At 41.3% G+C, this 144,179-nt stretch overlaps 1 protein-coding gene across 1 annotated transcript; it reads right to left on the bottom strand.

Annotated features, from left to right (window-relative positions):
- Positions 1 to 37,958: 37,958 nt before the first annotated feature.
- KIT (KIT proto-oncogene, receptor tyrosine kinase) lies at positions 37,959 to 92,953 on the bottom strand. Its single transcript, XM_014263242.2, has 21 exons — positions 92,834 to 92,953; positions 74,473 to 74,712; positions 70,618 to 70,896; positions 68,004 to 68,140; positions 65,187 to 65,346; positions 62,174 to 62,363; positions 61,388 to 61,503; positions 56,079 to 56,193; positions 54,700 to 54,893; positions 53,502 to 53,608; positions 53,283 to 53,409; positions 52,920 to 53,024; positions 52,722 to 52,832; positions 50,932 to 51,082; positions 49,063 to 49,151; positions 48,581 to 48,708; positions 45,894 to 46,016; positions 42,201 to 42,312; positions 42,008 to 42,107; positions 41,261 to 41,366; positions 37,959 to 40,159 (listed from the first exon to the last, which is right to left on the bottom strand). The coding sequence occupies exons 1-21, from the start codon at positions 92,913 to 92,915 to the stop codon at positions 40,034 to 40,036; spliced, it is 2,898 nt and encodes a 965-aa protein (XP_014118717.2). The 5' UTR covers positions 92,916 to 92,953; the 3' UTR covers positions 37,959 to 40,033.
- Positions 92,954 to 144,179: the final 51,226 nt, after the last annotated feature.

Genomic DNA, 144,179 nt, shown 5'->3' with positions numbered 1-144,179 from the left:
CTTTCTGAGACTTCTTCATTGAGACTCCTGTTTGAGCTGCCCAGATGTGCCCTGGATAATAGGTGACTCAACCAGGGATAAAAAAACTCAACGAAGTAAAACATCTGTGGTTCATTTTGCAAAACATCATAACAAATAGAATAAAGTGTGAAAGTTCATGGAGCTTTATTTGAACAGCCTGACTCGGAGCAAACCTGCTGCGTTTCTTTTCCCTCAACTCTCAGCACAGAATGGGGTTTGTCCCGGCCGTTTGGCCTTCAGCTGGATCTGCAGCTGGCTCAGCCCTCAAATGCAGGGTTGCTGGAGAGTTTTTATTCAAAAAAAAAGCCCAAGAGGAGAAAAACCCCAGTGAGTAACAGCTGCTTTTAAACTAGCTATTCCAGACTGTGGGAGAGGCTCCCTTTCCCGTTAGGCCGCAGGCTCCTTCCCCACATGGAGTACGCTGTGTGCTGTGGCAGCAGCGTGGAGATGGCCAGCCCACCACCACACACACCAGCTTGGGTTCTTGGTCAGACAGGTAACCTCCATCCAGCTGGCTCTCCTGCCTGCTGTGTGGGAGGCAGTGACTGCAATGCCTCAAGGACCTTCCACAACTCTTTTGTAAACAGCCTGGCTGTACCACCCAGCCAGAGAGGGTCATTATTTTGCTATAAAGATTTGATACATGTATGAGAACCTCAGGTTTCACTGAATGCTATTTGGATGGAGTCAGAGGATGACCAATGTGAGGACTTATGCACCTGTGCAGGTGGGATATGATGTGCCATCTGCCTCTGGGGGCTGCTGGCATTCTCCCTCTCACCCACAGCATCCCTTGGCACAGCCCAGACAAACAAGGATCTCTCATGAAGCACGCTCACCTCCATGCTCTTCCAGCATGACCATTTCTTCTCCTGAAAGTGCTCCTGCCTTAGCAGTTTCTGGGAGAGGTCCAGTACTCACATGAAGTCAACAAGAGGTGGAGAATTCACCTGAGAATTGCCCTTGATCTAGCACTGAGATCAGACATGTATGGCTTTGGCTTCCAGCTGCCAGTTCTTGCTCTGTCTCTGGACCTTAATTTTTTTCCTTGTCAAGGTAAATTCAGCGTAATCAAACCACCTTTAATTTTTCTATTCTCTCTCTTTTACTGCTTCCCTCTTCTGCACTTTTCTCATGAACTGCAATGTTTCTCATAAAATGTGAACACAGAGCTGTACCTTACCCTTGTGTCTGCCTTGCACAGGAGGAAGTGGCCTCTGCTGCCTCTCCCTCACGTATGCCTCCAGACCCCGCACTAAACCTCGGGGGTTGCTACAGCTCGGGATTATTTTTCATGCACAATAATTACTATGGTATTTCAGGATACTGAACCATCCGAACTCAAGGCAGTAAAGCAAGGCCTTTCCTTCATCTTGTCTGATAGGTTGTGTTCAGCCCAGTGGGAAAAGGCACTGGTTTCGATCTCTGAGTCTGTACACTCAAATGTACATATCCACATGTGTGAAGGAGACTCATAAGAGACTCAGGAGAAGCCATAAGAGCCTCATACCATCGCAAACACTTATCTCCTTCCTCGCCTCCAGTGCCTTCTGCCCTCTCAGAAGCACCTTCTTTACAGAGATTCCTCCTGGACCTTTATTTCACATTTCTTTACTCTGATACACAGAATCAAAATTTTTAATTTTTTAATTAAGTCATCACTAATAGATATTGCAGAATCATCAGGCAATAGTAATAAAACCAAGATAAACTCCACTGGTGTATGGTTATCATAGAGATTTCAAACCTTACAGTCTGAAGAAATGTTTCTCTCTCAACCAGATGTCTAAGGAGAGCAATGAAACAACTTTGATTTGTAAATCACAATGTATGAAAACAAATTCAGGTGCCACTCATGCATGTAATTCATGTTACTAGCAAATATTTGCATTATGAGCTTTAATAAGCTTCTAAAAAATAAGCCATTTATGCAAGGTTGTATAATTCTCCTCATAACTTGGATGCATAAAGAAAACAGCAGATAAGCCCCTAAAAATTAGAAAATAAAGAATTTATATGATGTTCTAATTGACAGGAAGCCAGTGACAGCTTTCAGAGTGAAGTGATAAAGGAAGAACAGAAGACAAGGATAGTGACCTTCCCCAGCAACAGTGGCTTGGATGGATTGATAAAGGTGTAGTTCCCTACTAGGAGACCAACAGAAATACAGAAAGGTAAGTGCAAAGTAACAAAAATCTAAGGAATCTTTTAGTAGCTTAATATAGCATGCTAAAATAAGGACAGACTTTGTGCCAAGTGAAATCAAATCCTTATAAATTAAATTACCTTCCTGCTAATGCTTTTTCTGAGTACTGATGTTTTATAACATATTATAGAAAATTCTGACTTCAGTGGATCTTCTTCTACAGCTCTAAGTAAAAACCTTACTAAGAAAAAGCACTTTTTTTTTTTAATTAACATGTTTATTTTGCATTGTTCGTTGTTTAAAAATTTTGTATCAAAGTTAGGTTATTAAGTTCCCTAAACCTAAACTGCTTTCAGATCTCCTGGTGACTGCTTGCTCACTGTCCTTCTGTAAAATTGGCCATACCTGATATTAAATTACTGGTTCTTAGATTGTTTCAATGTGCCAGTACTATAATGAACCATGCTATAAGAACCACATGGTCATAAAATCATAGAATCACAGAATGGTTTGGATTACAAGGGACCTTAAAAATCATCTGGTTCCAGCCCCCTTGCTGTGAGAAGGGACATTTTGCACCAGATCAGGCTGTCCTGCCCTTGAACACTTCCACAGATGGGGCATCCACCTTCTCTGGGCAACCTGTGCCAGTGAATCAGCACCCTCACAGTGAATTTCTTTCTAATATCTAATATCTAATCTAAGATATCTGATATCTAATCTAAGCTTGCCCTCTTTCCATTTGAAGCCATTACCTCTTGTCTTGTTCCTACATGTTCTTGTCCAATGTCCCTCTCCATTTTTCTTGTAGGCTTCCTTTAAGTGCTGGAAGGCTGTTACAGGGTCTTTTTGGAGTCTTCTCCTCTCCAGGTTGAATAACCCCAATTCTTTCAACCTGCCCTAATAGAGAGATGCTCCAGTTCTCTGTTCATTTTTGTGGCCTCCTCTGGGATTGCTCCAGCAGGTTCATATCCTTATGTTAGGAGCCCAAATAGTTAAACCCTATTTTCTCACATATTTTAGGCAATCCAAGTTTATATTGCTTATGTAACAATGCAATGTATACTTCTATACAAGGCATCCAAAAACCTTAAATAAAGTATTTTAAAGGTTGTTACGAAGCACAAAAAATATACAATCAAAATAGATTGGCATAATTGAATTCCTTAATCTAGAAGATCTGCAGTTGCCATGTTGCTCCTCTTTATTAAAGACAGACTGGAAGCATTCTCACCACCATTGCTTTCCTTTGCTGCTTTTATTTATTTCCCAAAGTAAAAGGAAATCTATCCAGTAAGGCAAGCTTTCTTCGGGGTTGCAGAGCCATCTAGTGTCTGAAGAACAAGGTTCTCACATACAGAATTTCTTTCAATTTACTCTTAATTCCTTGAACGTGTTGTCATTCCATGACTTAAAGATTTTATCACTGTTTCTCAGGCCTCTTTTTGTTCTCTGCATTACCTTCTTTTCTTTTCCTTTTATTTTCAGTCTTCAGAAATTCAACATGAAAGGACTACACTATACCTGTACAGAAATTATGGCACATCCAGCTTTCTGTATTTGTTTCTTCCCTGGGATAGAAAAGATGAAGGAACACAAACCGAGGGAATATAGGGATGGATCTCACCAAAGATTCTTTTATTGAATCCTCTGCAATACATAAGGTCAATTATGCCCCAGCTATCCCTAGTAGATGTTCATCTGCCCCATCCCTAAAAACATCCAGAAAAAGAGGACTAGAGGATCTAATGGGAAATATTATCTTCAATTCCAGCTGGCCTATGGACACTGGTGGCTCTCTGAATCAGGAGGAGTAGTATATGTAAATTGTGTATACACATGTACATTTTCTACTAGAAGTTTCAGGTCACTGAATACAAGACAACAGCTGTTTTAGAGGTGGAATGAAACTGTGTAATTTGCCAGATTAGCTGAGGAACAGGTCAGCTAAATGTAGGTGCAATTTTACTTTGTGACCAAAGTACTTCTCTAAGTCAACAGAAAGTGTTTATGTAGATGTCTGTTCTGAGTCCATTTATCAGCAATTTAAAAAAAAAGAAAAAACACTTTGGAGCCAGAAAGTTTCTTTATTTTGAAGTTAGATTTGACTGCATAGGACTTGGATACTGATTCTGTATTTCATTTGTATTTGTGGTGGTATATGTTATCCAATATGACCCATAAAAGATAGGCTGTTCTATCCCACACCAGACAGGACCTCAAAGGAATGCCCTTTATATTCAGCTCCAGTTAGAGCAGATTTTAGTAATCTGCTTTGGAAGTGATGAAGAAATAAATGACAGACAAGCTGCTATCCAAGAACAGAGGCAAATGTAAATGACAACTTTAAAGGGACTGATGATAAGTGGGTTATTGCTCCCTAAACATGTGAATATCCATGTTAGACAAAGAGAGGCATTTAACACCTATGCTTTTGTTTGGGATCTGAAAATAGCCATGGAGTTTCAAAATCACTCAACAGAAGATGGGCAACCTTTGATTTCCATTGAGATGGTTTATTTTTAGGCTGATTTGCTCAGAAAGGTAGTGTGTGTCTGTCTCCCACTAGGAACTTTTGAACTTGCTAGGCAGGCTGGATGGAAAACTAGCAGTTTCAAGGATATGAAATTTCTGTATGTTCCATGAAAATCAGTCATTGGGAGATGGAAAGAGACCCAAATGAGTATCTCTGTAGAGAGACAAGTCATGTAATGAAGTCAGCTGTTCTTGGTACAGTTTGGTATACCAGGAAGTAGATACTGAACAGACTGTAAATAAATATATGCACACACACTGCAGACCAGGCATAGCAGAACACTGCCTGCTGTCTTTTGGGGCTCTATTGTGTCCAGTTCCTAGGACAAAATGGGGTGTCCTAGGGGAAAAGTGAAAATATGGAACAGATGGTGACACTGGAAAGGGGAGCTCTAACTCATAGTATGAGCTACACTTATTATTGCTGGTGAGTGGAAGATGCTAGATCCTCTGCAGAATATAAAACATCTGTTTCTTTCCCTATTATACAAAAAAGACTTAATTTGTTTAAATAAAACATTTGTCTAGCTTTTGTTTGTGTTAGCTATCCAGCAATCAACAATTATATTAACTGGAGATAACTTTAAGAAGGAAAAAACCTCACTCATTTGCCTCACAACCAATGTGGGTTTTTTTCATTCTTACTCTTTCCTTAGTGTTGTGACATACATGAGGGGAAATACAATTTACCAATGTAAAACCTCCATTTCTGCACATTGTATGTGGCATACACACATGTAAATGCCTTGGGCCTTCTTTGGTTCTCTGTATTTATAACGTGACCATGTAATGCTATATGTGATCACCTGAGCATTCCCAGCTTTCAAAGAAGAATACAGTAGGTCCTTCTCCATCTTCCAAGACACACCTGTCGGGCAAGCCAGGGGCTGGGAGACCTCTTCAGCCAGCAGCAGTCAGCTCTTGGCTCACTGGTATCCTCCCATGCTGATGAAGGTGGGAGCTTTTGTGGTATCCAAAGTGGAAAAGGTATTTGAATCACCATATGGAATGTCTGCAGTAATCTGACAGAGCAGATTATGGGCACTGAATGCTCTGCCCAGCAGGCTGGTGAAGGAACTGGTGGCACAGCAAATGCTTTTGTGGACACATTGTCGGTCAGTTCTAAATCCTTGTCTACCTCCCATCTTAACAAAGCTCAGTCTGGAGTTCTTGATGGCGTTGTCAGTGGCCTTCCCACACTGCTGGAATGTGCAATCAATAATTAAAGACCAAACTTTGACAAGACTTTCTAGTGATTACCCTGTGGTATTGTGCTTCCCCCGTCCCAGTAGCCTGTGTCTCATTCCCCTTTAGCTTTGGCAGGTCACAGCTCTGATATAGCTCGTCTCTTAATTGATGCTTCTTGTATGAAACCATGGTGGATGCTTTACTGAAACCATAACAGAGCAAAGAATATCATCTGTCTTGTCAAAGGAAGATACTGGATTACTGTGGCACTGTCTGCCTTTCAATGAACCCACACTGCCTTTTCCCTGTTCATAGTTCACCTTCATGTCTTGAATTACAGCTTCCTCCTATCCAGTGGCAGATCTTAGGAGGGTAAAATGCCTGTACTCAGACAGGCCAGCACCAGTCATCAACCCTCTTGTAAAAAATAGGGTTTTTTACCTGGGATATTCTTCAGTAATTACTAGCACTTTTGGTCATAAAAAGGAGCTGATTCATCACCAAAAATCTACACCACTATCATAGCCTGACATGAGGAAAGGGTTTGTCTATAAAATAGAGACAGGTAGCACTGAGGAGTCTTACTGCCATTGCTGGCTTGACTAACCCATCAATTCATGTGCAGCAAAGAGGTGTGTGTAACATTTTTCTTTTCAGCAACAGTGGTTAGATGAAGAGATTTGTTGGAACATAAAATAAAAGCCTCTCCGAGTTCCTCAGAGAGAGAAAGGAACCAAAATATATTAAACCATATAGACATGAAGTAAGAGTGCAAGTTTTAGTTTTAAGTAAGTAGAAATATACCTTAAGTGTCTTAAGAGACTGTGTTAGCTAGTAAAAAGCCCTAAAGCTTTGTTTAAAGTTCAGTAGTGTTACTCTTTACAGAAATAATTTAGCCCAGCCCTAGACATAATGAAAATATAGCTTGCATTTCTATATAGAACAGATAAAGCTATTCATGTAAACAGATTTATTCAGGCATTAATGGTGAAGATACTTGTCAAAACATAAGCAGTAGCTGAGATTATAGTGGTAATATAACCATCATTCACTCTGTCTGGGGTCAAGTTCTTACCTCTGTGAAAGGTCAGGCTTTGTTTGATCTGTCTGCTGTTACTACCAGGCACTAAGAGCTCACCACAGTGGGTGCCAGAGCTTCTTGGGAATCACATTTGGTTTGCAAGCAAAAACTGTTTAGTCCATTTGATGTCCTTAGAGAGCCACCAGCAGCAGTGAGTGATCTCTCTTCATGTCTTCTCACTGAGGCACATTTTCATTCCAGAGTCATTCATCTCTGCAAAGAGACCTGAGCTGGTATAACCAGGATGGCAATTTGCTCCTCTGGATGTGTTCCCAAGGTATGGACTGCTCTTTTCTGTGCACCTGAAGATTGGGTCACAGCCACACGCTGCAAGGAAGTCTGATTAGGCCATGTGAGATGTTCAAATGCTGTTTGGCTGATGCAAAAGTCCCATGAAAAAGAAACAATGACTGGACTATAGTCTTGTGCCCTTATTCTCTGTGGGGTTCAGGGTTGATAGCAAGAGAGGGGACATGGTGGCATATCACTGCTCATTTTCAGTAAAAAGCCCAGCACATGGGAAACACCATCTTTTGTCTTTCAAGCAAAGTCAACAGCCCCACACAGTTGGAGCTCCCTTCTATCAAGACACTGAACTGATTGTTTCTGAATAAGCATGGGTAACAAGAGCCCTGAGTCTCTCTGAACTAATAAAGAATTATTGCAAGTGTGTTTCACTGCCATTTTTCTGGAGCTTTTCAGCTGCCACTCTGCAGCAAGGTGATAAACACAAGCCCTAGGAGACTCTCACAACCTTCTTCCATGCTGTAGCATATTTTGTAGATCTAAAATAGACTGTTGATACTGGCAGTGAGGCACTCTGCCTCCACTCTGCTTACCACTGCCTCTTAGTGACAAGCAAGCTTGAGCTGTTTGGTGAATTTTGCAGTGTCCTTCAGCATTTTTTAAGCAAACAAACAACGCTCAAGCATTTAAATGAACTTCAGTAAATACAGCAGACTAGGGGCTCAGATTTTAAAATGCTTGGATCAGCAATCAGGTGGTTGTTGTATACAACAGCATAATAAGAGAGAGATGACTCTTATCCTGACTTTAGGTGCCTCCAGCTGGGCAGCTAAGCGCCCTTTATCAGAGTTAATGAAATGTGGAAAGCAATTATTCTTGCCTAAAGTAGTTGTCTAGATTTGCCCAGGTGGATCACTGGATCTCAGCTGACAAAACCTCTGGCAGGATGGGCACCTCAACATCAAATGCAGGTGCAGGCAGCTTCTACTGTGGTGCATGGCCAATGCTGGGCAAGACTAACGTGGTCCAGATATCTAATGCTTCCTCAAGATGACCAGGTATAACTGCTACAAGAGTAATTAAGAAGATGCTATTAGAAAATACCAAAACAGTGCCAAAGCAAAAGATTTTCAGAAAGAGATTATTTCTCCACTGCTTACTGACAGAATTAAGAAACTTAGTTCCTTACTAATTGAAGCTCACCCTTCCTTGCACCTTCCTTTCACAGGGCTTTCAGATGTAAGCAGGAATCCTTGCTGCCCTTTCTCAAGAGTCCCCTTCTTTTTCTTTCTGTTGCTGTTGATTGTAGGACCTGTACAAGACTTGAAGTAGAGATACTCCGTGGTCACAGGCTAGTAACAAAGCTTCGTTTTTGCATTTTTTCTCAGATATAGGGAATTTCTGCCCTGCTTTAAAACAAAAAAACATACAAAAAAAATCATACATCATATACCTAAACCAATATTCAGTTCTGGATGAATCATATTTAAAAAAAGCAAAACAAGTGGAATCAGACAGACATTAGCGTATTCAGGCTGTTGTTCTAGAGAATTGCAAGAGATTTAATTAAGGAAAATCACCCCATATTGTGAGCAACACTGTGTGCCTGTAGCATAGACAAACCTAAGCAATTCTTTGATGAATACTGCATCATAGGTTACTAATGTCAGATGTATAAATAATGCTATCCCATGCTCCTGAAACCTTGTTTCTCAGCAAGGAGCCTCCCTAAGGGAAATGCTAAAGAGAGCAGTTCAAAGATTTACATAGGTCAGGATGTAAATCTTGAGGGACGTAACAGATTTCCCCAAGCAAAGAAACAGGAAAAGGAAAAACAGCAGCTTTCCTTCTTCTGAAAGGGGAAAACAGATAAAGGGCCCTGGTGGCTCCTGCCAAGTCCTTGCTTCTGCTGTGCTGCAGATAGCTCTGCCTTCTATGGGCCACAGAGCAGTGACCACTCATTATTAGAAGAGAATCAACTTATCTTCCAATTTATTTTTTCCTCTCAAAATTATAGAAACTGGCTTGTGGGAGAAGCTAACACTCTGGGTTGCTGTATTGTGCTAATAATGATCCACCAGCAGTGTTAAAAAACAGCAGCAGGAATACAATTTTCTTGTCTGAGCCTTCTCTCTCACACCCCCGATAATTATCAGTGTCTGTAGTTGGATAATTAATGTTCTAGAGACAGAGTGCATGGCCTGGCTGGGAGCCATGGGTCATGGTACCCTGCTGTCCCCAGAAGCCCCCGAGGCCAGTGGTCAAGAAGTGGTGTGGCACTGACAGATAAATGTCAGAACACGTGCCTTTCCTCAGAAACCGTTTCGTCTTGATGTCTGGGCACTTTCCCATGCAAGACACTTCAGTGGAAAGTTGATTCATATCTGCTTATAGTTGGATTCAATCCTTTAAGGGTCAGCATATGTTAAAAGCCAAAAATGCTTAATTTGGAGGAGAGGGTTTCTATTGTAACATCTAAATATTGGCCCTTTGATGGTCTACTTCTTCTGATATTTTCTGCTAGTGAAATGAGCAGCTGTGGGTGAAGAAACGAGGCCTCATCCCTCCCCAGAGCACAAATGTGTTTTGTCTTCTCAGGCTGCCAAAAAACCTTTTTACCAGTTTTAAATTCTCTGTGGTATGGGGCTTTGAATGGAGTGATCTCATTTAAGGTCCCTTCCAAACCAATACTTTCTCTGATTTCTCTGATTTCTGTGACACTGCAGAGCAATCCAGCTAATAACCAGGAAACGTGCAAGCCCTCAGCTCCTCAAAACACAATGATTAGAGATTACTAGGTGCTTTTCAGTGTTGGGAGGTCACGAAGACTGCCCCAAGAGTGCAGTGATGCCCTTGCACACTTCACAAGCTACAGCCAGGGGGATTTTGCAGAACCACCTTCCATTCAAGCTCTTGCCACAGAGAGGCAGCCTCCACCAGTAAGACAGAAAGAGAAAAAAAAACACCCTAAAAACCACAAAGCGGTGAATGTGAGGAGCTTTGCAGGAAGCATCAGTAGATGGAGAATAGGGCCCGTATAGGCGGGATGTGGAGCTGTGTCTGACCCTGAGACACCCCTGAGCTTTGTACTGCGGTGGAGACAGCACCGAGTGAGCTGTTTTACATACAGTAACAAGGTCAGGTGCTCCTGACCTGTGAAGGCAAAAAGTTTTACCAGGTGTGAAACGACAGCTTTGTCTTTGCAGCTGCTGGTTCTCAGGACAGTGAAACCCTAGCCTGATGGTTTCTGTGCCCTCTCTGAATGGCTTGGGGGATTCCTGAGCCCACCTTCTGCAGCCAAGGGACCTTGCTGGTGGAGACCACTGTGTCCTAGTACATTGGACTGTCAAATCAGAGCAGGAACAATTTACAGCAAAGAGGGATTTACTGAAACCATGAAAACCATACATAAATTTTGTCCATTATATTAAAAGACCAAAATGAGGGCTTCCTGGGCTTTTTCCCTAACTGAGTATATGGACCTTTGTTTCTCTTTGTGTTTTGGTTTTGTTTTGGTTTTTTTTTCTGGGAACTCTGTGATATCAACATTTCTGAAGACAAAGTCCTTAGCTTTCCACCTGCATGTCAAGGATGTTTTTCTGTTAAATTCCTAATTGTATCAATGAGGTTTACTCATTGTTTCAAAGCTACTAGTAACAATTAGCGTGCTGATGACCACTGATTAAGAAAAGTAGCGGGAAAAAAGGCTAAGGTAAATAAATCAACTTAAAAATTATCCCTTTCTGCAAACAACAGCTGCACAGGAAAAGGAAGACTGTTAGCCATCTTTCACTGATGCACTAGGCTGATCCAGTAGATGCATTTCAAGTGCTCTGTGGCTGCAAGTTAATATATCCTACACTCCACAGGAAACAACCATGCAGGAAAACAAAAAAAAAAAAAGGCAGAACAATTGTGTGAACCAAGTGCCCCATCTTATTCTGAAAACATCTGTGCCTCTGAACATTTCGTTCATTCATTTGGTTTATTTGGTGCAAAAGTTGGGAGAGCATTAGCAGCCTGTCCTGGATAATAATAGAAAAAGCAAATGTTGGTGTAGAGGCCCTTTGCCTTTTATTTGGTAGGAAATAGACTTGGAAAACAGAAACCACTCAGTGGCTGGGGCTATATGGTGTATGGTGAGATTTGGTATGGGGGAGGATGGCTGGGTGTGTAATGCTAGGACAATGGAATGGATAAGGAATGCTGGGAGTTTTGCAAATACTGGTTTATGGAGAGCCTCAGTCCAGTAAAAAGTACAGGAATGTTGGAGAAAAAGACTGCAGGGGTGAAATAAATTAATAAAATGCAGACTCTCAAAGTTTGGGATGTCTGTGGTACAAAGCTTCCAAAAAGTCAGGATTTTACCAGTCTACATACCATAGTTTCCAAATTCTGATATGCTCAGCACAGGACTCTGCTCTGGTGCTGAGGAGTATTCTGTAAGGAGTTAATGGTGAAAGAGCAACAATCATTTTACGTAGATAACACAACAAAGCCTGGAAATGCAAATGCATTCAGAAAAAGTCTTTGAACAGGTTTTTTTTTTCCTCTGAAAGTTGTTATGCTATGGAGATTTCAGAAAAGTCCTCACTGTTTATTGTCGAGTGTTTATTACAGAAGACATCAGGAATGGCTGACAAGTTTATATAAAAAATTCCGGATCTTAACATTTTCCCAGTTGTTACTTTTCCTTTCCTACTGCTTCATCTTTGAAGAAGAAAGGGATTAAAGAGATGTATTTTGTTGCACTTTTTCCTGCAGTGAATTAACCCTTGGTCAACAATGACAACGAAGACAGTTCAGGTCTATGGAAATTAACTTGACAGCCCATAAACATGAGAGGCTGTTGTTCACTGGATTTCATTTTAATAAGCATTAACAAGGTTTTTGGGTTAAGTAAGCAAATGGAACTAGCCCTGAAACTATCATTTCATTTCATAGCCCTTTTCACAGGGATTAGCTATCAGTCTGAAAGGCCTGTGACGCTTCATCTATCTTTTTAATTCAAATTGTACTGAATCCATCACAATTCCCTGTTGCTCCTAAAATGCTACAAACAAGTAAACAATATTCATTGCAGATGCTTAAATTTCTTGGTATGTGTCAGATTTTTAATGAGAAATCTGATGTTGGAATGGTGCAGACTTGCTCTGCTCTGCCAAGGGTAGATGCTGCCTTTTCACAGATCTTAAGTTATAGAGAGTCTATTCTGTGATGGTAATTTTACTTTAGAAACTGTCAAAGGTACATACACAAGTTTAAGGAACAGCTAAGTTTGTTTCCCCTTCTCTCAAATTTTAAGCACGGCTTGTGTCTGGCTGAACTTGAATTGCTTACAAGCTCTCTGGGTCGGGGCACCAAGCTTGAGTCACTCTGCAAGTTAATCAAAACCAAAGTGACACCCCACTGCCCCCCTTGGTGCTATCATTCAGCTCATCCTCCTTCTCAACTCTCTTACCATCGCAGAGGTAACACAACAACTAACAGCTGGGTGTGAACACAAGCACACTGTGTGAACTTCATTTGAGGGTCAAAAAGTGCAAAATAACCATGCTGACAAAGAATCAAGGTGAGTGGTTTTAATGATGACTTCTGACTGAGACCAGTGTATGGGAAATTAAAATAATGGGATTTATATGTGCTCAGACTGAACAAGTCCTCCAGTCTAAAGAAAACGTAGAGCTTCCTAACAGGACAATCAGGACTTCCCTGTAGGAGTTCCCACTGGGCCCAGAGCTGGTGGTGAAGGGACCATGCAGAATGGATGGCTCCAGTTCTGCACAGAGGCATCAAACCTTGAACACTTTGGTGACCCTGAGCAGCTAAATGGAGTTGTACCACAGGGAATCTGGCATACCAGAGAGCAGCCCCTCCTTCAAATCAGCCCTGTGAAGCTGAGGACCACACTGTAAGTGGCCTAGTGAGTGCATCCTCCTGTGACCATGAAACAAATGAGCCTGGATGGTCCTGGGCAGGGGTCAGCTGGTGCTAGCACCTGGTGTAGGATTGTACCAGAGCTTGCTCATGGCCTGCAGCATGAATACTGCTAAATCAGGCTAGCAAGTGGTGGTCAGAGGCTGCTGATACTGCAGCATGTGACAGGAGGGCAAGTTGTGTAGCACTGCCATGTACATTGATACATGCTTCTCCAAGTATTGAGTGGACAGAATTGTGTGATTGATAGAAAACTTCTTTTTCTATTTTCCAGGGATTCACAATTCAATCAACCATGCTTACACTCTTTTCATCTACCTTAATGCAGCTGTTTTCATAGATATTTGTGAGCAGTCTTTTATTTATGAGTAGGTATTGTTACCAGAGAAGTGAATGTATTGACACCTGAACAAATGGGTTCTCAGAAACACAAGCATGCTCCCCCTGGAAGTGACTGCCCTGCAACCCTATGCATACACATCCACTTCATGATAATGTGTCTAGAGAAACAAAATGTAAAGCATACAGGATTGCCAGTAAATGACATTTATGTGTCCTGGTCAGGAAGGAAACCAACTATTTTTGAAACAGGGTTTTATAAAAATAGAAAAATGCAAGGCATGTTCTGAAGAGGAAAAGCAGGAATCAGAAATGCTCTGTAGCTTTACTGTAGTACACAGCTTCTTCACCACCTCTACTACAGGCCCAGTCCCAAGTAGAACAGAGCCTTTCTATCTCCTATTAATGTGCCTTCTCTTTCAGCTAATAGCATCAACGCATCTAAAAAAAAAATCTGTGGAAATATGCAAGACAGGGCTTAGGACTTCCGTGTGGCTTTGATTCAGATTTCTTACTCACAATCAGAAGGGTTGAGAACAGATTTTTCTATGTTTCTACCTCATGGTGTCTTTTATAGATCTCCACCCTGTCTTGTGGCATTTATGAACCTGAAAGTGGTTCTTAAGATGATGGGCCAAGACAGCAATTCTTCCTTTTTTCTCTTTCCTTTCTTTCAGGAACTCAAAAAAGACCCAGAGGGGTTAAATTGTCCTACCAAAATCCCTATGCAGGCATGTGTCCCTGATGGCTCATTCAGCATCCTCAAGTCTTCAGCAAAAAATCCCCTGGAAGACCCTGCCCTGCAGCCCCTGGTAAGAAGGATGTCCTCTGGGAAGGTACATGAACAGGATCCTTGGATGGACATGTTGTCTGTGACTCAGGAATCTAAGAAACTCAGTGCCTGGAAAAGTCCACATCTCTGTGCTATAGAACGGGTATGTAAATAGTGTATTAAGATCTTGTATTTGACATCTGTGATCTCAGCAGAGGGGAGGAGGAGGAAGTTGTCATGAAGAAAACATCAGTGCATACTACCTGAAGGTTTCTATTTCAAAGATTTTTCAAAAATATTTTATGTGTTATTTGCAAAGTTGTATACTATGTAAACATGAACCGAAATATTTATTAATTAAGACACTGCATATCCCTCTTGGCTCCCACTCTCAAGCTTAGAACTATTGTATCAGCTTTGGGAGGCTTGTGTACAACAAACAGCCCAGAGGCTTAATTTTGTGCAGCACTTCCCAAACAGCTACAACTGCAAGCTCTGCTCCAGCAGAGTGTGAGGTTGGAATATAACAAGATATTGCTGTTTTAATGCTCCTGTCACATGGGTATATAAAGAATGGGGGGTAAACAGGAGATGGTTATTAAAAATCCATTTACTCCAGTGTGTAGTGGAGTCTAAAGTGCAGATATCCACCATCAAAAGTAATGTAAAAAAACCCACCAACTCTATTGTGAATCTCCTAATACATGAGTTACTATGTTTGTTTTTTTCTTGGAGTTGTAATTCGTGGGAAAAAGGAACTCATTAGTGAATTTACTTACTAGTGCATTTTTATGGTTTCCAGTTCCACCTGCATTGACTTCATGCCATAATTACCAATTAACATGATACTTATGTTTCAAGGTGATTTTTTGTTACACTTCCAAAATTTGAAGTCTTGATTTTAGTCTCTAAATTCATTCTAGCCCAAAGCATAAGCTTTTACTGGGGCTATTCAAGAACTGTATTTTTAATACCTGTTTTCAGTAGCTTTAAAGACTGTTGAATTTCAATGAGCTTGGGAATGCTCAGGGAGTCACTTTCCCTGAACAGTCTGGGGGAAGAGAGTAATTGTTTGCTTTCCTTACTGCAAAAAGATGAATAAATAATAAACTCCTTCAATAAAACCTATTGCCCTCATGCTTTGAAATGACGGCTTACCTTCACATACATCACTGCCATGTTTAAATGGCATTATAAAGATGACAATCTCATGCCTCATGCCACTCATGTGAAAGGTCAGAAATGCCAGATTTATATCAACATGTATTTTGGGGGGTGTTCTTTGTGTGTTGTGATGTTGACCCTGTGTATAGGATCATGTGCTATTGCTCTGTAGATGCTACATCTTGCCCAGCAAGTTGCTTTCACATGACTCAAATATATCTGATTTAGTGATAAATACTGGAATAGGAGGAAGAGAAGTGTCTGTCTTTTCTTCTGCAATGCACTTGGCGTCCCTTTTCATTATTCTTATGATGTGTCTCCATTTACTGTGAAATCACATATGTCCATTTAACAACAATAAGGACATTCAGTATTATAAGACCTGGATCACAGCGAAGTAAGTAAAATTTCTTTCAAAGTTATTTAGATTCACATTGGTGATAGTTTGTGGAGAGACAAGCCTTGGCTACAGGCTCCTTGAAGGCACCCTGACAGCTGTTAACTTCAGTGGTCTTTTGGCTAGTGTGCTCTCCACAGTTTTCTTCTTTAGTCAAGGAACAGGCACTGCAGCCAGTGGCCAGATATTCTCCCCCTTCCTCTGCGCTCCCAGCACACCACCAACCTGTCAGCTGAGCAAGAATTGCTGCTGCACAGGGGGGGTTCAGTGGCCATATGACTGTTTTTTTCTCCAAAAACAGTCTCAGACTGGCCACCAGTCTGAATAGCAAACCCAAAGCACACAAGTTAATGCAGGAAAGGCAGGAACTTCACTCAGAGCCAGAGGTCAGATTTTGAAAATTAGCAAGCCCCCTGTCTCCAGGTTGTAAGCACTGTACAGCTGCATGTGCACAGTGGTTTTAACTGTATTCTTTCACTGAGGAGTTTTTGCTGACCTTATTCAAATGGCAAACAAAAGCCAAATAAAGGATCATTGCAAAAGGTACTAACAACCTACTACTTTCCAGCTGTTTTGTGATTATAACAAGAAACAGAAGCAAATTAAATGGGAATTTTTTTTTTTTACTTTCTACCTATGCAGTGAAGTACTGTAGTATTAATGTGGGAGGCTGTGGAAATGCCATCCTGGAGCATTTTAAGGACAGGTTAGGAAACAGATAAGGAATTGCAGATCACACATGAGGGTAGAAGAGCCTTCCTGGACACCTGAGCAGCACTGGCTGATGTTCAGCCACTGCTGACCAGCACCTACAGGTACTTTTCTGACAGGCAGCCTCCCAGCCACTCTGCCCCAATACTGACCCAACACTTGGCCTTGTTGAACCTCATACCATCCACCTCGGTCCCTCAATCCAACCTGTCCAGATGCCTCTGCAAATCATTCCTGCCCTCCAGCAGATCAATATTCTCACTTCCACCAACACTTCCACCTCTCCCTGATTAACTTTCTGCTTCATCACCTGTGCAACAGTGGCTGTTATGAGGCACACCCAAACAGTTTAGAGACAATTACACCACGCTCAGTTGTGTTCAAGTGCATTCAGCATCCACTGCTCTGCATGACATGACTCATCACCAGAAAGACACTTTGGAAGAGTGAGGTAAGTCCATCTCACTTTGCCTGCAAGCTGAACTGATTGTCTTCCCATAAGAACAACCAAAACTCTCTTTCAGGAACCAAATCTCAACACTTCTTCCATCACTCTCCATCAGCCCCACAATCACTGAGATAGCTGGTAGCGCAAGGAGGCATAGAAGCCTCGGTGTAACTACTGTGCCATGCTAGCAGTAGACACAAGTGACAAAGAATAGCTAACAGATTTTTTTAACTCTATTAAGATCTCATTTTAAGATTTCACATCTCAACAGAAAAAAGAGTGAGAGTGTGGCTCACACCGTCTTGAGGGGACAAATGAGCTTAGACAACTCGGCAGCCAATGAGCAGGAGATGGGGAGCTACCGAGCAGGACAGCTCGATGCCAAGAGCAAGCAGGGAGCTGATGTGCCACCAGCTTCATCTGAATATTCAGGAAAGTAAGTTAAATGGTGACACCTTGTCCTGGCACATATCCTATCCTCTCCTGTAAAACAAACCCTGGCACACAGCACATGTCGTGTCACTTTCTTTTTTTCTTTTGGAGGAAGAGTGAAAAAATTCTGCACATTTGTGAGACATCTGCACCTAAAGCCACAATAGCAGGGTATGTAGATGACTCTGCCCTTCAAAAAATAAATCCTGGGGCACATTTTCATGGCGTGCTTTGTGCCCTGCCCTTGCTAGACCATTAAGGCTGAAGACTATGGTCACAAAGATTAGGGCGGAAGCATTGCACAAACTGAGGGTATCTACCACACTAGGCAAAGGTTTCTAAATTAAGATGGGTAAAAGCCAGTGATACCTGAGATGTCAGAATGCTCCTAAAATTGTCTGTGTGAGTTTTCTGTCTGTTCATGGCATGGAGGAAATGCTTTTGAGGTTCGGGGTGGTGTGTGTGAATCAGCAGTTCTTCCTGCCAGAGAATCTGAGGGGGGAACTCTGTAAAAGTGGGATGCATTTGGCAGTGTGTGGGGCGAGGTGGGAGGCAGCAAGAGCTGATGGAGGAGTGGTTGGGCAACACGCAGGGAGGCTGGCAGAGGAGACAGGCTCCTTTTCAAAAATTGCTCTGAGGTGCAGGTCACTTTGGTGGGGCAAAGCAACCATTTTGTTCGTGCAAAGTGAGGACTGGGGAGGGGTGGTAGCTTTAGGGGACCTCAGTCCCCTTTTGCCTCATCCACCATTTCCTCTTGCAAATCTAGAAAGTGCTTGCCAGTGCCCTACTGTCCCTCCTCCAACTCACCTGGGAGAAGCCCAGTCAGCGGCCACTGAAATGCCTCCCATAAACCCTCCCTATCACTGCGTGCCCACGCTCACCCCGGTGCAGCTTGGCCTGTCCAGTTGGCTTCTGTGGTGGCTCATTCTGTGCAGGATGCTCAGTGACTGGAGCCTGTCAGCTCCACAGCAGCAGATGCCCAGCCAGTGTGGTTCATACTGGGTTCAAGCTTCTCCATCAGGATTTTGTGGGAGAGACAGGACCGCTTAAAGACATTTCAAAGCATGATTTATTATTTTTCTTCTACAGTCTCATGAAGAAGCAAATACATCTTCACCTTATGCACCAGATATTCTTGGTCAGTGGTCACAAGACTACAGGTCACAAGATATTTTAAAGGTTATTTAGCCAATAAACTAATGCCACAAAAGAATATTTCTGCTTTCACACCAATAACTAATTATATTTTTTTATACATCTCTGCTGCAGTGCGGATTTTTTTAACCAATCATATAGTGGCACACAAAACTACTTTTTATACCTTAAACTTCTCATTACTTTTATAATTACTTCTATATCCAAACTTTAAAACCTTAAAACTTCTTATAACTTAACCTAATGTCTTTCTATTTAAACTCACATTCTTACTTACGATTCTAGGTCTGGAAGCTTTCTCCAAGGTCTCAGATTAAACCCTGTGTCCATGTCTATATCTAAACTTTCATTTACAAGATCTTGAGAGCTTTCTGTGTTTGGAATTCCCACACTTCCCCTAGAAATTTATCCCTCTGGTCTTTATCCTAGCCAAATCCAGGCTGAAGAAGAGCCCATGTCAATCCATTTAAGAGGGAGGATCACAGCAGACATCTCATGACAGCAGCTCACCTGACAAGAATGCCCCTTCACTGTGGCAGAGGTTTGACATAGATCCTTGAACTTGCAAAATATCATTTTGAACGACCTCACTGGGACACAGCATCCCCAAGCCTTGTTCTCTATTTGCTCTTCAGCCTGAAATCCATACTGTTCAGAAGAATTCAGGTGAATGATTTTGCAGTATTTGTTTTCAAATATTTGAGCTGGATTGAGGAAAGCAGGGTCTTTTCATCTCCACAGTAGCCATTTCTCTGTATGGAAATACAAGGGAGTTACTTTTAAGGTAAAGGAATAAATTGTTTTCAGCTGGTTAATAATGAAAAGAAATTACATTCAAGAATTTGCATTATCAAATCCTTCTATAAAGCATGGAGAGGGAGGAGTAACAGAGCACAGCTCCAGGCTGGGATGGTAATATAACATTATTCCTATTCCCCCTCTATTACAGATCTTAAAATGAACTGCAGGCTGCACCTCAAGACAGCATAAGACAAAGGGTCTCACAGAGCCAGAAATAAGTAACCATGTTTTATCACTGCAAACTCCTTTGGTCCCCTTGACTTAAACAGATGTAATCTAATCTGGGAGCCTAATGTTCATCTACCTTTTGATTTCTTTCTGACTGTATAAAGGGACCATAAGTATAATTTATATATACTATAGCCTCATTTTTCATTGCCCCAGTGGAGACTTGCTAACTATAAGACTCAGGCCCAGAAAGCTCACATTAATTCATACATTTGTTGTTTCTTCAAAGTGCAAAACGGCAGCTGTGTAGCTGAAAATACCAGTGGCTGCATTGTAGCTTCATAATGGGAGACAAAGAAAGCATTCAGTGTTCAGAAAATACCACAAGGGCCTGTCTTGGTGGATCTGCTGATCACCACAGCATTCATCAAGCAAAGTCTTCTCAGAGAAAAAGCACATGTGTTTGAGACATCTCATACATCTGACAGCTCAGGAGGTGACTCACACACCCTGGGATGGGGGCTGGTGTGGAGTTAAGCTTCTCAGCTTTGGTCAAAATCAGGTCTGAGAGCAGAGACATGAGTGGGAAGAAAGAAGAATGACCCCATTGTTAGAGTCATGCCCACGCTGGAGCCAAGGCAGCAGGAAGGCTACTGCCACTTTTTTTGCCTCCCTCAAGAAAACCTGGGCTCCATGTGCTTTGATTTCCTCCACTGAGGAGCAGTCAGTGGCACTGGGCTGCGTGAACATCTGAGTGTGCACATCCAGGGGATCAGTGGTTGGCAAAGGCAGGCAGTGGCTGCTTACACCCCACAACAGCTCTGCCAGGTGGTGCCCAGGGATCATGGCACTCAGTGATTTGGTGTCAGTAGATGTAGTTAGGATGTATTTGCAGTCACTGTGCTATTTGTGCTATGTGAAGCAGGGACAAGGAGGTTGATGAAAAAAGGAGACCCAAGTGGCCAGCACAGAATGAGGGAGCCTTCTCAGGTCTGATACTGCTCCCCTTAGAGCATCCATCTCACCCTTAGTCCTCTGCACCAGAAATGTTCTCAATTCTTAAGGCATGCAGGCTAACTCTGCTGTTTAATAATAGTTAGTAGCAACACAACTTCTCTTTATCTTCTTAATCTCATATTAATCCAGGAATGTGTGTTTACATTTAGGATTTCTAAGTATCATGCTTCTCATGTGTGCCTGATTCTTAATGACCTTCTGAATAATTCATTCTAAAAGCCTCTTTATTTTTTTTCTCTCCAGTTTAATTAAGCTCTTGGTGCAGTTAGTGGTATTTTACCATAAAAGCATAATGCATTTTGCATTAGTGTGTAACTCATGCTGGAAGAATCTAAGTCCAGCCACTAAAGAGTTAATAGCAGATTCTGACTTAATACCATTTTATTATGGATGATGAATAATAACAGATAATTTTCTTTATATGCCTGAGCATTGCCTTAGGATACCAAGGGAGGAATACTCATCCTGCCCAGCACCTTGGCACATGTTTGCCACCTTGCACTGAGGCAAGGGCAGTATCCTGCATTAGTTTTTGATAGAGTTCTCCCTACCCTTGACAAAAGGCTGAAGAAGGCTCCCAAATCTGTGCTTATCCTTTCCCAGAGCTTCAGGTACTAAATGTTATGGGTGACACAATTACAAGGTCAGGAGGCTCTTGACTGATACTTGAGTTCCCAGGTAGTGCCATTTTAAGCTCCTATCAGTAGACTTCATTGACTATCCCATCCAAAGACTTGGAATTCGTCAGCAGAAAAGAGTATTTCTCTTTGGTATTGCAAGCTGGCAGTGCTTATCAAGAACTGTGAGCTGAAGCTCCTTGTCCAAGGACTTAGACCGCTTTCTTCAGTGAGAAACCTTTTTTTAGTTTGCAAATAAAAGTTGCTGCAATGTGACAGTGGACAAGTCTTTAAGAATGCCCATGTATGAGGTATCTAATATCCAGCTTGTTATCTGTTCTAGTTTTTAACTGTTCTGTGACTGCCTGGTAAACTCCCCTGCCTAATTTCACAAAGTTTGGGGATATTATTCTCTCTCTTACAGAAGTTAGATATGGTGATACAACAGTGAACAAAAAAAAAAATAAAATTGTCTCCAGTTCTGTCATCTGGGCGGGGACTCAGAGAGACTCTTTGCTTGCTCATCCCTCCATGGTACTTCACCTGAAAAGTCAGGTTTTCTGTGAGATGTCCCCTGTGTTCATACATGCTCCTAGCAGCTACAGGGGAGCTCTTTCTTGTCTGCAGCTACTTCAGTGGGAGAAGACCCTCCTAATGCCATTTATCCCATCTCTGGGAAAGTTTCTGTATCTCTTTTCCAGTAGAAAGTTGTACTTGACCAAGTCATGGCTGCCTACCTTTAGTGCAATAATTCACCAGCTAAGCATCACTTTGGTCCTGTGGTGAGGGGTGACACGGGGGCACATCAGGCTGTACTGGGCTAGAATCCAGAAGATGTGGAAGAGATCACAAGAGCAAGGATCTGTGTTTTTTCCTTGGGCTTGTGAAAGATGACCAACATTAGATAAATGGGCTAATGATTAAGCCCCAGCTGGTTTGGTCTAGAATAATTAAGGCTGAGTCTTTAGCTGGAAAAACTGACATTGGATTTAAATCAGCCCGTGCACGGTTTCAGGAAACAGATTCTCGCATGCTGCTTTATTTCGCTCCCAACTATTGTCCGGGTTCAGATTGTCAAAACACGCGGTGGCAGTTATTCACTGTTAATTATTTGATCCTTTCTTAAGATCCCTTTATGCAACCGCCTTGTTATGCAAGAAACAGCGGCAGGTTTCCACAGAGCCGGCGGGCCGCGAGGAAGCCGCCGTACCTTAGATAAGCTCCGGGGGTTGGTGGGCAGCTCTGGGCAGGGGCGCTCGGGGAGGGCAGCGCTTCCTATGCAGAAGCTGCGCCAGCGCTTGGCTTCCTGAGCATCTGCGGCCCACGGCACGGGCAGCCCCCACTGCCTTCCCAGCAAGGGCCGTTTGCTTCCTTCCCACCCGGACAAAAATATTATAAACCACCTACGTTTTGCAATGGGGCTAAGCTGAAACCGCCTGTTTGGGGGGTTTCTCTTCCTCTCTCCTTACGTGTGTGTAAGTGCACAAATACACTTGAAGGAGTGAAGTGTAGTGGTGATTTTCTCAGTGGTGGGATATAACTTTGAGAAGAGACAGTCCAATTTCTACGCTGTTTTTTCTCAGATTGAAATCTTTTGTAATTCTCTTTACTGCACATTTTAAACTTTTATTCTTTCCTCACTGCACAACACAGCTCAAACTTTACTGGAGTGGCAACCACTGCCTCCATGGGAGAAGCCATATCTCTACATTATTGTGCTCCCAAGGGTTTCTGAAGACATTCGGGTGATTCGCATCCTGGCATTTTCTGATCATGGATGAAAAAACTTTTTTGGAGTTTTTGATATTGCAGGCTGCAAAACATCCCATATATGGACCACAGAGACTCAGAGAGGGACATAATGGCACTCTAGTGGCTCCGTCCCCTGTGATTTAAGCGAGCTCAGAGAGGGGATCACAGAAGCCAAAGCTGGGCTACCTTTTGGTGCTCAGGCTCTCAACACAGGGCTCTTTGACTTGCTCTGGAAAGCAGTTGGCAGTGACCCCCCAGCTGGAGATGGGGAAAGCCTGAGTGTTTTTTTCAGGTGCTTACTCCTGGCACGTAAAGCCTGGTTTCCAGCTTATTTAAGGAGAAGTTGAAGGGATAGCTCTATCTGTGAAGCCTGATGCGGTCTCTGGGCACCAGTTCCTGCCTCACTCCTCACAGGAGACCGTGGCCAGTCCAGGCACTCCTGCTGGCAACCACGGGGCCAGCAGGCGGCAGCTTCAATAGCCCCGGGCACTTGTTCATCGCTGCCATCTGCCCCAGCCTGAATTGTGCTGCTCAGCACCCTGCCCTTCTGAGAAGAGAGGAGAGCCTAGCAGGCAAGGGGATGTTTTTAGACATGGGCATTTGTCTTAATGCCGGGGTTCAGGTTGTTAGGATGCCTACATGTTTAAAGGAGCGTTTTATTTTAATATATTTTAATACTTACCTAAATGCTTGCAGCTACTAAGATTTCTCCAAAGACTAACTTAAAACTTTTTCGCATTGTACATGAAGGTGACCATTTACTTCACATAAGGGTATGTACTCATGAGAATGTTATGATGAGATGTCTTTTGGGGTGTCCAAAATAACTTTTGGTAAGACATTTTCTACTAATGCACATTAATTAAAAAAAACTGGTGTCCTGTACATGGAGTTTCAAAATTAAGAAAATATTCTAATACTGCTTTCCTCTGAGAGTTTCAGAATGGTCCCAAGCAACAGTCCTCTGAGAAAAGAAACCAGAAATTTGTACTTTAAATATTTTATTTATTTTTAAAATTTGAGGAAGTGCAAAATTTAAGGAATAAAATCATTGACTCAGAACCATTAAAAGCTGAAGCAGGCATAAGAAATAGAGATAGTTATAATTTTTTTCCTGTGTAATGAAGTATAAACATCGTGCGGCCATAATTCAGTCTGATTGTGCTTTTGTCTTGTAATGAGATGCTTTCCTTTTCCCTAACATCCTAGCATTAGAAACATATACCAAAAGTATTGCTTAAATTCCAGCCAATCTAGATTGCTTGTTGTTGTTTGTTCCGAAGCTTCATTCTCAGTCAAGAAAGCAAGATTTCTGTGTCCTAGTAGATTTTGATTTTTATTATCAAAATTATTTGCACTGAACGAAAACACACAGGAAATGCAAATAGCTTGTGGGCTTTACAGATCAGTGTGGAAGAAATTCAGCATGCAATCTGTCTGTCCAGCTGTAGCTTGCTATGTGTTGAAACCTTTATATGCTAAACATATGGTATACAGTTTAAGTCTCCTCATGCTATGGATAGCACATCTTTGAAGGCGTGACTTTAAAATGTTCCTTTGCTTGGGAAACTTACCAGTGTGCAGCAGAACTCTCGGAGCTGATGGCCACTGAGTCTCTACCAGCAAATAAACTGGGGAGGGGAACAGGCTCAAGCACTGCATTAGGGAGATTTACATGCTGCAGGGAAAAGTCTATAGCCCAATCAGGGACCGTTTCATAGAGAACCTCAAAAGCTGAGCAGAGCTGTTGTTTACGTACCAAAAGTGTGAATTTTCAAAGGATAAAAGACGCTCAGAAAGTTTCCATTGCTGAAAAGCAAATTTTCTTTACTGACGCATGTGTGCCAGCATAAACACTACCGTGTTGTGTATTTAGAGGTTTTCCAGATCACCCCAATGTGAACCTGCTTGCTGATTTTTCTGGCTGTAAATCAGCTTCCAAAATCTCTGACTACCCCATGCATTTCTTTATGAGATAGTGTTGCAATGTTATAAGAAATGTCATCTAAAGAGCATAACGTAATCCTCCACCATAAATTATCTTAGTCTTCTGGAAAGCTGAATTGCCAAGGGCAAAACATCACCTCTCTGCATCTGTCAAACTGGGGTAATAATAATACTTACCTATATCACAAGGGTGCATTTAGGATTAATTACTCCTCTTCATGCCAAGGATAAATTTGTCCCATGGTGTTTGGTGTTGTCACCCATTAGTGGTAATTTGTATAACTAATTACTGTGATGCCTGCCTGCCAATGTTTTCACACACACATACACACACACACACACACACACACACACACACACACACACGCGCGCGCACCCTTCAATACAAACTTCCTTTTAGAAGACTTCCTGGCACTAGCACAGGTTCTGAGCAGATCTTTCCCAGCTAGGTCTCACTTACGTTTATCTTTAAAGCAGTCTTGACAGATGAGTTCCCAAGCAACCTGGGCTATTTGTCCGTAAGGCAAAAGTATTTCCTGGTGATATTTCAGGATACACTTTCAGCCATCTTTTCAGAAAGGAGTTACAGCAGGATCCAGAGAGAATCCGTCCAAAACCAGGTTGTGAATCTTTCTGCTCTAGCTGGTGACATTAGGTTAGGGCATGCAGCTCAATAAGAAGAATGTACTGCTAGGTCATGTCAGGGCTGAGGTAACACTCGCTTCCCCAAGTCAATTGGAAAGCTAATTCCATTTCCAAAAGTCATTTACAAACTGACTGAAACTGTTAATGTTTAACGGATTCACCTCCCACAGCCTCAGCCGTATAAATGCTTTCTTTGTAAGCTTGAGTGACTCATCCTGTCACAGGGTAAGCACCCAAGACAGGTGAAACGGTCTTTCTGCTGGCTGCAGAAATAAACTGGGGCAGGAGCTTGGCTAGGATGCCTAACATTCAGACAGCCAAAATTAACCATAATTAATGCCGCTTTAAGATGCTTTTGAAGATGGGAATTAGCTTGTAAAGCCAAGGCAGCCTAGAGCATCAAAGGTCAGGGAGCACTTCTCTTGGGCTCCTCTCCCAGCTCTGAAAATGTTCTCTCTGTATCACATGAAACTCCAGTGCTCAGTGAAAAATGCCTTCCCCGTTGTATATCTGAAGATGTAAATACAAAGTCCTGTATATAGCACAGCACACTATACTGTTTGCATTTATGAAATCCTTTTCCACTGGAAAATTGGCTCTCTGGCTTTGGATATGCATGACACATAGGAAGGATGTCTGTAATCACTTACACAAATGTCCATATCCTTCGGTTCTTCCTGCTCCCTCCTTACTGTCTCTCATGTCCAACCAAACTGCACCTTAAACTGGGAAATCGAAAAGCCATGAAGCATTTTCAGTCAGCTAGAATTATGTCTGGGTCTTGAGTATCATAAAAGCCAGAAAAACTGCATTTACTGAAACCTTTTTTCTCTGAAAATGTATTAATAATGTATGATCATACTTTGTAGATAATGCAGTAATTGCTTGCTTGATTATGTAGCCAAAATAATCATTTTCAGAGATGCTTGATTTTTGCCTGGTGACTTCATTTTGTAACATTTTCAGGGTAACAGATGCTCAGCTATTTGTTCTGGTTCAAAAAACAGCCCTAAATTGAAAGTGAATTACTGTAAACCTTCCACAGATATCTAATTTTACTTTAAAAATACATGCAGCCTAAATAGTCTTATACTCAGGAGGGGGAAATCCACACACAAAGCCCATGTTCAAAGAACTCAGCACACTGCAATTAGCATCACACCCTTCTAAACCAGACAAAATATGCACCCAGAGAGCTTCCATTCACACATGCACACATGCAAAAACATGTGCTGTCTTTCAAACCTGGTTTTTAAATGTTGATTCTGCTTCTATGCTCCAACAGTATTTTATGTAATTTTTTTAAGTATGTGCCCATTTCATTAAATAAATAAAGGTAAATAAATAAATGGATATATAAATAAAGGAAAATAAATACATGTAAGTAAATAAATAACTAAGTAAAACATAATAAATAAAAACTGTGATCTTGGCTAGGCTCAAATGCATTTGAAAACCTGTTTGGGTGGGTGATGCTTTGGAAAGTAACAGACTATGCAAAACCTGGCCTCCAAAATGGAACCAATCCAACATACATCTAGGGATAAAAAAATAGTAAAAAAAAAAATACTAAAAGAGCAAACCTTATGAAGGAAATGAAACTTTGAACTGACTGTTTCCACCAACTTCATAGACTCATAGAGTCATTTAGATTGAAAAAGACCCTTAAGACTATCTAGTCCAGCTATTAAACCAGCAATGCCAAGATCACACTAAACCACAACTCCACATCTAGTCTTCTTTGCCAATGATGACAATAGTAAGTGATTGTCATCCTTTGTCTCAACCTACTGGCTTTTCCATTTTGATTTGTTGCCCTTTGCCAGTACAAACATGACCAAAGCTTCGTGAAGGTCCCAGTTCACAGGTCTGTGCAGACCAGCTTTCTTACTAACTGCATAGGTATCCTTTAACACTCCAAATTCAATTCTCTGCAAAAGGAGCTTTCCCACCTCTGGTGTGATGCCGTGCAGCAAAAGCATCAAGGAGAGCATGCTGCTGGTGGGCAAAGCATGGACAGAGAGGGCATCCACTCTCATGCAAAGGGACAGCATGGCTAGATGTCACCTGGTGAAGCTTCTTCTTACAGGCACTGCTGCCCCAAGGAGTAGGCTATTTGGAAATCAGATCTCATCATGGACTGCTGATATTTTAATTGAATTCTGAAAACTCCTTTTCTTGGTTTTGCCAGCTACTTTTTATTAAACAATAAACTGCTTTATTTCACTCTGTACAGCTTCCTGGAAGGTGGTTGTAGGCAGGTGGGGTCAGTCTCTTTCTCCAAGCAGCAGCTGACAGAATGAGAGGACACAGTCTCAAGCTGTGCCAAGGGAAATATAGGTTGGATATTAGGAAAAGGTTTTTTACAGAAAGGGTGATAAAGTACTGGAATGGTCTGCGTGGGGAGGTGGTGGAGTCATGTCCCTGGATGTGTTTAAAAAAAAGACTGGATGTGGCACTCGGTGCCATGGTTTAGTTGAGGTGTCAAGGCTGGGTGGGACATGATGATCTTGAAGGTCTCTTCCAACCTGGTCATTCTGTGATTTTTTCACAGATGTAGGCACACTGTCTTCTCCCTTGTTCACATTTCATTCTGGCCAGGCCCAAGGTAGGAGGCAATTGGAAAGGAAGCTGTGACCTGATGTAGCCAGAAGTATAAATCCTCCCTGGTACCCAATCCCACATATCAGATCCTCATTTAGGGTGCTGCAATTAGATGAAGTAATGTCTGAGACTGAAAGAGGGAGAATTATCTTTTCTATGGTTAGTTTTGTAAATAAGACATTGAAATAAATGCAATTGCACTGAAGAGGAAAATAGAAGAAAGAAGTGGCCAATCTGGTTAGTGATAGATTACTTAAGATCTGCTTCTAAACAGGAACTTGGGCTGGAAAAGCAGAAGAAAACATCCCATAAGGTACAGCTGGTCATGGCATGCAGACTAAAGATAAGAGCATCAAAAAGAGAATCTGTGCTCAGTGTTGAAGAGGTCAGTGCCCAGAAATGATTCCACACATTTCACGTGGGAAGCAATGCGGAGACGCTGTCACCCCTTCTCCTGTGGGCATCTGTCCCAGCCTGGTGGCATTATCTCCTCCTTGTGCTGCCTCTGCCCAGTCCACTGAGAACATGGGAAAGATTGCAATAAAAATGCTAAATCTTGGGAGATAAGCTTAAATAAAAGAAAAAGCAGAGGCAATCTATGTGGTTATTAACCACCTCATTTAAGGGGTAATTTTGCAGTCATTATCTATCTGATTTTGAATCTGAGAATACAATTAATATGGTTAAAAATATTCCTTGAGTGATCTGCCTCCAATCACAGCCACAGGTCTCTGCTCCCCAAACAACAGGCAAATTCAGATTAGGGAGCAAACTGGGAGGCAAGAGTGATGATAATTCTTCATTTCAGCTGGTTCTTCATACCACACAGCACAAAATCCTACCTGCTCAAGCACCAGATGCTGGTTTGTATGGTGCCTGAGCATGAACTGAAACCTTCTTTAAACAAAACACGGTGGGAACTACCTCTGTTTCAATAAAGCCCTTAATGGAATGGCACAAGCATCAGTATTAGACCTGGCCTTATTTAATATATTACATAATTCATGATGTAGAATTTTACAAAGGAGTAAATTAATTACAGCTGAAGAACAAACAAAACTGGAAGGCACATACTATGTTGCTGCCAGTAGTTAAACTATTTCTCTGGCAGGAAGAATTTTTTTTCCTTCCAGCCAAAATTAGCTGTGCAATTACCCCAAACTGCTCTCTCTCCCTGTCCTGGGAGCAACTTTTCCAGGCAGTAGAGGTGGGTGCCATTCAGCCCTGTGGAGTAACTCCCAAGGGAGCTGGATGTCTAACAGTGGTGCCTGTGCCAGACCGTTTCAGGAGCTTGTTCAGATTGCATGGACAAAATAGCACAGAATCCATGCCTTCCACACATTTAGTCTATCTACTTTTAGCCTCTCTGTATACCTCTTCCCACATACTTCTGTGGCAGGCACGGAGGAGAGGAGCAGCTGCGCAAGGACTACAGGTGGGTGCTGGAAAGCACTGGTAAGGACGTAATGAAGAGGATGCTTTGGCAGGAGCTATCCTCATAACAATGAGTTTCCTCAGAAGCAAACTTAGCTTGGCAAGTTGCATCTGCAGGCACTTGGTAAAATAGTTTTCTTGACAGACTTGTCAAAAATAATCAGATTTTTTTTTCACGACAAAAGGCCTCTTGACAGCAAGATTAAAAATGCTGCCCAAAGGATAGGTGAAAGAATAATGCAAATTCCAAAGTATTTCTTGTTCTTGTAAAGTCTCCATGGTTAGTCTGTCATGCATAGTCATGTCATAATATGCATAATATGCATAAGTCATGATGCATAGATGTAGAACTGGCTGTCACAGCAGCCCTGTAGAGCTCACTTTCTGCACTTGGGGTAAAATGATAACCTCTATTTCAAAAGAAATATATTGAGTCTGTCTGCTTGGAAGTGATAGACTTTCTGAAGCTTTATGGATGTTCAGGAATGGTCTTTTCAAGTTCAGCATATACTTAGTCAGGAAAGAGGTTTTGGACATTATTAGACAAAATGAACCATAATCATATGGTGTTTATAAAATACACTTGGTTGTTACTTCCCATTGCAGCAGATGGTACCCAAAATAAGAAATGACCTGGAACCTCATTACCAACTGCATCAAGTCTGCACAACATGGCTCAGGGAAGTGGGAAAATATTTGACTCATTTTCTTTTGAAGAAGACTTTTCTTACTTTCAGGCTCCTAAAAAGGAAATTTAGTGGAAGAGATTCGTCACAAATCTTCACCATGACACTGGGCAGGATGGAAAATTAGAAGAAATATCCAGCCTTGTGGTGCAGAGTACCAAATATCGGTCACTGCTTTGGGTTAAGAAGATAAATCCCTGCCATGAGGCTGCTGTCCTGAGGTGCTGGTGATGGACCACTCACTTCAAACCTCCTCTGAAGCAGCTGATGGGGCTGTTGTCCAAGACTGCAATGCTAAATACTAGAAATAATTTTCATTAATACATAATCATTACAGATGATCAGCTTTGAGGCTGGATCTCGCCATGTTTGAGGTTTTTGTTGGGTATCTGACACCACATTGTCAGTATGGCTTTTACAATTCAGCCTTAACTGCACAGCTCCTTCAGGCCTGCGAACTGTTGCTGCCTTGCCTTCCTCTTTCATGCAAGATTGAAAAAAGTCTTTCCTGGCCTCCCCACTGAAGGAATGACCTCCAGCCACACTGGATTTCACCTGTAGTAAGTACAACTGCTCCCTGAGAGGCTCAGCCCAGCCAGTCAGCTCTGACATCAGAAAGTTTGGCTTTCCTGCCTCTTCCCTGCTGTTTGATGCATTGAGCAATTTCATATTTTGATATGAATTTGAACCTAGAAAAATGCGTGCTAGTGTGCAATTCATGTTTAATCTGCCACCAGAAAAATTACTCTTCTTAATTTAAAATAACCATTTACTTGATGGTTGATTATGGATGCTAAATCTGAACCAGAGCGCCTGTGGTTATTGCAGGCCGTGTGGCTCGGTCCTGCCTGAGAGCTAGCCTGGGAAATTCATGGGAGGATTTGAAAACAATCCTCAGAGACAGAAAACAGCCATGCCAGGTGCTGTTTGTCTGTCCCTTGTTTTCTTTGCAGGAGAAAGTCAGGAGGTGGTGTGCACCACTGACCAATGATGGTGATGTAGTGGTTTGCTAACCAATAAGAGTTTCCTTTCTGTACTTTCCACGTATCAGTCTATAAAGAGACCTGAAACAATAAACTAGAGATATTCTCCTGTTTTGACTCCATGTTGTTCTTCCCAGCCGTTCCTAATAGAGAGACAGTTGATCTCTTTAGTTTTCACTGGAGGAAAAGACATCCCAGAGGCTAATAATGCTCCAGTGTAGGAAAGTTGGTTTTAGCCTGTTTTCTAAAACTTACACTGAGCCCCAGAGGCTGTTTTTTTGTCACGGAGGAGAAACAAAACCAGTTTTTGTTCAAGCTCCTTGTGCAAAAGAGCAGATACATTTCCTTCTCCAGCTGATATGCTGTAGATCAGCTTTAACCATATTTGCAGATATTGCTGCAGTTAAGCTTGTATGTAACCACAATTATTAAAACCAAGATTACAATTTGAGTGCCCAGCAATTTAGATAGCTCATCATTCGACTGTAATGATCTTATAGCACAGCACAAGCGGGGCCCGTGGCTCTCTGTGCCATCTTTGCTCTAGAACTGTACACAAGTATAAAACTACAACTTCTTCCTATCTGTTCTTGACTGGGAGGAGAAGGCTTGGGTAGGCAGGCAAGGTGTGCAGACACTTGTCCACAGTTTTAATTTGTGCACATCCATGGGCTTGGACATAAATCAGACTCTGTTTCTGAGAGGCTTTTGATATCAGAAGAAGAAATCTTGAAAAGATGATGAATCTGCATGCGCTCTCTGGGCTGGCAACACCAGCTGCGTGTGTTGCTCTAGAAGACATGTGGGCATCAGGCCAGAAAACATCCTTGGTGATTTTATTTCTGAAAATATTTCTCTTGTCACATAAGTGGTTCCTTGGACTGTCCAGTTACTAGATGGTAAATGAAAGCATTGAAACTCTTCTTATTTTCCAACAGGTTAACAGATATTTCCTTCATCTTTTGTAACTACATTACTAATGATCATGTAATGTATAATGCAAAATACTTTGACCTGCTATCAAAACCCTAATTTTTCTCTCTCTAACTGTGGACTAAGGGCAAGGTGTAATGAAGCAGGTATGTTTTCAGTCAGAATTATTTTCCTGCCATGAAAAACATTACAAAAACATGGATTTTCTTCAGCTCTCTCTTCCCTCCCCTCCTTCCATTCAGGGGGGAATGCTCTTTGCTTTGAACAAATGACAAGAGCAGGTCCAAACCACTGTCACGTGTCTGTTCACACAAGCATTGCTCAGGGCAGAGCTGTCAGCGCCGCTCTGATCCCAAGGAGGTGGATCGATTTATTACTTGTGATTGGAAAAGTGCTGGGGTGGTGATCGGCACACATGACTGTCACACGGCCTCAGCATCCTACGTAATTGCAACAGGAGCTTACAAAGATGATTAAAAGGAGATTTGTTCCTGCAGCCGTTCAAAGAAGAGGCCAGAGGCGCTTGGGTGACACAGCACTGCCCTGGCAGTGTGCTTGCCTGTGGGACAGCGCTTGCTGCAGCTGCAGCCCTTCCCAACACACGTGTCCCAAAGGGAGAGCTGAGCCTCCTCCTGCTGGAGAGAGACCTTGGGCAGTTTGCCTAAAGCCAGGATCTGCTCCACTATGGTACTCCTTCACACAAAAATCAAAAATGTTTAACCCAGCAAGAGCTGAGAGTGACAAGGCAACTTTATAAAGGAGCAATGAAAAAACCAAAACAACCAACCAACCAACCAAAAAACAAAACAAAAAAAGCACACAAAAAACCAACCAAACAAAAAAAACCCAACTAAACAAAGAAAACCACTGCAAACAAAGAAGGATAAAATATCCTAAAATATGTTTTTTTCATTCCAGCTCTTGGGGCAGAGGCTGTAAAGAAGCAGATAATTTTCTTCCTGCTGGGATCAACTGACAGAGTAACAGAGACTACCTGGGAAGTAAATCATCTCGGTTAACCCCTCTCAGTGCTAGAGAAATGCCTGCCCCCTGTCAAGTGCTGGTGGCTTCTCTGCAAGGGGCCAATGAGACACAGTGCAGATGTTCTTCTTGACCCTAGAAGTGCCATTTGTGACTCCACAGAGAGGGTGTCTGGTGAGCGTTGGTGGGGATGCACATTCCTGTGGTGAATCCCACTGCTCTTGCTGCCTTGGTCCTGTTGGTGCCTCCCAGGAGCCACACAGCAGAGTGCAGACAGTGCAACACTGCTTGCAGTCAATGGAAAAATTTTGAAAAAAAATTCTTTTTATTAAAAAAAATTGCTTTTTTTCTTCCACTCAGATCAAATTGGCTTGGTTCTTTTTCCTGCAGCCTTACATGTGAAACTCAAAACAACTGCTGCCACTCAAGATTGCCTGCTAGGAAATCCCTCAGGAGCTGATAGTTGATGACTGGATGGGATGCAGCAAGGCACTGGTCAGCCATGTCCTCTGGCTGCTGGGGGAGCTACCTCCCTGTAACCCAGTGCTCTACTTCTGAATGGCGACTCCTCATCACCAGGCTCAGGTATTTCCTGGCTCTGAAGTCTCCAGTAGTTTAACAATAAATTTCTGAAAGGTAATTATAGCCTTGTGTTCTATCAATTTCCTGGGTTGACAGTACAGCTTTTATTTTTATATTTTCTCTGTGCCCCAAAATGCTAGAAGCTCTAAAAGGAGAAAACAAAAGTTCAAAATTTAGATAACTACTTGTGGTAAAGCTGTTTGATTTCATCCTACTTAATTTATTTCTTCAATATATTATTCTTCAAAGCATGCTGACAAACATCCTCTACAAACATTTGTTTTCATTATTAAAAGAGAAGACATTGTAAAATACACTTAATTCCCCAACACTACCATTTTTAGTGTGTTTTCAGACTGAAAAGCTAAAATGTATTTCACCAGTCATTTCTACCTTTTCACTCAAAAGAGAAGCTTTGCTAACACCAGGACTAGAGAGGAATCCTTTACAGGCCTGACTTCTGAAGGGATAAAGCAAATATTTCTTTGTCTGCTGCAGCCAGGCTTGCCCATGTGCTGGTATCCAGCCCAGGAGGCTTGACTGGCTTCTGCTTCTCTTAACAATGCAGCAACTTCAGGCTGTCCTCAGACAGCAGGGGCTGTGCAACTTACTTACTGCTTTTGGTGCATCATTTGCCACTTTTGATCTGTTGTTTCTAGTCCAAGTCCTTCCCTTTGGCTCAGAGACATCCTATTGACCAGAGTGACCTAAAACCCAAAATATATTACATAAGAATGTGAGAAATTTCAAATAGTGATGATTTCTGGAAGTAACCAGCTAGTGTTTAGTCCCACCAAAAGAAGAAAAATGCAAACAACTTTTGAATGAAAAATGGCTGAAGGGGAATATACAAATATGCTTTCATCTCATAAATAAGTTTGAATCAGCTTTGCTATTTTAACTCCAAAGAGAAAATGCCAAAACCAGCATCTGTAAGGTTGCAATTGTCCTTTTTTATTGCACCGCTCTGAGGAACTGATTTAATTTTAAAATATTAATGCTTCAACATTGTTTAGTTTCATTTTTTGAACTGTGGGTTATGAATCTGCTATTTGATTATCGAATGGAAAAGTACCAGAAGGACACATGCCTTGGCAGTAACAGCACATGCAGCACAAGCATGGAAAGGCTCTGTTGCTGGGTAACCCCCCTGGAGGGGAGGAGAGGCGCTCTCTCTCTAAGCAGGCACTCTTCAGGCCATAGAGGAGGGTTCTGGTGGCCACACCAGCTCCAACCACAGCCACACATTAAGAGCAAGGCCCCCTGCCCAGTAATGGTACTTGAATAAGTCAAAAATTCGCGCAGTACAACTCACAGAAAGCAGCCAGCCACTGGCAATCTCAAAATGTAGAAATTTTGCACTTTCTGCAGTTAGAGAAAGTCCTGGGGGTAACTTGTGCCACACACTGATGTTTACTGGTCTGTAAGGGAAGCTACATGCTGTGCCTTCCCGTGTGGGGACCTGATGGCTGGATAACGCTAAATGTGCCGTGCAAAGCCCTTATCTGATGTTGCTGACGGCGCTTAGTGGGGAGCGCACACTCAGAGCCCAGCAGGCCCTTTGGGGTATGCTGCTTTCTGCTGCCTGTCACAACCTAGCTAAAATGCTTTCTAGGGCACAGACAAAAAAATCAAGTGACTGGAGCTACTGCTGCTAGTAAATAATCTCTGCTGCCTGGCTGGCAATTGACAGATAATGATCCTCACCAAGAAGTGTGAATGATAATCAATTTAAGAAATATGGATGACCTTTCAGGAAACATAGCTTCAGAGCAATTTCTGGACAGAAAATTACTAGCTACAGCATAATCTTCTAAGAAATTAGTGCATAGGAACCTGGCAATTGAAGGTCATCTTTAACCATTACTCAGTTACAGAAGTTTCTGGAAGCCACAACTGAACTGCGGAATAGATTATCATGTTTTTGTTACAACTTACTACAATCAGAAGCTAAAAAGTCTGTGCAACTTTTCCTTCTCCTCTATTGAGACTCAGACCTCCCTACAGGACAAGTAGGATATTCCCTAATCCATATATGGGAAGAGGGAAACATTTCACTCTGGGTTTCAGCCTCCAACACACTAGAATTAATGATGCTGTTGCCCAGCTTCTCCAGTGATCAGTGTGAACATTTTGGTCCAGGGTGTTAATGGTCATTCCCTGGTGACTTAGCCCAGGAATATTATGTCTCCATTTGCCTTCCCAAAGATGTATGTAGAGACGTAGAGAACCAGAAACGAGGAAAATGTGGTGGTGATGCACATGATACTGATTGCTAACTCCGTGTATACCCCAGTGTTTCCATGCTCTTTCCTCTTCTCTCCCACAGAGCCTACAAGTATTTTCTTTTCTAGCTAGTAAAGGGAACAGAGGACAAGTCACTCTAATGTTCAGCATAATGGGAGGATTTTCTTTTCTACTTCTGGCCAAGTGCATGTTACAGCTGAGATTCTCCAAAGTGCTGATTGAAAAATCACAGAAGGGTTGAAGCTGGAAGGCAGATGATCTGGCCCAACTCCCCTGCTGAAGGAGGGACACCTAAAGCCCCTTGCCCAGGACCATGTCCACATGGTTTTTGATTATCTTCAAGCACAGAGACCTCACAATCTCTGGGACAATCCGTGCTAGTGTTTAGTCACCTTTACAGTAAAAAAAAGGTGTTTCCTGATATTGAGGGACGCTTATACATTTCCGTTTGTGCCCAGTGCCTCTGGTCCTGTCACTGGGCACCGCTGTGAAGAGCCTGAACCAATCTTCTGCACTCTCCCTTCAGACACTCGGTCCATGATGATCCATGATCTCAATGGTCCATGCTGATAACATGGTGCTGGCTGCTCTTTATAGCTAGGTACAATAATGCTTTGAAGGGCAGATAAAATACATTATTAAATGTCAATATGTGCTTCTCCATGAAGGCTATTTCTTAGAACTGCCACAATAAAATAATTCATAAGGAAATGGGATGTTTGACCATGAGCAGGAATGGAGGTGGTAACCACTGTGAGCCTTGTAATAAGAAAATAGGAGCAAGATTTTTTTCAGAAAATGGAGATGCATATCCTAGGGTGTTTCAGAATGGGAAACATTTCAGGGAAATAAAATTAATGATGTGCTAACCAAATAAACATATAAAATAGCTCCTTTGGCTATGCTAAATGAGAATTCACAAATTATTTGTACAATTCAGCTGCAGGAATCCCTCAGTATGAACTCTACTCTGCTTGAACGTGGGGGTGGACAAGATAGGAAAAAAATGGTTCCATATCAGACACCATCTTGGTATCTTCTGAAGCATTATTAAAAACAGTGACAATGCCAATTGTAACAAAACTTGCACTTCGTGGCTCCTGACAAAACTAGGTTATAATTTCCTTAATTAGTTTTAACAAGCAAAGTGAAGATCTGTGTGGAAGAAAAAAGAAAAAGAAAGGAAGTTGTTTTACAAAGGAAGCTGAAGGAGGGGAGCTTTTAAAGGTGGTCTGCTGACAGTACAGGAGTGTCTAAGGACCAAAACAGTTGAGGTCTGTCTCTCATGAAAGTTATTAGGGATTTTAGTACGGTAATTCTAGAGCCTTATAGGCTCTAAACTACTATTAAATCACACACCAACCATGCAAACCCTTAGGCAGCACAGGACCAAGTGTGAGCAGGGGGGTCACAGATTTCAAACCTGGCATAACTACATCAGAGGGTCTTCCACTGAGACAGAGAGCACCTGCTCAAGCAAGGGAAGCCTTTATGACCCCCCTCCCACAGCAGCAGCCCCAGGTATATCTCCTGCTGCCTCCCAGCAGTGCTGCGCTCGGCCAGTCCAGCACCAGCTCTCGTGCCAGACTGAGACAGGGGCCAAGAGCATGTACATTTGTTTAAAGAAGGGGGAATATTCAGCATCACTACAGCTCCAACTGCCTCTGCAACCATACCCTAAACATCGAGACATCTTCATTTTAAATACTGTTCATTACACATAAACTGCAGCAACAGTCTACATGATCAACCTTCTAACTACAATTTTCTTCCAGAACAAAGCTGCATTGAAATTTTCAAGTATTTGTCCCACATATTCACAGGTAAAGAACTTATATAGCAAATGAAATTTTTTTTCCATGTATTTGCAAAAAGGTTTCAGAATGCCAGACTTGATCTGTGTGTGGCCAGACACCAAGATTTTGCTTCAACCCAGGAATTTAGTAAGACTTACATGAAAATACTCCATCTTAACATAATACACATTGGTAGCATTTGAACATATTTACAGATTTATTTGAACTTTTCTTAACTGCAATTCTACAACTGAGCAACATATCCATAAGTGTTTCATAAACTTTCAAACACTTACATATTTATACATATAGTTTTTGCATATATATATATATAAAAAAATATTTTTGAGACTCAAGGACTGAGAATAGTCAAAAGGACATTATTGCTACATTTCCATATTTACAAAAACAATGCATAAACCCATTCAAAACACCAAGCCATTGCAAAAGAAGTTTCAAACCCCCCCAAATTATAAAAATATAAATTTCAAGAACAAAAAAACCCAAACCTCTTTCAGCTAAGTGTCTGTAAAGTACCGAGACATCTATAACAACTAGTTTGTCTACAGTTGCTCCAAAAGCCAACACGTTACAAAAGAGCTCTTATAGCATTAAACTGAAAATGCTCAACAACTAGTATGCATAAGAGTGCATCCAAACAAATGGCTAACTTTGGAAAGGTGCAACAGCCTAAGTAAGTTCAGTGCAAATGGCTAATTTTTTATTTAACTCTGAAAGACGGATTCCTGTAACAATAAACCAAATGCACAGTCATAGAAGGAGCGCGGTATTCAATGTAACCCAAAATATATTACCAGCGTGTGTGCTTACAATTACCTTGTATTTGGGCAGTTAGTTATACATTTCAATTGCATGTAAACTCAACCAAAATCCTGGTAAAGTAAAAGTTACAGAGTGCTTAAGTGCATTGTAAATAAAGAGGTACTCAAGTAGGACTCTGCCTCCGAGAAATGCGTCTCTCAATGCCTTTACTTATTTTTAGGGGTCAGAAACAAAGGAAGAAAAGAACCAGTGCTCCTGGTGGGAAGAAAAGGGGTTAGAAAACACTTCTAAGCACCACCTTGGGCTCAACAGATGCTGACCCTAAAGCTTCACATCTGTCAAAGAAGAATGAAAGGTTTCTTTCTTTTATGCCATTTATAAATTTGGCACTTCTCAGTTAGATTCTTCTTCATTATCATCTCTGGACTACCACAGAAAAAACTTGGGGTGGAGAAAAATAGCCCCTTCCAGTTAGCACTATCCAAGACTGCCTGTGGGAAAGATTCACCTGGGTAGGACAAGATAAAGAAAGGGCCCCCAGGAGAGCATTATTTTTCTCTGCTCTCCCTTTGATAAGATGACTCGTTAAACAGCCCCTTCTCCAGACACACAGTTTACTGGAATCAGCCTTCCTCCTCTTTTTTGACCAGTCTGGCAGGGCACACCTATCTTTGGTGAACACCTTTAGATGCAACTATTAGCAAAACAAAGGTCAAAGTCTTTGGGCACCCCAGGCAGAGGGCCACAGGAGCCGTTCAGGCTCCATGGTGGAGTGAGACCCAGCAATGGGCAGCTTCATCCTGGCAGGGAATGCACTGGTGGGAAGCAGTGCATATATCCATGGAAACCGTGCAACTGCTCTGTAAGGGTGACAGTGCAGGTGGGAAATCAAAATGAAAATCCATGCTTTTCCTCCCGTCACCTCTGCTTTAAGCCCCAGAGCTATTTACCAGGTAAATACAGCACGCTCACTGGCCTCCAACCTATGATACCTGCCTGGGAAAGCCTCTCAGGCTTGGCTGGATGCGGAAAGGGGTTTAAAAAACCATTAACTTAATACTTGTTTATTTTGTAAATTCAGAAAAACAAGATTAACTAGAAAATGACTGCGTTCCAGGCACGGATCCAGAGAAGAATCACTGCAGATTTGGTTTGATCTACAGTCATCTAATTCCACACTCTGGCTTAGGATTTCTTTTGTTAGTTGGTTTTTTTTCCTTCATGTCTGGCTCTCTACTGCAAATACACACAATACAGCGAAATATATACAGCTTCAATTAACACTGAAATGATGCCTGTAACCGTGCTCAGCAGATTAAGTTTATGTATAACAGTGCATGGTAAAGGACAGTATTACAACAACGTTTCAGCTACACAGTAGTAGTAGTGAGTAAAAGAAAGAGAAATTATTGAAGTCATCCCTCTCTCAGCCCCTGCACAATACAAACAGCTAACACATCTGATCTCCTCCTCTTCACATGCTACTCAAGCATCTTCGCGTACCAGGAGAGGCTGAGTTGATGAAGCACTGCTGCCCACCGAGTTAATCCTCACCGAGTGATCTGGAGCATTTCCTTGACTGGAAGGTGGGGTTGAGAAGTTGGCATAAACCTGCAGAAGCCAAAGATTGGTGTCAACACTCTGCAGACTGCTCCCTTCACACATTCTTGGAGAGCATTCCTTTCTTAGCCTTTTCCCACTATGTACTACACACTGCTGTGGAAGGGCTCCAGCTCAGGAGCTTCTTTGCAAATCAAAACAGTTTCAAAAGGTCTTTGTCTTAGCTGCTATTTTAAAGAATCATGAAGCTCAATCTCAGTTACTAAAAACACTGTAGCTTCCAACTGCATGCCAAATTTCAGCTGAGCACAAAAAAAATAAAATTGCTAAGCTCCCCAGTAAACCTCACTAATAATTCCTTCTGATTCTTGCTTTTGTTTTAGTAATGCCTGCACCTGCCAAAAATATGTTACAGGATGCAATCGAACACCAGCAGCTTTCAGTTTCCTCTTTTCTCAAATTGTCAGGAAGCCATGTACTCTCTGCCCAAAAGAGGCATCCAAAAGGTAAAAGGAAGCTTTATTTTTAAATAAGGTTTAAATGCAGTTTTGTAAACCCTAGTAACACACAAAGTAATGGAAAGAGAAAAATCCAAGTTTAGGATGTGCCTCCAGTTTTCCTTTGGACTGTTTTGTCCAGTTGCCTGCTCAGAATAAGCTTTCACTGTGGAATGGTTGAAAAAGCAGCACATACCATTTGTCACAACATACCTCCAAGGTTATGTAAATGGAATTAGGGGAGGCAAGTGAGATGATGCACAAGAGCACCAAAGCCTCCACCCCTTCATCCAGCAGCTTTCCTAATAAAAACTAATTATACTTTCTTTCTGAGATATTTCCCAGATTAACAGAATTTTTCATAGTTTAGGATAAAATGAATTTATGCAGTACCATTGCACTTTGCAACATCAAACTTGTTGTGGCAGGTCTTATTGTGAGTGAGAAACATCCGTAACGCAAACCATGTTCTGTAGACAGTAAATTTTGGGTATGGGCTTAGATTGCTACGGTCCAGTGGAAAAGCCCAAACATGATTCCTACCCAGACTGATGCTGCAAAGCTACAGAAGTAAAAGTAGAAGTGCAGTGCCTGGGCTCTTTGCTTCTCACAGCTCTAGTATAACGTGCTTGAAACTGCTCAATCCGTAACTCACCCGGGGGGCATTATCTGAAAGCTGCTGCTCTATCATTTGTACAATTTGTTTAAATGTGGGTCTCTGTAAAGGATCAGCATCCCAGCAACTCTTCATTATGTCATACCTGTAAAGATACCAAAATTAAGTACTGCTCATGAAGAAATCCTTAGAGTTCTTATCTATCCTGCATCATTATTTGAAACAAAGGTGTCGCGTCTTCTTTAAATGACTTTACGAACAGGAACGGTGCTGCCAACACCTGTGTTTGTGACAACAGAGCACTCACTACTAATGGAGGGCTCTGGACACAGTGTTCTTTGACAGCTTGTTAAATGCCAATCCATTTACAAAACAGTGAATTAGGAACGTCTCATAAAGAAGATCAGTAGCCAGTCCTCTTGTTGTCAGGAAGTACAGCACAAATGCAGATGCTGCACAGTCTGGTGATACATCTCACTGGCTTCTTTATCTGAAGTAAAAATGTTTAATTATGTTCTGTGATCTGTCAATAATTTATTGACAAGAGAGCAGGTGCCATGACAAAGCGATCAGATGGCAAGAAGGCATGAGCGCATTTCACTGCATGTAACAACACAGGCATGTATTCTGCTAGTTAGAGTATGTGAATTATTTAAAACACGACAAGAACTTTTAAAAAATTACAATGGAGCAGTGCAATGAGCCTTAGTGCAAGAAGCTTCTGCTTCCCTTCCTTTGCATCTTTACTGATTTTCGGGTGATTGGAGGTGCTGGTTGCTCGCTTACATTTCAGGCGGTGCACACTCAGGACTGAACATCCTATATCCCTCTTTGATCATTTTATAGAACTTGGAGTCCACAGGTATCCCTGGGTAGGGGCTGCTTCCTGTTGAGAGAGCAGGTAAACAACATGATTTCTGCATCTACAGTAAACCCCAAAACAAAACAAATATGAAGAACAGTCCTTGAAGGAGCTTACCTAAAGAAAAGAGCTCCCAAAGCAATATCCCATAAGACCAGACATCACTCTCAAAGGTGTAGACACAATTGAAAATACTTTCAGGTGCCATCCACTTCACAGGAAGACGAGCCTTTCAGGGGAAGAGGGAATAAATTAATGCATATAAGGCATACAGAAACAACAAGGTAAAATAACTTGTTCTGCTTTTTATGTGCATTAAATACTTTTAAAATCAAGAAGTATCTAACCAAAAATTAAACTTCTGGCATTACAGAGTCTCCAAGTGCTGCACTGCTAGTGATCCATCTTTCTGTGGGTCTACCAAGCTTACACAGTTCCTTGCACTCTGATTTTCTGAATACTGTTTGACTGCTGTCTAGTTAATAAAGGATATCAGAAAGTCAGTGGACAATAATAAAAGTGATCATGGCACAGTTCCTTAAGCATATAAGCAAGTCTACTTTGGTGGACTGGCTGACACAGGCACATAGTTGAGCTGTCTCAAGGCTTTAGTCAATAAGCATTAGCTTCTCAGTCTATCAGCAGAAAAAATTAAATCCAAATAAAAGTAATATACACTAATATATATATTCTGGGCAGAAGTGTTGATCTGCTGGAGGTCAGGAAGGCTCTGCAGAGGGATCTGGACAAACAGGATTGATGAGCCAAGCCAGTTGTATGAGTTTCAAGAAGGCCAAGTGTTGGAACCTGCCCTTAGGTCCCAACAATCCCCTGCAGTGCTGCAGTCTGGGGGAAGAGGGGCTGGAAAGCTGTCCAGCAGAGAAGGACCTGGGGGTGCTGGTGACAGCAGCTGAACATGAGCCAGCAGTGCCCAGGTGGCCAAAAAGGCCAATGGCACCTGGCCTGTGTCAGCAATAGTGTGGCCAGCAGGAGCCGGGTTGTCCTCCTGTACTCGGTACTGGGGAGGCTGCACCTCAAATCCTGTGTCCAGTTCTGAGTCCCTCACTACAACACTGACATTCAGGTGCTGGAGTGTTTCCAAGAAGGGCAAGGAAGGAAATGAAGAATCTGGAACATAAAGCCCTACAGGGAGCAACTGAGGGAGCTAGGGTTGTTTATCCCAAAGAAAAGGAGGCTGGGAGGGACCTTGGTGCTCTCTGCAACTACCCAAAAGGCGGCTGTAGCAAGGTGGGCATCTGTCTCTTCTACACAAGTGACAGGAGCACAGAAAATGGCTTTGAATTGTGTCAGAGGAGGTTTGGATTGGATATTAGGAAAAAATTCTTCACCAAAAGGGCTGTCATGCATTGGAACAGGCTGCCTGGGGAAGCGATGGAGTCACCATCCATCTACATATTTAAAAGACATACAGATGTGGGGCTTTGATAAATTGTTTAGGGGACTCGGTAGTGCTGGGTTAGCAATTGGAGTGAATGATCGCAAAGGTCTTTTACTACCTGAACAATTCTATGATTCTGTGTTTTTCGTAAGTTTGTGTGGGAATAGAAACATCCCTTATGAATGCAAACTGGATCATTAGAAAGGACACAGGAAGCCTTTGCATTTGCTTCCACCTTCCTGTCCCTGGTTTGTTCCTTCCTTGTCTGATTGTAGGAGCCAATCAGGCCTCTGTCCTAAACATTTGTCCTGCTTTGGAAGAAACCAGACCTCTTTCTTCCAATGATCAGAGGGCTTGAACACATCTCATGGGAAGAAAGTTTGAGAGAGCTGGGGTTATTCAATCTGTAGAAGAGAAGGGAGACCTCACTGCAGCCTTTTAATATATATAGAGATGGAGAGAGGCCTTTTACTGGGGCCTGTGATGACTGAACAAGGAGCAGTGGTTTTAAACTGAAAGGGCACAGATTTAGATTGGAAACAAGGAAAAAAAATATGATGAGGATGGTGAGACATTGGAACAGGTAGTCCGGAGAGGTTGTGGATACTTCATCTGGGCAACATTTCAAACGCTGGAGACTTTCAAGGTCAGGTTGGATGGTGCTCTAAGCAACCTGATCTAGTGAAAGATGTCCTTGCCCATGGCATGGGGGTTGGACTAGATGATCTTTTAAGATCCCTTCCAACCCAAACCATTCTATGATTCTGTAATTCTATGAACTCAGGAAATTTAAAGGATAACGTAGACAAATAAAACTCAACTACACACTTCCCTCCTAAGCTGCTGGTCTAAACCTCCTACTCCCAGGACCCTTTATGATCAGGCAGCTCTTGACCTGACCCTGGAAGTAGCTTGGTGACACTACACACTACTCAGTATTTTGTCACAGCAGCCATTCATTAATTATTTCAGCTCCTATTGCTCCCTAACCTCAACTTCTAGGCAACCAGTGGCTGGTAGTGACATTGTTTTGAAGAAAACCAACAAACCTGTCCTTCCCACAGCCAAAATAAGGATGCTGCAGGTACCTGAGACATCAAGGTCTGCTAGGTGACAGCACAGCAGCAGTTATGTCAGATACCTGAGGTACCATGGATAGACTGAAGTTAACTGAGTGGCTGTGGAAGTTTAGCATTTAGGACAAAAACCACCACAGTGGCAAACCCATTTGGTGAGAGATAATCAGGTGTGAGGTTTTCTCTCTTTATCAGCCTGCAAAGCCAGGACAGGTAAACTTCAGTTCATGTGCTGTTAAGCCCCTAACTAATGACCTCACCATTAAGATCATGGAACCGTCAGCTGAACTGTGGAGAAGGGCTACCTTACTGAACAGGGATCCTTTCCTTTGAAAAACAGTGCAAGTGAAAGCAAATGTACTCTGAAGGCAGCAGCTGGCTGCACCCGTCTGACACAGACTTGAAACACTAAGCCAGGCAGCATAAACCAGTTTGAGATGCAAAACACCTATACTTCATAAACACTTCTCCAGCTTAACCACAGAGAGCTCAATTTTCTTTTGTAGTAGGGCTCTTTTTACTGCACTGGCACTTTAAAGGGGACTGCAAGTGCTGCCAAGGTAATCTGCATCACTTCAAAGCACCTTTGTACCTCTCCAGAGGTTTAATAGGTACTCGTGAGATTGGTACTCTTCTATATGGGAGGTTTTAAACTTTTCTCATCAAAATATAGTGTCTTGCTCCAACCCTGCTACAGGGTTTGAACTACAGCTGCAAGCTAAGGCTGTGTTTGTTTATGTTTGTTACACATATGAGGTTAGATGTTTATAAGGAATCAGAGAAAACCAAGATGTTTTTGCCTCCCATTGATGTTCTAATCAGTAAATTCACACTTCAGTTTCTTTGTCTGAGTGACCCCTTACAGAAAAAGATAAGCTGCAAACCCCTGATTATTTAGATATTTTTAAAATAAGCTATTTCAATAATGGACAAATAGTGCAATGCCCAGGGACAAAGTTTCCTAATACCAAAATTTAAAACTGGGATACCAGAGTATTCCCATGAATAACCTAGCAATTACTTACAGAGAAGTAACTTTGAGTACATTCATGTAAAATAAGAAGACTGGACATTATACGGGTGCTGTAAAAACATCTCTTCCACTACAACATGCATATGAGCACATATTTTGCAGTATAACAAGTATAAAACGAGGATTTTGTCAGCACACACGTTTATGTCAGAAATTTCCCCTCCTAGCTGACATGGATATACATATACCAGGACTGGAAAACCCAGATTTCCATCTAACTAAGAAAGACTTTTCTTTGCATGTCAAGACAATAGGAACTCGCTTAACTTAAAACAAGTGTATAGAGTATCATGTGTACTTACATTTCCTTTGACCACATAATTTGAGTCATTCCTTATATCTCTTGCCAGGCCAAAGTCACAGATTTTTGTAATTCGACCATGAGTTAGAAGAATATTTCTTGCAGCCAGATCCCTATGAATGCACTAAATAATAGACAAACAAACAAAATTAGTTGATAATATCCCTAACAGGCTATTGCTTGGTTATGTGTTTACTTAGCTGTGTAACTTACTATATCATGCATTTTAAGGCAAGCTGTAAATCACAATGGAGCCATGTGCTAATAAGCTTACTCAGATGAGTAAACATTCTGATGTTTTATCTTTACAATAATTACATTAATAAGGTTGTCCATGCATTTATTTTAGAAAATACTAGTTGCAGTCATTGAATTTTGCAGTGTTTCAAATTCTCAGCTAAAATTTGATATACTTTTTTCTGATTTATCAAAATCATCACTGGCTTGTTTCCTAATAGAAGACAAATAGAGGGAAATGTGGTTTGTATGCAAAATATTCCAAATATTCTATTAAGTAACTATTGTCATTCATAGAAAAGCACTGAAAATAGGGGAAATTATGGTAACAACTTCAAAGCACACGAACACAGAAACTGAACCCTATAACAGAAATACTCCTCCGGAAAAGCTGAATTATTAAGTACCTACAAGAGCTTAAGCAGACTTAAATACTTTTAAATAGTGGAAATTCTCACATGCCAGTATCTTTCAATGGATGGTCATGCATTCAGTGACTTAACCACCTTATATTCCAGTTTTTACTTTAGAAGTGGGCATGTGTTGGTAACTGCAGTTCCAGAAGGATGCCTGAGTTTTCCAGTACTGTGTTTCTTTGTATAAAACTGTGGAGCCCATGTGTGTTTGTTAGAGAGTGGAGGTGATTCTCTAACAAAATTATTTCTGTTTTCATCTGAAGAATATTGAGCTTCAGCTTTACTGATGGGATTTAGCACACAGACCACAGCTGTCTGAAAAATAACTGAAGACAGTTCAGTTTTTCTTTTTTCCTTGAAATAGAGAACTTTTGGAATTTCTAACCAAAAATGACCTAAAATATCAGAAGTTATGAAAATCAAGCTGAGAAAGTAACTGAAGATTGCACAAGTAACTTAATCTCTGTCCCTTTAGCATGCTTACACGAGGAACAATTTTTAATAGTTCCACTGTTTTGGTAGACTCTTGTTCACCTCTGAATACAATGCATGCTGCACTTTGCATATGTAAAGCTGTCATACAGCGCTGAAGCAGCAGGGCAAAGGAATGGCCAAGAGCCAGCATGACTCTGCCTTGTTCCTCCAGAATCAGTGCAGTTTGCATTGAATAGAGACTTTGTCCAAGGGAGGAAGCTCTGTCCTGTGACTCTGTGCTGTCTTCAAGGACCAGCCTCAAGGATGTGAGGAAATCTGAGGCACCTTATCCATCAGCCCACAGCACTCTGCCTTAACTAATTTAACTGCTGAAGCCAAAAAAGTGTAAGTATACAACAGCTGAAGAGGACCAGTAACATAATAGTGCACTGCAATTGAATTATGTGATACAGGTGTTAACATGGCACTGCCAGAGCTATACTGCACATTACTTCCCATCCTCAGGGTGAGCTGATATTACATTCTTTACTGCCTTTGCTATTTAATGCCACTCTGTCTGTAAAAATGGAAAGACCATAAAGAAAAAGTCACCAGGAATAATACATAATGGATCTGGGGCTTCTGTAGGAAAACAGAAGAAATACAGAATGTGTGTGCTAAGCACTGGATGTCCTGAAAAGTGAAGGATGCAGGAGTGTGGTGAATCTGTGTATCATCTGTAATATGATATGTCTGCGTGTCAGGCCTGTTTTGAATGTGTTGCTAGATGAAAAATAAACTAAAGGGAAGCTAATGGTTTGGTTTGGAAGAAGGAACAGTGGGAGAAAAAAAAAAAAAAACAAGCGCAAAAGCAAGTTCTAATGTGCACTTTCCTCAGAGCAGAGTTTGAGACACATTGCCCAATAGTAACACAGGACTCCAGGATTTGGTTTTGCACTTTATTTAAGGTGCACCTGTAGTAGCTACATTAGTTATAATGTTTACATGTTAAATGGCATTTTTGCAATAAAAGGTAAGAATAACCATAAGAAGATACTAATTATGCTGTGCTTAAGACCTCTATAAATCCCCTCCTTCTATGCAGTATCCCTCCTATGAAACCCAGAGGAATGTCTATTATGTTCAGTGTAGTCAATGTAGATTTTTTGTGGGTCTCTCAGCTGATTTTATCTTTTGAGAAAATTAAAAATCAATACATCTCCTGTGAATTAAGCCATGCTTCCAAAAAAGAGAACACAATGTGATATCTCCCCCGTTTAAGGCAGTAGTCAGCATGAGAGAAGTAGCAAGTGCAGTATTGTTTAAAACTCATGCAAATAGGTACCTTCACACTGATTATACTATCCTCAACAGTGGATACACAATAGCACTGCTTCACACTGACTTCTGTTTTAGGGGACATAAAACATCACTTTTGTGATAAGCACAGTACATAACTCCAAAATCAGATAAAGCTTCAGGTATGAGAGGGAGCCTATCAGTTTGCAGTGCTTGTTGAAAAGAACATAGAAATAGTCAGCATTTAAACACACGGATCACATTAAAACATTGAAAGTGACAAAAATCTACTGATTCTGTCCATCTCTGAAAAAAAACTTACGTTTTTGGAGGCAAGGAAGCTCATGCCCTTTGCCACCTGGTAAGAAAAGCTTAGCAGATCTTCTACATCTAAAGCAAGTTCATCATCTTCTGGCATAGAAAGGGTAACATCCTGATCAGTGTAGGATCCTACACAACATAAACAACAACAGCTTTCGAGTTAAGCAAATGTAATCATGTAGAAATCACGTAGAATTGTTTTGACATTAAACAAAACAGCAATTTTAGTAAGTACCAGCCTAGAATCACATAAATAGCCCATCACCAAAAAGTGAAAAATAATCCTGATACTCCATTTAAGTGTGAAGAAATATAAGACAATGTAATTTAGCATATTTTTCTTTTTCAAAGCCTTCTCACATCAATTACTGAGTTTTAAGTGTCCCCATTCACAAAGACAAATATGCTAAAACTGAACAAGTCCATGAAGTCTGTCTTCCTGCACTCCCGTCAGCCAACAGAATTTCTTGTCACTGAACTCACCAGACTTCACAGGTCGTTTTTTGTCAGCCTTTGGTGGGACTGCATATGACACTCCTGGTTTCATGTCCATGTACTCATTGGCAACATCACTGTAGAGGCAGCAGAACAAAAGAAAAATAGTTTAGTGAAAAAGGTCTCAAAGGTTATCCAAACAAAAAGCCAACATCAGGCCAACAATCAGTTCTGAATAATTGCTGTACAAATGATCAGTTGATTGGAAATTCATGGGTGTGTGAAAAAAATGAGGAAATGACATACAGAAAGAGAGGTTTGTTGGTACAGTTAATGGTACACCTCAAAGTTTGGAGTTTGGCTCAGGTGAGCAAACAAAACCATTCACATGAATACTGTTTATACAAACTTCAGTCTCTATAAATTAACATCCAGATGTTTCACAGGATCTGCTAGTGCTTCCTTTTTCTGCTTAGGCCAACTTCTACCAGAATATTTCAGCAGCTCAACTGGCAATTGAAATGCAGAAGAGAAATGGTAAAAAATGTTAAATTCAGAAATTCCCAAGTTCCACAGGGGATTCATATGTATTTCAAAAAATCAGCCGAGGCTTGGGACAGCCATCTGCTACATTCTTTTAAGTTTAAATTTTCTTATTGCTATATATAATTTAAATGTACAGATTTTCATACGATATGGTTTATAAATATACAGTTAGGCACCTTTAGAAATGATGGATGTACTTTGGCATTTTTCTCTTCATTGCCATTAGAATTAATATACTTCCTTAGCCTGAAACATCTGCTTAGTTTAAGAACAATAAATGCAGCCACAGAGTTAAGGGAAGGAGCAATGAGATCACCAACAGCTTTAGTTACCACCAGAAACACATCTGACACATTCAGGAGCAGTAAATACTAACATGAGAATTTTGTAAGTACTCTGCTGTTAGTAATTCAATTTACAATTTGCAAACTCAATTTACAATAACTTGATATACTTAAACAGCAAGATCCCTTCACTGAACAGAGGGCACACCTCCAATGGCAAATCACAGCCTTATGCCCATCACCCCCGTGGTCCCAGCCTCCCTGGGGCACCACCAGCTACCCATTTATTGCCATGGCACAAGCAGCTTCAGCAGTACTATGCTGGGATGAAGAACTTTTCCAGCTCCTTAGGTCTGCCTGCTTCTTTTCTGACTGCCAACACAAAGTAATAGGCCCACTGGGTCAATAAAAAGATTAAAATTTAGAATGGGCAGGTATCCTAATAGTAGATTTTGGTAAGCTGTCTCTCCCTTCACAAACGGAAGGAAATCTGCTTGGAAACGCCCTTGGAAAGAACTCTGGGATGGTATATAAAACACAGCAGTTAAAAATATACAGATGAACTAAGTACAAGAGCAATCTCAGAGCCATGACACAGGTTGTTTCACCACAAAATGCAATGAGCTGTCAGTAGCAGCCTGCTGCTGACATTTTAAGACACTGGTTAGATTTTGTAAAAAGTCTTTTCTGAAGGCAGGAATTTGGGAGAACTCAGGGTACTAACAGCCTGACACCGAGAAAATTGTCATTCAGGCTGCTAAATAAGCACTACTAAAGTTTAATAACAATAAACACAAACATGTACAAAGACTGGAGGCAAGGAGATGCATGAAATAACTGCAGAAAATTTGATAAAGAAGTAAAGCAAAGAGTGCATACAATCCACTCTGTATATAATGACACTGTTAGAACAAATCACCCCTTAAACAAATACCCTCTTCATTAAATTGTTTTCTTGTGCAGCAGAGAATCTTCAAAGCCTGCTGCATTAAATATTTCTCCACACCTCTTATCCCTAATAAACTTTGATTTCTCCTCCTTCCCAATCTTCTGAAAACACAAATACATTTCAGCAGGTCATACTTACGTTGCAGGCTCCGACTGATGCAAAAGGTTCTCATAAACAGCGGCATCTGCGTGTTCTTCATGTTTTGGACAAATAAATGAATCTCGTTTCCGTCTCAGAAAATTTAAAAGATCACCATAACAGCAATATTCTGTAATGACCAGAGTGGGACCTGCAGATGCATGTAAAGTTTAGAAAGCTGGTGAGTATTGTTTAAAGCAGAAAACCTTACATAAAGCTAGCATTCAGTGAAGCACACACAGGCTGGACTATTAAAAAATCACACTGCCTAGTACTGTCTAGACTTGAAAAGTTATAGAAAAGTAACCCAGCATCTTCCCTTTCACAGATGAACAACCATGGTCCAGCTAAAGCTGTGTCCCAATTAATGTTCTGCCCCTCAATAGTATTGCATTGTACAAAAATTAGACAAATAAGTCTTTTTCTCTTTCTTCATGCGATAATGTTTCTGGCCAGACACATCTGTTTGATTTTGCTCACTTCCTGAAGGAAGTTATTTGTTCCAAACGTTACGAGTAATTCAAGCTTCAAACATTAGTCCTTTTGATTCACTTCTGTTTACAGTAGAGCTTCACAGTCCTTCAGTAATGTTTTGGAAATGATGTAGAGTGTTATATTCTGCAGTATAATAGGAAAAATCGTTCAAACAGAACAGTCTGCTGCGACAGAAAACTACACTGCACAAGGTCTTAGAATATTAAAATGAAATCAAAAAAGGGAATCAAGTCATCTTCAGCATGGATGTTTATAGATCAAATATATGTCTTTTGAGTGAATGACTCCAGCTACGGACCTTGAATATGTAATTACACTGTGTGTTATTTCATCTCTAAGTTTACTCTGTGCCATCGTTTGTTAACCTTACTGGTTTATCTCCATTTTTCTGCAGTCAAAAAATTGCAGCTTTCACAATAGCAAAAGAAGCGTTTGTGGTATGATTTTCTTTACAGGCACCACATTTTTTCCACTGAGAGAGACATGAACTCGGGCCAGTGAGTCAACTTAGTTGGCTGTTTGAACAAAATTGTTTCATCCTATTTTTAAATCATTTATTGTGAGAAACGTTTTGCCTTTGTCTAAAACTATGAATTTCTACAAGCTCCTTTGTAGAACACGTAAGAAGCAATACCATCTTTCATATTAAAATGCATGCAAATAAAAATACAGGTTTCTATCACTCTCTATTAACACTTTGGGAGGTTTTATAGCTTTTATTATGTAAGAAAACAAACTTATTAAGTTAATACTAAATGTGAAACATTAGGGTTGCGCAATACTTTATTTGGAAAATTACTTTTCTCAACTTTCTGCTGCTTAGAATTTGTACCTTTAGTTGTGCCTTAACAGATACATTTGCAGTTTAACCAGAAGGCTGGAAGACTGTACAAGACAAGCTTGTTGACTTCACCTTGGATACCAACAAGGAACCAGTTCTCCTTAATGAGGAACAGTGTAGTGGGGGTAAAATTTTATATTGTACATTCTGTCATCTCTCAAGAAGCAAGCACCCAATGGTTCACATGAAAGAGAATAAAAGCAATCTTCCTGTTTAGCTGCAGCTACTGTGGTCTTACCACTGTTTTTATGATGAGCCTAAAATCTAGATTCAGTAAATCACAGGTAATAATCACGATGATCTGCAACCTGTCTAAGCATGAAGTGTAAGATTTTAAGATTTCTATTTATGATTTCTATACTTAGAGCTGCATCTTGGATGATTCTTCACAAAGTTCATCCTCCTGGCAATATAAAAAGAACAGAAATAATCAATAATCTGCAGATAAGCCCACCTCCAATAGTGCAAGCTCCAAGCAGATTCACAATATTAATGTGGTTTCCAAGGTAACTCAGCACTTTAAGCTCTGACATCAAGGCTTCTCTCTCTGTTAAATGGGCACTTGCTGCAAGGCAAAGCACAGTGTTCAGTACATAACACACCAACCAGATGGAAGAGAGAAAACACGGTATAGTATACCACAGCAACTTACTTTTCAGCATCTTTACTGCTACTGTCATAGCAGCATCAGACTTAAATAAACCATAAGCAGTGGCTTCAACAACTTTCCCAAAAGCTCCAGCGCCAAGGGTTTTACCTGATAAAGCAAACAAAATACTCTGTAACAACTTTGAGTACTTCCTCCTGTAGGGCTCAACATTTTATTTTATTATATCAAGGAAGCTATTGCAGACACGCCTGCTTGCCTTTTGTCCCAAAGCAAGAATGAGCAATTATCACTATCTGCATTATTGCACAACATCTTTGTGACAAAACTCTGCTGTGTTTGACCAAAGTCTCATATGAGACCTGAAGGTTCCACCTTGCAGATTAAATCAAATGAATCTAAACTAACCAAAACTCAAACGGTTTCTAGGAAATTCCCATTTGTTATCGTAAGGAAGTTGCATTGGATCTATGTAAACATAGTTGTTTCCATTTATTTCTTCAACAACTTTCCACTGAACTTCATACTTGGGTTTCTGGAAAAGAAAGAGAATGGCTGTTACAACCAAAGGCTCCACAAGAAGCTCACATGCTTTTTAAATTCAGGCAAAGGGGCCTCTGATTTTACCTGCAAATATATGTACACCAGGATCATGACTACGATGCACATCAGTCCTGCAGCAACTCCAAATGCAGTCAGTAACGGGGTGAAAAGGGTATGTGTACGGATTTGCTCTGGAAAGAAACAAGAAAATTCTCCTAGAAGTACTGAACAAGAAAAACAAAATTAAAAAGATCCAGGTGAAAACTTTTCCTTGGTTCTTCTTCATGAAATACAGTTTGGGGTTTTTGACTTTCCCAGATGTGCTCCAGGTGTATCAGAATGCCTTTCCTGAATGAGCTGTAGGAAATGGAGCTGGCACAGAAACCATGTAGTTTGATGCCTTTGGATTCTCAGCTTCATTAATCCAGGAGGTTTGGCACCAAGATCAGTTAATGCAAGGGGTGTGCATGATCTCAGTCAAGTTAGATTAAAGAAAGAGGCTTTTATCTGAAGTCCCAGTTTCTTCTCTTCCCCTTTGCCCCCCACCTAAGTATGATCACCACAGCACAGTCTTTACAAGGAGAGGTTGTGCCAAATAGTGAAGAAATGCCACTATTCTACTACAACCCATCTGCCCCAAATCTGGTGTATTTGTTTGTATGTTATATCTGGGTGTAACAGGAAAAAAAAAGAAGAAGAACATTTGGTTTTGTAAAGAAGAGCACAGCTTTACAAACACATTTCAAATCCTCTATGTTCTAGTGGGTTTTTCTTCTCCCTCACAAACCTACAAATACCACTACAAAACACATAAGCCCTTTTGCAGTATGTTGTTGTTGCTACTTCTTTTATAGCAGCAGGACACTTAGGCTCCAGGCAAGTTGGGGACTACATTTTTTCCTGAGACATTGTAAAAACCTAAAATAAAATGCAGTCTTTCTTTGGAAAAACAAGTGATGGCCTAAATAGCCAAAACAGACAATGACAGGAAAACAAAAGGGACAGAGAGGGGGAAAGTCAGGGTGATGCTGTAGGTGGTTTTCCTCTGTGCTGTACAGACAGAAGAAACCCACCTACCTACTGCACCACAGAACAGATGCCATAAAAAGACAGCACCACAACAGTCAATCGAAAAATTAAAGCAAGACTTTGACAGGCAGAACATGCAATGTAGTATGCTAACATGTGCTCAGCCACGGTACTGTAAACTTTCTTACAGCAAAACCACTTAAAATCCTTTTCCAGAGAGAGCCAAACACCACCCATGTTTTGTGGAAGTTACCTTTAATAGAAAAGTTGAAGAAAGCAGAGCTCCTGTCCCCATTGCTGGAGGCCTCACAGCACACGGTGCCGGTGCTCCTGAACATGCTGGCGTTAATGGTGCTTTCAACCAGGATTCGCTCAAATGATGGCGCTGATGAATTTGTGTAACCGATTTTGACATCCATGGGGGATATTGTTGGTGAATCAAAGCACCTGGAGAAACAATATTGACAGTTACCTGCAATGGATTGCTACCTGAAATGCCACACCAAGAGAGAACTGAACAACTCTGGTCTACAAAAGGATTCAGCTGAAGATCTTAACCCTGAAACAGCTTACTCATGGTGTCTCACGGTCTTTGTACGTAGTGGGAGAAATGGATACATACACCTGGCCTGGCCCAACTGGAGACCATGATGTCTTTGCATTTGCTTCTGGTTAGACATACCTACAGGTCTGTAACTGCTCTATGGGATCTATACCATTCAACATGCATTTTCAATTCCATTGTCAAGCAGCTGTGGTCTATTACCCGCTTCTGAAAATGTTCCCCAAGCATCATCTTATTACGGCACAAAAGTCCATGATATGCATAAACACCATTAACCTTATATGCAGTCAGAAAATAGCCAGTTCTTTGCTCTCAAGAGATTGCTTCTCCCTCATATGTCACATATTTACTGCATGAGCACATACTTAAGATTTTTAAAAGATACTATTTGAAACCATTAAGGAAATAACAATTATTTTAGACATAAAACAAATTATAGAAGTGGGAAGGAGACCCATTGCTTGCTAATATATCTATAACCATGGGGGAAGTCAAGCAAAACCTTAAAACTTGCTTCACAAATGCTCCTTCACTTCACAGTGAAACTCTACAATCTTCTTATAAACACCTGGTTTTAAAAACATCCGGATTTATTCATAAAACACTGGACTTGTTTACTTGTCATATGTTTCATGTGAACAGAAATCTAATTACATTATGTCTGGAAAAATTACTTCATTACACAATAAAACAAATTGTAACAGCCATATTCGCAAGTGATTCTGTGATTGTCATTCTGTGAAACTGCCTATAGAACATGTGTGATTTGGGGCCAGGCTGATATAGTCCATAGTTAGCTTGCAGCAGAAACTTCGGCTTTTACTTTTACACAGCAGGAAGTGTTGGTTATTCCCCTTTCAAGGACAGAATACAGAGGAGAAAAATTAAAAGTATTCCTGCCTTCTCATAAACTACTGCCAATAATGCAATGCCAGAAAGGATGAAAACCACCATGTAACATTTGAATGCAACTATTACCAAGTCATTTCATGCTCTTAATTTGTAATTAGCAATTGGATGTGTCGCACCTAAAATAACCTTTGGAGACTCTTGTTTACTTAACTTACCTCTGTTCAGTTCCTGGGCAAAAATACCAGTATATGGTAGGGGCTGGGAATCCAGCTGCTATGCACTGGAGAACACCATTGCTAAGCATATCCAGTGTGAGAATCTCAGGTTTTGCTGCAATAAAGAAAAGCAATAGTCATCCATTAGGGGAACACAGGATTTACACTGCTATTTGCTCTTCACACAGCAACCTGTGCACCTCATAATCCATGGAATCACTCAGGTGAACAAGACCTTCTTATGCTCAAGGATATCTGGGTCTGAACCGGTGTCCTTCAAAAATCAAACACCTGTGAAAATATTAGTTCTTACACCGAATGCTCAGGCTGGACGTTAGAAGAATACCTCATCTCCCCTGAGTATTTGATTTGATGAAAGATCCTAAACCAGCAAAGCTAAGAGCTTAAACACCACAAAGAAGTGCGTGCTTGGAACAACAGTAAAGTTTCCATTCCTGCACAGCACGACTTTACCCATCTGTAAAAAGGACAGTTTCTTCCCAGTTAAAGTGTACTACATCTGTCAAACCACATCCCTCTTACATCTGCCTGTATATTCGGTATTACCACTGCAGCCAGGAAAGGAACTACAATGCAAGGCAACCAGTGCAGACCTCCTGACAGAGGACATACATCCCTCTAGGGTACTGAACCACCCAACTGCCTAATTCTCTAAACCACTGCAGGCAGAGGAAGCCAAAACTGGCTGAACGTACTAGCTTTCCAAATGAGAATTTGTGATTGCTCGGGTAGTTTAGAAAGCAATTCATACAGCCAATGCCTTCTGTCACATCCTGCACAGGAGTTAGTCCTGCAGTTGGTTTAGGTGTTTCAAGTATGGCCGGAAACCAGTGCAGTCAGGTGGACTTCAGAGTCATTAATCCAATGTCATAGGCTTCAGCCAAGAGTACCACCAACACAGCAAGGTGTTTTTTCCCAATGAAACTGGAATTAATGACCTTACTTCCCTTAACAACCTTAGCTTCCTTGCAAAAATCACCTTAACAGAAGTTAATGGAAGAAACTATGAAAGGCTATTGCAATGATGCTGCTCACCTGATAGATACAAGAGCCCATTATCAGTTAATACAGCTTTACAGAAATGTAAGATGTAATCCTAATTCTAAAAAGTAGTGAAGCTGTATAGACTGCAGTGGGAAAATATAGATATATTTCAGAAAAACCCCATGTATGAAGACTGCACAGCGTTAGTTTTTAATGAATATTCTACTCGCTGATTAAATTAGAGTCAACAAAGCACACGTATACTCTCAATCACATACCACCTCCTCGTGACTCATGTTACAGGAACCGAATGTTCTTTCATTTCTAAATCCGCATGGTGTGTTTTATGCAAAACACCAAGAACCAAACATTGTTGCAAAAATGTTGAGACTGATTTTCAGCATTACTCATTTGGTGAGGAACTTTCTGAGAGCACACAGCATCTCACCCAGCCTCAATGCTCACGGAATACATGTAATTCACATTTCTGAAATTCCAATCAAAATGGTTGGATTGTGAAATTGTAATTAGCTACACTACAACCCATGTGCTATTTGTTTAGGTATATGCTGCATTTTAGGCAACATTACAGCACAATGTACCTCAAGAAATGAGAGAACTGAGAAGTCAAATATAAGAGGCATCTGTGCATTAAGCCCTGGAAAAAATACTGTGCCAGAGTTGGTCTGCATGTGACATCTGAAGCTGAGTGAGGGAAACAAAAATGCCCATACTAGTTAGGCTCTTCCCACTGCAAAAGCCTAGTGCAATAAAAGCCTGTCTGTGTGGCCACGAGCCCACATGGACTCATTCTGCAAGACTGGAAGGAGATGACAGGGTATGCAGCCCAGGCAGGTGGCCCAGCCTTGGTGCCACGGGAAGCTGAGCTGCAGCAGCCTCTGAGAAGCGCTGACCTAAGAGCAGCTCTGCCTGTCTTGTGCCTGGTGAAGCACTCTGATGTGGCAATTAGCACCATCAGCCTCTCCCCACCAGCACTGAGGGCTCCCTGGTTGGGATGGTATCAAGGGATGCATTTCACTTGAGGCAGCAAAGAGCCCCCCATGCCACTACCCAAGGGGACTGAGACGGCTGCTACTGCAATCCCCACTGGCTGCTCCTCTGCCAGCTCAGGCCATGCACGTGTCCCAGCACCTGCACCCCTTTCTGGCAGCCAGAGCACCTTCCTTAGCCACCAGTGTAGGTACTTCAGGGGATGCAAAGATGGACTGGCTTTTGCAAAGAGATGCTAAGCTGTTTTTAAAAGGGATTGTATTACACTAGATTTTATGACTTGCACTGCCTAATTACCCCTCCTGCTATCACACAGACTCCTAAGGACTAGATGTTGCTAATTGTTCTGACTTTAACCCCTTAAATATTTCACATTTTGTTACATTGCTCAGCATATATACATACTGCCGTCTGTAATCAGTCATTAAATGTCTTAAACTTCTAATTTCACTAAGTTTATTAATTGCTTTTCAGCTTTTATTAATGTTGATTCTGAATATATCAAAGATGACTTAGTAAGAGGTCACTCCTATTTTAATTCAATGTTCTGTATAATGAAATTCTGTGTCTAATTGCTTTCTATAGTCAGTTTCCCTTTCTTCACTGTTAACAAAGTAAGTGCCTAAAAAGTAACACTTAATAGGTATTGTCAGTCATCCCAGACAAAGAGAGAGTTTTTTTCTGCTGGGGCTACATTTTCTGGATTGGAACAAATCTTTTTACAATATCATGGTGATTCCTTATTGTTCACTGCATAGTCCAATGACAGGAAAACAGCTGAGCTTGGCTTCATGGGATCTGTAATACCATGACCAATTTTCTCTTTTCAACAGGAGCCCCAACTGCATAGATAATGTTTTGTTGACTATAATGAAGCTGAGATATTATTTTGCTAATAAATTCAGTTACTAGTTGGAAGATTCCTCTGCTAATTGCTGGATACACTGTACCTTGCCACTCTGGAGATTTCTACAGTTTCTTAATTGTAACTGAGTACAGAATGCTGCTTGTCAAGCTGTAATTTTCTTTTTGGCTTCTAATTTTAGAGCTGCTTACCTCTATACATTTATTATGAATTACTACACTATTTTAAAAGCAATTTAGTATTGTTTCAGATTAGCATATGCAATTGCTAAATATGTTTAAATCCAAAGCATGTACTTCTGCACTGAGTTTTTCATGTCTTTCAGCAAATGCTTCAGAATTGATATTTGTTTACATGAAGACATTCATTCTCCTGATTATGAATCCTGTTTTACCTGTTTGGTTATTTTCTGCTGATTACATGCCCAAGCTAGACATGTAAACATCACGAGCTACATCTAAGCAATTTATGCAAAATCCCTGACAATGTCAGGTGAGGACATGCCATTAGATCAGGATCTGACCCACCCAGACATGACTCACCTTTGGCAGTTACTCTGCTGTGTCGAGTAATATGGTATTTTCGTCTTGCAGTTTGTGTTTCACAGCTAAATTAGCATTTTACAAGCCAGTGAAAACCCCTTTTCTAGGGGTTGTTTTTGTTAAAAACAACCCCTAGAAAGACCAATCTATTAGTCTCTTTTTTTCAAAATGAAAAAAATGTTTATAGGAGCTTTATCAAAATGCCAAAAGAAACTTTTTTAGCCAAGTGCATCAAATCAAATTGCTTCAGGAATGGCTGCAATCCACCCAGGGCCACAGTGCAAGATAACGTGGGCTCTGTGAGACTGCTGAAGTGTCCTCACAGCATCCCAAGACTGATTTGCTACTTACAAGACCAGTATTTGAAGAAAGAAGGAAACAGACTTGAATACTGCTGGTTCTATGGACAATCCATTCAGAAGACAAAAAGTGTCTATGCTCCATCTTGTCTTTTCCTTTTTGTTTCTCTATTTTCTTTCTGGTCTGGTTTCCTAACCATGATCCACAGGGATTTTTTATCATTTATTAATTAGCACATGCCCCAAAAGCAGCAACATGGAGATCTGCATTGAGAACTGACACCTGATGATACCAAAACTGTGAGACAGAGTTTTTTTTTAGTTCTTGTGCCCAGACTATAGGCAGCCTGCAATTTCTCCCATTCCTTCAGAGAAATTAAACTTCTGGCTCAACATTTTGCTCCATTAAACACTAGAGTTATCCCTCATGAATGTGATCCACGCTCACTCACTGAGACAAAGGACATCTGATATCACCAATGCCCTTATCTTAGAAATCAGAGCTAGAAAACATAGAAGGCACAATGCAAGTGTCAGCATTCTCTGATGAAGGAATAAATACCATGTTCTGAAAAGAGCCCAAGTGACGTTTGTATATTCAAGCTATGTCATTGCTAATAGAGATGCTACAAATGTTGATCTTCAATGATAAATGAGAAGAATTCAGAAATTAATAGCGAGGACTTGATGCATTTCTGGAAGTCTTGGCAGTCCTCTGCATAAAACTATGTCTGAAAAAGGACACATTGCTGCTAAAGCATAGCAGCAGCATGGAACTGCATTTGCAGCACGTTCACTTACTGTCGATACAGGTCCTCTTGCTGGGCTCAACGGCCCTCTTGGCTTAATTTTCCTTAAGCTTTCCCTTAGCAGCAGCCAATATTTGTCTGCTGAGCACATGAAATGCTCTAAGATGGTTCCACTGTGGACAGGGTTTTCTGAAGGTTTCATTGAATTCATTTTGAAGTTCAGCTTTTGTCTTGAAGAATGCTATTTGGAACTGAGGCCAGTGCTCTTTCTTAACAAGCATGTCCCAAAGACGACAACACACGCATTTGTGAAGCTATGCAGATTTCTCTAAAACAATGGTGATTTATACCATTATACAGAAGAATTTAGATGCCAAGAGGCATCTAATGTGAGTAATTCTCCTGACAAGCTTTCAAACTCTGCATCCAATTCAAACAAATTAAGGACAATTAAAAGCTTGACTTGGTTGCCAAAAATGCAAATTATAATCCCTGTGTATCCTGCTCCACCTCAAATTATAAAAGGTTTGTGATACATACTTATTTTTGAGATCATGTTTCCGGTGCTACAGGTTTTTTTTTCTGTATAAACAACCTAGCTGCTCTCTGGTAATCTCTGGAATACGTTCGCTGGAATATAAGGTCATGTTGGATAGTAGGTGGATTTGTGTGAGTACTCTGCACTTTTATATCTTGACATTTAGTTTTCCAGCATGCGCTTCACTTCAGAAAGCCTCTCATATGCTGAACCACACTGTGACATCTTGTGCATACATTATGTTGTATAAAATACAATGACTGTGATAATGAAATATTTCAGACTGTTCACTTTACTTACTTTTCACATAGACATTAAATGTTACAGAGGAGCTGGCATCAGAGTTGGACACAAAAAATGTGTAAATGCCTCCTTCTGTTCCTTTTAATCGTGTAAGGTGAAGTTCACTTGTGTAACTGTAAAGAAAAAAATTAAGCATTACTAAGACACACAACTTGCTCTGAACAGGCAATTGCTGCATGGAAAATAAGGAGGGAATTTTCTGCAGACATCATCCATGCACTCTTATCTTACATTATTATTACCACTGCACTTCCAACATCCAGAAGTTTTGCCATTTCTAACACCCAGCTGTGTGCCTGGGTGGCAGCTGAGCATCAGGCTCAGACCATGCACGCATCACCACCTGCTCCTCTTCTCACTGGGGAGGGAACCCAGACTCACAACTGAGGCCACATGTTCTGGGTGCTTCACTGGATTTTTGGAAGACAAGCAATCAGGACAGAACAGTAGCCAGCAGAAAAAAAAAGCATAAGCTTTTATCCAGAGCACTGGGGTCTGCTGTGGCATTGAAGGGAGTTTCTGCACACAACCAACCTTAATTATCTTTTTTGCTTATTGGACAGGAATTTAGGTGAGTCATGAGCAAGCTGGTCTCAGATGGTGTGGTTAGCTCGACGCTATTCCAAATGTAGGTCAGCAGACTCTGCACCAGCTACTATGGCAAGCCACATGTACTACATCTTTTAGTCACAATTTTCTCACCATTCCCACTTTCCTCTTTCCAGAGCATCCTCTAGTCTGCTGTTCCAAAGTGAAATCAACACCTACAGCCGTGCATATTACCTGTTATTGCCCACAGTCTTGAACTTGACATCATGGTCTGAGGAATTCTGTAATGTTTCATTCATGTACATCCAGACTTCTTCCTTTGGTTTTGGATATGCTTCATATTCAACTGTTAAGTTTCCATTTTGTCCTGCATTTATATCTATTGTGGTATTCATTGTTGCAAGCAAACGGACAAATCCTTTAGCTGATGGTCGTAAGAGGAGAAGAAAAACAATTTCAGGGCCATTTAGAAGATTGTGAGTACTCTAACCACACTTAGACAACGTCAAGATCAGTGATCAAACATCCAACTGTGAAACAGGAAACCTTATCTGCAAAGCAGAACTTAAACCTTCACCTGCCAAAACCAAGGCTACTAGCTACATATAGCATGAGGCACAGGACTGAAAGCAGCCTTGAGTGCCTCAGCATAAATAATTCCATCTTCTGGTGACAAATACCTTCTATATGCTTTTGGAAAAATGCAAGCACGTGTTTGATTCTACTCAAGTGTTTCTATTTTTCCGAAAATTTGACTCGCTGTCTGGTGTGAAAGAAACATTACAAAAAAAAGCTAACTAAAATAATTTATTACAGTATTCTAGAGTATTAAAGGTTTCTTTGTCGAGTGTAATTAAGAATAACATTACAAATGAAGCTATTAAAAGCTGTAATTAAAGAAAAATGTGCTAAGTCCACAGGCCTGGATACCAATCATCTTAAACTAAGGCATTTCTGTACATCTGCTGCTGGGTCTTAATCTTTCATTTGGCAGATACCATTTATCACTGCACAGTTCCGTTCCAAAATATCATCTCTAACAACATCCTTGCTGTAGTGGTTTTAATTTCATTAATAAACTCATCAGATTGAGGATTCACTTTAAAAAGACAAGTTTTTCAGTCCAATTACAGAAATTCATAAGGGAATTATCAGTTTGACAGGCAGACTGCAATTACAAGGAAACGCATTTACTGAGAGCTTGAATTTAGACCTAAAGTCAATCTCAGATCCCTTCTTCTTCCCACTTTCTACTAATCAAACTGCTGTGGCCAGCTGGGCACACGAGCTTGGGAAATCCAGAGCCAGTGGGGCTTGGTGAAAGCATATGGATCTGCCAGAGCGCTTGACACATGCTTTGAAGAAGAAAGGATGAAGTAAATTCACAGCAGGCAGGTATGTTCTAAAATGGTCTCCATCATTAGAAACGAGGAAAAGATTTTAAATCTAGAAACTTAAGGTTTGCAGTTTCTTTGCAGTGCCTTTTTCAGTTTCAGTACAAACACAGCATTCCCTATACAAGCTATATTCAAAATCAGACCAAACTCCCTTCAAATAAAATTTTATTAAAATGCTATCAGTCCCTGTAATGCAGTTCTAGTACCTTCTATTGTTAGATAAATCAACTGATAGAAAAAGTAATTTGGAATTTTACAAAAAATACACATTTTTTGTAAAACTTTTGGCTAATGTTAAAGCCAAGTGACTGCAATCCCAGATCTCTCTCTATGTATATACCATGCACCACTTCCCAGGACCCTGGGAGCTGAGCTGGTACAGTTCAGGTAAATATAGTCAGTTTGACAATAAATGGTGAAAGGTATCCAAAAGTTGGAGCTTATTTAAGTCAAATTTGAGGGGATGGAGAGAGAAAACTATCTCGGGGAGGAAAGATTCCACCTTTTCTCTGGCATTTTTTATTAAATACAAACTTTGTATTTTACTAAAAAAAAAAAATTATTTCCTACTTTTTATAATGCCATACTTTATTTTAAACTCCAGACTTTCCTAAGTCAATCCTTTTTAAAACTACATTTGCATATGTAGTAGTACTAAGAATTTCTGTGGTGAAGAACTTCCCTCATCTTATAATAAAAGCTTTCACATTGATCCCCTTGGGGAGAAGATTTTCTTTCATACTTCACACTGTTTCACTCTTTTACATATGAATGTAGTTTCTCCTGTAAAAAAATGAGGAGAACATCCCTGTCATTGTGAGCCCTACCCCCTCAACCAGCACAGCAAGGTTAAGGGCACTCAAACCTCTGCCTGTTTGCTGAAGATCTGACCCACACAGGTCAAACACTTCTGTTTTCTTTACGTTACCAGGGAAAGCAAAACAAGCAGTGCGGCTGGAGCGCGTGTCTGTGCAACAGAAAAACGGATTTGAAAAGGAAAAAAAGAATCCAGGGCTACACTTCCCTCAGTTACTACGCCCTTGAATGGAACTGAAACGATTGTAGCAACTACACAGACCAGAATGATCTTATTAACTATACCAACATGTCCTTAATTGTTCTCAATTTATCAAATGAGCAGGTTTCAGCAGCTTTAAAATGCAAAAGGCACTGTGTGCCACCCAAGTTAATATACAGCAGACTCGAAACACGTCTGTTATTAAACAAGAGGAGGAAGGGAGTTTGCTCACTGTTTAGGGACATGATCCAAAACATGTAGAAGTGATGGATAGTGGGTTTAACAAGGGGGTGACCTCGGGAACAATTTAATGCTGTCAATGGGCACCACGATGCTGCTCACAGCATTATTTTAAAGAGAGGTACAAATACAGCTTCTGCATAAGAAACACTGACACACTGTCAGTGAAATTCCCCATGCTTGGAAGGCAGCTATTGAAGATGTGCTTTGCACTTGTGCTGCCAAGTCACTTAAGCATAAGGACAGTACCAGGAGAAGGTAAATTAGTTGCTTTGTTAAAACCTGCTTAAATTTTAGATAAAACTAGGAAGGATGAGACAAACTAGAGGGACAGAAACACTGTTGGGTGGTTGTTCTGGTATCACTTTCCAATAACAAGCAAAGGGTTATTATAGAAATTAAAGCACTCATACACATCACAACTTCCTGAGCCATCCCATATGGCAGCAGTCAGCAATAACCTTTACAGAAAACCAACTTTACTTGCTGAGGTTTGGGAAAAAGGAGAGAGAAGGAAGGGAAGACTCCCCAGTGTTCTCACTTTTCATCTCCTGCTCTTAGAAATGTTAAGAATTCCACAAGAAGTATTTACCTAGAGCTTTCAAGGTTACTGTGGCATTGGTTCTTCCAAAAGGGTTTTCTGCTTGGCATGTGAATTCTCCAGAATCATTAACTCCCACTGAACGGATGTTCAATGTTAATTTCCTTTCGTATCCATAATCACCCAAATTTCTGCTTTTGCTTGTAACAATCTGTCGGTAAAAAACAATTAACATCTAAAACACTGTATGCATCATCTTTCCTAGATAAATTAAAAATAGAAGTAATTATAACTTTGCTGTATTAATATTCATAACTTTAAACCGGAATAGTAAGCCAGCACGACAAACCTGTCACTAGAATCTCTCCATGCAAAACAAGTGTGTGATCAGCTGCCTTTGGGAGATAATGTCCTCTCCTAAGTCCTATCCACTCCCCTTCCTCTTTTCTTTTTACTCCTCAAGATCTCTTCTAAGTCAAGAATGTGTAAGGATGTGGGGTGGGGGTGGGGTGAATTTGGGGCTGTGCTCACCTGCCCCAAGAGAGCCAAATGGAGGAGACCAGCCCAGGCCAAAGAACTAGACCCCTAGCTTCTTCAAATGTTCCCACTACCTGATGGCAAGGCTGTTGTGCTCAAGGTCAGACCTAGCTCATTCAGTCTAGGTTTCCAGTACTAAGGTGAGTATTGGTGAGAGGGTGAGTAACCAGCTGAAGGTTTTATTTCCACAAACAGCACTTCTAACTGTAGGGCTTGATGCAAAATGACCACTGCGTCCTGACTTTCCTAATGCTCAGAAGCTGGCGCTCTGGTATGAAGTCATTGCATCTCAGAAGTGTGGTTCACCTCTCAAATGGTGCCTGAAGTTCACCAACTCTCTAATGGTTGCAATGCTTCCCAGCAAATTACTAGAGAGAATTTAAGGTCCTGGGGCTTCATTTTAAAAGTGTTGCTCTATGTTCCAAGGCCAGTGCATCTCCTGATGGCAGGCATGCTGCAGAGAGCCCTGCTGGCAGCAGGCCATACACAGCATCCTCCCTCTGGTACCCACTCTGATTCTTGGTCCATAGCAATCCAGATTTATTAAAGGAATCTGAAAACTTCATTCTCTTAAATATGTCATGATTCCATACATATGCATAGAAAAAATAAATGCTTTGAGATGTTGATTTAGTCTCTGTGAGAACGTTCGGTATGGTTGGAAAGAATGATAAAATTTGCACTGATTAAACCAAAGGCAGACCTGGACTTGTTATGATTTTCTAACTGAATTATTGCAATTCTTGGGTGTTCCAAGAGCTTCTAGGCAAATTAAAGCTTCTCAATGCAATTTTGATTCCTTCTGACTTACAATAGTCACAAGAGAAGTATATTTACTACGGATGTGCTTGCTAATAGCCAGTCTCCTAATTTTCCCAAGTGGTAACTTCAGTCATACATGGAAAAAGCATTTTGGTTTTTTTTCTTTCATCTATTCAGGACAAAATGTAATTCTGCATCTACTTAAATATGATATGTGTTCTCTTTCAATACAAAATTTATTTTGATAGTCATTATTTCAAAGACATCAGCTCCTACTATTTACCAGAAAGGACAGAAAAGTCAAGCTTATTGGGAAAATGCTGTCTTTGTGGCTTTTACACATTAAATAAAAAAGTTATAAAGCACAAAAAAAATGAAGGGAAGGCCTCAATTTCATCAATCTGTAACACAGGAAAGGAAGGGGAATGAGACAAGAAATTAAATTCTCAGATGAAGGTCCTGCACAGGAACAAAAGCAGCTCTGCATGTCCCAAGCCACCTTCACGTCACTTGGACCTTCAACACGTTTAGAGCTGCAGGGTGGGATTTCTGGAGCAGTGAGCACTTAGCAAGAACAGCTTTGCCAGAGCTGGTGGATTAGCTAAACACAGCATGCCCAGCCCCAGGGAACAGGACTCCTGCTTGTTAGGTGCCCGAGGAGATGTGATTTATCCAAATATCACAGGAGTCTTTTCTTCCGTTTACATGGGCTGAGAATTATGTATTCTGGTCACTACCATTAGCTGTAAAAGATCAGACAATTAGCATGGGAGAGTATATGGTAGAGTTACTAAAACGTCTTCACAAGAGCTTTTAATTAATTTAAATTTCAGGGTATACTTAGAAGATCAAGAAGCATTCTCAAAAACAGCCCAATGTCTGCTACTCCTTTCAAAAACAGAGCTGACAGCACAGTGGCTCACCAGGGAAGGGGATCTCTCTGCCCCTTTCTGCAGAATATCTGTGCTGCCTGTATCAAACTCCTGGAGCCTCTCGACAATTTAATTTGGTGATGCCAGTCACTAACTTCATCTATCACTGGCAGACAGAAGCCAGTTCACTGGTTCATTTTTCAGAGCTTTTCCAGTTAGTGAGGCACACCATGCAATTTAAATGAATTAATCATTCCTGCGAATGCTTACTACTATTCCTGTCACACACAACCCCATGCTAATTAGAAGGTATTTTACTGTTAATGATAACAACTAGAATATGTAATTTGCAGTCCATGTGTTGATATTTGCAGCTCCCATTGATTGCAATGTGATGTGTAGGCACTCCACGCTTCCATATTTAGGAAGCCCAACAGAGGTCACCTAAACTTCACATTGAAGAGCCGAACTTTAACTTCTTTTTGGGAAGAGAAGCCCATGCAGATGCTTTTCCTCCCAGCCATCCTCATGGGCACAGGACAGTTGTTGCCCTCTCACCAGTCTGTGGGATACTGAATCTTTGTAAATGCAACAAATCCAAATCAACACAACATCAGGTACCCAAGACAAGCATGAGAATGTCTACAGAGAGTCTGTGTACTGTGCTGATACACATGATACAATTAAAGGAACTTACCCCACTCTTGTGAGAAGCCCAACTAGCTTGTACACTGCTATCCACATCCGTGATTATGCATGTAACTTCAAATTCTTCTCCTTCTTTGAGAAGCTCATAGCTTTTTGATAAGGTGATGACAGGAAGAGTTTTGTGAACTGGAAAACAATTTAGAAGTTTATTACTTTTCATTAGTCTCAGCTCTTCCGGGGGGGATAAAAATCAACAGTCATTAATTAACTTTCCAATAAAATCGAGGCTCTAAGATGTATTCAAATTTTTTAACATATTACACGGTTGTTCCTTTACAACAAGCACATTTCTGCTTCAACCTCACTTCAAATTACACTTGATAATAGTTGTTAGAGCATAGCAACTTGCATAAAGAAACCCGAATGGCGTTGAACCATCAATAAGATGATTCATTTTGTAACAGTGATTAAAAAGTAGCACTCTGGAACTGAAAACATGGTGAGGATCAGTCACTGAAGAACAGAAGCCCAGCAATAACTACAGATTTTAATTACAAAATATTACAGTCAACAGAAAGTACTGTCTGACAGGTCCTTGAAAAGCTCCTGATGGACTGCCCAGGAAGGAGAGGTACAGCTCAAGGACTTCTGCATGCCTGTGCCTAAAAGCACCATGACCTCTTGCAGTGATGGCTCAGTTTGTCACCCAAGAAGCAGGTGGTGACATGCAGACATGGGGTAGCTGTACCCTGCTCTGCTTCATGATGTCTCTTGTCAACAGTCAGGTATATCTGAGGACTGTGTGTCTCCTGCCTCTGCAAAGCTCTTCAGCTCTTCCTCTGTTCCCTTTGTGGTTTGTTTTTCTTCTTTCTTCATCCTTTCTTCAAATTTTCCTCTTTTATTATACTCCAGTTAACTTCCCACTAGGGCTTTTACACAGGAAGACAAACTCTGAATGCAGCATGCATCAGATAAGGTCTTCCAGATTCTGCTTCTGACACAACTTTTGTAGTTTTCTTAGGTAAATTGTACAAAACTTAGGAAAGCCCCGTGCTTCTCAGACATTTGTACATTAACAATGTTTTCCTCATGTTGCTGTAAGGAGCTACAGAAGAGAACACAGAAACATGTTTGCTCTCTTCACACATAAAGGCTCACACAAAAATCCCCCTCAGCATTCTGCAGTACCCAAATGACAGGAGGATGCCAGTGCAGAAGACATTCTGTGTTCTCATCTGCCAGAAACATCTCTGGACATCCAAAAAAGAGCCCTAAGTCCGTAAAGCCCCTCATTGTTTTGACAAGGGCTGTACATAAACGCTCCCAATGCTATCATAGCTGTTGTGTGTCTGAGTACTCCTGCATAGCTCCCTGTTGCACGGACATAACTACAAAAACATTACCCACCAAAGGGTCTCCAACCCATTTAAACACTGAGCCAAGGAGTTTTACCTGATGAACTCAGTAAGGACTGAACACTACAGCACAGTAATCACAATACTAAGAGTGACAATCCCGAATTTACAGATCATCAGGAAAAAAGTCTTAAACTTGCCACAGCAAACTCCACACTTGAGATAGTCCTCACTCCTCAGCCTCTTGCCTGACCTCCAAGGAGAATGGGCAGGTCCCACAGACCCTGCCATGGAGCAAACACCAGCGTGTGCCCTCATCACTCCCAGGGCAGCCCTCCTGCACCGGCACAAGGCCATGTGCTGCTGTGGCCTGGCCCCAGCTCCCAAGCCCTGGCACAATGCAGGCAGCAGGGATGAGCACACCAGCCTGCTGGCCCAAGCTCTGCTCCCCCTCTTTCGGCAGCAGCCTCAGCTGCAGCAAGAGGTGGCTTCATTCCAAGTGTCCAGAGCTAACAACTCATTTACTTGCCCCTCAGAAAATTGCCAAGCCAGCCTGGCTTGCTGAACTGCTCCCTCCACTTCCCTCCTGGGTATTTACCCAACTCAGTAATGACACATGGGCTAAGTGTAGGCTCCAAAGTGCCCAGACAAAACCGGCCTGTGAAGTCCTGCAGACAGACACCAGGCTTCCCCTCCTTCCCAAAGCCAAGCACCCAACCCTAGGGCACAGGGGTGTGGGAAGGTCAAGTGCAGGGGATCACCAGCAAGTTTGCCAAGTGTAGTGCTGCATGTAGCAGTTCAGCCACAATGCATTCCTCATCATCGTCTGTGCACACAGCTGCTGTTGTGACCATCTTCACTCAATAATATGAAAGCAAAGACCTTCTCCTTCCACAAGCTCTGCCTCTCCACCAAATCCCTCTTCTTCAACGCCATCTATCGGCTCCTTCTACTGTCACTACTGACATAGGAGTCAGGCACCAAAATAATTTTACCTGCACAAACCTGTACAAACCTCAGGGTGCTGGTTTGTCCTCAGAATTTAACAGCATAACCCACATTTCTTATAATGATGAAAAAAATGCCTGGAAATCACCAGGTACAGAAAATAAAACTCATCATGGCCAAACCTTCTGAGCACAGCCACAAGCTAAGTGCCACAAGATCAGTCTGTACCCTGACACGACTTGCCCAAAACAAGCTTTCTAAGCTCACCACTTTCCTTTGGACAGCAATGAGGTTTCACAGCCCTTCTCTACACCTCCTGGGAATGAGGTTCTCTACAAGAAGGCAAAAATCCAGTGTTACCTGGTCTCACATTCAGGAAAATCTTCTCTGATATCTTCTCGACTCCATTGTGCTTGGCCAAGCACTGGTAGCAGCCCTTGAATGACCTCTGTACGTTCTTTATAACAATGCCTTTCTGGGGATTGGGAATGAACGTCATATTTCTGGGGAGACGTTTCCCATCACATCTTTTCAGTGTGAAATTCGTAACATTTGGATCTGTTAGTGGGCACACCAGCAGGATGTCACTGTCTTCTTTTCCATAGATCAGAGAATCAACAAGGAAGAGCACATTTGGATCTGCGAAGAAACGCAAAGATCTGTCAGACAAACTGGCATGGGAACTTCTGATTACCCTAACTCTACAACTGGGCACTTCTCAAAGGAAGTTTTACTTTCAGCCAGTGAAATTGAGTGTTGCCCAATTCATGTTTACCAAGAGACATTAAATTTTGTCCTAAAAGAGCAGCACAGCAGAAGACGTGCTGTAGCATTCAATGTCAGATACACTGAAGAATCATGTGCACTAAAAATAAACTTACTGCTTTTTTATTTGGAGATGGAGGGCATTTTTTGCCTTGTTTAGGTCCAAAATATCCCCACAACAGTAAACAGATTTCCACAGACCACTAGAAGTAATTTGCTTTTAGCTAGTGGCAGGGCTGTAAGGTTCCATGCCCACAGGAGGATTTGAAAGAAATTTATGAGCAAATGGAAGTTGAAAAGCACCTAAATTATGGTTTTCACTTCTGTAAAATATATAATCTAAATGAACACACATTGCTACCAGAGGAAGCAGCAAACAACTTCTCTCTTTCTCTCCGCCCCCTGAAAGCAGAGATTATTTTTAGCCTCCTTAGAAGAAAAACTGGGCATACAAACAGCACATATGATTGAAAAATCATCATGCAATCTTTCATAAGGTAACTTTCCTATAGCATTTCATCTCAGCCAACCTTACAGCACACAAACTTATAGTACTTTAAACACTTCTACAAGCAAAGTTGAAACCCATGATATGTCATGACCTTGAAATGCTAAGAAACTGGCAAACACAAAAATAAAGGAATGTGTGATAACAAACACTCTGTAAAAGTTTATTTCAGATTCCATCTGCCCTCTCTACAGAGTAGAATGAATAAGAAAAAACAAAAACTGAGAGAAAAGTTTTCTTTCTTTTTTGCAAACATGCTTACAACTTGAATGATTAGAGATCAACAAACCATGGCTTACCAAGGAAGACTGAGAGAATTTCTTTAAGATGATGGACAATGTGCATTTGGTTTAAGACAAGAAGTACCAGGCTGAAAATGAAGCCTTGGATGTTTATGTAAGCAATTTGCTACATCAGGGGTTCTTCATCACTGAACAGAGAAGTTACTGGCTGGTTTCTAGCTTAGAGTGAGGGTGTAGCTTTAGCTGAATTTGATATTACCACCCAAGAAGCCCCCACAAACTACAGGTTTTGAAGCTTCAGTCTAGAATTAGAGGATGGAGACTACTAAGAAACAAAAAAAAAGTAAATAATTTCTGAACAGAACCTAAATGTGACATTTTGCACATAGAGATCTTAAAAGAAATACTATGACTAGCTGTCACTTCGAGCGGGAAGAAATGGATTACAAGTGCTATTCTAAATGTCCCTGCTAATAAATATAACTGATTGCTTTCTACTCAGTCCCTCTTGCTCCAGTACGGACAGAACCAAGATATCTTCATTAGGCAGAAAGCATGGCTCCCCTCAACTACAAAAAAAAAAAAAAAATTTTGAAAATAGCAGCAACAAAGACCTGTTTCACTAACAGCTGAAATTGCACAGAAGGCCTTGACTGGAGCAAGCAGAACTGCTGAGGTGCTCCCCTTGCATCTTCAATCCCCATCTGGAACAGAACAGCACAGTGAGAAGATATGAAAGGACTTCCTATAGAGAATCCAGATACAAACAAGGCTGCTCATGGTCATGTTCTTCCCTTCATGGCCTTCTACCCCATGGACATCTTGGGTTGCACTTGCCTTCAGGGCATACCACAGGTTTTCAACACAAGATATGGATGGTAGTGCTTATCAGTGTTTCCATCTGAAAAGACTTGAGATTCAAATCAAGAGATTTTTCCCTCTTATGCAGGAGTCTGAACTCAGCTTGCATGGATCAGGAAAAAAATGCTTTTGTAGATACAACACAGATACTTTCTGCCAAAACAGAAGGGTGAAGCAGGTACACATCCTCAATCAGTCAACACTGTGTCATTCTTGGTCACAGAAACAGAAGAAATTTGGATTTACTAGGTTCAGAAGAACATAAGATATTAACAGATGCCACCATTTTAAGTGTCACTATGCGGGATCGAGGTTCTTGGTCCTGCTGTCTCTTCACTCCCACCTTTACAAGCAGGAAAGTATCATGGGGTGTTTGTGGCAACCCACAAACAGCAGAGTATATGGCAGCATCTTACAGGTGATGTAAGATGTCATTAAACCATACCTGATGCAAAATGATGGTCAACTTCACAACCATACTTATTTCACTGACAAGAACTTGTCAAAGTTAAGGTGGCATGTTTTTAACAACTGAGACAAAAAAAAATAATAATGAGTTGCATGAGGGCCATAGAATTTCCCTGATGCTTTGGTAAGGATGATAAGGAGAGCTGCCTGCTATCCTGAGGTGAAGGAGCCACTCATGTAATGGAAGGTGAAAACATCTCTATGATCATAGCTGTCTGGGATAATTACTGTGACCTTCAGGAAAAAAATCATGGTAGGTAAAGTCAAGATTGTTTCCCACATATAGGTAAAATACATGTCAGATTTCCCTTAGTCATAGTCTCAGAGGAAAACAAAGTCAAGAAAACTTAACCACGGTAGCTGCATGGCTATTTGGAGAACTCAGGAGCAGTTAAAGGAGCACTCTAAACTGAGTGGCCGCTATGCCAGATATCTTCCTTGAAGAAAATAAGCTTCACTGTGGTGTGATTCTCTGTGCTTCTATCCCTGTCTTGGAGAACAACCTTGCAGTAATTCTCAAAGGACTAGAAGGGTTCAGAGGGGGCTCTTTGAGACAACCCCTGTTGGTCAAGGAATGCTGTCTTCAAGAAAGTGGATGCTGTAGGACCTTTTTCCATCAGCAGGTTAGGAAGACCACCAGAGCTATGTGAAGGACAAGCAAAATAACTGTTTTCCTCAGAAAGTAAATGGAATGACAGGCATGGTAAACTGTGAGCTTGGGGCAGCTGATATAGATATACATCAGGAGAGAAGAAATGTGAAGAAAACACTGCACAAACAAGAGTAATAAAGGATTGAGAAACGTGTCAGAGCAGAAGCACTTTTTTCCCTGTCTGAGACATTTCTGATCAGTCACAAGGTAGATCAGAAGCTGAAGGCAGAGGAATCATCGCTGTTTGCTGGCTTAGGCCTGGAAGCACAGTCTCAAAAGACCAAATCCTTTAGGCTGACTGCCTCAGTAAATTAAAACCTCAGTACCAAACTTTATATGACTCCATACTGATGGATGGCATAGAATTAAAAAGACATTTCTACATATTTCTTGCTTCTTCACTGCATAACTGACACATACAACAGAATAAGGTCCCTTAGGTAGCATCTAGAAAGGGAGCTTGGATAAACTTCACCACAAAATTAATGTGGATGTAAAGAGGAACTCATCCAGAGCTTTGCACTGCTGACAAAGGCCATTGCAAGCAAAGTAGAGAATGAAGTTTCTTCCTACAGGACAGGGAAGAAGATTTCTTCTATCAGGTGGTGTTCTCCTGCTGTACTTCACATTCATTCCATCCTCTGACATTTATTATCCTTTTATTTTGGGAGTGGAGATGGCGGGGGGGAAGCAAAAATAATGCCTTCATTGATATTTACCTTTAACAAAAACATAGTAAGAGGAGATAATACTCCCTTCGCTTCTGCATGTGTATCTGCCTATGTCTCTGACTGTTGCATTTTTGGTGTACCACTCTTTCTCATTGGAACTCTTTGCTTTTGCCGATGGGTCCGAGTTCTGGAAACTCCAAGTCACAGGTCCCTCCTCATTGCACGTCAGCCTTAATTCATCCCCTTTATTCACAACCCGTAAGGACTCTACGTGGGACAGTGCACCACCTGGAAAAACAAAAGCACAAAATAGAATGTCTGTCAATACAAAACTCTCTTTTTTTCTGCAGCAAAATTGTTATTTATAGCTGTAGATGTGCAACTAATATTTTAAATTATTAATTATTTCTTAAAAATATTAAGCTGCAATAGCACTGTGCAATTCTACAGACACATTTTTGCTTGTAAGACCTTTGGCACACAGAGAAAATAACCAGTGCAGGTGGAAACTGGCCTCTAAAAAACCTTTTGAAACTGAAGTTTCAGATGCACCACTATCAGCAATGTTTTGGCTTTTGAATGGGAACAGACCCAAGCTATTTAAAAATTAAATTCAAGAACATATGAGTCTGATCCTACATGGCAGCACTTTTAATCATTCTTTGTCATTTACTCAGTATGTTGCCAAGAACTAAAGTTTCCTTGCTCAACAGTTATCTTTTTATAACTGCTCTCTCATGTATTCAGATGCTCCACTCATACTCTTGAATTAGAAGTGTCCAGTTTAATGAAGGCATCAGTACATGCTTTCCACATTTGCTTGTTTCTTTACCTGAAGTGACAATTCAACATTTCATACATTAAAAAAAGAAAAATCATGCACAATTTTCTTCAAGTTTCCATCCCAACGCTATCAAATTAGTTTTGCTGCGGCACCAACCTCACAGTCACCAAAGCTGCTCTAATTGACCATTTAGCTTCTTTTTCACTGAACATGCCCTAACACAACATTTTAAACGTTCTCACAAAATAAACCTCTTTAAAATTAGCAGCTCCAGTTCACAGTTCCCAACAAATTCCCAACTGTCTACACAGAGAAAGGATCACTTTCCTTGGCTCTACTCTTAGGGCAAGCCAAACAGGGGGTTGCTGAGTTAGCATACCCATGATTTTGAAGTCTTAGTGAACCTACAAAAATGGAGTTCACAGTCCAAAATACAGAGAAATTATCACTTGTTTCGGACCTACTTGAACATAAGAACATATGCAAATATTGAGGTGATCTTGCAGTAACAAACCCTTCCCCTTTCAGAGTAGCTCTCCAGTGCTACGAGTAATCCTTAGCATACAATAACTGTGCTGTTCGCTCATGTCACAGAGTTGCACAAGAGTGTACGACATCCGTGTGTAGTAGAGAGTCATGCCAGTGAAAATACTACTTGTATGCAAAAACACACTCTGCAGCTCCATTCAGAGGCTGAATATCCCTACCCACACAGATAACAACAGACGTTCAGGAAAAACAATCGGATAATTAGTTGGGATGAGGTTATACACTCCAGACTTAATTCACTCATCTCACAGCTTTAGTCGTTCTTAAAGTATACACTGGATTAAGACCGGGTCAGGTAACTGCCCCTCTTCCTGACAAATCCACCACAGAGTAGGAAGCAAAAGATGGTTAGACCACCTGCAGAAGCTAATTATTTTGTTTGTTCGTAGTCTGAAAGGAGCCCTCCTTGGAATTAGAATTGCCAGTGTTAAACTCAACTGGCACTCATTCTTCCAGTGTCACCAAGCAATTTTCCACATGAGGTCCATTAATCCTGCATATATGCTTCCACAATTGAATGCATAAACAATCATCCTAGAAATAAAAATTGCCAGAAAAAAGCAGAAAAAAACCAACTTTTAATTTCAAATCTGCTACCTCAAAGTGCAGGTTTGTGTCTGAGCTGTGGTACAATAGTTCAAACAAGAAGGGTGAAAGTCCAAGGTCTCAGAAGAACAAGTCCCAGCCAGCATGGTAAACAGGAAAGCTGGAAAAATCCTTTGCTCTGGGCAAAGAGGTGCCTGACAGCAGGGTTGAGGCAAGAAGACCTCTGATATTCAAACCCATCAGATCAGAGCCAGGAACTTCTGGCACATGAGAAGATAGAGGGCAAAAACCTCTGAGAAGGGCTCCTGAACAACCATTCAGGTCCTTCATGGGGACCTCTTTGGAAGACTACTCTTCTTGCTTCCCACAGACCACAGGGCAGTTCAAGTGACAAGTTACATGATCAGCATGAAAGAGCAGAAGTGTGGTGTGGTATAGCTATCCTAGCACTACCTTAACAAATGAGTCAGGGAGGATTGAGAAAGCAGAAGATGTGGACAACTTTTACTGGCATCACTCCATGCCTGCAGCCAGCACGGTCTCAGCTTGGGCCCTGTCAGGGAGGTGCACACACAGCTGGACTGGGATGGTCCCCACTGCTCACTGCTCCAAGGAGCACAGTCCTGGGCAGGTCCCACAGACCCTGCCATGGAGCAAACACCAGCGTGTGCCCTCATCACTCCCAGGGCAGCCCTCCTGCACCGGCACAAGGCCATGTGCTGCTGCGGCCTGGCCCCAGCTCCCAAGCCCTGGCACAATGCAGGCAGCAGGGATGAGCACACCAGCCTGCTGGCCCAAGCTCTGCTCCCCCTCTTTCGGCAGCAGCCTCAGCTGCAGCAAGAGGTGGTTTCATTCCAAGTGCCCAGAGCTAACAACTCATTTACTTGCCCCTCAGAAAATTGCCAAGCCAGCCTGGCTTGCTGAACTGCTCCCTCCACTTCCCTCCTGAGTATTTACCCAACTCAGTAATGACACATGGGCTAAGTGTAGGCTCCAAAGTGCCCAGACAAAACCGGCCTGTGAAGTCCTGCAGACAGACACCAGGCTTCCCCTCCTTCCCAAAGCCAAGCACCCAACCCTAGGGCACAGGGGTGTGGGAAGGTCAAGTGCGGGGGATCACCAACAAGTTTACAGAGGAAAAGGGACCCATTAGAGGCAGTAGTGTAAAGATTCATGTCATAATGGACCTGCTACCTGTGGATTTGTCAAACCATACGTATGACTGTGTTGTGTGTAAATGCTGACAGGTTCTGCAGTAACAAACCCTTCCCCTTCTGAAGGCCAGCTCAGTAGTCCTACAAATAGTTACTGCCACGTCCCTCTGATGCACAGCACAGCTGGACTGGATGTGTAACAGTCATGCCTGAGCCAAGGGGAACATGTCTCAAAACCCAGCTTGCATGAGAAAACACACTCTGCAGCCCCATTCAGAGGCTGAATATTCTTACCCACACAGATAACAACAGACGTTCAGGAAAAACAATCGGATAATTAGTTGGGATGAGGTTATACACTCCAGACTTAATTCACTCATCTCACAGCTTTAGTTGTTCTTAAAGTATACACTGGATTAAGACCAGGTCAGGTAACTGCCCCTCTTCCTGACAAATCCACCACAGAGTAGGAAGCAAAGGATGGTTAGACCACCTGCAGAGACTAATTACTTTGTTCGTGGTCTGGGTTTTGGAGGAAGCCCTTCGTCTCTCCCCATCTCCCTCGGATGGAAACTTACCAGTGCTAAACCCAATAGACAAGTCCACCAGTGTCTGTTTTTCCAGCACTACCAGAAATTTTTCATGAGTTCCACTAATCAATCCCCTACATAAACTCACAAGACTGAACAGATAAGAAATCATCCCACAGAAAATTATTGTTGGAAAGATATAATTTTATATTTTTACGGAACGTTTATGACTCTTACCTACTCCTTCCCCTAGGTCTCATCCTATCCATTCTGGTTAGGAGTTCAGATTTTTGCAACACTTACTACAGGACTACCTAGCAAGTTATTGGCAAGTTTTTAAAGGTAGTAAACAACACAGCAAAGCCTGAGCTGTCCAGAGGCACAAGAAATACGTTATATAGCAGAGCTGGAAAAATAAAATGAGGAAACTAGCACAATGTAGTGAAGAATCACTCGTATTTTGAGATTATTTTATTATGATTCCTTTTACGCAGCCTATGAATTCTCAGCAAAACAATTTACAAATTGAATAATGCCTGGTGATAAGGATTCCCAAAGTGTAAAGGGTTTTTTTCTCTTGCTTTCTGAAAATTATGTCTCTTCAAAAAACTGTGATAGCATAGGGACAACCGGTTGTAAACACAATGACTATTAGATTTGCTTTGTATTGTGCACCAAAACATCATCTGTCTTTAAAAAGAAAATTAAAATGGTTTTAGAAAGATGAGAATGACTTTGTATCTTCTTTTTGGAGGAATAATTAACTGACAGAAATCTGAGCGTTTAACTAACAACTTGTAATCCAGTGCACTAATCCCCATAGCATGTGTCCATCTGCTCTCTCCTCATCTTTTCTCAGGCTCATGTCTGAGACTGCTCCATTTGTATGGTACCCGAGTGACAGGGCTCTTTCCAGGCCCACTATTGCTCCTGGGGACTCCAGTAACATCAACCATGTAATCACAGCCATGACACCAAGACTCATAATTCAGGAATCAGCTGTGTTGGCAGTATCTATGCTAGAGATAGTAAGGCATCTCCAAGTGCCAGCCCAGTAGGACACAGTGTCTGCTGTCTCCTCCCCGAGCTCTGTGTGCAGTCCAGGTGGGATCATGGCTTTACCAGTCACTAGCAGGACTGTAAACTTTCTGAGCAATGGGATGGAGGAACCCACTGCTATGTCCCCACTGAAATTTTCCAGGTGTGGGTATGCATCCTTACTTTGTTATCTACCCCACACCTGGGCATGCCTCTACCTTCTCTCCACCTCTTTACACCTTTGAAAAGGAGATGGAGTACTGCTTCAATATTCAGCTGAGTGTCCCCACCTCAGTGAAGCCCACCCGACCATGGGAACAACTCAGGACAAGGAGAAGAGAGAAAACCTGTCTTTTGCCACAGAAGACATGAGTCTGTGGTCTAAAGTGGGGCAGATGATCCCACTATTGATCACAGACTGTGGATCCCACGGTGACGCATTCAACATTCCCCACACACTACACAGCCAGAGTACCACACTAGGATTCTGGATGACCCTCTCGAGTTGTCCTCAAGGGTAACTAGAGGGGGTAATTATATGCTAACAAAAATACACTGATAATGGCAAATAAGTTTAAAAAAGTTTAAAAAGTTTAAAAAAAAGTTAAAAAAAGTTTAAAGTTTAAAAAAAAACAAAACAAAACCTAAAACAAACTAGTAAGCTCAGAGTTGGACAGACCAAGTTCCATTTTGGATGTACTAAATTTGAGTCCTACAGCTGAAGAGCTTCACTTCCACGACCCTAACTTCTCCTTGTAATATAACAAACTTGAGTTACAAACTACAGTGCTGGGATCACTTGAGAACAAGGCTGTGTAACTGAAAAAGAGAATATATTAAAAATGGAGGGAGAGGTAGGAAAGAGGAGGAGTACAGCAGTTGTGAATTCTGCGTGCAGAAGGAACATCTGGAAAACCAGGCTGGAGGAATTAGAAAATCAAACAGCTCTAGATAATACTGATAGGAAATGCAGGTCAAATTGCAGGGATGTGATTAAGGACAGCAGAATGCTCCTGTAACAATTAAGGGATGTGCAAACAACAAAAGCTCTGGCTAAGGAGTGAACTATCCTGGGGAAAAAAATACAGTTTATGCTGGAGTTTTTCAGCCTCAGATAACACTGCTATAGCATAGAACAGCACATCTGAGGCCAGTCCACATCAAGCTTGCAAGCAACTGGAAACCATCTCCAGCTGCCAAGCAAATGAAGGATGTGGGACTGCCATGGAATAAGATGAAGAGTCAAGCACTGTGTATTTTATTCTCAGTTCTGCCACAGATTTCCTGCACAACCTTAGGCCAACAGGTTAGTCTCTCTGTGGCTGCTTCCTCTTTGAACTCTTATCTAAACATTAAAAGGAACGAGAAGTTTGTGGCAGCTCTATAACACAACAGATTGCTTCCAAAGGAAAATAAAACAAAAAACCCTGTGCCTTATCTCACGCCCTTCCACTTTCAAGTTGTGTCAAACATCTCCCAGGGCAGAGGCTTCACAGCACGGTCACAACCTGCTGATACCCAGTACCAACCTCTCTGCCAGGCCCACGAGACTGGCAGCGCCCTGCCAACAGGTTCACTGCTGCTCAGCAAGGGCAAACCCCTCACCCTGCCTCCCCGAGGGCTGGGACACATTGAAAAGGAATGTCAAGCTCTTCTGAGCTTCTGCCTTTTCCCCTTGCAGTTGTCCATAACCTTCATAGTCATCATCATTTAATCTGTACAAACATGGCACAACAAAAACAGTGACCTGACCACGACCTGATCCTGACCATGATTTCAAAAGCAGTTAACGTTTTTCTATCATAAATGCACAGAGGAGCTAAACTTCAAGTGACAAAATGTCCACAACTTTTGTGTAAGATTGTGGGAATTGGATACAATTGGAGAGACTATTTTTTTTTTTCAGTGCCTATGCATTCTGGGCACTGGCTTCATTTCAAGGGCTATCACACAGACCTCACTCACCGTGGCTTTTCATCTACAACAACATAAGAGAGCAAAAACAAGAGATATGCTTTATCAGTTAAAGTAGTGGCACTGCTGTAGATGCAATGGTCCAGGGATATCAGCAAGACATGGCTTGCAGGGAAGTAATATCCTCTTTCAGCATACCCAGCACTGCTGGAAAAAGTGAATGTGTTTTCAGACACACAAGTCCCCTGCAGGTCTGAAAGAAGAGCAGAAGCAAAACCATCTCTTTTATACAAGTGCAGAGGCCCTGGCCAGAAGCCTGCTCAGTCTTCTCTGGAGTAGTTACACACAGGTTTAATTGAGGAATATCACCTTTCCAACTCTGTCTTTTATTTGTTAAAGCCACTGTGACAGTTGACATATGCTATGATGGACACAAATGTAAGATCCTTTCAATTACATTTTCTTTGTCCTGCCATTTCATGCCCCAAGAAAAATATAAAGTGTCAAACTTGCAAGTTAATTGCACTGAAACAACTTGAATTTACTCTGATGTATAAAATCTCACAGATTTTTCAAAGGAGAGATGCTATCATATGCTTACTTGTTTTGTTCCACTTCACCAAACAGACACTCTCCCTTATGCTAGATGAAAAGTTTAGCAATGGCAAATGTCAGTTTTAAATTATTTGATCTGAAAGCTACTTGAGATCCCATTTCAGCCAGGCTGTGGGACAGAAGGTGGCTAGCAAAAGAATCCATCCACACCAACACGCACACTAGTGTCTTCCTCAAAGACATAGACCAAATAATACCCACCACGCTATTGTCCCTGCGAGCGTCATGGACTCTCAGCATATCTGAAAGACAAATCCTTGCTGATTGTCTCCTCTGCCCCAACTTCTTTTCAGAGACTGAAAAATTATCTGTCAGTGGACACATACTTAAGTCTAGGCTGATTATTCTTCCCTGCAGAACTAAGCGGTTTGTTTCTAACCCATCTCCCAGGGTCGGTGGCTATCTGCTGACCAACAGACTCTCCAATGCCGTGTTTTCCAAGCAGAAATGAAGAGCTTGCTAGCTTGTGCTCACTCTGAAGTTTTGGACTCTTGGAAGCTATGTATTACTAAGAAGAAGACCAGCATAGAGGATTAATGAGCGCTTTGACTTTTACCCAGCTGCATGAGGGCAACCCCCTGTCTTCCCACCCAGCCCTGCTTGCCCCCTCACCCCAAAAGGGAAGGGGGCAGAGGAAGGGCACTGTGGAGAGCAGGAGGCGGGAGCTCACCAGCACAGCACTCAAAGGCACAGCCGAGCTGACTCCATCTGCCAACAGCATCAAGGAGAAAGGATGATCTCCCACACAAAGAGCAAGTGTGGAACCAGCCAGCTGATTCCCACCCATGGCAAACCCAAGAGAGGAAGTGGCAGGAGGTTAGAACAAAGGCTGTCTTTATCATCTGTGGAGGCATGAGCATGAGGAACTAGAGAGGCTGTGGCTGGGAAGCACCCCCCTTTGCAGTGAGGCCCCAGGGTAACCTTTCAGCTCCACAGTCTGGGGTTGCACTGACATGGACCTGCCTCATGACACACCTCACGCCCTGGCAGGGCACTTCACAGAACAAGTAAGAGGCACTTGCAGAGAAAAGAGCTCAGGAGACTGAGGGGACACCCAGCTATACCTGGAGAGAGAGGTTATGCACCCCTCAGAACAAGATGTGGTGAATCAGGAAGAGCCAGTATCAGGTAGCAAGAAGACAAATCCAGCCAGCTCCATAGACCCTGTACATCCGACTCTCCAAGAGAAACATGCACAGAATCTTCAGGCACGATAACCATGAGCACCTGGGACAATCCCTGGCTTGTGGGTGGAAGCCAGCAGATCCTCCTGCAGGGGGTCTTGTCTCACTAATTAGCGATATAGCGAACAGCACTTTGCTTCAGTACTTCAGAAGCAGATTTAGCAGAGCAGGTTCCTCACAAGACCTCCAAAACCATGTGAGAGCTGCCCTATGCATGCAAGTGCAACACTCCCTCAAGGCCAGGGGCTGAGGGAAGTAACTACACCTGCCAGAGACATGCCTTCCTCTTCCCCACTGGCTTTATTTCCCTTGCTGGGGGTGAGGAAAATCCAGCCATGCAAACAGGCTATTGTTCCTGCCTGCTGAACAGCTTGCCCTTTCTGACAGGCATCCCTCACTCTGCAAATAGAGCCATTTGTCAAAGACAGACATGTAGCTGAATATAATTCTGGTTTAGCACACATACTAAATGTCTACAGCAGGATCAAACACTATGTTTCTTTCCAAGGCTGAGTACAGCACCTCCCTGAATCCTCCTTTTTTGAGAAGTCACAGCTTTGGGACTTTTTCTGTTGTTTTGGGGTTTGTTTTTTGAAGGAGTATCATGTGCACTACAGTAGCCCAGTCACTTGCCTTGAAGCACTAGGTGTGACAACCTACACTAGGTGATTAATTAATTTCATTATATGACATTGATGTGCTATGGTCTCTTATACCTAAACTTCCCACCATGGAAGGAATCTACAGGCACTGTATTAACAAATAAAACCAAACCCAATGCATGACTGACCAGCCAGGTTGTTTTGGTTTTTTTAAAAACTAGAATGGTCTGTGCTTGCAACAACTACCTGATACTTCTTTTTCAAAGAGAAATACAGAGTACAGCTAAATATGTATGTATGTACACACTCAAGTAGATTTGCAAAAAATAAAAAAAGAGCAACTATATGCCACAGCACTTGTCAGTATTGAGATTTATACATTTAGACTGATTCTTACTCTTACTGAATTATTTCTTTCCTCCCTCTAATTTCCAAAATTACTTATTAACCAGCTGTTCCCACAGTTAGTTTTGTCAGCTGTTAGACGCATAAATAAACAAATTATGAAATAAGTATGGAGAATGATTAGAAGGAATGAAAAAGCACATTAATGCATAGTGTATTCATATTCAGCTGTCATGCTCCCCATCTATTCTTTTAATGGCTCTTTCTTCTCGCTTCTCTTTGCTGACATTTACATTAAAAGGTGCAGTGTCTTTCAACTTCCATTTTGAATGAACATTCCTTGTAATGAGCAACATAGGCTTGAAAGCATGTTTTCTGAAATGCAGTGAAAAGGTAATTTTAATGAAGAGAAATGAGAAAACTGAAGAACAGTAAATCATTTCGCAATCTGAATTAATGCCTATTTGGAAAAGGCTCAACTGAGGAAGGAGATATAAGACTTTTGGCAATGCGAATTCTAATTATTTCAAGTCTTGGCAGTAATTTTATCAAATAGTAGCAATTTCATTAAAAGGTGCACTGGTAATCATCTACATAAGGCCTCCAGAGGGGAAAATATACCAATAATTGCATAATTATGTTATCTCTGCTCATATGATGGACCACATTAAATACCACAAAGAGGAACACTGCTTTTTACTTTCTCTTGATATTTAGTTCAGTACATTTTCCTAGAAGATTACAGCAATAAACAAGACTTTCAGATTAACATGTTCACCAAATTTTGCAGAAAAGAGACCAGTCTTTTATGTTCAAAATACTCTGTATTCTCTTTTCCTTCACTGAAGGAACTGACAGATTAATGAGAAAAATTCCGGGTTTAGTAATGAGATTGAGTGTTTATAGAGCTGTGTTACCAAAATACAAGTCATTTCATCATGTCATGCAGGCACATGGCACAGGATACATTTAAGAGACAGGTTTTAGGCTATTTCCACACTTGTCCGTATAAATTAAGTGTATCTGTTCAGAGATTTTTGATAAGCCTGCAAGAAGTTAGAGTTCCCTTATCTAAATAACACTAAAACTTTTCTATTAAGATGTAGGTAACAAACTATTGTAAAAGCATTGTTTTACAGACCATACCAAACTAGAAAGTTGTTTTCCAGTGAGGTATGCAGTATTATTAGATAAGTATCTTTGCATATACCTTCTCAGACTATGACTAGGACAGCTTCAGGGGCAGTCATTGGCACATTTTTCAGAACACCCTCAGGTGAAAAATTTCACCTCAGACAATCACATCAACACCCAGCAGCATCTGTCACTGATGTTGTCTTAGATGGAAGTGCTTTCAATACAGAGACCTGGATGCACTTTTGACAATTCAGCTTCATTTTCCCCAGTCTTCTGGCAGTGAGATAAATAACTCAGCTGTTGAGCTTCATCTCCAGTATCACAGAATTCTGACTTCTAGTTTTGGCTCTTCAGTTGTACTTTATTTTCTAATTTACTTATAAGCCTTATCAGAAATCGCATATACATTGCACATATATATATATGTATATATGTGTATACATATAGGTAACTGCTTAGTGAAAAGCAGTCCTCCTTCCTGCTCCAGGAGAGATACACAGAGGACTACTTAATGTGAGTGTAGCCTGAGTGCCTGTTTAAACAGAGAATCCCATTTCAGCATCTCTTCTGAATATATCTAGCTTATAGGAAGAGACCAGAAGCACAGGGCTTACTTCTGTTCCTTCCATTTGACCTCTTTTATTGTGCTGCATACCTCAAATCCTAGGTATGATAACATTAATACTACTGCAAAGTCAGCAATTTTATGTATAATACCTGGAAGTCAGACATGCTATGGAATAGGAAACTTTAACAACTTGTATTAAAACCAACACTACTGGGAGGAAGCTTTTATTTTGTGGAAGATAACATAACTTCTTTCCAAAGTACAAAAGTTATGCTCATCCAGGCATAGAAAGCATTCCATGACATAGACAATAGCAAACAAGCATCAAAAGTGAAGAAGAGAATCAGATAGCCACTGAGCAGCAGAAAATGAATGCCTCAGGATGAGGTCCTAGCACAGACTTGTATATAAGGCATACAAACAGAACCATTTCAGGTAAAAATACCCTATATTAAGCTGCATAATGAAATATTACATGACAAGTAAAACCACAGATTTTAAAAATGCACATTTTCCTTTTAAAAGGTGAAAATACTCAGCAGTGATTTTGAAAATACAACAACATAAATTTAAACTTACAGCTCCTCTAATCATTACAAAAATAAAAGCAAAAATTTATTCAAGCTGTACATTTGCTGTCAACATTTTAAAGATAACTACTGGATTAATCAAAATCAGTCCCAGATCACCTTTAGGCAGGTTGTGCTACAGCAATAAACCAGCCTTTGGCATCTGGAGTTCCCTACCAGGTTCAGATAAAATATTTTCTTTATTTCAGTTCATTCAGTACAACTCAAGTAAGCAACTAGTCCATTCAAAGAGGAGCTACTGATTTGGAGCTGGAAAAAAAAAAAAACACATCAATGTTTCCTTCCATTGCTACTCTAAGAATAAGGAGAGAATGACATGGACTAGTTCTAAAATTTTTGTACCACAGTGATTAGAAGCCACCAGTTTTGACTACAGATAGGCCTTTCAGGCATTAATTCTTTATTTCAAAACATTTCTCAATGAGTTTTTTTCTTCTGAATTGGCTGGCTTCTATGTGGTGCTATTTTTTATCTAACGGAAGAACATTTCAGAATTCTTGTTTCGTTCATTGTAATCAATGCAAACCATCAGTAAAAATCAATTATCTAATACAAGAAATGCCAACATTTTCTATTTTCATACTAAAACATACACATGAAGAATCAGGATCAGTGTATATATAACAAGCCACATAATTGCTTAAATACAGGCACAGTGATTAATCAAAGTAAGTATAACATTAACTGCAAAGGCTATATTTAATTAAAACTCTATCTCAATGGTAATAAAGGAGGTTAAACCTTTCTTTGCAAAATGATTAAGTACAAATGCAAAACAGTTAAAATGAGGCTTACTGTTGGCTGATTTAAATCATGATTAAAATCAGATTTACAATGCTTTGAATCAAATTGAAGCACATAGTACAGGGGGAGGTAACTATTTTATTGAGCCTGGAAACACTGCATTTCTCATCTGCAGTCAGATGTCAGTTTTACACATCATCTCTGGAGGAAATGCAAACAAGTCTGAGAGGGCTGAAAAGAGCAGGAGGGCAAGGAGTTACAGAAGACACTCCAGAAAATGTTGGAAAAGGTGCATCATAAAAAAGTGAAGCTGAAGGGTTTATATTGTTGATGTGCAAAATATTATTATAAAAAGGATGGTGATGAGTAGTTAGTTATATCCAAAGGACCAAGAGAATAAAAGGATGGAATTAAGCAACCAGCAAGGGAGATTAGGTATCAGAAGCAGCTTTTGACCTTTAATAACTATTTACAAGAAAAAACAGGTGGGAAGAGTCTGCAGCACAAATCTGCCTTAGAGCAGGTTAGAACAAAAGTCTGAGTGGGGAGATCTGCTCCATCTGACTACAAAGGAAAGCTGGGGACAGACCAGACCTCTGCAGGTCTCCTCCAGCCTTACTCACAGAGTTCTATGGGAGCTCCCTAAGGCTTGCTGTGTCTCTTAGAAACCCAGCTGCAGGAAGAAGATGAATGCATGAGAAAGTCAGATTTCATTCAGGAAAGAATGAAGTTTCCAGTCCTCAGGCCCAAAGAAAATCTTCAACGTATGACAGCCAGTGCAGCCATTAACTCCTGAACAAAAAACAGATTAAGTAAGAGAGCCAAGTGCAAGTTTTAAATCTCACCATACCCATCAGCAGGAATCTGGTTAGTTCTGAACAGCCTAGGCATGTGAACACCCAAAACATTTCTATTGCACAGCTCACTGGGATTTTCCACCCCTTCAAAGCATGCAGGCTCTGAATGACACGTTATAACCAACAAGCTTGATTTATTTTTGCTGCGTGGCTTTTGCACAATGCCTTTCTGTAAAACAAATCCACTCTGGCCTTCTCCAGACTGAGCCCCAGCTCTCTCAGCCTGTTTTCACAGGAGACTTGCTCCGGCCTTCTGGTCTCTCACGAGGAGCATGGTGTGACCCCAGTATGAGCAGAGGAGCACTGCCTAGCTTAACACAATGACTGATAGGAAAAGGTAGGAGATGTAGGAGTAACCTGGCATTTGCCATGCTTCCAAAGAACCTGTAAGAGATGCATCCCTCTGATTTTCACATTTGCCTGCTACAGTTTTCATCTCTTAACTTAAATCAGCTCATGCATCCTCTTCATCACTTAGATTTGTAACTGCCTGCACCTAGTTGACCAGAGAATTCTTCTCCATGTCAGGTATTTGGAGAATTCTTCTCCAAATCAGATATTTGATTGTGTTACATGATCACAGATTCAATTGCCAAGATGACATTTAAAATTACAGACCACTTAATGCAGTCAGCCCCCCCAGTGACAAAAACCACTTGTAGCTCCTAACGTTACTCAGTGATGCTTCATTTTAGTTCAGTTTCCAGAAATGATCCCTATGGAGCAGCCCAGAAGTTGCATAGCATGGCAGCAACATTAGAAACATTTCTGTTATTTACATGCCTCTTTATTGTTAAAGTGAAGAGCCTTACATGCTGTAAAAAAAAAAATAAAATAAATATTTTGCAACATGAAAAATATCATTAAAAATCCATTAAATCTAAAAACCTGTGTTTTCAGAATAAATCAATATAATCCCCAAGAGGAAATCCACTGAGAGAATAACATTTACTGAGCTTTCTAATTGGTATCCCCTAGAAAACAGGAGTCACATTCTCCCCTCAAACACAGATGTTTACACTCTCCTTACGCTTTTATCACTAACGGCAGCAATCTTGGCCAGTGGACAAACAATACACTTCAGTTGTCATTAGGTTTGGCAGCCAGCCAAGGAGACTGCTCACACACATAAAATTATGTTCATTTATGACTGTTTGCAGGATTCATTGTCAAACAGGGTCCTATTGGAAAAAATTGGAAAAAAAAAATCTTCTAGTTTCCTAAAAGTCATTGAAAAACCAAGCATGATACTAAAGAATACAGTAATATAGAAGAATAACAGTAATTTTAAAATTGCTTTTATGTCAAGGTCTCCTAATTTCTGTGTGCATTCCCTTCAGATTTTTTAAAATAAATGACCAAAAGATATAACACACTTTCCTTAGACTCCACAGTATCAGCTCTTCCTTTCTCCCTAAAGTTACAATGAACACCTTAAGCTCCGCTACAGCTGAGAAGCCCCAACTAGGGAAGCTGAGTTTCTACGGGACAGAAACATCTGCAAGTTGTTTCTTGCGCACGGGAACAGTCAGAAAGACATTCGGAAAATTTAAAAAGGTAAAGCTTTGTACTTAAAGTGAGAGGGTACTTACAATAAATGCAACGCATTAGGATATCAGACCTCATTTCCTCTAGCCATTCTCTGAACAGCTGAAAGAGACTTAAGGAAATGAGTCAAAATCCTGGAAGATGTTTGTACTAGATGAAAAAGAAAACAACATCTGTAAAATCATGTGTCACATCCATAGAGCAAGACAATGTGTTAACACTTGATCTCTGCAATGGCATTCATCTTCGTGGACAGAGAAAAAAAATAAAAGCTGAAAAGTGGCTTAACCTTGAGCAATTACTGCCTCTCTTCTACAAGACTGATACGTGATTATATCAGTCATTGTGTATTGTAGATAAACATATATGTTGTTTAAACTCTTTGATGCTGTGTGGTTCTTGTTTTATCCAGAATTTGTTGTTCCTTACCTTCAGATTCCATCAGGTTGTTTACTGTTCAGACTAGAAAGCAGCTGTCCTTCAAACTACAAATGCCTAGTATTTGGTATTCAGTTTGGCAGCTCCAGATATGCCTTAAAAATCTAATAGCTTGCAGTAACAACAAATTGTAGTTCAGACAGAAATCCAAATACTATAAAGATACCAGAAGTCTCTCAGAACAGACCAGAGAGTGAAAAGGACAAACTTCACTAGGAGAACCTCCTACTGAATGGAATATGACTCAGATGTTTCTCCCAAGATCTGTCCTAGCTCATGTTTACAAGTGCTAAAGACATATCCCTTCCAATTCCACCTGTATCCTGGTGCAGCACGTCCCTTCTGGAGGTGACTCAGGATCCTTCGCTTAATTCAGGCACCTGCAGAGCAGAGTTACTGTTTGGACAATCACTGGGAGAGCTGAAGGGAGATGGAAAACCCACAGAGAGCCAATTCAACCCAACAGCACTACAGCTGCAGTCATCTGTTGACAAGAGGCTCTCTCTGGCAAAATAAGCACATGGAAATGCCTTCAGTCTCTGTGAATGGTATTTCAACAGGATGTAAATGGGAGCCTCACTTCTTGCCAAATTTGTCACATTCTTTATTATAAAGCCCGAACAAAAATCACTTACGCACTTGCAGGGAGAGTAAGGAAAAAGAGTTGAATATTAAGCAAACTTTGACATTTCCATTCTGCTCCTGGCAATGGCCTTAGGCCACATTTCTGCACAGGAGACTCTGTACTGCCACAGGGGAGGGAAGAAAAGGAGAAGGAGAGAGCAGAGATGGAAACAGGAGTAGGGAGGACAGGATACTCAGATGGCTTGAGGGGGGTCAAGGCAGTGATTGAATGACAGCAATCAGAATCCTCATCAAATTCAATCTTCCTCCTTCAAGCTTCCTCCCTCATGGCTGACAGGTAGCAGGGAGCATCATGAAAACAGACATTCTTCCCTGTGGGCACAGGGAGAGTCTCCTATTACTCTGTAGCTGATTGGAAAAAAAAAAATAAAATTGATGGATGGAGGCTGAAAGGAACCATGTCCAGTCTTCCATGACCACAGGATGGAAATGCAAGAGACTCTGCCAGAGTACTGGATGGTGGGGGACAAAGTGAGCCTTGAGGGAGGACAGGAGAAGCAGAGAGAAAAGATCAGAATATTGCATCAAAATGAGGACAAGGCAAGTCCCAAATGGAAAGAAGGATGGAAGCACATTAGTTTGCAAGAAAAACAAAAAGTAGGAAGGGACTATGTACAGAAAAGATGAATGGTTTACCCTTTGAGAAGCAACATTAAGCTGTTTTCTATATCCTCCTTCCTGGTTTGCAACCAAAGGAAGAAGCTCTTGATCAACAGCCAAAAAAAGATACTTATTATAAATCTGTATAGTGATAAACAGGATAGGTCTCAACGTAGACTGTGGGAGATCATCCCAGCCAAGTGTCTACACTAAGGCAAAACCAAAAGTAACTCAGGGTCAAACTAGCTCTGGAGCAATCCAGAACAGCACGTCAGCTCTGTCCTGTCACTTCTGATGTTCCTATGCTGCTGCCAGGACTCGAACCATCACGCTGATACCTCCCCCAGCACCACAAAACTAGCCCAGAATACTCCTACATCTGTGTGATACACAGATGATGCACATACATACCCAAGGACAGCTGTCTTTTGCAGCAGCAAGTTATTTCTTACAACATGGTGTGGTTTTGTTCACGCAAGTTTTTGTCTGATGTGTCCCTGAAGTCTCCCACAAGTAAGTGTATAAACCCAGATCGAGAATAAGGATTATGAGAAAGGTTTTCTCCTTGCTTCTCCAAAACTCTGGAACTGCACCTTTGTCTTCCAGGACATGCTGCCAGTGTGACCTGTTTCCCAAGCTTTCCTTAAGGACAGTCTAACTGTATGATAAAGGATAACCTTAAATTGCAGACAATAAATACATGAAGTAAAGAAAGTTGGCAGGTATTAATAATTTCAACACTTTTAAAATTTCTTTCTAGGAATAACTCATTGGTAGGTGACTTTCCCACTCCTGTGGCCACGGCATTTTGCAGCCTTATGTGGGTACTTCTAAATAGAGAAGCCCAAATTACCAGATACCACACTCAAATTACCAATAAACAAAAGGCAGCAAACACAAAAAGTTGCCTAAACAAACCATTAACGCATCCTAAACTAAAGTGTTTTACAACGAGGAAGTGTAAATTGTCACTATTGTTGGTTTCTGATGTTTCAGTGGTATTTGCCCCCATGGACAGAGGCTGGTAGAACCCCCTCCAGTCTGTGTCACGCAGGGTGCTCTGCAAGGCTCCTCTCTGGTGGTGGCAGCAGACGTTAAACACCTATCGCTGTGCATCGCTTCCCTGGATCCTCAGCTTGTTCTTAGATAAAGCAGCGAAAGAACCTTTCACGTTATCTCCTTTCAGACTTCAGTGCCCAGGGCCAAATTCGTCCCTAAGTCTATCAGCGACCTCCTTCCAGCACCTTCCCCTGGACATCGCCAAACGCCTCCTAAACCTACAAACCATGCAAGGAGGTGCACGGCGGCTCTGAAAGCCATTTGCGAAGTTGCCCAGCTCTGCAGCCAGATGCAGTATTTAAAACCATTAGACCTATGCTCCAGGGCTGTGAGGTCAAGCAAGTAAACCCCCTTCTCAAAAACCAGTGGAAGGGAACCTACGACACATCAAAGTTTTCACACCAGCTGACCGCCCCCCCCCCCCCCCGAAGGCCTGAAAGGCACCTATCGCCCCTCTTCTTCACCGCGAAGGTCCGTCAGTGGCGGAACAGACCAGCCCTGATGCCCTGTCCCGCGGCGAGCCCCGCAGCCGGGCTGGGTGCCCCACCTGCCCGCCCGGGGCGGCTGCACCCCGCCGCGCAGCGCTGGACACCTGACGCCGGCCGCTCGTTCCTGCCCATTGTTCAACGAGCACTTAACGGCGGGGACATTTTGTACTGATCCCCGGATAGTTTATTGTCAAAACAGCCCGGCCGGGGAGGTGGAGGGGGGTGGAGGGGTTCCCTGCCGGCCCTTCTCCCAGCCCCGGATAGCCGCGCGCGGGAAACAAAGGACTTTATTTCCCCCGGCGGGGCGTCCCGCAAGGGCAGCGCGGGGCGATGCCGGGCGCGATGCTGCCGCCCGAGCCCGGGCGCGGCGCTGCCCCGTGCAAGGGGCCGCCAGCTCCGAAGTTTTCCCCGCCGCCGCCCGCGCCGACCCCGGCCCCGCGGGGCTCCGCGCCCGCCCGCGCCCGCGGCTCCCACCTGCGGGGAAGAGGCTCAGCAGCAGCAGCAGCAGCAGCAGCACGGTGTGCGCCGGCTCCCGGGCGAGGATCGCGCCCTCCATCCCGGCGCGGCTGCCGCTCGCAGCGCCCGGCGCGGAGATGCCCGAGCCCCCGCGGGAGGGAGCGGAGTAGAGGCGGCCCCGCCCCGAGCCCCCGCCCCGCCGCCGCGGGGATGGGCGCAGGTGAGCGGCTCCCCCGCCCCCGGGGGAGGGCAGCGCTCCGGGGCGCCTCGTCAGGGCTCGCAGTAAAGCCCTTTAACAGAATGATCTAATTAAAAAAGGACAGAGCCCAGTGACTGAATGTGCGCGCCGTGGTGTCGTGCGGGAGAGCTCGCCTTCCTCACGGGCAGCATTCTGCCATGCCGAGCCCCCCAGGGATCGGGGCTGCGTATGCACAAGTGGAACGTGGACCGGAGAAAGGTGGGGGGGAGCGGCCGGGCTGGGCATGGGAGCTGGAAACGGAGAGAGCATCCCTTAAAGGGCAGGGACAAAGCCGTTTGCCTAGCTTTGAAATCCTCACTGATCGCTCCTGGAGGTGTTACGGCAGATTCTGGAGGCACCAAAGGTACCGCCTCCGCCCTGGCTTGCACGGCTGAGATCGACTGAGCCCACTATGGGCCACCACCTATTAAGGGCCGGAGCACCTCGAGTGAGAGTTAAAAGTGTGTGCTGTGGCACAAAGCGAAGACTTGAAAGAAGTGGCTGGTTTGGAATGGAAAAGAGAAAACTGACAGGGAGCTTAAACATGGAAAGGGTCCTTAAAAAAAGGATTGTGAGCGATTGTTTTTCATGTCCCTCAAGGGCAAGATAAAAAGTTATCCATTTAGTTCTCAGGAAAAAAAAATCGCTTAAATGTAAGAAAGGCAATTGCAAAGAGCAAGGAGGATTTAGACTATAAATGCATTGCGAAAAGGGGTTGTGGAATCCCACAGAGGGAGTTTTTTGAGCACCGATGAGACCACTGACGAGGATCTGGGAGTACTCACTTCTGTAGCTGCAGAACTGGAGTGGAGCGGCTCTGCAGGCAGAAATTACACAAATTACACAAATGTCTAACATTGTGTATGTTATGTAATGTTTAACACTGTCTTGGCAGTCAGTGGCACACGCTGCTGAGGTGAAAGAAAGGTATACAGGTGACCCAGGCAAGGGGGTCATTCATGCATTCACCAGCCATGCTCTGCCCAAGGTGTCCACAGGCAGCGCCTGAACAGGGTGAAGAACACACAAACTGTCATAAAACCCATAACAACTGTACAGAAAGATGTAGAGGACATATAGCAAAAGTTTCACCCCTGGAAAAGGATAAATGTAGACTTCTTGAAATGTGTCAGTACAGATCAGAAAAATTATTGAAAATAACATATTCCTTCTTTTTTTTCTTCATCTTCCTTTCTTTTTCACTCCTGTCAGATTTTTTCGCAAGGTTAATAGTGCTGTCCCACATGGTCCAGCATGAGATGAAAGTCTTGTCTTATATGTTTAAAATGGCTCTCTCCATTTCTTTACTCTCTTTCATCTCTGACAGCCAGTCTCTTTTGATAGGTGAATCCTTCCTCTGCTGCAAAATGGAATACTTTTTTGTTAGCACACCAACAATTTCAAAATAAAATAACGTTTTAAAATCATATTTTTTACTAGGTGTTAGCCTCATCAAATTAATCCTAGGGAGGAAAAAATAACTGAAATACTTAATTTATTAGTGTCCCCCTCCCCATTTTCCAGATGTCTCTAGATTTTATTTCTCTAGATTTTATTTCTGTAGGAGAAAAAAAGAGCTGGAATTTTTTTATGTAAACACTTGGAATGTTTAATTTCTTAGATGCAAAGGCAGGGCACAGTATACTATAAGAGGTTTTTACTAAAGCATTATCAGGGAACATGTGATGTTGTTATTGTGGCAGGTTTTTCCCTGTTCTCCTTGATTAGTGCTCTTTCAGTTAGTGGCCTGCCTTTAGGTCCTGCACATCCCGGATCACATGAAGCCGAACTCCGCGTGGCTCTGATCATATGCCTCATTTTCACGAGCATTAGCTCAATGTTAGACTTCAAAATCAAAGTGGCAACAGTATTCTCCACGTGTTTTGACTGACTATAAATAGCAACAGTAAGTGGGAAACAAAGGTGAATTGCTTTTAACCTTGCCCCTTCATTTATTTTTAATAATTATAATGATAAATGCAGTTGCCCTTTCCAGTGTATTGCACTGAATGCTGTAAATTCTCTTGTCTGTATCTTGTTTGCATTATAGAAGCAAAAGAAAGCTTCTTAAGCAGTGGAGGTTTCTCTGAGGTCTTTTTCCCACCTTTGTCCAAAATATGTGAGCATAAACCAGAAAATTCTTCTTTGGCTTTGCAGCCAGCCTGACGTGTTCCTCTCTTCAGTTGCCACTGTGGTACTGTGGCAGTACGTTAGGACAGGTAATTCCATGTCTCCTCATCATCTCCTGAAGACAACTTGCAGAAGGTCCACATTTGGAGGAGTGTGGAATGAAGAAAGAGACAAGAGAGATCTACAGACTTTGGACACGATACAGATTTGGAGATAAGAATGATAAGCTTGGAGAAATACATGAAATTATATTTGAAAAGTTCACTTCAGCTTGAAAGCCTGAAAGCTTAACATTTGTGGATGAGCTCCTTTTGCACAGTCAATTCAAAAGATTGCTTTTAGACATCCATGGGACTGCTTGCTGAAGTAAACATTGAATAGATCAATAATACTGGTAAGATTAACCTAATGTCACTAAAAAATTGGTGCTCTAATGAAGGACTTATCATTTCTGTATCTAAATGGAAATGCATTTGGAAGTTAGCAAGTTTGATGGTTTCAAACAATTTATTTGTCAGAGCTATGAAAACCTTTTTTACAGCATAAATAGTCTTAGAATCTATTTTATCTGTGACAAAATGTATCTATTGAGAAAAGAAGAAAATACTCTTCTGATACAGCCAATGAATGCTGGCTAGAATCCTTCCTGATAACCCATGATAACAACTTTTTCTATAAGACTGTACTTTTCTTTTTCTAAATTGCACATTGACAGACTTCAGGCTGGAGCATGGCTCTTTCCTACAAACTGGCAGCCCCAGCAAGCCAGACAACTCCAGAATTAACTCCTCTGTGATTCCTGAAGGCTTTGAGAAATTATGAGAGTTTGAAACACATATTGATTTACCAATGTTATTGTAAAACCTATCTAATCAGGGGCACAAAAGTTTGTTAAGCTTTTTAAAAGTAAAAAGTGGTTAAATTTCCGCCTTGTGCATTCATCTAAAGCAGCATTTCTGAAGAGTGGCTGTTAGGAATATCATATGACCACTGTGCAAAAATATTTACTCAGCACTCTGCTGTATCTTGATCCTAATCAACAAAACTGTAGCTGTGAATTTTCTCAGCTTCTTGATTTATTAATATAAATAAATAAATAAGGTGGGAAGTTTGCTGGTCAAAACTCTTGGTACAGGAAAGTATAATCCAGCTGGACCTGTTTTCTAGAAACCTTAAGATTTTGGGACCTCCCATTGCATTTTTTTAATTAATCTCTGGTCTTCTCTCTTCACGCTGATGTGTTAGGATGGGTAAGTGGAGAAAACTGGTAGCATTTGATAGGCATATGTCTTAAGACTTCATCTGTAGACAGCAGGATTATAATGTCTTCATGCAGTTTAACTGACGAAATGTCTGCTATTTTTAGGGGGATGACACAAAAATAAATTCAGATGAAGTGGACACACCTTTATCTCATTCTCCCTGGAATATGAATCTTCAAACTGAACACATTCAGTATTACTAAAGTGAGAGGTGTGCTTTATTCCCTTTTAATCCAATTGTGTAGAATACTCACTAAATCCCATTGTGCCTGTGATCTTAGACCAGCATTGCCATCCTAGTTAATTAAAGATTTTTCCAGCATTGAATGTCAAGAACTTAGACATAGTCATCATGGGAGCTTGAAATATATGCTGTTTTCGAAGACATCTTGTATTATCACATGCATAGCACACTATTGTAAAAACTGTTTTATCAGTCTAAGCCTAAGTGGAAAATAAAGGCTCTAATCTTCTTGATAGCATTTTTTTGTTAGTTTATAGCCTGCAATCTTACTAAGAAAAGGGATTTGTCTTTATGAACTGCCAAGTGTAGTTCTTGCCTTTATCGCTTGCAGCTTTATTTGCACAGGCCACTGCTGAGAATTGACTCCGTGCAGCAACCTAGGTCTTTTCAAGTGTTGTTTTGTCTTACTTAATTTTGTTGCTGGGTTGTTGCTGGGTTTTCTTTTCATGAGTTGAGCATATCAAAATAATTGTGGAGAAACAGCTGATGTGGCTTCCTCAAATGCATTTTCCTTTCCCAGCTTGCTGCCCTAACCCATTCTTCCCTGGCCATCACATATACAGCAGCTTTGGTCTGCAGACCCAGAGAGCCTCGTCCTTGCCCTCTCTGCCTGCTTCCCACAGGATATTAATGCCTTGGTTGCTGAAAACATATCCAGGCTCTGAATCTCGTGACAAGAACTAACTTTGCTTTGCAGTTTATAAAGAGTTCTTCTGTTTTTTCTTACAGTACTTTGCCATATCTGCAATCTAAGTAAATGGCTAGAGAGGGGCTTGTCAGGAATTTTTCTCTGAGGTGATTAAAGCCACATGAGATCCAGTTGACTCCTTTGACATATTTGCTAAATTGCACTATTTTGCTTATAAATCTGAGGATCAAATAAGAAGAAAACTAAAACAAAATCAAGGGAACTGCCTTGATTGAGATATTATATGTCAAAAGTATGTTGTGGAGAAGAGGGTGTTTCTCTTGCCTGTGTTCCCTGAGTAGATGAACTAAAAAGCTTGGATTTTTTTATCGTGTCTTGTTTGTCACCTTGCCTCTCAAAGTATCTTTCTTTAACCTATTTTAATTTAGCATTCTTTAGGTGTATCATAAATTACTTGGCTCTTTTTTAGCTTTGCAAGATATCTTCAAAGCTCTTTTGGTACCATTTTGTTTATAGCTTTGTGTAGTTTGAAGAAATATTTCAGTTCCCCCATATTCAGCTTTAAAATTTGTTATTAACTTGGTTTGTACTTTATGGGCAAGTAGCCTCCCCCTGTTAATGCTGCTCTCACATGTCTGTTGTGGAGCCTTCAGCCTTTGTCAGAAGAGCATCATATGAGCCTCCTGCTCTATCCTGGTCCCATCTGCTGTGCCCACTCTGCCTGTCTCCTTGTACAAAGCAAGGCAGATCTGTCACAACGCTACCACCTTGTCTGGAACAAGGATATCAGCGTTTGGCTTTAAAAGCAGAAATTTTTACCTTAAAAGCAGGTATTTATTTGAGAGAAGACAGTTCTTAGAATAGTCAACAGACTGCACATGTGACCCATTTACTATTTTTCATAGAAGGACCCAGAAGCCTGGTCTTCTTGGCTGCCTCTCCACAAAGCTTGTCTCAGCTTCTGCTCAGTTTTGTTCAATTCCCAGGATGACCATGGGCAGCTGAACTAATTAGAGAGCAAGACACTTATTAGTTAGCATCTCCATCTTTGAGAGGGTAACTCCCATCACTGGGAAAGCTGGACTTGCAGCTTGCTACAGATGGATGAAGCATGCACAGAGCCAACTTTGCCTCTCACTTCTGCTCCTGCAACCTTTTTGAGTAATGCCTATTAAATTTAAATGCTTTAAATGCTGTTGCCCCTCTCTCTGGAGTAGGTGCTCCTTATCAAGGCAGTGCTGTGGTGTCTTAGGGGACCACATAGCAGGTATGTATGTCTTTAGGCTTTCATTACTATCTGGCTTCACAGTTCTTGGTAAGCAAAAGTCTCTGAGAGATTATTTTCCTATCAGTCTTATTTCATTTTCCTACAGCTATCTTGTACTGTCAGAGGCTTTGAGGTATTTTTACTTTTTTTCAGCTCTGTGTATTTGGGAATGCAGTATATATTATAAACCCCATAATCCACAGTGTTGGTAGACATACACAAGAGTTAAGGGTTGTCAAAAATGCCTCCTCATTAAGAAGGTCATGCCCATCCCATTTATCATCCAGTCCTCTCTTTTTTCACCTGTAGAAGGTTTTTCAGTCCTTTTGATAAGAGTTTTCAAAATGGGATGGTGCAATGAGATGGCAATTACAGTCAGCAGCCCGTTATGTAGCATAAGTGAGCTTTGGTAGACCCTTTCCTCCACAATGAATGCTTGCTGCTCAACACCTGGAAAGGCCTGCACCAAGAGATTGCACCTTGATAAATTTCCATTTTGATGACTTAGTTTGTCTAGATAACCAGAAGGAAAAAAACAGTTAGTGAAGATGCTGAGCAGTAAAAATGGTATTTGTCCCTGTGAGACAGGTATTGTAAAGCTTGTTTGTACTAATGAAATCATCTTGATTTAGAAGACTTGTGAGTTTGGATATTCTGTTAAATAGGATGGCTACTCACCATTTTTTCTCCTCCTCTTCTGAGTTTAATTTTATTTACTTTATTGTATTATTGACTTATTTATTTATTTACTTATTTATTTATTATTATTATTTACTTAGTTATTTACTTATTTATTTATTTATCAGTTCAGTATGCTCAAATTCAGACAAATGAGTTTCAGGATATGTTTTCTGTGATCCTTTTCCTATTTTATCTTGGTTCTTTTAGGGAGCTGATATTAAAAAGGTGATTACTTAGGTGTGAAATTTACCTAGATGTTTCTAAACATTTTTCCCTACAAATCTGTCTGATATGCAATATAAGCAACTGCATTAGTGCAAAAAAAAATTCTAAGGACCATATCTGTTTTTGTCATGGTATGTTAATGGTCATTGTGTGTTGTTTCTGATTCTGAATTCAAGAGCATTGCTGGAAAACCCCTGACCCCTGTTGTGGACACCATGTGTACCATGTACAAATTGTGTACAGGTTCCCATGCTCACCTATTAAGAAGTGACCTCCAGCATCTGTACTAAGTTGCATTTTCAGAACTCACCAGCTTTTTGTGGCTGCAGTGGAAAAACTGTGATTTTGCTTTTGCCTGTTATAAATCTTACAGTCATTTATATCTGAAAGTCAGGGTTCCTAATTAACTGCCTGTACAGCCATCCCCTGCTGAAAGGCAGCTGCCTTTGAGGAGGGAGCTGTTGTCACCTGGCAGCACACAGCACTGATTTAGGACCTGAAAGTGCCCAACTAAAATGGAGATTATGGATTCTTTAGGGTTCAGATGGAAATTATAGAGCATCCCTTTGCCATCTGCTCCTTGTTGGAAATAATGCAAATGTAAATGTCAACTTTGCATCCTTTGAGCCCATTACCCCTCTAGGCCTTTCTTGTGAGGGAAGGTGCATCTGCTGGGACTGAGTTTTCACAGCTGATAACATGGTTTCTATGTCTGTGTCCATCCCAAACTACTCCTGTGTCATCCAGGCCTGTGTTTGTTACATTGGTTTGTGAGAAACTGGTTTTGAAATGGGCTTAGGAAGTTCCTGACCCTTCTTGCCCTATTTCTGTCCCCTTTTGAGGCACTTTAACTTGCTAGCTCTTTGTTTTGCTGGCAGAGATATTTTGAGGAACCACAGAAAAGGCTACTTTTCACCCTAATCTAGTTTGTGATCTGGTTTACTGTGTGGCTGTGTGAACAGGTCTACTGCCAAGCTGAGGGGGGAGAACCAGTGAGAAGAAGCAATGAGAAAGAAATTACACTGGCTTGCTGCTAAAGGTAGCATCTCATACAAGCAAACACTTTTTTCTACAGGAGCCAAAATACCAAAGTAAATGCCATAATGCCTCTACCTGAAGCCAGGTGTGAAGGTACTTACAGGTGATTTCCCCATTGTAGGTGCACACCTATATAGCCAGGGTCTTGAAACAATGGAAGGCAGCAGTCAGCTCCTGGGAGTGGTTGTTTTGGTTATCTCAGAGCTGTTTCCCTTGCCTCAGGTTGGCTGGTTGGTTGTTTTGTGCCCAGTCCGAGTGGCTGCTGCCTCTATTTATCCTTGTATTAAATGTTATACAAGGTGTCAGTAATAGGTACAATCTGTGAAATGCATGATCTCGGGTGTGTTACCAGCTCTCTCTGTACAGCCTGCATATGGCCCATTGTTAACACAGATGTCAGCCCAGGAGCAGCTTGCTTTTCTTGCTACACCTCAGAGAGCAGGCAGCAATTGCCTCCAGATTTTGCTCAAGTTCCTGTGTCAGAAGCGGATCATTTGGTTTGGAGCTTTGGAGATGAAATTAGTATAGCAATTAGGATGTGGCTGTGGCCAATGCCCACTCAACAGTCTATGACAGCATGCACTGGATTTATGACAGTGACAAGAAATCAAAATAACACGGTAGGGTAGCTCCTTTCAAAGGCAAATTTAAGAGGTGCTGTTAGCTGAATCTGAGTCAGAGTCTCAACCTGTGGTTAAGTCTTGGGGCATTTTTATCTGTAGAACTTTGATGCCATGTTAATAATCATCACTGCACAGCCTCTGTTCAGCTGATAAGCAGAAACATGCACAATATGTAAACGATATTTAGAAGTTTTCTTTCATCTTCTTTAGCAGATGATTTCTTAGTTTCTCTAACATAATCATATGATCTAGGATGTGTCATCTTGACCCTTTAAAGCCTGGAAGAACATTAATATGTCAAGTTCCCTTCCAATCACTTCAGAAATCCTGCAAACAAACACTGGGTATATCCAGATAGCAACACATCACAGCCCTGGGGTTAGTTTGGCTAACTAACCAAAGTTATACTATCAGTCTCTGAAACAAGAGAAAACTGCAGCCTATGTTCAAAGCAATAACAGGGTCCTGGAACAGCAAATCAACTGTCCATCTGATGTCTTTTTGCTGGTCTACTAAAATCCTGAGCCAGACAGTTAGGTGATAAAAAGGGGTTACCTTTATAAGGATCCTTAGGTACACAATTCACTGGATGGAAAATGCCAAAGATGCACCTGTAGTATAAAGCAAATACAATTTTTATATGTTTAGCACATTAGTATAACTGACAAAAATCCCCAATTAGAGACATAAGTGTTAAGGTAGTTCCCCCCAGTTCATCCCTCTTTGGATTCCCCTTTCTTTTAGACAGGAACTAATCTTTGTTTATGAAAATGTGTCTCAGAGAGTTAGCTTCAACCTTGGCTACCCTGAGAATCTAACACTGGACCCACAGCTTGGAGCCACTGGGAAATTTATATTGTCTTTCTGTCTAATAGATTTGGTAAAATGCTAGCTATGAATACTATGATAGGCCACAGAGCGACAAATACATGCATAAAGAATATTGAAAATATATAAAAGAAAAAAAGGCAAAAATCAATTCAGCATCACATTCTTTTTGTATTCATGTCATATTGCTCTGTGATCAGCTACAGTGGATAAAATGTCATTGATTAAAAGCTCATTGAGTTTTGCCTCTCTTATTTCCTTAATGAAGGCAGGATCTCTATTGAAACAAGGCAGCTGAGGCTAAGATTCACCTGTGTCTAAGCTAGACAACTAGCTGCTGTCTATATCTAGTGCAGAAATGCAGGCACCTCTGGGGTGGCAGTCACCCAACCTGTTGCAGGTGAGATGAACTGTCCTCTGAAGATGTCTTTCTCCTCCTCAAAGGGAATGGGGACAGCTGGTTTAGGTAGTGGACAGCAGGTATCTCATTTTTAGGTAGCTGAAATTATGTGGAAGTTGCTGTTTAGTCTCAAAGGTTAACAGGCATTTCCTTTAAATGTCTAAAAAACAATAGGTGGGAAAACATAATCAATGAGTTTTACCTGTAAATAAATCCAAAGCAAAACTAACAAAATATTTGGACGTGGAGACTCATTGCAAGCACAGATCTGACCAGATCTTTATCACTACCAGCTACATTTCATACCCCTTTGCTCTTTTCAGCTGTGACCAGCAAAGTCTTAAACAGGTCTGCAAGTCTCCTAGCTCAGGGGGAAAAAAAGGAACCTGCAGCAGCCATATGGCAGTGCGATTTCCGACCCCATTTGCCCTGCCTCACTGGAGAAATTTGGTGAAGTTTCTGGCATGCCACGCTGTGTCCAGCTATGAAATGTGCTGACCTTCTTTGTGTTCTGTAGCTGGTGAGGACAATGTAGAGTTAGGCATTAGCCTCCCAGAACAGTTTTTGAGCATCTCCAGTGTGCTACATTCATTTCCAGTATACCCTATGGCGTTTCCAGAGGGCTTCTTCAGCTGGGTGATACATACTCCTCTCTGAAGCTGCTCTGCTTTCTATGCACCAAAACCAACACAGCACAAAGACTGCCGGTTGCAGATGCCCTCTCCCACTGAAACATCCCACTGTCCTTCCCAAAGTACCTTTCCTGAACAGTTGTCCTTCCATTAACAGTGATGTGGATTGAATAGAATGTCCTGATTGAGGCAGCAAGCCTAGCAACACTATCTGTAGGTAAATTCCTCCTCAGGTGCACACTGTCACAATTCTCTAGGAGTGCTGGTAACCCAGTGAGACAGGGTGTAGCTGGGTGTCAGTAAGCTGCTTGTCTGCGACTTACTTGGCTGTGTCCCCTCCATTGTGCTGGGCAGAGCTCTGTGGGGCCACATTGTGGATTTAGGCAGGGAACTAGCTGAGCTGAAGTATTACTGTGACACAAAAAGGGAGGTAGAGAACAGGATTGATTAAATTTACATCACTGTCAATGAGGAGCATTGCAGACTGCAGCCCCAGCAGTTGTATTCTAGGTCTTTGTTGTTTCCTAGCGCTGGCAAATTCTGCCCACTGCCTCTGTTCTCAGTTCCTTTAGCTAGGCTGTGGTTTCATATAGATTTAATTTCCTTCTACAGAAGATGTTTGAGATAAATTGCATCTCCTTTTTCACAGACAAACTAAAGGACAGACAGGGAATGCTCTGAGCTCATCTGCACTGAATCCATGAATGCACAGTTGTGGAGCATCATCAAGCAGTATGCACTCTGGGGCAAGGGAAGGTGATGGGGTGGAGATGGCTCCCCAAGCAGTCGGAGAAAGTATGGGATTACCTTTCCTGCAGTGGCAGCAAGGGTCTGAACTCAGGAAACTCTGCACTCTCATGTTTCAAAAAGGGATTTCCTCCTGGCACTAGCTCTTGAGCGTGCTCCAACTTACACCCAGAGCCCTCTCACCTGTGTCAGCACTCTGGCAGGCTGGGAGCAGTGGATTAGGGCTACTTGTCCCTTGTCCACATGACAAAGTGGACACATATACGCTATATACAACACCCTTTGCAAGGGGTACTACCCCTTGCTGATGCCCCCAGTTTGTGACATAAATGTTACATCACTGATGTCACTACATTAAACAGCATTGGCAGTGTTGAAAGGACCATGGAAACAAACTATTTGTGCACAAGTTGCTGGTAGACCTCAGGTATAGTGTTTCTGAAAATGCTCAGCTTACATGTTACATTTCCCATAAACAACTTTAATTCATATTCATGCATAGCCTGCTTGCACTATTTGATTGACTGCAGCTGGATAAAAAGGAAAATGTTTGCTAACTCCTTTTTAGACAAGTATACAACAGTATCTCAGTTTTAACAGCAAGCATATCTTCAGAGGGCATCTTTTTGTTACGCAAATTACAGATTTTGCCCAATCTATAAAAGAGCACTTTCAGTTTTCTTCTGATCCTCTTTTACTTTTATGATAATCTGAACGTTTATAAGACCAGACATCGTTTAGATGTTCAAAATAGAATAGTATTTTTGGACCGTGACATCAGTTTTTATGCCATTTCACTCTATTTTGAGCTACAATTAAAAGTTCTTTTTTAAACAAACTGTATCTAATTTCTGCGCTAAATCAAACCAAGCAACAAGAAATGTTTTTACTTTTAACTAGAATGTCATTAGAGTCAAGACATGCAAATACAACGTGGAATTGTAAGACATCTCTGCCAAAAAAGAAAAAAAAATCAACTGCAAAGTCTTTGTCTGCTCTAGAAGAGGGCTTTTATTTCTAAAGAAATCCTGGCAAACCCTCATGAAGAATCGCTGCTTGCACCAAAATAAAGTGATTTCCCACTAGAGCTTGTTCCAGTATTCTGAACAGAAGCAGCAATACCAAAAACAATTTTGCTGTCCCAGCAGCATTTGCAAGCATGACCATGTTTCTGAGAGCTGTGTATCGACTCCTCCTTGACATCATTATTTCAGCAAAAACTTTGGACCCAGCTGATGCTGTGATTAGGAGCATAAACCAAGAGAACTAGCACAGAAGTGACATTCAGTTTTACACATGGAAACAATATGCAGAAAATACGCAACAAGTATTTTTTCCTTCTAGAATATTAGGTTTGTAAATAGACCCATGCTCCAACTACATGCTGGGCCTATATTCCATTACAGTGTGCCTTTACAGAGCCACACACTGCATATATATATACACATATGCTATATATACCTTTGCCATTTCTTCAAACATATCTTTGTTCTCTGAGAATAAAACCCATGGCAAAATATGAAGTTTTTGAAAGCAACTTTTTTAAAAAATTTTCTAGATGCAGAAATAATGTTTGACCAGTGGCTCTTGCTGCAACCAGCACTGCAGTTTTTACACCCAGCTGGCACAGAAAGGTTAAACTGCATTTAAGTGAAGTCCTCAAGAAATAATGCAGATTTCTTAGCCACTGATGGCTCAGGACAGAATTGCAGCCCCTGGAGATGCATTGTCTTCAGAATGATTCTTAGTCCTTGGTGTCCACGAAGACTAAGTGTAAGATTCCTCTCCCAGAGGGTAATAAAGAACTGGAGCATTACCTGTGACCCAGGGGAAGGCTGTGCTATCTGGAACTTTGATGTCAGTGTTGATTAAAGTCCTGCTTTAAGCTAAATGAGAGGCATATGAGTGTGCTTGGTTAGCTGCAGAAAGCATCAGCTATTCAAAGCCTAAAACTACGGTCTTAGATCTCTACCTTTAATACTCACAAGGTCATTCAGCTCCCTCTTGCATTGCACTGGGTCTCCACAGCTCCTGCTGCAGGAAGATGTCTTTTCCCACATCTGCCATGGAGAGCCATGCTCCATGGTGGGGCATGACCCAAGCTCAGACTTTCATGTCACTGATGATTAGGAGCTATGAATTTCTCTCTTCCACCCACTGCCTCATGTTATTGTGATTGGGTTTTTTTGCTGTTGTTTCCAGCCTATCCTTTCTCATTCCTACCCTTCCATCCACCTCTCCAGCCCCTTCTCCTGTCACACTGCCTCACTGGCAATAACAACTTTTGAAAGCTCAAAGTGGTGAGCAGTTATTTCAACTTTTGATAATTAGGAACATCCCTGCAGGTGTTCAGGGTGGGATGCTACATTGAGCTGAATGTGGGAGACTGCTCCCTATCCAGACTGTGAACATCCAAGTAGAAGAAAGTAAATCCTGCTTTTTCTAATATGCCAAGGAAATCTGCATCTCTGCTAACCCTAGGAAATCTCTCCCAGACACACACAAATTGCCTTCTTTGTTTGACCTGTTTCCTATCTATTAAGCAGACTTACTGGGACTTCCCCCAGTTTCCTTTTGGTCTCTTTCATCTTTTCTTTACGTTTTTTTTTTCCTTTGGCTTCTATACTCCATTATAAATAAAAATTTCCTAATTATTTCTGATCTAACCCTTTAAGACTTTCACATGATGATGACACAGTAAGGAAATGAAAGAAGAAAGATGTATTTGTGAATTGATCTGGTCACCCTCAGGCTTTGAAGTGGGAAAAATTTAGGTCTAGGCAATCCATTTCTGATGTAAATGTTTCAGTCATATATCTGGAGCCCCCATTAGTGAAGGGGCAATCTGTCATAGGCTCTCCCTATATGAGATGCTTTGTGCCCTTGTTCTGTGAAGAAAGAAAGTTGTCAGCACAGGAGGTGACTATTAAATTGGGAAACTGAAAACATCACTAATAATGTTCATCAATGGGAAGAGAATTACTTTTTTTTTATTAACCTAGAAGAGAAACAGAGAGATTTGGTTTCATTGATATCTGCAAGATAAAAAGAAACAAAAAACCAGCCTCCAGATAATCATTTCTGTGCGACATGAAATGTGTTATTCCATGGAAACAAATACACAGATATAAACTAAAAATGCTTGAGGGCATCTTTAGCTTATCAGCATAGAAAAAAAGGAAAGTAAATATAAATGTCACAGAAGATATAACCAAACTTAAGAGAGCATGCATTGTGCTTAAATCTTATGGATAATGTGCTAAAGATTAAGTTGCATATTAATAACACACATTTTAAAGTGGTAACACACAAATTGGATGAAAAGAACCAAAACCAATTTATTGACATAATATAAATTACAATCATATTTATACAGACCTGTATCTGGTGCAATTTCTGCTCATGTGTTTAGGAGGCTGTTAATAAGAAAAATATTACATTGGTCCCACTTTTTTTAATTGCAAGCAAAACCCAAGGCTGCAGTTTTCTGTGAGAAGGTTTTAACCTCTATAAAATCCCACTGGTCACATTAGACAGACTAAGTTTACTAAAACTGATGTCAGATTATTAAAATCACTCTCGTAGCAGCTGCTATTCTCGCTGATGCACTACAGCAGCTTTTGTTTCATCCCTCAGAGCTGAGGGAGCTTCCCCATGGGGATCCTGCTGCAACCCCAAATATTAGCATAAACAGCTGAGTTTCTGCCAGGTTTGGTGACCCTGCAAAGAGCTGCTGCAAGCTCACTCAAGCTTGGAAAGCATTGCTGTCCTGTAGATGACTTGCTGATCATTTGTCCTGGCCTTTGATACCCCTGGTGAAAGGTTGGAATAAAGGAAGCTAATAATTGCATCTTTTTCTCCAGATGTAATAGTGGAGCCTGTGGGCAGGCACCTTTCTTGTATCTCAGTTGCTCAAATTGATTTCAGTTTTACAGTGTCTCTCAGCAGTGGCTGCTGCCAGTGATGGAGATGCATACTTGGGAAGGTGGCAATACTTTGTACATGTGAACCATGTAGGGTCTTCCCTCATTTTTCTAATATCTCCTTCTCCAAAAATGGCCCCATTTTGAAAGTCTTTTCATAATTCCTAGATAGGAAAAAGTGAGGAGAGACTCTTTCCAAAAGCCCTTCTTGGAGCTTCAGCTCTGGTAGATACCTGTGGTGCTATTCAAGGCTGACCTCTGGCCCTCTGGGTCTCGTCAGCAAGGCAGCAAGCTCCAAGCCCAGCATAACACAGGACCTGAGAAAAGCTTGATTAGCTTCCAAATTCCTGTATTTTCCTGTCAATTAAGAGATCATACATCTGGAGCAGCTTGATTCTGCAGCATCTAATTCCTCCAGAAATATTCCTAAAGAAATTTAAAGTTACCTTTCTCCTCCACTTCTCTGGAAAAGGCACTGAACTTCTGATTCAAACATCATAACGTGCTGGGGGAGGTCCTGCTGGCATTCACAGCTTCTTCAGGCACTATCTGTTTAGTTTGGATTCAGATTGTATTTCAGCTTTCCCTCTGCGTATGTTGCATGTCTCCAGCAGACCTAGTTCAGTAGGAAAACTTCATAATATGGTTTTGTGGAATGCTTTTTGCAGGCATCTCTAAAATATTAAGAGTTTCAATCAAAGAGAAGGGATTACCAAGGAAAAGGTGGGAGGAAAGTGAAATTACCAAAAAAGTTCAAAATGTTCCCTGCAATTACCAGCAGTTTTCAATGTACCTAAGTGTTGCAGTATGAACTATGTCTTCAAGACATTCTTGAACCTTCACAATACAGATTTTCAGATATATTTGTTTATGACTGAGGCTTACTGCATAATGCAGATAACGTAGCAATACAGCAGGCGTGAAGCATGACATGAAAAATACGATTAATGTCAAGCTCACAGACCCAGTCTCTCTGTGATACCTCCTCAAAGCGCCTTTCGCCTCTGAGTTACACATTTGAAATCAGGAAGACATAGCCTAATTTTCATTATCTTTGGATGCTTGCAAGTGTTTAATAAGAATGAAACTTATGCATGCATTTTCTCATAAAGATCAAATCTTGCTTGAGAAACCTGATAGCTTTTCTTTCTTGGCTCTTAATTCTTTTGATAAATTAGCAACTGAAAAAAACATGGTAGGGGTAATTTAAATTAAAAACAGCAACAACATTTGATACAGTGCCTTGAAAAGTCTTGCTCTTAAAATTAATTTATAATAGCTTGGCCATAAAAATTGCTATGCAATTTGAAAAATGTGAGCCTTAAGCATAACCAAACCAGACATCTATAAAGTTTTCACAACCAAAAAGCCTTTCGTCCTCCATGGGAAAAACTTTCCAAAACACAGTAAATCTTTGTTCATAGAGCTGTGGCCCAGACATGAGAACTCAAGTCATCTTAGAAAATGCTATAGGCGCTGTAACTGTTCAAGACATACAGCACGGTTAGGTTTTCTATATGATGAAATTCAGCCAGATCAATATTGCCTGACCCCTTGGGAGTTCTAGGCTTGCCAGGATTCTGTTGTTTGGAGTGTCTTCAGCTCTCTGACAGACACACAGCTTTTTTTCATTAATTTTCCTTGCTGCTTCAAAATCCACTACATCGGACTCCTTTGCTTGATCCCATTTTAATTGCATACAATTTTTTTTTATACCATTTATTATTAGTATAAATAAATGTTTTATGCATAGGGTGTCAAGTGTTTAGACATGCTCCCCTCTACTCCAGTCTTCATGATGGAAGAGGAGCCCTAATTTTCAAAAGAAGAGCCTTTGCAGGAACCCCCTTTGAAATAGGTTAAAGGTACTTTAGAAATGCAGTTATTATTAATCTATATTATGTCACTGGACTGTTGAGCATTTTCTGCATTTCTGGAGCCTGTGGCAGTAAGGCTCAGATATTCTTCCAGTAGCAAGTATACCTTCAGACACATATATCTTTGTAATTAAATACACTTTATTTTCAACATATATCAAATTAGATATGCATTTTCAGGCGTCATTGTTTTGGACAGGGAATGCAGCACAGTAGTCTCAGCTTGAGCAAGTAAAAGGGATATTCTTCATCTTTGAAATGTCTTCAGAATTATTCAGTCCCTTCTGTAATGTAAATAAGTAAGGCAAGAGGTTATGTGGATTGTGAGCACTCCAGTCTGGCACAGGCTGTAACAGGACAGACATTCCCAATGCCAGGTAAAGGCCAGGTGCCTTCCAAGAGCGTTACACTGATTGACGTTAACTGCTTCCAATTAAAGAGGCTTTACCTAGAGAAGGCTAATTGCCTTGTCTTGGGAGGTGAGAAAACAAACTGTGTTCTTAAACAAACATCTTCTTAGGAAAAAAAAAAAAAAAAAAAAGAGGAAAGGAAGCTGTCAGGAGGACAATACATTTGCCCTTGTATTGTAAGGCCCAGAGAGTAAAAGGGTCAGCTCTTCCTGAGTCTGGGGACTGACTTTTTGACCTCTAGAAGTAGCTCAGTGTTTTAAGCTTGTCTGAGAGCCCATCATTAAGATCTAGGACAAGTTTGGTGGGGCTGGACATGAAGCTGCATTCACCCCCTCGGCCCACCTGGAAACCTCCACACTGTGAGCCAACTCAGGCTGCTTAGATTAGGGATGTTGCAGGGAATGTTGTAGGGATGAACATCTCAGGGAATAGACATGTCTCAGGAAATGAGAGTTTGCTGTGACCAATGGATTTTCAAATGTGGACAGATATTTATTAGTACCCGTTTGAAGTTTGTTCAGCAGTGAGATTTCATGTGAATAAAAGCCAACCGTGAGAAAAGTTACCAAAATGCTTTATGCCTGTTTTGTGAAGTCTAAGGCTTGTTCTAATTGAGATTCCAAAAATGTGCAGCCTTGGGTGCTTCCTATTTTGGTTTTCATTGATACAAGGCTTGGCGAGAGCTTTGCAGATGGACTTTTCCAGGGCTCTGGCATTTATCAGAAGGATCTCATTACACAGATGCCTGGGGCTTGCCAGCTTGCTGAGGGCAGTCACACACTAGCTGTGTCTGCACCCAGGGCTGGCAGGACAGAGACAAACTCAGCTACAGAGGTCATTCAGCTGTCTGCTAGACTCTCAAATAGTTTCATTTGCTCTGGTGCAGTCCTGGCTGTGCTTCTGGGGCTCAGCCACCTCTATGGCTACAAGTGTGCAGCTGATGGGCTGAACCAGCATGTGTGACAGCTGCCTGGCTGGAGGAGAAGCTTGTTTTGATGAGCAGAACAAAATCCAAAGACACTTCTTGCCACCTTGCTTTCCACGACATCTTTGGTGCTGTTAATTTGTAGGTCTTTCCATGAACACCTTAATCGTGCTCCACTGATTCTGGCTGATGGTCTTCAGCTCCATAATAGGCAGCCTTTTTGATATGATGTGTGATTGAACGACTTGCAAAGATGGACAAGGAATGCATTCCTGCTTTGCTGCAGGTGACAAACATTTCCTTGACATGGCAAATTTCTCTAGAGAGCATGAGGACAACAACTTATCCGTGGGAAACACCCAGTAGTACCCTCACTAGACTTCAGTTGTGAGACCCACAAATTTACCCACTGCTGATCAGCAACACCTAAAGCAAATTCTGTGTCTGGAAAACTTTCCAGCTGATACTCTAACTGCCATTTTCAAGCGCTACATGAGTATTTGACTGCACTGAGTCTGACTGAGCATATTTACTGCCTGAGATACACTTGAGAATACTACCTGAAAGACACTCATCCCTCTCATCCCAGCCAACACTTCAACCATTGTGGGAGTCTCTCTCTACCCCAGAATGTATCCTTACTCTAAGCTATTTTCTTGCCTCATGTGTTTCCATGAAAATTTTCCATGTTTATGAATCCACATTTTCTCATGAGAAACTGTTTCTTCAAAGCATTCCCTGTCAGCTGCAGTTTTCTTTCACTTCAAAGGCAAACACTGTGCCAAAGACCTGCATGCTGGGAAATTTCTAAGTCAGATGTCTTGTCTTGAATGTTAAAAGGAGTCATTCTGGGGAGGGTTTGTACACAGCTCATAATGCCCAGCATTAAGCATTTGAGGTAAACCACATTAAACTAGAAAAGCACCAACAGTATCAAAGATTTAGCAGTGCCTGAACTGTGACCCAGAGCCATCTTTTTTTTTTTCTTATCATAAACTGTGTTGTCATCAAAGTGTTGACTGTCTAGAGTAATGTTTAAACCCATATACTTTCTAACCTCCTGTATTTGTTTGCAAATAAAACAGTGTGTGTGTGTGTGGTGGAAGTGAGGTGATAGCTGGATTGTTAGTGTGTTTACCTCCCTCTAGAAACTTGGACATGTCTTGTTCTGGACATGTGCCGACTCCTGTCTTATGTTGGAAATAGAGGTCTGGCCCCTGGAGAGGCAAAGACAGCCATGTGCAATTTTCTACAATCTCTTGTAGGAAAATACAACTGCATTCTGATTTAGGAACGGCACTTTCCAGTTTAGTGTTCCCACTGACACACTCCAAACCATGCACTGCTCACTTGCTCCCTTCTCCCCGCCTCCTGTGGTGGGATGAAAAGGGGAATTGGAGGCACAAAAGGTAAAGATCTTGGGTAGAGATAAGAAACATTTACTGGAAACAGCAATGAGATAAGAAAATAAAGAGTTACAGCAACAATATTAATAAAAGCGTGTACAAGAAATGAACGGTTCACACGTGAGTTCTCACCCCTGACAATAAGTGACTGCTCCTTCCACCAGGTACCCTGTCCCCTGTCCCCAGAAAATGGATGAGGTGCTAGAGAATAACCTCCAGATCCTACCTATGCCCCCTCCTGCCTGCTGCAAAAATCAGCACTGTCCTGGCCAGAGCTAGGAGGACCCGCCAAGGCAAACAGAGAGAAAAGGTGAAAGCACACCACCATCAAAAACAGTTTATGACAGTGAGGTATCCTCTCCAAATCAAGACATTTGAAATTGTTCAGCTGTGTCTGCTCAAAGTCACTGCTTTGCCAGTAGGCAGCTGGAGAATGTGCATGGGGGGACTGGGTACTTTGGGGACATAACTCTTACATGGTTTATCTTCATGGAAAGTACTGTCACAAAAGTTCTTAATAATACTTTGACAGAAGTCAAGTAGGTTTTCCTCTTCCAGAGCAAGTTCATTATACATGCTGAGATAAGGGTTAGTGTCCCTCACCATCATAGTTCACATTTTATGACAGAAAAATACTTCTGGCTTCTCCAAGTAGTTGTCCAAGGCTTCCTTTCATTTCAGGCACGCAACCATTTTGTGCTCACAAGATTTATTTTCAGCTCTTACAGCAAAAGCCTTACTTATTTATAAAAATGAAAGACTAGCTAGATTTTGAGATGTATATATGTGTATATATATATATATATATTCTGTAGGTCAGTGTACCAGCCCAGTCTAAGCTCTCAGAAATACCACTAAGCCTTTTATCTTGAAACAGGGCTGCCTCTGGTAAAGCCTTTTAGGCCAGTATGTGTGCAAATTTGTGCTACTTGAAATCTGATTATATCACAGCTCCCTCTGTAGACTGTCATTCCAAGCATGGATCTAGATGATGTTGAACAGCAGCTACAAAGATTAAACATTTTGAATCAGCAGGTCTGGATAACCTGCACCTGTGGTTTTTAAGACAGCTAACCAAGGAGCAAAAATGGTGATTTTCAGCATACCGGAAGACTTCCAGCAGTGTCCAGAAGACTGGAAGAAAGTCAATAGCATGTCAGTATTTTAAAAGCCTGTAGCAGGAAACTTGCATATTACAGGCATATCAGAACTATTTGGAAGCAAACCAAAATGTTGAACTGTGAGTTTAGGACTTGATTTTAAGGATAGAAAGAAAGCTGTTTCAAGTCAAAATTGGTTTACGGAAAACAAACCTTGTCAAACTAAAATATATTTTTGTAATGAGGCTGACCATTTCTGGAGACAAGTCATTCAAGTAAGGGGAGATGACATGGTCAGAAACTCTACATCATCAGAAATTTCATGTTTAGATTGAGGCTGTAAAGTTTAAAGAAATATTGAAATTGCCAAAACCTATAGGAAGGGTTCCAAAAAGACTAAACACTTCTGGCAAAACCTTCTCTCCTCTGCCAATAATTTTGAAACACAGGAAAAGGTAAGACCAATATTGCTCACCCATGCAAATGGATATTTGCATGAATGATGCAAAAACTAATGATAGTAGGATAGCAATGGCTTTGCTGCTGAGCAGCTCAGGTTATGCAAATATACAAATAGTGTTTCAACAAATGAGTGAAGGGCAGTGGCAGCTAAGTTCACCAATAAGCCTTTCTTTGGGATGTTCTTTCTCTTATATTCTCTCTTAAATAGTCTGTGGCATTATGCTACAAAATAAATAAAAGTTAGTTGTCTGCTGCACAGCAGCAGTATGCACCAGATGTTTGAAAGCTGTGAATACATTTAAAATGCCATTTTACAGTGTCTGATTATTAAACAGGATGAAAATTTTGGGCTCTATGCAGGAAGCTGCAATGACTATCTTATCTGTGAAGGATTCATTTAATTTGTGGCAGAATAGCTGCATTTCCCCACTGCCAGAGAAAGAGGAAATTAGCATGAACACACTCTCACTGAAGAGGATGGGAGAAAGCCTATGTTCATGCATTCATAGAGATGTTTGGTTTATATTGATTCAAACCCACCAGACCTGTAAATTGAGAAAAGGAGATGAATTCTAGTTCATCCTGTATAGTCTTTCCTATGTGGAATGAAATTGGTCTTATTACATTTGTATTTAATTCACTGGTGGATGTAGCAATCATCCCTCAGTCTCAGCTGAGAGTTTTCACTAGCTGATACCTTTGTTTCCTGTGGGTGACTCCATGAAATGCAACCACAGTCAAATGGACACAAAGGATCAAGTAATCACAGTCTAAAAAGGTGCTGCTCCTTGACTGAGAGCTGCCACCACGGAGGTGGGAGATGTGGAGTTTATTTTACTTTTCATGGGTGTGAAAAGCCCAGGTTTAGGGTGGTTACATCTCTAGTTCTCTAACCACTGCTTGCCACCACCTAACACCAGCCAAAGGGTTCATGTCTGAGATCTACAAAGGTACTTGGGCACCTACCTCATATCAGCTTCCCATGGGTATCCCTGGAGATTCGAGATGGGGAAAAACCACTGTTTGCTGAGGATCTTTCCTTACATAAGAAAGCAGCCATTAACAGAGCTATACGTCCAGAGCATGTGTATTAATGAGCTCTAGGAAGAGAAGCACAGCTTAATTTGGAAACGAAAGGGCTTTTTACCAGGATCACTCAAATGAAAAAATTATCTACTCTAGCCACCAGAATCCTCTGGAGGCCCCAGTAGTTCTGCATTGAGGTATAACCCAGGGCAGGTGAGGATGAATCTTCACTAGTGTTTCTATTTGGTTCTTTTCAACTGCATGTCTCAGTTTAGCATGCTTTGTGAAAAAGCAAGAAAACACAGGCCAGGTTCTTCTGGGATTAACCTAAACCAGATGCTGCAGATCAGGAGCGCTGTTCCATCCACAAAAGTGATGGTACTACTACAGCTAGTCTGAAATAAATCCTTCAAAAACTTGCATATCACAAACATGGGTCCTCTGCACCAGCACTGATTTGCTTTGCAGTTCACTCTTGCTGTGCTGCACAGTGGCTGCTGCAGATATATTCCCTGGCCAAGCACTAGCTTAGGGTGTTCACCATGTCTGAATGTCTCTCTGTTAAACAAAATGACATTTCCTGTCTTCTGGCTGGAACTGAAAGAGATGCATGCCCACATTACACAAAAAATAAAATAATAATAAAAAAAATTATATATATATATATATATATATATATATTTGGGGCTAAAACATCATCTTCAAATAAATCTTGAAATAAAATGAGGGAGATACAGAGTAGAGATAGAGAAGGCAGCAACATGACACCACAAAGCATTCCTCAGAGAAAAATCTTGACCCCCCAGCACACTGAGTGTGCTCTGCAATGGGATTGCTTATTCCTGTCCCAAACCCTCAGCTTTTCTCTCTAAAGGGAGTAATTTTCTAATGTGCCTGAGGAGCTGGATAAGCATGTGAAAGCATAACTTCCAAGTCTTTTTCATCAGGAAAATGGAGTTTTACGTAGATTTTTTTTTTTTTCAAAAGTGGCTGCTTCAAGAAAAATGCCAGCATTTTTTTGGAAGGCTGTAAATTGGATAAAACTCATGAGATTTTCATTTCTCAGAAGTTTCCAGGCTATGAACACTTTAGTGCTTAAAAACTGAGGGAAATTTTAACAAAAAAACTAGTGTGATTTTCTTTTTATCCTCTGCATAAATCTTACTGGGAACAGGATCCATGGTAAAAGAAAACACAGAAGGTCTTCTCTAAAGTGCTACAGTTTACTACAACTGCCACAAAATAAATTTATGGAATTTTTTTTTTTTAAGAGCAAAAGAGGAATGTGTGAATTTAGATCCAGGGGTGAAACATAAATGGAGGAGAATTTTTATTTCACTTGTTAAGTAAAAAAGGAGTGATTTTTAATGTATCTAGTTTTTTAAAAATGTATCTGTTGAAAAACAGAGAAAAGCTACAATGTACTTCCAGTGTGCTAGAGGTACACTAAAACCTAGACGCCTAAATAGAAGTAGAAATATTATAATGTTTAGAAAAACAAAGTGGGAGAAACCTAGAAAAATATTCCCATGACATTTGCATTCAACCACATGTTGTTAGTTAATAGATATGCAATAAAAATTCAGGTAAGAAGATAGCACTAAAAATCCAAAGCTATCATTTACTGACACTGCTGTCTACCTTTTTTAGCAGCCAGGGTTTTGTACACGGACTGTTCCCTTGGCAGAGAGAGAAATACTTTCTGTTGTATTTTCTTTCTCGCCTGCTTGCTGCTTCCTGTCTGCGTGTGATGACGAGATGTCATTTCAGCACACAGCGTGGAGACATCTGACAACAGCCACTACACCAGCCCAGTCTAAGCTACTTTCACTGCCAGAACCAAGACATCTTGAAGATGAAAACATCCAACCTGCAGTCTAACATGGAAAAATGTTAGCATAGATGCTGCAGGTGTGGGAAAGCACAGTCAGGAAAGGAGAGGGTGCCTGGCTGCCAGCTGGCACTGTCCGTGAGGCTGTGCCAATGCCATCAGCTGAAGAAGTGCTGAGGTCTCCCCAGCTGTAAAGTGGAGTGAAAAATGGTTCTGGTGCCATACATGCTGCCTCAGAGGGCTGGGATGGTCCACTGCAGAAAACACCATTTCTCTGTCTTTCAGACCACAGAGGTAATGACATCCGCTAGATTCCTTGTCCAGTGTCTATGGAAGTCAGTGACAAAGTACCAGAGTGCCCACGAAAATGGGAAGCAGAGTGGCTGCATTAAAGGCCTAGAGCCAGGGCAGTGGTCATGATCCTGCACTTGGGTGTGCAGGAGGCGGGATATAGAGTGCAGAGGTGCTGTGGAAGGAGCAGGTTGTCCATAGGCAAGGAGAAGCTGGGGGGCCTGTAAAAATTCTGGCAGCCACCTCCTTTCCCACATGTCATTTCTCTGCCACCACTGCTGCTTGCTATAGCCATCAGTAGTGGCACCTCAGTAAAATGAATTTGATTGCAGGTGATGAAAGTAAATCACGTCCATTTTGACATTAACTTGTAGTGGAACCTCAGGAGAGTCTAAGAATGAAATCTGTCTTCCGCTGGACACCAGTGCTTGGAAAGAAGCTGAAAGGACATTTATACCATTCTTCTGTGCTAGACACTTATATCTCTCCCTAAACAATTTACCAGTGGAGTTTGTCCAAGTGCACTTTTAGGGATCCCTTGCCTCCTTCAGCAATGTATTCTGACACTTCATCACTGAGAACAGTTTTCCTATTGCCTAACATAAATCACTCCTGTTTCTCTTCAAACCATAAACTCTTGCTCTGTCCACCTGGGAGGAGAGGGGGAGTTTGCTCTGTCCTCTTCCCACCTACTTCTCACATATCTGAAGGCTGTTATTACATCTCCCCTGCATCTTCTCTTGTTGAGGCAACTATGACAATAGCAATGTTCTTTAAGGTTTGTTATCAGTAGACACTGAAAGGAAAATCAATCAGATTCACAATTTGAGGGAAGTGAGATCTTTGGCCTGCTTGTAGCAATGAGATTTCCTGGCTGACCAGAGTATTGCTGTGTGTACAGGGACAGAGAGGAGGGAATAGGTATGGGCTGCACAAATTGGGAGGGCAAGTGAACACTGGTATGAACTTATCTTTACCTGTGGGGCATTTTTTATGGTGCTTCTCTATGGCAACTGAGGAGACAGTTTTCAGAAGTACTGATGTAAATGTAAAAAGAAAGACAAAGCCAACTTCAGTAAGGACTTAAAAGTGCTCCATCATTTTTGAAAGTCTCTCTCTACATGCTTTTATCAGAGACTCTAGAGTGGAGCCATGAGTCCTACTCATGAAGGACAGTGCTTCAAGGAATGATATGGCAATGGACTGTTTCAAAATATCGAGTTCCCCCAAATGAACCCATCAAAGCAGACTTAGTGTCACCCAGGCCAAGCTTCTGGTGGAGTGGAGATTCCCTGCATTTCGTACACCACAGCACAGGCTCTGACACAGTCACCTCATATGCTAAGAGGCAATTTTTCAATGTGAACAAGGTAAGCAGCACAAAGTGACTGTTACGTAGTTTTAGTTCACACACTCATCATTTGATGTTTAAAATAAAAGCTTAAGTGGAAGAGGGTCAGAGTGCAACAAAAGCCAGAATGACAAGTGCCACAAAGGGCTACAGTATAATTACTGCTAGGTTGTATTCAATTCAATAGTTTTATTGTAAGATCATTGCTCAATAAAATGCTCAGACATTTTTACTGAATTAAAGCTTCAAAGTCTCACTTTAGTATTGGTTTTATTTTTAAGTCAATAATTTATGAATAAGGCATATGCTGCCGTGTTAATCAATTCATTATTTCATGCAAATACGAGCAAATAGATTTAAATATGATTAATTGAATTATGTTAATACTAGCACTGATGTATACACTTCTATTACTTGAAATTATCTATGATCTAGTATTTATGAAATAGCCTCTGGATACTGGGAGATTTTTAAAGAACACAAGGACAGTAAAATTCTGGGAACTGAGTGACAAATGTACAGTGCACAAGTGCAGCAGATCCATTAACAAAACAACCAGCTTTTCAACTTATTTTTGGCTACAACCAATGTGTTTCTCAACTGTAATGCAAGATAAGAAGATGGCAGTTATTAATTTCAATGACTCATTAAATAATAGAGAACAAGAGCATATAGCTTTAGCTCATCTCAAAACTACCATAATCAATGTGCCCACAACTTGAAGGAACACTTTGTTGGCATTGACTGTCAAAATAAGCTACAACTGAGAACTGGCTAGGTTTCTGATTAAAATAATCTGTCAAACAGAAGCAAATTAACCCTGCAGTAAAACTGATGCCGTCACTTTGATGGGTAAAATTTGTTTACTACATGAAATTCTGTGGTCAGTGCTGCGATAATATTCTGCAGAGCAATGCAAGGAGAGGTGTCACAGTCTGTCACTTTCCTGATGCTTTGAGGAACTGCAGGGGATGAGATTTTGTTTGCTTTTGCACACATACATACACTTGCACAAATAATCCGAGAAATCCTCACTGAATATATTTCAAAATCACTTTCTCTGGGTGCCATAACATTGTTTTTATTCATTTCACTTAAAAATACAAATATGCCGTAGCACAGCAAATTCTATTTGCAAAGCTTATGGCCTGCTGAAGCAATATGTTAGTATGATTTGTCACAACAATAGCCTAATTTGCCTGTTTTAGGAAGGAAAACATAATCCTCTGGCAACATGCAAAATATTTTATTTTCCCCATGAAAATTAAGGCTGTATGTTGAAGAAGAAATGTATCCCTATAACTAGGGCTCTAAAAACAGCCATGTCAGATTTTAACTCAGTTTCCCCTTTGACAAATTTTTCCTTAATCTTGCTGTCTCTGTAAAATTGTGGTACTGCTACTTTCCCCTACTCTTTGTCTTGTGTTTAGACTGTAGCTCTGTAAGACAAGTGCTGTTTCTTTTTATGTGCAGTACTGCCAACTTAAGATGTTTTTCACATGTCTCATGATATTTGATGCTTTCCACAGCTCTTGTCATTATGTGAGAATCTCAGCCTTCATTAAAAAAGTTCTAGTCCTAATGGCTGTAGATAAAAGCTCAGATATAGGCTGTGCATATACAGTAATCCTCAAAGAATAGAAAAGAAGAGGATAACAAACAGGAGCCCTAATTTTATAGCTCCTGGTAGATCAGTGTTAGCTTGTCATTTTTTAGCTGATTATTTGTGACCCTTCAGTTTGGGGGTTGCTTTCTCAGCACATACAGCACAGAAAATGAGCTTCAGGGGCTGATGGAACAACTGGAGAAGTACCCCAGGTGGGTCCTCAGTCCTGCCTGTGCGCGTGTGAGTGAACCCCTCCTTCTGGGGCAAAGGCTGCTGGAGTCAGTTTGGTCCTCATGTCTCCGTAGCACTGGGAATAGGTAGTGTTTGTCCTGTGTAACCTAGCACACCAGTGGTCAAAAACATGTCACTGCTTTGCTGGTACCAGTGATGCAAAGATAGCATCCTCTCAACACCACTTCTTTTTTCTGTTTCTTTATAGCAACTGTTTTTTCTCTCAGTATGTGGATTTTTATAATATTTTTATTTTTATTTTTTTTGTGGTAAGATTTGGCACCATACTCACTGTTTGCACGCACCTGCTTCTGCTGCTGTTTTTTTCCTGACAAGTAGGCGAGTGGTGTTCAGCTGATAGGAGACCTGTTTTTTCACCATCTGAAGCGAGTTTGGCCATGACTCCCTTGCAATGTTGCTCTTGCAAGGGCAGCGTCTCTCTTCTAACTGGTGGTGTGACTTTCAGGTGGTGCCATCCCACCTGTAGAAAAAATCCCACTTCTCTTTCTACACTTAAAGATTCAAAGGGGACTTCTCCAATATCACTGTGTTTTGAAGAAATATACCATGAAATGTGGTGGAAATCCAGGGGAAAAGGAAAACGAGGGAAGGAAAGGAGACTACATGCTCAAAGACAAGTCTCTTTCAGTACCTGATGAGTCTGTCACAAATGAGAAACAAAAAAAATTTGTTTTCCCTTAGGTTTATTCACAGTATAGTAGCTTCCTTTACCCTGTGCCCAAATCAGGTATGTGTAGGTACCATTTGGATCCTTGCTCAGCTGTAGACAGTATTTTCCATATGGATTTCTCTTGCAGTAAGTTGCTTTTCCCATTAGCACTTCATGGCATTGCTTTTTATGTGTGTTCTTTTTCACTCTTCTGCTTTAAGGAGAGAGGCACTACAAGTGTCACAAGTTGTGATACTTGTGTTTTTGGACTTCAGTGTAACAGCTGACTGTGGCCTGCTGAAGAGTGTAACTATTTCTGTGATTTCTGCTGCAGGAGAGTAACTTGATCCTTCCCTGCAAGTTTTATGGTGGATTTGCACTGACACCACAACCCAGGAACATGTTTCTGTGACCCCAGTGCAGCCCTTCCTCTCCATGAGGTACTCAACCTGACATACTGTGGAATCACATTTTAACCTCAGTTTCCTTCAATTAAATTACACCTAATATGCTGTTTTAAAAAAGCATGAGATCCTTTTAAAAAATGCACATCTTAAATGCAAAATACTGTTGATCTGGTCTGATTTCAAGCAGCATTTGAACTTTTTGCCTTTCCCATATTGTCTGTTCCTTTTGCCCCAATGCAAAATTTACATTACTGTCTTAATGAGTGATGGAAAAGTGTGTTGGATACAATGCACTAATAAATTAGGTCATGGTACATGATGACTTGTAGCTCATCAGTCCTTTGGCAGGAGAAGCAGAAACAGTGGAAGGAGCTTGCACACGTCCTATGGTCAAACTATTCACTAAGCAGAAAGCGCGGATTACCTGTAGAACAGCAATAACTATTTCAGGTTATTCAGCTGCAGGCACCAGGTTGAGCTGATCACATGTGTTTTTACATCTACAGTACAGGTGTGTTTGTTCCCTCTGGACACCAGTCTAGGAACCCCCAAGAGTTGACTGGGGAAATAAGGGATTTTTAGGAGTAATTAATCAGAAACATTGTATACATCTGCTTAAATATTTTTTAAAATTGTATACCCAAAATTCTTTTCTTCCAGCAACCAGCTCAGCCATGGGTGTTTTCACTGTAGCCATCTACATCTGATCACATAAAATCCACACCAGTGGATTTTTGTAGATTTCTGATTTCTTTCCATTTCTGATCTGGAAGGTACCCTAGACCCCATAGATGGGCCTTTCCATCCACAAGCTCCTTTCAAAATGCCTTCCCATCAAATTCATTATCATTAACTTAAGCTCTCCATTGCTTCAGGTGGAAGGCATTATCATTTCTGTTTTGTCATTACTGTCCATTTAATGGCTGGATAAATAAAAGATATTATAAAAAACAGCAGCTATTCCTTTGAGATTTGTACTTTGGACTGTGGCTGCCTAGATTGTCATTTACTGAGATTTATGCTGAAGAAACTCAAGCTTATCTTTTTCATCAATGTTTTGCAACCTTCACCATGTGTGCCATTAACTACAAGTTGCCATCTTGTTTTTGCATTGGTACATCAGCTAGATCTGACTTTCTCTTGACTTACACTAGGATTGGACTGGATTCCCAAGGCTTGTTCTAAATAACATTCATAGAAGCAATGCTGGACATTTTCCAAAGTTTAATAACGGTTTCCTTAAATTTTTAAGAACTGAGACATCGTGTGTCTTAAGAACATGGTAGCAAAACAGCAGGAGCAAGGGAGGATGATAACAGGAAATCTTCTCGAACATATTTAAGCAACCAAGTATCTATCACTTGCAGCCCCAGGGGCACTGCCATGGGATTTTAACAGGCACAGCATGCAGGAGCTACATGCATGGGGTTTTCAAACAATGTGATCACTCACAAAGTAAATGAGGCACTTGGTCAACCTCCGTGAACAGAGGAAGCCTCTCTGAGGCAGCAGGACTTAGAGATATCCACACAAACAGTGTCCTCATTGCTAGTGTCTTGCAGTCAAGAACCTGCTCCTGTTTCTTAGTCTAAGGACAGAATTCATCCACAAAGTCCCCCACAGGCTTCCACAATGGCAGGTTGAATGTAAACACAACTTCTAAATTAACCAGCAGACCCTGATACTACATCCTGTTCAGTTCTTCATGGTCTTGTGTTGAAACCTGTCTAGGTACACGTGGCTTGATAGAGCATTCTGAGGAAAGGGACTCTGGTTCTTCCCATGAGTTTGCAATTCCCCTTGAGAAAGTTAAGTGAAACCTGCTTGACCTCTACCGTTTCCCATATCAGGTATTTTTCAGTCATGAAAGAAACTCCTCTTGGACTCATATTAGGACCCAAAGCTACAGGTGAGGGACAAGACTACTCAAAGCTAGATGGACAGGAGGTTTTCACTGGAAAAGGATGCTTGCAAGTGCAAGAGATGGATGTTCTTCTGGTGGAGCTACATGTCTAGCACAGTAGGAGCCAAAATAATCAAGGGAAAACTTGCAAAGAAGCACCCCAGACAACACTTGTTGTGCAATCCCAAAAAAAAAAACCATCAGGAAACACACTGCACTGTCTGGAAGAAAAACTGGGTAGCCATCACAGAAACTTTCTTCTGTTGTGTGTATGATTCCTCCATGTACAGCTCCAGGAAATGGAAACTGTGTTTGATCTTTGTGAGAGATGAAGCCGTAATATAGAAACACCATATTCCATGGTGAGCTTCTTCTGAGGCTGGGTTCAACTCCCAAGACTTAGATTACTGGCAGGTGATGTGTGTGAAAGGATCTAATTCACTGACTGCACACTGTGTGCTTACACCTCATGTCATTCCTGATTAAATGCCCGGCCATGAGAAAACAAAACTTGCAGGGTAAAGAGACTGAGAAAAACGGTCCTGGGTATTTAAGCAATCACAGGATGATATCAATCAATCAATCAATGTAATGCAGTCAGGAAAATAAAGACATAATTGTGAAGTGTATCATCTTGGTGTTTCTTGTAGTTGGGAGGTGTGCACATGCCATAAAGGGACTGTTAAAACCCCATCTACTCTGTACAAGCTCATACTCAAAAGTGTGAATTCCAGGTGGAAGAAGGGCAAAAAAGGGTCATTAAAAAGAACGGAGAAGTAGAGCTCTCATTTCACCAGAACAAAAAAAAAGAGCGTGGGTGTTTTAGACTAGAATACAGAGTTACGATCGCTCTGTATAAATCTGTTAAATGGCTAATCACCAGGTAGTCATTAAAGAATTAAAAGTTATTTAAGTAAGATGACAACACTGGCACAAGGACAAATGAGAGGAAAGTGACAATGAACAATTTGGAATGGGAATTAAAAGTAAATTTTCATCCTCTAATGCCCTATCTGATTGGAGTAAGGAAGCAAATTTGTTAAGGTTTTTAAAATGAGCTTGTTGTGACTAAGTGACAGTGCCAGCTTCCCAGTGTATCCTGCATTTGCTTTTTAAAATAATACAGGCAAAAAGGAAAGCTCAACATTTCGTTGGCAAAAATGTCTTTGTCAATGATGGAATAACTAACCAAAAAGAGTAGCCTTGCTTATTTAGAACATCAATACAGGGATACCCTTCTTTACCTAAACCCCAAAGTCTGGAGGGTTCTTTGGCTCAAAGACCATTGAAGAAAAACTTGAAGCCAGAGAGTTCTTTTCTGGCTTCTCATGGCTCATATTTGTCGTTTGTAAAATTTGCAGAGACCAATACAAAGCAGTAAGCAATTGGCTGACGGCAGGAACACCCAGGGTACACGTGAAGGATTATGCTGTGTTGAGCAACCTTACTCTCTGGATGAAATCTTGGCTTCAGTGAAGCTGAGTACCATCCTTGATTTCAAGGTTTATTTCAAGTGTTCTGACTTTTATGCATTTATGCTTGTTGTTAATCAACACATCTCAGAGAAAGAGGGAGAACCTGAAAGGATGGTCAAGACATATTTATGCTCTAAAAAATGTAAAACATTCCAAAGCAGAAATGATGGTATTAGAATGGAGCTCAAGGATTGTGTTTTTTAGCCTCTAAAAAAAATTCTCCATCTATCCATGAAACAGTAAATGTAATTTCCCTGTGACAGACTAAAACACTCACTGAGCAATGCTTTTTCTCATAGGTGTTTTTTGACTTTGTAGTTCTTCAATCTTCATTTATGCCACTTCTCCTTCAAATGTTCTGGTTTTGTTTATGTCTTTTACCTTCCCCTCTCCTCCATTTCTTTCATGCAGCTGGATTTAGATGCCCTGGAAAGATAAAATATAAAGAAAATCACCTAGAAATTCAGGTGAGTTTGAATAGTTTAATGTCCTTTCTTGTTTTAAATTCTTTAGGGTTGAGCCTCCTTTTAAAAAGGCATTTTTGATTCATTTACCTGAGATTATGCAAATCTCTGCTGAACTCAGAGCAGCAAGGGTTATTTCCCTGAATAAAATTAGCAGACACTTAATAAGACACATCTACATTTGTACAGCAGGTTTTATACCACTGGATCCCAAAGCACTGCTGAAATGTAGTAGGTTGTTGAAACTGAAAAACATTTTTGAGGTGTTAATTCTCCCTTTCTCACTAATGTATCCCACTGACATTTGTGCAGTAATTTTTACTTTGTAACAGTGGAAATCAGAGATAAGCCAATCCATAACTTCTTCCAATCATTTACCAGAATGAATTCATCCTGGACCATTTATTACCTGATCATGAATGCTTCATGCGTGTTTTCTCCAAATGCCTTCTTCAATATACTCACAAAATCTTGGGATTAAAAAAGTACCTGAAACAAGCTTTTTTTCAAAGCTACATTCATTTTGCACAGAGCTGGCAGAACATAACTTCCCATTCTGTACTTCATTTGCCTCTCTCCTAAAGTGTGTCCTTCAAAAGTCTTTTTTCCCTACTGTCCCTTAAGATTTTGAATGTCTCTGCCTAGTAGTTTTTATCTTTCCTCTTTATCTATCTTTTAGCAACAGATGAGACTCTTATTACCTAGCCACTTGTTTGGTGGCTACGCTTTTAGTGTTCTTTATGGATTTAAAATTATTAATAAATACTACTTTTCTGCTTTCTGAGTTCAGCCTTTCTTGTACCTCTCCTTTTACTCCCCACTTTCATGAGCACAGGGTCATCTGAAACTGTCCTCATCCTATCCTGAAGTTGATATCCCTGTGGTGTGTTTTTTCATACTTCAGAATGAGCTGTAGAGAGACTTATGTCCCACACAAAAGAGTGCACCTGGCCTTTCACACACACACCCTACATCTGCTAGTTTCATGTTTGAGCCCTTCTTATGGGTACTTTATGTCTATACGTGCATGATTATGATACAGTAAACTTTTAATATGATTCAAAAATAAAGGCAACAGAAATGTCAGAAGCTGTTGGGCACTTTGCAGTGGAGATACCACCAAACTGAGAAGAAAACACTGCATCCTGATTAGCTATCACCATTTCTTGGCAAGATCTTGTTTTTGTTTTTTAACACCTCACTTCAGACCAAGTGACAACACAAACATTTTTTAAGAATTTGTCTTTTCTTAAGGGCGAAAACATTAGTCTCTAGCGTGAAAATAAATTATAATTTTGTCATTATATCTAGAAACTTGTCCAGATTTTAAATTTGTTTTTCCAGATATCTCAAAGAAAAGGCTAAAATCTGTAGTGTCAGATGTTCAGGTAAAAAGACTGAAGCTGGGTTATGGATGTACTTGTCTGGTTTCACTAGCATGGTTCTCACAGCTGTCCCTGCTTTTGGCTGTATTTGTGCATTAGGCTCAAAAATGCTGGCAGACAACAAAGCCTTCTGATAAAGATGTAGGTCTTGAGCCCCAGCCAAATGTCAGCAGGGGCCTTTTTATGGACGCCAGTAGGAATTGGCTCACGCATGAAAACCTAAAACAGGCAGTAAACATGGAGCTTGGCTATTAGAAACCCTGACAGAAAAGTTACCAAATGGACTTTGTTCTGTGCATCAAATAATAGTTGTGGATGTGTGGCTTTTGTTGTTAGTATGTTCACAAGAGACACCTAATTAGATTAGGAGGGCTTTGAATAAGATGGTGGTAACCAGCTGGGAGAGCCCGGTGCAGACCAGTCAGCGGAGAGGAAAGGCAATGTCCCCTGCAATTACCAAGACTACGAGGAGCTTTAGCAGCTGGAACACCAGACATGAAACTGTTCAGTGCAAAGTTTAGCACTGAGGTGGGAGTCAGTGCCTCTGGCAAAGGAGGCTGTGTTCAGGCATTTGGAGATGCTCTCCCTTGGTACACTCAGTGAGGCCATCCAGTGGCACTGGGGCCACATAAGTGGGCAGTGGGCACAGAGGAGAAGAAGCCCATGCACCTGGTGCCACTGGATGGAAAATAAGAAGAAAGGAGAGCATGTCAGAAAAGTTTAAAGCACTATTCATCATAAACAGCCTTCATGTTCAGTCATGAAATTAGGCAGCAGCTCTGAGATGAGAAAGTAGAAATGCAGATGCCATTTATACACCATGAGAAAAATAAATACGCTGCTATTTGACTGCACCTAACATCAGCTCACACAAGTCCAATTAATTAACATGGCAGCTAATTAACAGGACAGTTTTGATCTGCCATAGCAAAGCTTTGATATATAGTGGCTCACTAAGTCATTTATTTCAGTAAAAATTAAACCCAAACACATTTTATTGGCCCATTTGCACATCTCCATATTACCCTAACAGCATCAGCATGACATCTGAACCTGGACAGAAGTAATGTGAGATGAAAAAAGGTAAATAAAGGTTGATGTAACCAAGAAGCAAAAAAAATGTCCATGACACCATCAGATAATCTGGGTCCCTGGTAAAGTGCAATTGGTCTCTCACAGACTCTTGTTTTCTGGTTTTGATAATTTCCCTCTCAGAAATCAGAGCAGGACTGAACAAATGAGCAACTAGGCCAAGAAGACATTTGGAGCTGTTCCTTCCTTAGCATATAACTCGGGATCCTGTATTTTGAAGGAAATACTGCTAGTGTAGCCACAACCCTTTGCTAGCCCAATTTTCCACAACCCTGCATGCTAGATTGGCTAGACAAGTATGGGAAGGACTCCTCCTGCTGTTTGCACCCCCAGGACAAGTGTTTACTGCAGCTGTTAAAGTACCCATTCAGCAGTGAAGAACTGGTCTCCTACAGACCTGGGGTCTGACACCCATTGGCACCCAGAAGAGAGAAGGAAATGAACATCACCATGGGATCTGTGATCCATCAGGATTTAGGGACAGTTCCAGGGTAGGCTACAAAAGAAAAAGAAAAATTGGTTTAAGAATACTTCTGCCCTTTCAAGGGTTTCATGTTGCACCCGCCAGAAGCAGCAAAACGGAAGCTCACCTTACATTTTAATCAGTCTTTCTCTCACTTAATTTTAATCTGACCCTGAGTAATACCCCCTAAGAAGATTCATTTAGAAGCAGATTACAGCATCTAATTTGCTAATGATGAGACATCATCCTCAGAATCACAATCTTCCGTCGGGACTTGGTAAATGCATCAGGAAATAAGATAAAAATGTCCTGAGCCCTCAGCATTGTCTTACAGCTGGAGTGCTTGTCCTCAAATCTTCCCAGCCCTGGCTCCAGTCCTGCCTCAGAGCTGTACCTGGCTATACTGGACTGGCCTACAGTAAACAGGCAGAAAAAGCCAGGGGAAGGGAATGTTTGTGTTGGAGACCTGCAGGGAGGTCCCGTAGCTCAGTGCTCCCAGGCCAAGGGGCTCAGGTCTGCAGGCAAGTATGGATTGCAGCTGGCACTTGCAACTGGGAAATGTGTTATGAAGAAACATCAGACAGATGAAAGATCTCACAGTTTACAGCCAGGGGAAGGACAGCTGGTTTCTTATTAGGATTTGTGGTCAGGTGTATGGGCAGGATTTTCTGTGTAAAGCAAAGAATCATGGGGCACCCTTGAGGAGTGAAACACAGCAGAGTCTGGACCACTTGCAATGGAACAAGGAAGGGAGGGAAGGGACTCTGGAGTATTTTGCTCAGGAAAGGTGCTTATATAATACAGAAGTTCTCAGAAAAAAAAATCTTCTATATTCCCTGGTTATGAAATTATTTGCTATTACAACCTGATTCTGCTTAAATTCACTGGAAGACTTTAAAGTTTTTCAATTTCTAGAGGGTAATTATGTGTAATGAAATGAATTCTAACAGCTGAAGAAATAGAAGACATGCACCAAAAGAAATGCATTCAGGCCAAAAGGGCCATAGTATCTTCAACTTATATCCCAAGCAGAAACAGAAAATCTGTCAGAAAGGTCTCCAGACTAAGAAAACTGAGTCAGCATCTCAGAAGTCACATTAAGAGTAGCAGAGAGTTCAGAAGGATTGCAAAAGCATTTGATCAGCAAAGAAATCTGTGTTCAATAAAAGGAGTATTGCCAAAAGTCAAGCTGAGTCAGTCTTGCGAAGGATATTAAAAGACACAGCAAAAGATTTCCCAGCTGCATGAAAGAAAGAGGAACATGTATGGAAGAAAACTGTACCAGTAAAAATCAAGAACTAGCTTCCCAAAAAGAACACAATCTGTGCACCCATCCCACATACAAAAACAGAAGACCATTGAGAAGTGAGAGAGGCCTTCTCATCCAATTTTCTTTACATTCATGAATGCCTAAATAGAAAAATTCAGTATCCTGGGCACCACTGTAGCCTGTAGCCCCTATGGTCAGGGAGACAATTTGAGAGGGTAACATAGGCTATAAACTGAGAAACAGGGCAAGAGCTGCTCCTTGAACCTCCTTTCCAGGCTTTTGCTGCTCTGTCACCAGGCGGGCAGGAGGTGCTGCCAGCCCTACAGAAGCAGGATCCTTTTCTACCTCAGTTTCCCTAGCTTCTATCATCCAGCTTCTCTAACTAAAACACCTTTCACTCCAGCAGTGCTCCCTCCAGGATGAACTTCTGGATGTACCTGTGTCATGCCTGTGTCAGTAGTGGGGGTAGAGGGGCAGAGGAATCTTTTCAGCCTGCTCTTCATCATAGAGGAGAGACAGACAAACTCAGCAGCCCTGCCCCTGTATGATGCCCTTCCCAGCAACCACCCTCAATGTGTCTCTGGGTGGTCAAGGACAGAGTTTTATGTAGGATTACTGGGAAAACATTTTTTGTCAAGAGTGGAAGAGTGGTGGGAAAGTCCAACTGTGAATAGAGCAATTCTCCAGGAACTGGGAAAGTCTTTCTGTACTATGATGACAAAACTGTCTTCTGCAACCTCTTCTGCTTGGCAGTGAATTCAGGGTGGACTGTGGAAGGAAGGACTGTTCAGGGTTGTCCAAGGAAGGAAGGAAAGGAGAGACCTGAGGCTACATAGGGAGGATAGAGAGATGCCTCCTTGGCAATATTGGTTCTTTTCTTTTGCATTTATGAAGAAGTCGAGAATGTCCCATTGCTTCTCAGTCTGCAGTGCAGTGGATGGAGTTTCCAAGCACAGCAGGGACATCCTGCTGGTATCTGCTGTGCATCTCACCCATGCTGTGTTCCTGGCCTGAGGGCTGGAAATGGTAATAACATCTCAGTGTACACCACAGCCTGCCCCATTACTGGACAGCCAACTGAAATTTGTTGTTTTAAAATATGCCTAGGTGACATTTTGCCCCACACAGCAGTATGGCATGGTGCAGAACAGGTATTCTCTTAGGTGCAATGTTTCTTTGGAATGTGACAGAGAGAGTCCAATTACAGTAAAGAGTTGATGTGTGGTAATCAGCAGCATGTAAACTGCCTGTGGCTCTTGGTTCTTGCGGTGTCAGCTGTCACAGGAACTTGCAAAGACTTACCTCATGTCATGATGCTGTATATTCGTATTTACACCTTGGATCAATGATGCATAAGAGTTACAATACATTTGTAACAGAGTTTGTAGTTTAATTTTCTTCTCACACATCACTTCTTCCTCATGCTTTTGGCTTCTTTGAGGAACCAAAGTGATGCAAAGTTAATGGGAACAATCAGAGTATTCACACTGAATTGTACTACTGCTTCAGACCAACTCACTAAGGCAAACATGGCCAGTGGAGATGCTAAAAGAAGAAAAGCTGATCATTGGCAGAGACAGGTTCTCCAACAGCCTCTACCAGCAACTGAGTTGATGTGGAAGAGGAAAGCAGTTTTAAGATGGAACTTTGTACATTTCTGAGTGCAATTTCATGATTGCAAGAAAACTAATCATTCAGACATTCAGGTTCAGACATTCCTTTCTATTGAGTGTCCTGCACTGGGGTGTGCACCAGCACCAGATAGAACCAGTATGATCAGCTGATTGTGCTGGTACTGCCTGCTGGGAATTTGCACTTTCAATAAGCCATGATGGCCACTTATTAGCCAGGGGACCAGTGGATATAATCTATTTCCTAAACTGTGCTTTAACAGGTGCTAAAATTTGTTTTTTAACTTGAATTTGGTTCAAGTAAATAGCAGTTCTATGAAAAAAAATATGTTGCATAGACATCTGTGGGAATTATCATGTGGCCTTGAACTGCACTGGACGTAGGTAAGAAAACCTGGCTGACTGAAAATAAGTAGGACAGTTTCTAATGTGAGAGAAGGTGTGGTCTGGGGAATTTAACAGATTACCTGATATGGTGCAGCTGTTCATAAGTGCCATGAAAAATGTCTCACAAAGTTATGGTGTTTGCTTTAATTTTATAGATGGAACTACAAATATTATACAGTACAATTTTCCTAAGTAACAGAGATTGTGTATGTGCACTAACCCTTTACTTGAACTGACAGAGAAATGGAAAAGGAAAAAAAATTATCTGTTCACTTGCAAATAAAAATTACATTTGATATAATAAACTTCAGGACTACATTACTGAAGAAAAAAAAAAGGGTATCTAAGTATATCACACTTATATTTCACCAAAATAATAAATGTGGGTTGATATGGTATCTTTCATACTCAGGAAATTCCTCATGGGTTCACATGATGACACATGGATGTCTGATCGGTTGATCTGTAGCAAATTTAGCTAATACACATTCATCTTTGCTCACAGAGATATTTCAGTTTGGCAATCTAAGGAAGAATTACAAAGTTGGGGAACATATCAGATTTAGAAATCTCTCTGCTCATTTTTTACCTAAAGTTATGACCTCTCCAGTATTAGCTTTTGTGACTTTTAGAGGAAGAAATTCTCATCTATTGTCATTAATTGAGATGGACTGTGACTATCAAGAAGTGAGTGGAATTTACATGTAATAGGTGTCAGCTGACAGTATTTTGCCTTAAGGAAAGGACATTCAAAAGGAAGTGCTAAAGAATTTCCATGAAAATACAAGTACAGTTTTGCATACTTATATTCTCTGTGTTCACACAGCAACATTTAAAGTGCAAAGAACAGCTAGTCTGTAACCCACCAGAGATATTAAAGTATGCAGTGTGTATTTCTGAAATAATCATAGGGTAACAAGGATCAGTTCTAATCACCCGACTTGGTATCTTGTGGAACCTACCTGAGCAAACTACCAGATGTTTTTAAGTAATTTTTAGTTTGAACTAGAGAATCCCTTCCAGAATACAGGTAGTCCTGACTAAAAATGAAATTAAAAGTCTTATGCTTGGTTTCACCAATCCTCTGACAAGGTTGTCTAGTGATTACTTTCAGCGTTAAAAATTTCCACATTTCAAGGTTTGCCAAGTAGACCACCAATTTCCTTCCAGTGGATTTTATTACCTATTTATATACTAGTTTAAATGTCAAAAGCCACATTCAGCTTTTGCGAGTGACAATTTTCCCACGTATAAATTGCCAGAAGTTGCCTATAACCCTGGTTCACAGGAAAGGCCCAAAAAGAGTTTCTACAGAGCCTCTCCTACCTTGTCTTTTAGATTTAATTGATCTGGAATTGACAGCAAGGAATGGAGCCTTATTTGCACCACTGTGTCAGTGAGTCGCTATCTCCAACCCCCCACCCTGTTTTAGGCGAGAAGTGTTCATCCACCTCTCCACAGTAACCACGAGCAGAGGGTGACTGGAGCAGGCTTTGCTCAGCCTCCTCCACCGAAAGGACTGTAATTTGATACAGAGGGATGTGCACCCTCATGGTGAGGCTGCAGCCTCTGCTGAGGAAGCTGGCTCAGGTCCTAACATCAAGGGTTCCCACAACTGCTCAGGGCCGTGTGTGCCAAGCCTTGCAGCTGCAGCTATCATTTCATATATATTGTGATGCTGAGGCAAGCACTGGGAGGTGGTTTAGCTCCTCGGTCCTCTTGGCAGTAGCCCTGGAGGTCCTCAGCAATCACTGAAGTACATGGCCAAGTGAAAAATTGCTAAGGCAAGTATCAAACACTACGCACTATTAAAAAACTCATTTGCTCTTTAAGCTTCGAAAGAGAAGTCTAAAAGCCATCAGGAAATACATCTCCAGCACTGTCCTTTTTTAAGAGCAGGAAGCAGCACGAACATTTCCAGGACCAATCTGTCATGTCTCTCTCTGTCTGCATGGTTACAGGTGGTGTAAATGGCCCTGATACCTTGCAAAGCTTCCAGCCCTCCTGCCTCTGAGGTGTGCAGATGGCAGACAAAACTCCTCACCTTAATGTAAAAACAGAAGAGAACCTAAAAAGGTCCCAACCACACTGGTAAGAGTAAAGCCTGAGTCACATCGTGGATTTTTTTTTTTTTTTTTGCTGTGGTTTGTCTGGATTTGTTTCTGAGTGACAGTAGGAGATGGATTTTTTTTTTCTTTCAAATACCACATTATGAAAAAAGTAAAGAATTTAGGAAATGGGAAAATTAAGAGTTCCTGTGTAGCCTTCATTTGACTCCGTTTACACACATACTTTATTGCTTGGTCTCTTCAACACTTAATTTTAATCCCTTGGGGCCCATTTCATTCTCTAAAGATACTGGCAAGACGTATTGTGAAGTAGACAGTGGTTTACAGGCAAATAGGACAGGCTGAGGCACTTGAATGTGGCCCTAGAGGACTGGGACTGAGTCTACAAAGGATTTAAGACTTGTGTGTACTAAGCTTGTCCCTTGGACCCTACATTTGGGTGATCTCAGGGTTCACTCAGGCCCTTGCAGAACATCTCCAGACCTCCTGCTGATGGCAGCAAGGGCAACACAGGAACATCCATCCTAGGCAGGATGGCTCCTGTTTTGCCAGGAGTGGGCACTTCAGGTTCCCTCTCTGCTGATTCATTGCTGCTGCTGATTCATTGCTGCACCTCAACATCTCCAGTTTCCCTGAGGCTCATCCTGCCTGTTAAGTAGAGGACACATTTTGGACCTAAGTTTAGGCTTTCAGGACTAATAATTTTAATATTGGGAACAGAGATTCCAGTCAGAGGTTAAACAGAGCACTGTTCTACACTTGAGAACATTCTCTCTGTACCATTTCAGTGTGCATCACCACAAAGTCTTCCAGTGTGTCCAGGCTGTGGAGATGGACAGTAAGCATCCCCACAGCAATCCTACCCACCCCCATCTGAATCATTTATCCCCCTCCTTACTCTCATATCCCACTACTTTGTCTTCTCACTCCTAATTTGTTTACACTGCAAGTGTAAATGTAATGACTTGGACTTTATCATCCCCTTTCACCAGTACCCCTCTCCAGGATAAGGTGACATAACACATCTTCTGAAACCACTATTAAATTGTAAGAGCATGTGGCATACAACTGTGAATCATATTAACTGGACAAGACTTGTATTAATCTATGAAGCCCAGTGCATTCTGAGCGAGACCCATGTGGACACAACACAGGTGGAGCATCAAGGCATTTTTCCCACACTGCCCGTCCCCTTTCTCACTTTAAAGATTTTGACACCATATCTACCACAGTAAACTGGGAATTGAGGTAATTTTTTCTTCAGGGAAAGGCACTGTAAAGTTGTATTCATTAGTATTCATTAACAGTTTGCCATGAGGAAATTAATAATTTGGTATTCACTTCAGAGTCTGAAAGGTACACGGTAATTAAAAGGTGGAAAGTTTTGCATAAGTATCGACCTCCCAAAAACTGAATGCATTGTGGGCTTCACAGCAAAAATTATCCAATATCCTGCAGACTGTGTCAAGATGCGTACTTGCAAGAAGACATGTTGAGACTGCCTGAGGCCCCTTCTTTCAGTAATTTTCTGTTCTGTATTTGATTACACAACTGTACCATTCCTGTAATTTAGAGGTAGCATTGAATGGATGCTAAAACACTTACTTCCAAGAAAGGAACATTTAAAGAGATTCAGGTACCTAAATATAAGAAGAGCTGTCTAATGTCATTTTAGATGCTCCAAGAAGCCCGTCTGGCTTGCAGCTGCTGCTCCAGCAGGGCAAAAATCCTGCCATAAATCCTGTGTCAAAGCTGCCAACACATTATATGACTCCAGCAACTGCCGCCATCTCCAAAAGCATTATGTTTAGGTACCTGCATTTCCCCATTTAAATTACATTTGAACACTGAAAACAGAGAGTCATGAGATAAACTCAGATCTAACTTCAGCCAGGATTTCCTAGCCATAGTGCGTGATTACTCCCATTTCTCTGTTTCAGTCCTTCCAGCTTAGTTTAGAGTTTATTGTCTCTTGAGGTGTTCAGGCAATTTTGGTGAAATGGCTGACAAATCAGATGCTGCTTCAGGAGCCCAGTCTGAGGAAATGCTTGTCTGCATCCAAAAATCAGCAGACGTGGCATTTCCACTCAGCCCACTAATCCTCGTGTAGCTGGACTTAATGTTACAAGCCTGCAAGCGCTGCCTCTTCTTACCCTATTTGCTGGTTTATGCTGGTTTGGGGGTGGGGTTTTGCCTAAAATTCATCCCTGAAGGAGGCATGACTTGCAGTTACAGAGAAGGGTAAATGCTTCTGCAGTCAGGGCAGGAACAGGGAAAAGCAGAGGGAACAACAGGACTACGGTAAGGTTACACAGATACCCACAATATTATTCCCATCAGGCAGATTCAGTCTGTGATGCTTTAACAGGGTGCAAAGAAACATACATGGATCCTGCAAGATACTGCAAGTTCAAGAAATAGATGTTAGAAGATTTAAGGTCTCCTAATGAATGTCCTTAAACTTGTATGTGTGCTGCAATCTTTATTTTACCAGTATTTTCAGGTTGGAGAAATAACCTTTGGCATGCCTTCTTCAGCTTCTTTGCAGATAGAAACTCAGCTAATCAATCTTCCCGCCTAATTTCAGTGGAGTTGAGCACCTAGACATCTTTATGCATTTGACCTCCAGACCCTGTTTATGTTAGAAAATATTTAATTTTCTTTCACAAGAGCAGTACATCTTCCTTCATGTAGGTCAGCTTATGTTCCAAAGTCTTTCTATCAGTCCAGGTCATACTATTTTGCCAATTAAAATAAGCTTCACTGGCAAGGGAACTGTTTTAATGTGGACTTAGATGTACCACAGAGTTTTCAGCACTATTCCTAAATTAGGATAGGATTTTTTTTCACATTATTGACATCAGCTTGCAAGTGCAGTTGAGACCAAACAAGGTGAACTTTGCCCAGCGCAGTAAAATATTAATACTGTAAGTATCAACAGTCTTGGGATAAATACATTCAGAGCTGGTAGACATCAAAATGCTGGTGGGACAAGCCGAGCTATTCTGGATGCTCACCTGGAAATTTATTTAAGCTCCTCTGAGCATTGCTACCTTGTGAAAACCAGTTTTACTTAATGCGTCACCCCATTGATACTCCACAAGATCAACAAAGACTGAGAGGAGAAACACCCCACATTTCCAACCACTTTGCAAAATATGGGTCAAATATATCTTAGAACAAGAAAATGTTCTGACATTTCACTGATTTAAAAATGCATTCTTCAGAACTATTCATATATGCTGTGAGTAACAAGGATGATTTCTTCCTCCCAAGTCTGCTTGTCTTGTGCATTTAGACCACAGGATTCTCAGGTAGGGTTGATTTTTTTCTGTTGGCTTTTTATTTTTGTGCAGAGTGACCTTTAAGTTTAACTGTTGCTGTTGCACCCCAGCGTAAAGCAAACTGCAGCCAAGAATATTGGTGTAAACATGGCAGACAATCCTACCATGTAGGAACTGTGATCTCCCCTGTCTCAAAAGCTCAATGCATACCCCAGCACACGTAGGCACCAAAAAGAGAATGGTGCTCAGTTCCAGATTACACGCATCAAAACTTTTATTTGTGGTCACTGTAGTAATTATACACTTCACAGGGTAAGTTATAGTCTGGAAAGTTATGCTGGGAATGAAAAAAGCAGCAGCCCAAGGTCACAGAATATAGTGTTCAAAGAGACAGGTGTGAAGCTTTAATTTCCTTTTATTCCTTTGCTCTGTGATATGTTTTCTCACTGGCTGTAAAAGCTGTCTATTAAGACTATCAAGCCACATTAAGGCCCTTTCCTTTCCCTGTCATTGTGCTGTTGCTGCTGGAGTTGAGAAATTAGTGGAAGGACTTGGGAGCTCGAACATCCTCTTTCCTACTCTGATGGCAAGAGGACAAGAAGAGAAGGAGCTCTGCTTCTCTGGCTGCCTTCAAAGCACCTCCTGGGACCTCTTACAAGCCTCATGCTGCTGCATGAAGCTTAGGTTGTTCTGAGAAATGATACAAAAGATAATTTTTTACGTCTGTGCATCAGATAGTGTTATTTGTATATCCCTTATCTGGCACGTTTTCCCCAGTTGCTCTGTGTGGGTCTTTCACAGAACAGAAAAGGCAGCTGAAAAAAGACTTTAAAGAAAGGAAAATACAGAGCTTCATAACATAACAGAGGGGTTCAAAAGGAGGTGAGAAGCTAATGAGCTCAAAATCTGTTTGTTTTAATCTCCCTACTGCTTTCATGACACAGATCTTTAAATAACAGTAGACTTGAGGACATTTTCTTCCAAGATAAGAGCCACAATTTGGTGACTCGCTGTAAACAGGGCACAAACGGTAGCACCAAGTTCAAATGGAATCATCTTTCTTCTTGTGTGATCTTGAACTTATGTGCCCTAATCCAAACATTTACAGTATTTCACCAGAATTTCCTTATTGCACCTGTATCTCCTTTCTTTCAGGTCCTAATTTTCAAAGATCAGAGCTAGGTTCCATAAGAAAAGCCTTAAACCTCCAGTACATGCCCAACCACATGACATAACACAGCCCTGTTAACAGTGTTACCTCTCTGCTGAGAAGAGAGACAGCAAAAGAGGGACCAAATTTGGCCCCATTTCAGGGACCAAATCTGTCCACACAGTGTTCTTTTTCCTTTGTCATACCTCCCTGGAGGACGTGAATTTGGCTTTTTTATAACTGCTCTCGAAGTGTATTTCTTATATCATAATTCCACTTTACCTACGCTGTAAGCTCTTGGGAACAAGAATCTATGAACATAGATCATATGCTTGTACTGCATCCAGCTGAGAGCTAGCACAGTATTGCTATGGAAAAAAATGTTGTGAAGTTAGAGGAAAAGATCACTGAAACAGATATGGCAGGGGAGAAGTTCAGAAGAGCCTCTTTTTATACTGAGGACAAAGGGAAGCAAAGCCTGCAGAATCTGTGTTTGACCTTTATGAATAAGAAAAAAAAATGAGCTTGTTTGCATGGAGAATCAGTGCTGATCAAGAGTAAACCCTCTGTTAGAAAGTGAGGATTTGACCTCGCTCTGACATGCCATGCAGAAATTTGCAACACTTACAGTCATTTGACTCTTATAACACACCATGCTGTGTTCACACAATCAGCCCAGATAAGAGCAGTCTCCCCCATCTTGTTTCTTCCTTTTAATTCATTCCTTTCATCTTGTTTTTTGCAAACCTCTCTAGCACTCTTGCATATTCCACACTAAATGAGCTTTGAGCTTTAATGAAATGGGAAAGAAAGCTGCAAGAAACTGGGACTGGCCTGAAGATGCTGTTTCAATTACACTCTTTAGTCTTTCTAGGATGGAATGGAATATTCCTATGGCAATGTGCTCTTTAATCTGCATTAATTTCTTCAGTTACATGGTAACAGCTGATGCATTGTAGTAATCACTGACAAATAGACCTGGTTGGAGTAGGCAAATTGGATCTGTGGCAGGAGGAGAATAGAAATCTCAAATGCCAGGAATATAAAAGCCAAATTTCTGTCTATGCGTTGACAGGATGAACCTGAGCTCAGATCAAAGGTATTTCTCTGAATAAGCCACTTTTGCAAGCGCACAGAGCTTGAGACAGAATAGAGGGAACCAGCTAAGAAAGGCTTCCAGAATCAAAAATTCCAGAATACCTAAGGTATTTTAAATGAGAAATAAAGCTTCTCTCCCCAACAGGTCTCACATCACCTGTTCAAGTACAGAACTGTACTTCTTGAGCTGCTTCTCTCTGAAAATCTTGTGTCCTTTTCTTCTGATAGTTACCATATTAAAGAGAAGGAAAATTGAGAGCTAACTGAAATGGACTGTATGAAAATGCAAAACAAAAAATATCTCCATTGTACTTGTCATTGAAAGTGTTTCTCTTCATTTGGCTATTGCAACTGATTTTGAAAAAATATAATTGTATCCTCAAAATATTTTTTTCCATAGAAGTAAAGCATAAAATTTCCTTAAACCCTCAGGAATCAGGTTTCCCAGTTCACATCAGATTACCCCAACATCATGAAGCATGCTTAAAGTAACACATTTTGGATTCTTTCTATTTGCCTTATAGATCTCATCTCCTAGGTAAAATCTCTTCAAGTTTTACATTTTAAAAAAGCTGGAAATGCTATGGAATCTTTATTCCAAGAATGTTAAGTCTTAAGAAATGCATCAAAAATCATGAAACTTGAAATTAAAACATGAGACTTGGCAGCAGCGGTGAGCAGTAATTCACTCTTCCAAGCACTTCCTCACCCTTTCAAATAGAAATTGCTAATCATGAGAAAAAATTCATAAACGCACATTTGTAAAGCACAGATCAAGCCAGCAACATATAATTACATTTAAACCAAATATAACCTTAATTTCACTCATCTATTTCCAGTTTCCCAGCAGTGATCTGAAAACACATGCAGAGAACCAGCCCAGCCTAGCAGTACGACTCCCTCATCTTGACCAATTCTGTGTAAGTTCAGCGGCAGCAGATCGCCGAGATGCTTGCATGCAAAGCGATCCAAGTCTATTGACTTCCTTTTCTGTAGCTCTCTCCCATGTATTATGCAAAATTCAGCAGGCAGATATTATAATCAGCACATTAGTCATGGAGCAGACACCTCCAATTTCCTTGTAGCTTCTCAAAGTCATATTCTGCTGCTGCTCTGAATGTTCTCAAGTATTTCATTCGGCATCTTTGTGTGGATATAAAGAATCAGGACAAAATGAACATGATACAATACTACAGTGGATTACTTCTGTTGATCCTCAAGTGCACAGGGTTTATTTTGACCCTTTGCCCTCTGCATAAAAGGAGAAATTGCAGGAGCCCTGCAAAGGTTGAAATTATTGTTTACAGAAAAACATCCTCTCGTGGCCAGTGCAATTCAGCCAGTCTAATGGAAATCAGTCTTGCATTGGAAAGTCTGGACTGTGCCAAGTATCTCACTAGACAATGTGAAAACTCAGAGACCGCCCACAATTTCCACCAAAGGGTTTTGTTCTGACAGAGCTTAGGAGTGGTGGTAGCTAAAATAGCAGTGCTTTTGCTACTGCATGAAGCCAGCACAGCATTCATTGGTGACTTCTGCACCACGTGCTGCTTCAATAATTTCCTAGAGTAGCCAGGAGAACAGTGTGCTGGGAGAAGGAGAGTGCAACACCACAAAGTCTGGGCTGAGTCCTCTGGGAATGGGGTAACCTCTCTTCCTGCCTGTTGGCATCAGCTGCTGATCCTTCTCACTGGCATGGCAGAAAACTTCACCCCATCAGGTGCTTCTAGTATCCTGATACCCAGGGGATATCAGTAATCAGACCTGCAGCCAGAGTTTTTAGGTGTCAGAAGTGAAATGTCGTTCAGTGGTTGCCCTTACTTCTTGCATGATTTCAATTGCCCTTTCCTTTATAGTAGGTGTACTCTCCAGATGTTACTGCAATGCTATTTCCCATGGTTTGGAGATGCTTTTCCACATCTCTAGCTATGACAAATTCTGCCAAGGACAAAAGAAGAGCAGAACACTCCCCTCCTCTCTGCTTAAAGAAATATCCTAGAAATGGTGCCATATGCCAGAATGCCTGGAGGATTCTGGGAGTGTGACTAAGCCCCTTAGGGTGTCTAGAAACACCTCAGTTTCCTTTTAAATGTTGCAAAAGCTGCTGTACTTTGAGATCTGTGCTCGGGGTGTTGGATAATCTGGGCCTGGGGTGGTTGCCCCTGCTTAGACAGCGATGCTGTGCCTCTGCCTTGGGGGCTTACAGGGACAGCAGCCCCCCAGGAGACCAGCTGACACCTGAGCAGCCACAATATGATCTTACTTTTCTCATTAACAGGAGGATATTATGTTCTGTTTAAACATTTCATTTGAAACTAATTGAATTATTTCAATTATTTATTATTTCATAGTCTTCTATGCAAAAGCAAAGATCTTAGGAAATATTTGTATAATAGCAACAAATGTCCCCTTCATGATTATTTATACAACAAAGAGATTTTTCCAGTCATTATTCTCCAGTCTAGAGTACAAAACACCAAAACACTTCACTAAATTTTAAAGGGTACAGATAGGGAATTTTTTAAGACAAGCTGAAGTACTTATCTTAAGGTTAGCAACACTGATCTGAAACTTTGAGCTCAACAAATCTGGAAATCTCTTATATTCAGACTTCTTTTTTTTTTTTTTTTTTATCTAGAATTCTGTTACTTCCTGGTTTGTTCTGAGCAAAATACCAAAAAACCACTTCTCTTCCCAAGTGTAGAAATGAGAAAATTGAAGTGTGGGGACAGTGAAAGATGATGAACTTCATCTGGGTACCTTCTCATTTATTCCATCATTTAGCTTTTTTGCTAAAATTTACAAATTTGCAGAAACTTGTCCACAAAAATTATCAGATGCCATGTTAAAATGATGCTCTGACATCTTCTGTGTAAGCAAGTTAAATCCCAAAACCTAAGGATGTGTGAGTTGTTTTCCAATGTGGATTTCACTGAGCTGTAATTACCCCAAAACATTTTAAATCCTGATAAAGACTTGTATATTTTCTTTTGACTTCTGCTCCATTTTGATAGCATAGATGGCAAAATGTTTTAGTGTAGATAAATGTAACTGTGGGTTTATGGCTTTACTAATAATCATGAGTCAATAGGTCTCATGATACCTACAGCTGCTCGCTAGATATAGCAATATACAGATGCTAATGTCTGCAGAAAGATATAATAGTAGAAAGGCTCAGCAATGCTGACTCTCCTTCAGTTCTGCATTGCTTAAGCTCATTGCAGGTCAGTTTGAAGCTAAATCCAAGTCCAGTTACCAATATCTGCAATTTGTTCTTTGTTTTCTGCCCTCCCAAAAATCCATTCTAAAATGTCCCATGCTACTTTCTAATCAGACCAAATATTGTCTGCTACTTTAGTCCTAGAAAGAAGCAGAAAAGGAGTGCAAAATTATGTTTTTAAAGCATGTTCCCTTTTGATTGTCACTTTTCAGAGGCAAAGAGTGTCACTCTGGAAATCTGCAAAATGGACTGCTAAAGAACTACAAATGTGCTTTGTTTTATGGATTACCGTGAAGAGAATTATATTTTAGCTCAGAGAGTTTGAAAGAAGCTGGGAGGAGGAGGTATGGGCCATTAAGTAAATCTAAGAAGCTTATACTACCTTTCATTTATTTAGGCATGGATGGGATTAGCTTCAGGCTGATTAAAGGAGACTATGGAGAAGAAGGCAACAGGGGTTAGTATGAGGTAGAGGAGGAGGTGCTGCAGAGCCAGTCATGCTGCAGGAGAGCTGAGCAACACGTTACTGTGACAAAAGACATGTGCATTAATAAACCTGCAATATTGTGTGGAAACCTGAGGTGGGACTGAGGCACTTGGCACTGCTTGAGTTTGGGAATTGCAGCTGAGATGTTCTTCCGTGGGGCAAGGAGACACCCAGGCTCCCCTTGTGCGTGAGCCAACTGTGCCTCGGGGAGAAATCTGAGATTCCTTGGTGTTCCCCAAACAGTGTGAGAGCTGGGGTCAGCAAGGCAGCCTGTGAAGGCAGCAGAAGGCTGGAGAATTGGTGGCCTTAAATGGACCATAAAATAACTCACAGGCAACGTACCCCTGCAAAACAGATGTGAGGGAGCTACTCAAATCTCTTCTCTGTAACTGGTTCCCAAGGCTGCCATCCTCCCACAGTACAAGAATTTGCATATGACCCATGTTTTTCCACAATAACCATCTCTCTAGCTATTATGCAAATCAGATACCCTGAAGCAAAGAGTACAAGACTGCTGTTGTGGAGTTACAGCTATTGTTACAATTTGGGGAAAGAGCCTTCTCCACACTCAGTGAGGCAACCCCATTGCAGTATGAGGACAAGGTTTGATTGAAGTACATAATTCAGCCTGGTCAGAAGAAGCAGCTGATAGCTTTCTGATCTGCAGAGCCTGAGCAGGAATAGTCCCCATTCTGCTGGACCAAACTGTGAATCACCCAGGAAATTTGGCTAGAGTGCATTGCCAATTAAACCACATAAGGTTATTAAGGAGAGAGAGAAAAGCAAGACACTTTGATTCTGAGCTGACCAGAAGGAAAGCCACCTGGCTTTAAATGGAGATTTTAAATGAAATTTTACAAGTATTTCCTGGAAAGTCCTTACAGTGAGTTCATTCTTGAAAACACTGTCATGTTTATTTAAACTGCTCTATCTCAGTACTATTCAAAATAGTGCTCAGACTGAAGTACTGGAAGCAAAGTGCCATGGTTGCCTATTTGCAGAGCTGTAAATTTATTTCCTTCTTAAGGAAATATAGTTGAAACATGTCAGACTTGAGAAATGTGACTGGCAGCTGAGCCGTTGCACGTTTTCTAGGAGCTCTGTTAGTGGCTGCCAAAGAGAAGTCACCTGTGAGCCAGAGAAAGTGAGCAGAGGGCAACTGTCAGCAGTTTCGGAAGGGAGATCTTTGGAAGGCCCCAAAGACAACTTTTTCTCTTGCAATTTCTTTGGGTTCTGCTTTCTACAGGCTTGCCTTTGTTAGGGCAGTTAAAGGGAGATGAGATTGGTTTGGATGCTTTCATTTCTGTCTAGAAATCCAGAGGCATTTTCATTTTGAATGTCACACCTTGGTGCATTTCTGAGGAGCTTCAAAACAATCTCCTCCTGGCCACCACTTTGGATGTGGAACAGTGCTTTTCTCTTGCTGACCCTGGTAAATCTTCAAGGGGAAATTCAGATCCCTTAAAAAGCCAAGCATACCCAGTAGAGTTTGTTCCTTTGCCTGCT

Source organism: Pseudopodoces humilis, chromosome 6 (genome assembly GCF_049639895.1).
Source record: "Pseudopodoces humilis isolate 2021_Gansu_Grassland_sample_001 chromosome 6, ASM4963989v1, whole genome shotgun sequence".
In the NCBI taxonomy this organism is placed as follows: domain Eukaryota; kingdom Metazoa; phylum Chordata; class Aves; order Passeriformes; family Paridae; genus Pseudopodoces; species Pseudopodoces humilis.
This window is presented reverse-complemented; position numbering and strand designations above follow the sequence as displayed.

What these genes read in the sequence shown, in the direction of transcription:
- KIT (XM_014263242.2), bottom strand. Translation starts at nt 92,915, where the DNA reads ATGGAGGGCGCGATCCTCGCCCGGGAGCCGGCGCACACCGTGCTGCTG. An exon ending in ATTATGTGGTCAAAGGAAAT is followed by an intron (nt 42,313 to 45,893) that starts GTAAGTACACAT and finishes TTCCCCTGAAAG; the next exon opens with GCTCGTCTTCCTGTGAAGTG. An exon ending in TTGGGAGCTCTTTTCTTTAG is followed by an intron (nt 42,108 to 42,200) that starts GTAAGCTCCTTC and finishes CTCTCTCAACAG; the next exon opens with GAAGCAGCCCCTACCCAGGG.